The sequence below is a fragment of the Meles meles genome, chromosome 14, assembly GCF_922984935.1.
Source record: "Meles meles chromosome 14, mMelMel3.1 paternal haplotype, whole genome shotgun sequence".
NCBI classification, from domain to species: Eukaryota; Metazoa; Chordata; class Mammalia; order Carnivora; family Mustelidae; genus Meles; species Meles meles.
The window spans coordinates 57,382,763-57,526,941 of NC_060079.1; the positions used below are offsets into that span (position 1 = coordinate 57,382,763).

At 38.0% G+C, this 144,179-nt stretch overlaps 2 protein-coding genes across 2 annotated transcripts; one reads left to right on the forward strand and one right to left on the reverse strand.

Moving 5' to 3' along the window:
• Window positions 1-15,928: 15,928 nt before the first annotated feature.
• Window positions 15,929-16,138, reverse strand: LOC123925193 (small nuclear ribonucleoprotein G-like). Its single transcript, XM_045978406.1, has one exon. It carries the CDS (start codon window positions 16,121-16,123, stop codon window positions 15,929-15,931), a length of 195 nt encoding a protein of 64 aa, XP_045834362.1. The 5' UTR covers window positions 16,124-16,138.
• Window positions 16,139-25,968: 9,830 nt separating this feature from the next.
• On the forward strand, window positions 25,969-89,920 carry NDFIP2 (Nedd4 family interacting protein 2). Its single transcript, XM_046028324.1, is given in 9 exon segments — window positions 25,969-25,996; window positions 26,153-26,547; window positions 58,304-58,469; window positions 63,684-63,817; window positions 68,757-68,850; window positions 78,045-78,169; window positions 82,833-82,899; window positions 85,554-85,659; window positions 88,352-89,920. Coding segments are annotated over 8 exon segments (1,113 nt in total). The 3' UTR covers window positions 85,658-85,659; window positions 88,352-89,920.
• The last annotated feature ends 54,259 nt before the right edge of the window (window positions 89,921-144,179 follow it).

Sequence of the window (144,179 nt, forward strand, 5' to 3'; positions counted from 1 at the left end):
CTTTTTCTAACATTTTGGATATTGGCATGTTCTTTTTCTCTGGCCTTTCTCAATCACCTGGCCTTGACACCTCCCACTGCCATAGCCTTTTCATTGCCTACTTTACTGTGCAGTATTATGTTGTCCTAAATTCCGTTGCAGCCCTGTAGCCAATGTCCCTCTTCTTTTCTCCTCTTCCCCTCCTTGAAGCTCACAAGCGCACTCTTCTATTGCTCGTAATGAACAGTAGGTGTGGAATTTGGAGAGATAAGGTTAGGGTGTATTGATCTTCTCAAGTTAATCCATGCCGGGAACTAGGAGGACATGAAGTATTCCTTAATAGTCCAAATAGAATCCTCCTTGAGATATACCAATTTAGAAATTTGTGGAATGATCTTCTTATCTCTTCTGAATGTTGTATAATCTTCACCTTATTCCTGCTCTGCATCTTTCTTTCATGTGCCCTGTGAGGAGCACTGTTAAGAACAGCATTGTAACATTTCCTCTGTTTCTACTCAATATCTCTTTCCTGACTACTGTAGTTCCTGATGCTTTTCCTCACTTCCTACTTATGATCTGATCTTTGCCTCTTGGTCCTAACGACTGATATTACTCTGCTCTACTTACCAGATCATATCTGCTTATATGTGTCCCCTCTGAGTAAGCCCTATTTCTGGAAACGTAGTGTAGAGTAATATCTTAGCTTTATAGAAATTGGCTTCAAAAAGTAGCAAAAGTAAGCACTCTGACATATATGTATATCTTATACATTTTATTGTGTAACTTACAGTGATACATTTGCAGCAAAGAATAACAGATGCTATGAAGCTAGGGAAGTCTTTCTCAACCAATTCCAAGTGAGAATCAGGCCATATTGCAATAAAGCACCCATTGCATGCCATAGATTAATTTCTGTCCTATGCATCTAGAATGGTACCAGTTTTATAACCAGCTTGGGAGAACTGAGAGGATTGTCACTCAAATCATTTTTCCATGTTCTGTGGCTGAGATGGGTAGAGACTATGACTTGCTGTGTCCTGCAGAGGACATGTGTTTAAGTGTTGCCAATGGTATTGTGATTGCCCAGGGTAAGGTCCTGCTACACTAAAGAAAGTCCCATGGAGCAACGACAGATTTAAGCTTAAGATTGAGGGTCCCTTGCTTGCATAAGCCTATCCCCAGGCTTTGGGAGAAACCATATAAATGTTGAATTTGTCAGCTTTTATTTCATAAGTGGGGCCCTCCTCCCAAACCAAATACATTCTATACCCCAGAAAACCTACATCTGCTGCTTCCCTTCTTAGTCAAACTACATTCACCTGAAGCTCTAGGATAATTACCTTTTATAGTTTCTGTAACTGCCTTAAGCAAAGTACATTACATGCATCTCAGCCAGGGTCTAGGTGCAATTTTTTACTGTCATAGATACCATATTTCTACATGGTACATGGGTTACATAGAAATGACTAGGGCTTATCCATGTATAGTGGTGCTGCAATCATGTTTGCATTCATTGGCACTGTGCAATAATGACCAGTCCGCAAATATGCATGAGGCATGGAAGCCCTGGCTGGGACCCACAACATGTGGGTTTCCTTCCCTCCCTTTCCTTCCTTTTCTCTCTTTTTCTCTCAATTCCTTCCTTCCTTTTTTGTGAAATAATAACAGAGAAGGAAGGAAAAAGGGAAGAGAAGGAAGAGGGAAGGAAGTGAACAGGAAAGAAAGAAACAAGTTGTGATATATGATATTTTAAAAATCTTCTCACTTTATTCTTCAGGCATATGGCTGCACTCTGACATTGCCCATAGTTATATGCTTTTTATTTCCACTACATATACATACATACATATGTGTGTGTGTGTGTGTGTGTGTGTGTGTGTGTGTGAGCACATAGGTAATATCACATTCAGAACTGTAATTCAGGGCACCTGGGTGGCTCAGTTGGTTAAACATCTGCCTTTGGCTCAACATGATCCCGGGGTTCTGGGATCAAGTCCCTTATCACGCTCTCTCCTTGGCGGAAAGCCTGCTGCTCCCCCTGTTTGTGCTCTTTCTCTTTGTCGAATAAAAAAAAAAAATCTTTTTTTAAAACTATAATTTAAATGTGATATTACCAAACAATTTATGGGAATTATATGGGTTTTTTTTGATATCTCCCCATTCACTCACTCACACATAGACTAAACCAATAGCTATATAGTATAGAGCATCTACTCAATATTGATGTGATTACTGATGCCATTTGAATTATATAAAGAGAAACAGATTTCTGGAGTTTTAAACCCTATTGAGCTAAATAGGAGCCTTATAATCTGTTCTTCTGTGTTTTTTTTTTTTTGAAATATAGTCTCTTAAATTTAGGAAAATTGATCTAATTTAGATTTTAGACTTCCTAAAATTAGATTATGCCCAGCCTCCTCTCCAGACCTAGACAAACTCTAAAATTACAAAATTTGAGCTCTTTAACACTGTCTCTCCTACATCATCTCCTGCCATTCCCACCTTCACACCTTATGTTCAAACAAAATTGGGCTGCTTAAAATTCTCTAATCCCTTTGGCTCCAAGCTAGTGATAGGAGTTAAGTACGTACACAGAGACTTATCTTCCACAGCCCCTCAGTGTGGGTGTCTCCACCTTATGGGAGGTTAAGTCACTAATAAGCATGCCAAGATCTCTAATGTAAAACACCAATTCTAAGAGGTGGAGGATATTTAATTATAGCAGTTTTAAAGGATAGTAAAACAAAACAAACAAATACAGCGGAATCACGATTTTTTTTTTAAATCCCTTGACATTGCAGAATAGTGCAAAGATCAGGTGTAGCAACTTCTGGTTGCATTGGCAATCCTTGTGGTTCCAGGAGAAGCATGGTATGTAAAACTATGAATAAACAGATCCTAAATAGAATGCCTCGGATTGCAGTTCTGTACCTTATTTCAGACAATTACTGACAGCATTTAATGGAAAATACAGTAAACTGTACCACAGGAAATAAGATCTTCCTCCTGCATGTTTTTTTCCCCCATGGAAAGAAAACTATCTTAACAGGGAAGCAGGAGAGAAAGCCAATTCTAAATGAACGATCTACAAAACCAAGTTACTGATTTTGGACTTAATTTAGCCTGTGTCCAAATAAATAAGGAGAAGCCTGGAAGAGAAATGACCAACAGTAAATAAATAAGTCAATAAAAATAGGGGTTATTCTTGTCCCTTCAAAATGACACTAAAGAGATAGGAGATTAGTCACAAACCATCTCAGCAGAGCTGAAAATTGGGGCAATTCCCCAGAACTCCCGTGTGGGGAAGTGGGGGCGGAGTGTGTTACCACTGAGCAAACAGGCGGCTGACAACAGCAGGACGGTGACTCAGGGCAGGGAGTCTCTTCTGAGAGAGGAAGTGGCTCAGCCACTGTTGGAGGGCGGCGTCGGCTTGGCTCGGGTGTGTAGAGTCAGTACATGAGGACCTCCACTGTCTTCAAAAAAAAATAATAAATAAATAAAGGGATGGGCTCACCTGGGTGGCTCAGTTGGTTAAGCGGCTGCCTTTGGCTCAGGTCGTGATCCCAAAGTCCTGGGATCAAGCCCCACACAGGCTCAGCCTGGAGCCTGCTTCTCCCTCTGGCCCTCCCCCTTCTCTTGCTTTCTCTCTCCTTCTGACAAATAAATAAATAAACTCTTTAAAAAGATGTACTGCATCTCCCTTATTCTTCCCAAACTGTATACTCCAGTGCCCCTGATTTTCACATGAAATGCGATACCACCCAAATAAAGATGTTGGCTAACCAGGTGGAGGGAAGAGTGAAGCTGTGATGCTTGTCCCTGCCCAAACTTTCTAGGATTCCATAAAGAGAAGTCAATGCTGTTAGATCATTTTGGGGGAGGAAGAAAAAAGAGAAAAAGAACAAATCTGAGGCCAATTCAACAGCTAGATAAGGTTTAAGGATTTTTGGCTACTTGGTCAGCCTTTTAGAAAAGACCCAAGAAACCTGAGAGAACTACAAAGTGTAAGCGTAGCCCAGTTAGGAGGAAGGATCACAGACAAGAATGGAACTGCAGGAATTCATTCTGCCTGATCGAGTTTGTGGACCTCGGTTATTATTGTGCATAATATCAAAACAGGAAACTGAGCAAATACCTATCCTTTCTCTGAAGCAGTCTGAGTTGCTTCTGAACCTAAAGAAGACTGTAGCCAAAAAATTAGAAGACAAAATGAAATCTAAATGGATCATTTGTTTGGTCCTGGTGAGAGCTCAGTCATAAGAAAATAGACTTCTTTTGTTAGAAATCATTCTCCCTCCATTAGATGGTCGAGTGCCTGCTGCAACCTAACCTGCACAGTTTGAGTTGTATCTGAATTCAAAAATTGTTGTTCCATAGAGTGAACCAAGGATAGTCCTGAAGCCACTTTGAGAAGTAAAAAGTCTGATCCTAAGTCATTCCTGGTGATCTTAGAAAATGGGTTAATACATTATTTCCTCATATTTCTGCAAAGGCTTCCAACCATCTTTTCCTGAACGGATCCCCAAATACCAATATTCTGTGCATACCTAACCTCCCTCAAGACACCGCATCCCTAAAAAACAAACAAAAAATAAGATGAAGTGAAAAATGGCAAAGAAGAGCTCTTAGAAACGAACAATACAACAGACAAAAACCTCTGATAAATGACGTGAAAGATAGAGGTAAAAAATCTCTCAGAAAAAAATCTGACAAAAAGACAAAGAAAAAGATCTTAGTAAAGAAAATGTAATGGATCCTAAGGATCAATCTAGGAGAACATCTGAAGAAAGAGAAGTTCCAGGAAAAGAGAACAAGAAAATTTCCTGGAGCTGAGGCCATGAGTCTTCAGACTGAAACGACTCCATTGATTATCAGCAGAATAAAAGGGGAGAGACCCACACCAAGGCATGTAGTCAGGAAATTTCGGAACATCAGGGCTGTTACTGCTCATTGGCAGTAATTCAGGATCCTAAAGGACAGTGAAACTGTTCTTCAAATATTTGTGAGACAGTGACTTTCACCTAGACAAATTAAGGGTCAAGTATGATAGCAAATGTAGACACGTGGGCATTCAAACATAGTTTCTACATTTGTAGAAACTACTAGATAATGTACTCCAGATGAGGGAGTAGACATGACAGTAACAAAGGGATCCAACACAGGTAGGAGGCAAAGCAAACTCCCAGACTATTAATAGCAAAAGGATACCCCAACAACAGCTGGATACTGAACCCAATCATAAGTCAATCAAGATCAGAGCAGGAGGATGGTGGGGAGTCTTCCTCTGGGGACAAACAGAATTCATAGATTATTTGTAATGTTTGAGTACTCAAAAAATAATACTTGATGTATAAAAATTTCTCATGAAAAATTGAGAAATGAAGCAGTTACTAACACTAAGAAATGACCAGATGAGGCAGTGAATGCTAGGAAAAACAACGTCTTATGGGAAAGAATATGAGTCTGAAGTGTCAACGTTTACACAGCCATAAAAATGTAAACACTGGATATTGATTTAACCAAAACTTGTGGTGTAACTATTTTGGGAGAGTATAAGATTTTTTTTTTAAGGTTTTATTTATTTATTTATTTGTTTGAGAGAGAGAGTGTGTGGGAGGAGGAGCAGAGGGAGAGGGACAAGCAGACTCTGCGCTGAGCACAGAGCCTGACTCATGGCTGGATCTCATGACCGTGAGGTCATGACCTGAGCCAAAATCCAGAGTTAGGCACTCAACCCACTGAGTCGCCCAGGCACCTGGGAGAGTGACAGATATAAGGAAAATGGGATCGGTGGTAGAAGAGATGGAAATCCTCGTTTATCATAATAGGATATTCATAAATACACTTGAAATTAACTAAATAAGACATACCAGTATCAGCAGATTGTTTAGAAATATGGAGGTAAATACCAGAAAGAAGTGTTAAGTGTTACCTTTCAAAGAGTTTCACCTGGGGAATGAGATGCAGATGAGCAAGGGATTATAGTAAGAGTACTGTATTTTTTTAGTACTGTATTTTTAAATGCTTATTACTTTACTAAACTTTCCCTTTTCCTTCCCCTACACACACACACGCACTTCTATGAATTAAGACTTTTTAGTGCTCAAGTATGTCTTAAGAAAGAAAACAAGAAAGACTAATTTCCATTTTTATCATAACTTGGTTTATGGACTTCATTACCTTGACCACTGAATGATATCAAGACCTTGAATGGAGATGAGAGGTTTAATTTTAGGACATTGAAATCTGTCTGGGACATAGCCTGTTGGGTTAAGGTTAGGATACGATAGGGCCTAGAGCTGTGGGAGTGCTGTTGGGGTGCTTTGGATGGGAGATCACAAGTTAGGGTGCCCAGAATAGAGGAGCACATAACCACTCTTGACACTAGCCCAAATAGTACCCTTGTGCAAGTTAGGAAAAAACACACTCATGAGACATTTTACTGTCATCTGTCAGAAAATCATGGAAACACATGCACAAATCAGTGACGACTATGGATATGAACAGAGTCCTTTGGAATCCTGCATTTCATCATCAAGCAAAAGCACTGCCTGTAGCTAAAGGTGAGGAGAGGACTGAGAAGCAATGTGAGGATTCTGGTGGAAGACCTTACCTGTTTCATAATTTCCTTTGAATTATTGAGCAGGTTCACAGGAATATTTTGTAGATTCTTTCCCCCAAATCAGAAGCTCTAAAGATAGGACATGTGTCTTATTTCTATGTATCGCTTCTTTTAAAGAGCAAAGTTCATAATAAACGCTCATAATTTCATGAATAAAAGATTGATCTATTAAAATTATAACATTTTCTTTGCTTTCTGTCACTGGAATTGTGTGGGTGTTTGTTTGTTTGTTTGTTTGTTTGTTTTTACCCTTGAGAAGTTTAGAACCAGGGTGTCATGGCAGCCTTTCTGGATTTGAGTTCCAGTATTATCACTTTCCAGTTTGTGACACTGAGCAAGTTCCTTAACATTTCTGAGCTAAGTTTCTTTATATGAGGAATAGAGTATATGCAATACCTGCTTCATAATTCTTTATGAGGATTAAATAAGATTTTTTTAAAGATTTTATTTATTAATTTGACACAGAGAGATCAGAAGTAGGGAGAAAGGCAGGCAGAGAGAGACGGGGAAGCAGGCTCCTTGCTGTGCAGAGAGCCCGATATGGGGCTCGATCCCAGGACCCTGAGATCATGACCTGAGCCGAAGGCAGAGGCTTAACCCACTGAGCCACCCAGGCGCCCCAAAATAAGATAATATTTAGAAAGTATTTCAGAAATTGGCATACAGTAAACAATGTTTTACTATTATGAACTAATTCAAGCACACCTCACCTTTACTTACATTCACAATTAACAGTTGTGTCTGTTGGGATTTACATTAGCAAGTAGCAGCAAACAACAAAATGGGATCTTTAACTGTTTGTCTCTCAGGTAAAAGAAGTTTGGGGATGTGTGGTCTACATTTCAGAGGGTAGTGCCAAAGTCATCAGAGACTCAGCCTGTTCCTATATTCCTATTGTGCCTTTTGTAACCATAGCTTCTATCTGCAAAATTTCCTCATGGTCCAAAATGACTGCTGAAGCTCCAGCCACCATGTTTGAGTTCCAGGCAAGAAGCAAAATAGAAGAAAAAGTAAAAAGGCTTCATGTAAGCTGGTTCTCCTTCTTAAGGGGCCCTTCTGAATCCCATGTCTAGCTGCAGTAGAGGCTGTAAAAAGGAGTCTTGTATCTAATCACATAGCTACCAGGAATAAAATCAAAGTAAGAAGAAGAGAATCAATACTTGTTTGGCAGCTAACCTCTCTCAGAACTGTAAATCAAGACCGGAATGTTGCATCATTATGGAAGTTTTAATTGGTCTAAACACAACTCCCTAATTATGTTGTTTGTCTCTACCCAATGGTAAAGTCATGCTTGAGCCACTAGAATGGGTGTTTTCTTAAAGTTTGTAGGAGGGTAATTCACTGCAAGGTACAAAACTAAGATTTTGTCGCCAGTTGTTTATCTTTTGCTTTCAGGATACAAATATATACAGATATATACATGTATTTTGTCATTCTGTATTGTTCATGGATCTTAGGATATCTCCAAACTGGTATATAAAGGGATAAAGTCAGCTGATACAGAAGGATCAACTCTTTCCTTAACTCAATCATTTAAAAATGGTATCGCTAAAATTAGCCTAGAAAACATATGATCTTATAATTGACAGACTTTTCCAGTGAGAATATTCTAAGAACTGAGATGGGATATGACATAAAATGTTTAAAAAAATCTACTCTTTTTAGGGTATATTCTTACCTTTTATATAAAAGATAATTTAAGTAGTGAAGATGAGGCTGTGGAGGAGGAACAATTTTGAGGAGAGAAATTATAATTATTTTTTGAGAACTAAAGCTTAATAGTCAACATAAAGACATCACTGGTTTTAAGGATCTACCATGGACAAGGCAGATGACCAACGATCCTGGTTTGCCTGGGACGCTCCCAGTGTTAAAACTGAAAATACCAAGTCCTGAGAAACCTTCAGTTTTGGGCAAACTGAGACCGTTGGTTACTTTTAGCTAATGATCAGGTTAGCTGGTTTAGAGTTGTGTGAGAGAAATTATTACATTTTTATCAGATATAGATAACAAAAAACCCAACAGATGGTTCACTGTGAAGAAACACTGATTCTTGAAGTCAGAGGTGAAGGTGGATGTTTCTGAAAATGCCACAGGTAGGAAGGACGCAGCTCAATAGTCACAGCTTATCAGTCTGTGGTTGTTGCCACGTTATGAGCATGTAGTTGTGGATCTATCTGCTATTGATAGTGAGTCATGCTTGCACATAAAATAAATATTAATGAATGAAGAGGATTTTTATAGTAAACTTCAACTCTAAGTATTAGACATTAATGCTCACACCTGATTTTTTTAGTTCTCATACGGGGTTCCCAAATAATATACAGGTTGTCAAGTTAACTTTGTATTTTAAATAACTAATGAAAAAAGTTTCAGTTTAAGTTTGTCCTGAAAATTACATAGACCTACTTGTCCTAAAAAATTATCCATTTTTTATTTGAAAATCAAATTTAGGCAGGGATTTTGTATTTTTATTTGCTCTATGTGGCAACTCTATGGGAAGAAAATCATAGTGTGGGGTGCCTGGGTGGCTCAGTGGGTTAAAGCCTCTGTCTTCGGCTCAGGTCATGGTCCCAGGGTCCTGGAATCGAGCCCCGCATCAGGCTCTCTGCTCAGCGGGGAGCCTGCTTCCCTTCCTCTCTCTCTGCCTGCCTCTCTGCCTACTTGGGATCCCTGTCTGTCAAATAAATAAATAAATAATCTTAAAAGAAAAGAAAATCACAGTGTGCTTGTTGGTACCAGTACAAACACAGTTTCTTGCCTTGGTAGTGCTCTCTGAGAGGCCACAGCACACTTCTGTTTCTCCAATGAGCCCCCTGGCATCCTCTCCATGATTCTTACCATTCTCCTTATTCACCTTAGCCTTTTCAGAAAAGGTCCTGGCTGGGGGCGCCTGGGTGGCTCAGTGGATTAAAGCCTCTGGCTTTGGCTCAGGTCATGATCCCAGGGTCCTGGGATAGAGCCCCACATCGGGTTCTCTGCTCAGCAGGGAGCCTGCTTCCTCCTCTCTCTGCCTGCCTTTCTGCCTACTTGTAATCTCTGCCTGTCAAATAAATAAATAAAATCTTTTAAAAAAAAAAAAGGTCTTGGCTGCTTCACTGAGAAAAAGCACTGGGGAATTAGAGGAGGATATAAAGTAGAATTCCTTCAATCCTTTCCCTATCCTCTCTCCCCAACTATGTGGGTCCATGTTCCTATCCTTTCTTCTTTAGTTCCTAACTCAGAACTGAAATCCTCCTTCTGTTCAAAGTCTTTCCCCTACAAGATGGATTCCAAGATTTTGGAATCCCCCTACAAGAGGGGGGGATGTAGGGGATGCTGCTCCCTCCCTGTGGCTTCTCTTTCCTCATCATGTGAACAGTTGTGGCTCTTTGATCTTTCACCAAAGTCTCTCCAGGGCCTTCTAATTGCCATTTTCTCTCTCTCTCTCTCTTTTTGGACACTCAAACTCTCCGAGAAGCAGTGTGTACCAATATGTCCCACACCTGACTAATCAGAAGCATACCTGGAAAATTTTATTAAATTACTAGCTTCAAGATCTTTCCACAGACCTACTAAATCCTAGGAGAGACCCTCACAATGTCTAGTCAGTTCTGCCTCCTGAATATCTCTGAGGTATTCAGGTTTTGTTCCTGCCTCTGAGAGCCTACTGTCCCGGCATTGGTTCAGGTGACGTGACTTCTTCCAGGATTCCTACAGCTCTCTTTCAGTTTCCTCCATGCCTCTGCTATACACATGCACCTCTGAATCTAAATACACATGCACTTCATCCTCATATTAACTGTAAATTCATATTTTATCTCATCACATTTCTAATTTGAGTCCTTAACTGACTTCCCTTGCCTTCAGGATAAAATCCAAGTTCCTTAGCCTACCAAACAGAGTTCTTAATTATGTGGCCACTGCTAGCCATGCAGCCCAATCACTCACCACCCTACTCTCCAAGATCACTTAACTACTGAAGTTTCTTCAGGCACTGGGCAATCTTGTTTCTCAGGTTTTTCTTGTGCACTTTCAAAGCGCCTCTTACCTGGAACACCTGTATCTACTTTAACCTTATGTCTCCTTATCCTTTAAGAAGAAGGAATTATCTGTTTACCTCTCAATTCTTGCTATATTGATAGTGAGCTCCTTGAGCGCAAACGAGGTATTCATTTTTGTGACCTCATTGTATACGAAACATCAGAAGATACTGTTGTAGGTACTCCATCAAAGAAAGAATGCCTGAATATTGAATTTAAAAATATTAAAAAGCCAACGAGTTATTTCTTGGGGGAAGAAGTGTTAGAGGGGCACCTGGGCAGCTCAGTTGGTTAAGGGCTGCCTTCAGCTCAGGTCGTGATCCCAGAGTCCTGGGATCGAGCCCTGCATCAGGCTCTCTGCTTAGCGGGGAGCTTGCTTCTCCCTCACCCTCTCCTTGCTGCTCTGCCTACTTGTGCTCTCTCTCCATCTCTCTAACAAATTTTTTTTTTAATCTTAAAAAAAAAAAGAAGAGTTAGAATGCAAGTTAAATTTTAAAGGGCAATGAAACTTAGAATATAATCCCTAGAAAGGAGCAGGATCTGGGGTGTCTGGTGGCTCAGGCATTTGAGCGCCCAGCTCTTGATTTTGTCTCAGGTCATGATCTCAGCGTTGTGGGATGTGTTCAGTTTTAGGCTCCACACTCAGCATGGAGTCTGCTTAAAGATTCTCTCTCTCCCCTGCCTCTCCTCCCCCTTACCCTGCTTGTGAACATACATGCCCCCCCCAATAAATAATAAAAACTTTAAAAAGAGAGAGAGAGAAAGGAACAGGATCTCAGAGTTCACACAGTCCAGTTTATAATTACTATAGATTAACAAAATTTTAAAAATTAAATGTAACTCAGATGTACACATATACTTCATCAGAACCAACTGAGTCCATATTCAACTGCGTTTGCTATTTTGTTTTGTTTTGTTTTCCTGTTTCCTTGATTTTTTTTTTCGGTGGTAAAAACTTACGCTTTATTAAACACACACGCAAACTATAAAACTATGTCCTTGATTCTTTGGTCTTTCCTTCGCTTTTCTTTCTGTTTACCGTAAAGCCCCACACTAGCTACCAAGTTTCTTAGTGCATCTGGCAAATCTAACTAGAAACCTCAATTCTAATGACTAGTTTGTTTTGTCTAGTCAGCCCTGTATTTGAGTCTGTGCTAAATAGTTCAAACATTTAAGCCCATCTTTCTTCTGCCTGTGAATAGAATGTGTTAGCTGAGTGAAACTGATTTCCTTTCACCAGTGCAGATATTATCATCAACTTTTTATGTGTTCTTCACATTTTTTTCTAATAATTCCTCCACATTAAATAGAAATTATAAAATCTCCAAGAAACACTGAGTTCCTATAGGAATAATATTTTCCTTCTTCAGGATATACAGGGATCACTCATATACTTGTGTATGCTAGATTTGCAGACACATGTAAAATATTTATTAATTTCTCTTGTTTCACCTTTTATGTACAATTTGTCTTCTGTTGCAAGTAACATAGTGTAGGGTGTTAACTTACTTTTCTCCCAATTTTTTTATTGTGGTAAAACACATAACATAAAATTTATCATCTTACTGTTTTTCAATATACAGCTCAGTAGTATTAAGTCCATTCATATTGCGCAATCGTCACCACTATCCATCTCCAGAAGTCTTTTCATCTTGCAAAACTGAAGCTCTATTACATTAAACAATAACTCCCCGCTATGCCCTTCCCTCAGCCCCTGGCAACCACCATGTTACTTTCTGTCTCTATGATTTTGACTACTTTAAGTACTTTATATAAATGGAATCATATGGTATGTGTCTTTTTGTGACTGGCCTATTTCAATTAGCTCACTGTGTTCAATGTTCATCTGTGTTGTAGCACATGTCAGAATTTCCTTTCTTTTTAAGGCTGAGTAATATGCCATTGTATGTATATACTGCATTTTGCTTATCTATCCATCCATCTGTCTATGGGCATTTGGGTTGCTTCCATATTTTTGCTATTTTGAATAATACTGCTATGAACATAAGCATACAAATATCTCTTTAAGATTCTGCTTTCGGTTCTTTTGCATCAGTATCCAGAAGTGGAATTACTGGATCATATAGTAACTCTATTTGTAAAGAATTGTCACACTGAAGGGTTCTAAGTTGTCTCCCAACACTTATTTCCTGTTTTGTTATTGTTGTTTTGTTTTCGATAATAGCCATCCTAATTGGTGTTGGGCAGTAACTTGTTTTTATTATTGGGATTATTTGGCTGATTTTAAATAATTGGATAGCCTACAGTTTTTTTTTTAGGTATGTTTATAAAGCTTTTTTAGTTGCTGTTAACAGATAACAGATAAAACATGCTGCTCTCATTTCCTGATTATTGATCTCTAATGGTTCTGACACCAAATAATTGGTCACCTTGAATTGGTGATAATATCATGTATGCTTACCAACCTTGAAATTTGGTATTAAAGTCCAAAAAGGCAACTAGCTTTTTTTGGGGGGGGGAGTTGTTTAATGACTATATTTGATAAATAATAAAATTAATAAAAACAAAACGAAACTTTTTTTTCCCCTGAAGAGACAAATCATTGATAGTCCTTAAAACTGAACTCTTTGAAGTGATATTTTAACCTCTCAGAGGTTGGTGAATATATTGTGGGTAGAATAAAAAAAAAATGTTTCACAAATGATTCTTGTTTTCCTTTAGTGACTTGAATATTTTAGAAGCCAAAAATACCTTTTGGATATGCCATACGTATATGACCTAAGATGACTTTTTCATAAAGCAGGGGATGCAGGGGATACATTAAGTACATGGGTCTGGACTTCTGAGATGTATGGAATTGTTTACTATCAGCATGAATCATGTTACTAGCTACCTTTTATTAATACCAATTATATGACAGACACTACACTAGGTATTTTGTTATCTTATCAAATCTTCCCTCCAGTGAAGTGGGTAATTTCATTTCCATTTTATAAGTGGGGAAATTAATATGCAAAGAGAAAATTCAAAATGGGCAGAGTCAGTTGCTAGGTGAGTGACAGTCAATTTTCCAATTCAGGCCTGCCAAGGCTACTAATTGTGAAGATTAAATAAAATAACCCAAGTGGAAACAACCCAAATGTCCACTGATGGGTGAATGGATAAATAATGTATGATACACACATTCAACGAAATATTATTCAGTCTTAAAAAATCAATGAACTTCCGATTCATTCTAAAACATAGATAAACCTGAGGTCATTATGCTAAGTGAAATAAGCCAGATGCAAAAGGATGAATATTATATGATTCTACTTATATGAGGTACTTAACAATAGTCCATTCACAGAGACAGAAAATAGAATAGTGGTTTCAAGGAGCTAGGAGGAGAGAGGAATGGGGAGTTAGAATTTCATGAGCACAGAGTTTCACTTTGGAATGATGGAAAAGTTTTGGAGATGAACAGTAGTGCTGGTTGCACAACAATGCAAAAGTATTAGTGCCACTAAGCTGTACCCTTAAAAATAGTTAAAATGGGGGACCTGGTGGCTCAGTGAGTTAAGCCTCTGCCTTCAGCTCTGGTCATGATCTCAGGGTCCTGGGATCAAGCCCTGCCTTGGGCTCTCTGCTCAGCTGGGAGCCTGCTTCTCCCTCTCTCTGTCTGCCCTTCTGCCTCCTTGTGATCTCTGTCTCTGTCAAACAAACAAATAAAATCTTTTAAAAAATAGTTAAAATAGTAAATTCTATGTTAGGTGTATTTACCATAACAAAAAGTAACTTATGAAAACTCTTTGGTAGACCTATAGGCCTTTATAGGACCGATACAAGGTTGAGAATCATGAGACTCTATTTGTAATAATAAATGAAAGTGGGAAGGAGATCATTAGTGAGATGCCATTTAAGTGATCAGACCTAGCTCTACTTATATTTACAATAAATCAGGGAAATTGTCAGGGAGAAATATTAGAAAGTTCCTAAACTTATTTACGGAGTATGGCATTTTTGGTTATCTCTTGGAATGTTTTTTGTTGATACTAAAAATTCTTAAAAAAACGAGACAACATTCTATGAATGGATACCACTATGCCTCTATTGTGCAACTATCAAGTGGAGGCTTCCGTCAGTTGTAGTCAACAAATCAATAATGAGGGCTTACTGTATGCAGGGTTCCATATTAAGCACTGAAAGCTGACACATACATCTTATCTTTCTCTGCAGCCCATGCCTGATGCCAGGGAAAGTAAGCCTAGAGAAAGAGCTATAAAAAAGAGGTGAGTCAGCCCAGTGGCTAAAGTCTCTTGAAAGGAATGTTACAAAGGGACACAGAGACAGTCTGATACACAGATGAGCCTGCACACTCTCTCTCTCTGAAACTAAAAGTCAGATTTTTAAAAAATTCTAGTAGACCAGATGCTGATAGATAGTTTTTGCATTGATTTTTTCCTCCTGTCCCTATTTTAGGGTATGATGTTTCCACCTTCTACCTTTAGCATTTTAAACACATGCAAAAGAGAAGCATGCAGAAAGTGAAGCAAATCACCTCCATCTGTCCACTTGCCTGAAGCCAAGTTCCTAACTCTGAGTGAAAAGGGATATCTGTATAGGTACAAAGTACCCATTATTTCTGGAAAAACATTGAATTATTGCAAATCCAAGACAAATGCAGTTAATTCAATTGAAAAATAGGCAAATGACCAGATCAGCAAAATGATCTCCAGATGGTCAATAAAGATACCAAAAAGAAGTTTAACTTTATTAATTTTATTAATTTATTACTCATCAGAGAAAGCCAAATTGAAATCACAATGAGATACAACTATATTTTCATCATAATGGTTTACATAAAATGGTTGAAATAAAAAAAAGACTATCAAATGTTTGAACATTTGGAATGTTTGAGTCGTGGAATTCTCATACGCATATGGAATTCTCATATGCTGATGGGAGGATGAGAGGAGGGAAAATTAGCATAACCATTTTGGAAAACTGTTTGGCAGTTTTCTGTTCAAGTTGAATATACATGCATAAATATATATATTCACTCTAAAATCTAGCATATCCACTTGTAAGAATATACTCATCAGAAATAATTACATGTATTCACCCAAACATATATAAGAATATTCTTAGCACCGTTGGTCACAGTAGCCTTTTTATGGGTTAAATTGTGCCTACCCCTCTCCCCAATTTATTTATTTGTTTTTTGACTATTATAAAAGCTTATTTAACAAAAAAGTTCAATATGAAAATGCACACGACCTGATTTTTGTATTGTAGTAAAATAGGTACTATGGAGAGGGGACATGTGGAAGCAGTTGATTCTTCTGATGAACACATCCATTGTTTATACTTGTTCTAAGGCTTCTAACATAATGATACTATTTCCTTGTATTACCACCATTCCAGTATTGTTCTGTTGCCCACTAGTTGCCATCTCCACACATTCATCTATCACAAGATTCATAAACAGAGCGAATCCCCACAATATTCCTTGAACATGTCTGCCACCATTTAAATTCAATAATAATTTCTTGTCCATAAATTTTTTCAACCCAGGAGGGCAAGCTCAAAGATGCCTTCCCCCTCCCCCCAATTTATGTCTTGAAGCCCTAACCCCCAGTATCTCAGACTATGGCCTTATTTGGAAATAGGGTCATTGCAGATGTTATTAAAGTGAGGTCATAGTAGGGTGTAGCCCTAATCTTACCGATGACCTTTAAGAAGGGGAAACTTTGGACACACACACACACACACACACACACACACACACACACACACGCAAGGAGACTGCCATGTAAAGATGAAGGCAGAGGGTGATGCTTTTACAAGGCAAGGAATACCAAAGTCTGCCAGACAACCACCAGTAGCTAGGGGAAAGGCATGGGACAGATTTTCCCTTATATCCCTCCAAAGCAACCAACCCTGCTGACACTTGGTCTCAGACTTCGATCCTCCAGAACATGATATTATAAATTTCTATTGCTCAAGACACTCAATTTGAGATACTTTGTTATGGCAGCTCTAGGAAATTAATACAAGCCCCAAATTAGAAACAAGCCAAATGTCACAGTAAAACAGGTAAATAGAGTATATTCCTGCATTAGAGTACTATACAGCAGCAAAAATGCACTAGTTACAACTACACTCAACTATATGAATAAATCTTAGAAATATAAAGTTAAGTAAAAAAATCAGACCCAAAAGCATATGTATAGTATGACTCCATGTATATAAGTCAAAATGATAAATTAGTCAAAACGAATTTATGGTGTTCCAAGTCAGGATTTTAGTTACTTTTGTATGGGAGAAGAGATAGGAATAGGGCCAAAGCTTCTTCTGAGGTTCTGGAAATACTCTATTTTTTAAAAAAATTTTTTATTTTAAAGGTTTTCATTTATTCATTTGTCAGCAAGAGAGAGGGAGCCCAAACAGAGGGAGAGGCAGGCAGAGGGAGAAGCAAGCTCCCTGCTGAGCAAGGAGCCCAACACTGGACTGGATCCCAGAACCCCGGGATCATGACCTGAGCCAAAGGCAGATACTTAACTGACTGAGCCACTGAGGTGTCCCGGAAATATTCTATTTCTTAATATGGGTCCTGGTTGCATGGGTTTGTTTGGTTTATAAAAAATCATTGAGCTGTATACTTACGAATTGCATACCTACTAAAGTATGTGTATTTCAATAAAAAGTTGTTAAAGTGGAAAAAAAAACAAGAAAATCCCTTTTCCTTCAATTGTTTGTGACCTTCGGTAAATTTCTTAAGACTCTAGGTGTCAATTTCCTGATACATAAAATGGTAGTAACAATAGTATTTATTCCTATTGTTATGAAATGCAGGGAGATAATATATATGATACACTTGTCAAAATGGCTCCCAGCATTTAATAAATGTTAGCTATCATTACCTTAATTATAATGATTGACAAATATACTATGAAGTAGTTTTACTTCCTAGATAAACAACTGGTGTATTTTCTATGGTTACACACATTGGAGTCTTTTATTTTACGATGACTCATGCAGAGCATAAGCAGAGACACTTAGCCTAGAAAAAATATGATGTGGCCTAAGTTAGGAGGCCTAACCAGCTTCTGGTTTCTTTGACATAATCTCCATCATCTCTAAATTGTATTTATTACACATTTTAACTGTAAAAGGTGTTAAACATCACTTTTTTCTTTGCAGTCGCTAGAAAGGAAAAGAACCTCCAGGATTAATATTATTTTATATTTGTTTGGTTGCATTTCATTTGAGCTTCACAACCAGTGAGACAGCTAGGGAAGGAATTTGTATTCTGATATTTAAGATGAGCAAACCAGCTCAGCCGGTTAAATGACTTGCACAGTAGCTGCATTGCTAAGTTGTGCAGAGCTGGGACCAAAGCTATTAGAAAATTATGTAGATAATTCAGGAAGTAAAAGAAGGAGGATAATTTAAGGTGAATAGTAAGAATCTTTGCTTGAGCAATGATGCCCAGTGGAACTTTTGTGATGATGTAAACATTCTTTATTTGCTCTTGCCCCTATGCACTTTTGGCTGATGTTACCCAGGAACCAAGTTTTTAACATTAATTTAAATGTAAATGGTCATGTGTAACTATCGTATGTATATGCAACTATAGCGCTTCCAGGAATCATGGTCAAAGGGTTGGGGATGCATGGAGAGCTGGCATCCTGTTCACTTTACGTGTTTAGGTCATCTTATCTGAGTGGACATGTATGTATGGGGTTGGGATTGTTGGTTTTTAAGCTTGTATGTATACAACTAATGTTAGGTATCTATTGTATGTTTGAAGATTGTCTTTTGGGAGGGCTTATTTACTGCATTTTAAAAAGTAGACATTTATAGGGAACCTGCTGCTACACCAATTTTCAGACAACCTGCTTCTGGGTTGGGATTTCATAGTTAGCAAAGGAGCTCCCTTGCTGTGAGCTATTGAAAGTCAACCCTCAACACTAGGGTTTAAAAAAATAGTAATAAGACAAAAAAAAAAGACAGAGAAAACAATATCTAATATATGTTTATAAAGTAAAAATTAATCAAACAAAAGAAGTGGTTGTTTTACTTTTTCAAAAGCAGCAATCCCTGAGAGAATTAGCAATGATCTTAGAATTTTATCCTGTTAGGCGGCAATACATTTGACTATATTTCTTCCAAAAGAAATGTTGACATATTGAGTTCATGATATGTTTATGTTCTATATTTAGTTTTATTAGTACTGTTTCAGAGGGCTCTTTCTTGTTGGATGTGGTAGGAACATCAATGGAGTATTTTTTATTGTTTTATGAATTACCACATTTGAACCAAGCTGGAAGTGGGGTGGTAGATTCACAGATAATCACTTCAAGGCTGCATTTACCTCTCTGAGCCTCAGTTTCGATATATCCAAAATGAAGTTTTTAGAATAGGTGACTAGGAAGGTCCCCGGAAAAGATAAAGTTTTACGAATCTATGAAAACACACATTTCTCTTTTTCCAGATATTTGGGTTCTAAGGAAATTTCAGTGGCCTGTAAGTAAGCCAGATCATCTGTTCCTTCAAACCAAAAAAAATTAAATTTGATTTTCTACTCTATGTGTTATATTTGCATGTACACATGTGTTTTTGTAATATTTGTTTTTTATTTTTTATTTTTTAATTTATTTATATTTTTAAAAATACTTTATTTATTTATTTGACAGAGAGAGCGAGATCACAAGTAGACAGAGAGGCAGGCAGGAGAGAGAGGGGGAAGCAGGCACCCTGCTGAGCAGAGAGCCCTATGCAGGTCTTGATTCCAGGACCCTGAGATCATGAACTGAGGCCCAACCCATTGAGCCACCCAAGCACCCCTTCTTCCAAGTTTTTACTCTCTCTACCAGGCCTGTTATTTTGCCTGCCTGGCGTCCAACCACCCTTTTTCTAGATCAAATTTAATTTGGGGACAAGGGGCACCTGGGTGGCTCAGTGGGTTAAGCCTCTGCCTTCAGCTCAGGTCATGATCTCAGGGCCCTGGAATCAAGACCTGCATCAGGCTTTCTGCTCAGTGGGGAGCCTGCTTCCCCCCCCACCCCCTGGCCCACCGCCGCCTGTCTTTCTGCCTACTTGTGATCTCTCTCTGTCAAATAAATAAATAAAATATTTTTTTAAAAAAAGTCAATATCTGAATGCTATGATCTGAATGTTTGTGTCCCCTCCCCCCAAATTCAAATATTGAAAATCTAATGCCCAATTCAATGTGTTAGGTGGTGGATCTTTGGGAGGTGATTAGGTCCAGAGGCATGGGATTAACGCCATTATAAAAGAGTCCTTAGAAAGATCCCTCATGGCCCCTTCTGCCATGTGAGGATCCAATGAGAAGCTGGCAGTCTGAAACCTGGAAAGGGGCATTCACTAGAACCCAACCATGCTGGCATCCTGATATTGGCCTTCTGGCCTTGAGAGCTGTGAGAAATAAATTTCTGTTTTTAAGCTATCCGATCTATGGTATTTTGTTATAGCAGTCCAAACAGACTAAATACTATAAGGAAGAAGGTTTGAGCTTGAGGTCTTTACTTTTTTGGGGAAATCATGCCAGATTTCTCAGTAATCATTCTTCATAAGCAGATATAGACATTTCATGGGAACTTTACATATTATTGACAGGTGAAGTGCGATAGTATAAATATTTTATTTTATCATATCTAGCAGATATGAAAGGAACTTCCTTTTTTCATTATCTTGGCTTACTTTGGCTCTGTCAGTCCATTCACTTTACTCTCCCTGTTTGAATCTTTTTTTTTTAAAAGATTTTTATTTATTTATTTGACAGAGAGAGATCACAAGTAGGCAGAGAGAGAGAGGAGGGAAGCAGGCTCTCTGCTGAGGAGAGAGCCCGACATGGGGCTCGATCCCGAGACCCTGGGATCATGACCTGAGTCGAAAGCAGAGGCTTTAACTCACTGAGCCACCCAGGCGCCCCTCCCTATTTGAATCTTAAGACCAGGAAATGGGTACTTAGTTTCTTCTTAGTTTCTTCTTAGTTCCGGAAAGGCAACATCTTGCGAGTCACTCCATCTGAATACTGTCATCATTTTGTCCCTTCAGATATTGAATGCCCTTTATCCTCACCTCTGAAACCAGGCAACTTTATCATACAGAAACCTTATTGTGAATGTCATACTGTGTTGTTAACTATGAAGAGCATTCTGACTTCAGATGATTTAACAAATGAGGCCTGGTTCCTATTACGGAAGAAAGAGTGTTTAACATGTTAAGAATACCTTGATAGGGGCACCTGGGTGGCTCAGTGGGTTAAGCCACTGCCTTCGGCTCAGGTCATGATCTCGGGATCCTAGGATTGAGTCATCGGGCTCTCTGCTCAGCAGGGAGCCTGCTTCTCTCTCTCTCTCTCTGCCTGCCTCTCTGCCTACTTGTGATCTCTCTCTGTCAAATAAATAAATAAAATCTTTTTTTAAAAAGAATACCTTGATATATAGAAGACATTTTTCTCTCCTAGTATTTTATGCACACACCTACACCCACATATACACACAAATAGTATTTGTCTTCTTACACAATGATCTTGCATTAGTTAGTCAAGAGAAACGTGTCATAATAGCAAGATGCTCAGAGCCAGCCCTACTCTTCTGTGATGAAAGTGATTATCAGGCTTGCAGAGAAAACAGGAGACAAAAAAGCACATAAAGTCCTGCTTTAATATGGTCAAAGAACAGCCTTCTGTATGCAAGGTAAAGCAAAGAGCATATTAATAACTTATGATTTAGCCCAATTTAAAATAAGTAATCCCTAAGGCAAAATGGCTGTGGATTTGCTTACATTTGTTGCTCATGACTAAACAAACAATGAAAATGCTAATTAAAAATAGTGTTAGGATAGCTTCTCAGAATTCAGATCTTTTCTAATTGCTGCCTGGTGATGCCCCCATATATAATAGTACATATATAAAATAAGGCTGATCAGAAATACTTAATGTGGGGAGGGTAAGTGCTATCGTGAGTGCTGTGAAGTGTGTAAACCTGGCGATTCACAGACCTGTACCCCTGGGGATAAAAATACATTATATGTTTATAAAAAAAAAAAATTTGGAAGGGGAGGCGAACCATAAGAGACTATGGACTCTGAAAAACAACCTGAGTGTTTTGAAGGGTCAGGGGTGGGAGGTTGGGGGAACAGGTGGTGGGTAATGGGGAGGGCACGTTTTGCATGGAGCACTGGGTGTTGTGCAAAAAGAATGAATACTGTTACGCTGAAAAAATAAATAAAATGGGAAAAAAAAAAAGAAATACTTAATGTGGAAATTTATTTTAATCTCTAAGCTAAGTCTCTGGTGCTTTTCTTTCTCCCTTTGGTTTCTCTCTCTCTCTTTATCCTTTATTGTATAGAGACTATTTCAGCTTGTAGTATTTAAATAAACATGTGATAGTCAGTTTTCTGTGTCACCTTGGTTAGGCTATACTCCAATTACTCACTCAAACACTAATCTAGGTGTTGCTGTGAGGGTAGCTTCCAGATATGATCAAAGTCCAAAATTGTTGACTTTAAGTAAAGGAGATTATCTTGTATAATCTGGGTGGACTTGATTTAATCTGTTGAAAGGTCAAGAGCAGAACTGAAACTTTTCTGAGGAAGAAGAAATTCTGTCTGTAGACTGCAGCTTCTAGAACTCTTCTAGAGTTAGTGGCCTGTACTATGGATTTTGGAGGCTTAGCTAGACCTCACAATAGTGTAAGCCAATTCCTTGCAATAAATCTCTTAATATGTATGTCTACTGGTTCTTTTTCTTAGGTTGAACCCTGATTGATAAAAAACATAAGCTGTATTTTAGGTTCTTCCAACATAGTGTATGAGAATAAATAGAGGAAAAGGAAGTAGATACCTGATTGTCAAATTGCTCACTTAGGTCTTCTCTCTAAAATTACAGAGCTGAACAGATGACAGGAATTTCAGAAACAGTTAAATAAGGAACACTATGTGAAACTAAATTGAGGTCCAAGCCTCCAAACTGCTTAAAAGATCCATATACATGGTAACAGAGATGAAACGTTGGGGTAGTAATTATGCTTATTTTCATTTACCAAAGTGGCAATAATTTCTTGTATTTTCTAAAACCTAGTTTAGAAATTAGTGTACAGAAAATAATGGCTAGTGAATTTTTATTATGTAGAGATAGAAATCTTCACAGAATGCAATTTTATCTCTTTCAACCATTCTCTAGGTAATTATGCAAAATCATTTATATTCCAAATACAATTAACTATTAGGACCTATGGTCACACTTGCCATCAGCAACTACTTGAGGAGTAGTTCTATGTTGCATGTTCTATGCTGTATGTTCTATGTTGTAGGGGAAGTGATAAAACACTAAAAATCACTGAAGAAGTAAGGAAAATTTGGAGCATTTGCCTACCTGTGATTTAGGCCTGTGTGGAAAACCATCTGCAGGCAATAGCATGTCTGTCCACTACTCTATAAATGGTGGGAATATCAACAAACAATCTTGGCACATGTATATGCAGTTTATCATACCCCGTTTGAACCGAGAGGAGACTATGGAGGGTGTAAGAAATCAGTTTACCTCTAGCAGGAATGACTCTGCTTCTGGGAAGATAGGAAGGATTCCAGTGAGAAAGTATCTCCCAAGAAAAGGGGTTCCTGAGACTCGAAAGCGTCACTCTACAGAAAGCATCAAAGTTATTTTTGGGGTGCCCGGGTGGCTCAGTGTGTTAAACTACTGCCTTCGGCTCAGGTCATGATCTCAGGGTCCTGGGATCGAGTCCCGCATTGGGCTCTCTGCTGAGCAGGGAGCCTGCTCCCCCCAATTTCTCTCTGCCTGTCTCTCTGCCTATTGTGATTTCTCTCTGTCAAATAAATAAAATCTTATAGAAAAAAAGTTATTCTTAGTGGGAAGATGTTATGTTCACATGAGAAAATGGTAATGATGGGGGGTACCGGGGATTATTCTGGAGGTGAAACATCAATTATGTGAAAGGACCTTTGTAGTCATTTCATGCAATTTTGATATTGACAATGTTTTATCACTTTACATTTTGCCACTTGTCTAGTTTGGGTTCTCCAGGAAGCAAATGGAGATATGAAGTTATGAGTGCAAGAGATTTATCGGGGAGTTAACATCTGTGAAAGGAAGAAGGACTGAGCAGGGAGACTCATTACAACACACTGCAGAGCTAACAAAGGCTCTGCCAGTTTAGCAGGGCATTCTGAAGCAAAGATTGCCCCTTAAAAGGGCCAGTGCCAGGCAAAAGTGGTTCAACCTGTACCACCACCATTCAATGACCAGATGTCATGCTGAAAATAACAAACATCTCAGGTTGAAAACTGAAGGAAACCCTGACATAGCTAACAGCTGGAGGTTGTTGGTTAATCACACTCCTTGCAACTGGTCAGAGTGTTTTCTGGATGGGGAATCTTGGCAGTTTATCTCCAAGTCTGCCCCAGCACTGCAACGTGGCACTCGTGAAATTGGCTGTGTATTTGGAGATGAAAATTGATTAGGCAAAAAGTGTATTAAAATTCTAACTTTCCACTTCAAGTAGTTTATAAAGAGGCACACTACCACCAATTCCTTAGGTAACTTGAGTTGTCACCATGGAAAGACCAGGGATTGAATATATGGGATTTTGCTTAAATCCTCTAAAATGATAAGAATATTATTACTCCCATTTCATCCCAAATAAGTTGCTGTTAGGGGACTGTGCTGGTCCTCCACTTGCAATGGCCTATTACAGGTCCCACTGGCTTAGTTGTGCAATAGGTAAAAGGAGCTCAGAGTGGCTCTTTTGGGGATGATGAGAAAAAAATCATTTATTTCATATAGATCAAGAAGGTGAATTTAAAGAATCCACTTTTTTTTTTTTTAAAGGGCATATTATAGCATAGTGCTTAATATGGAGGTGACTCTGGCGTCTGTGACCACTTGATAGTGATTTGGCTTTTGACAACTTCCTGAACCTATTGATGTCTTACTTACCTGATTTGTTAAACAGGAATTATAGTCGTGCTTACATCATGGAGATGTTGTGAGGATACATGCAGCCCCTGGCTTGGGAAGGGTTCAGTATCCATTAGTTATTCTACTTCTTTCCCCTCTTTCTCTTCCTCTTCTTCACTGAAAAAGTGCTTTCCCGTTGATTTCTGTCATTTGCTCTCTAGATTAGCAAAATGTTTACAGAACTTGGGAGGGTAAAATTGAAAGAATCTGCTACCCTGACAGGATTCAGGATGTTGACTTTTGTGTCAGGTCTTCAGCCTTCACCGTTATGTTCTCAGTTCTCAGCACTATTCTGGGTGTGTTAGGCATAAAATAAATAGCCCCTGCCCTGAGCAGTAGTGTATTTCAGATACAACAAATAGACATATAAATGATTAATGAAAACACAAGCACATATAAAATTAAGTTCCAAAGGAACAGTATAGGCCATAAGTGATGCAAGAATCTAATTTCATTTTGCTGACACTGTCTGCTGTTTTGACCATGAAAGATGATACCATTTGGGGTGAAATTGTGAGGGTGACCTCTTGTACAATAATACAATAAAATGTCCTATTTCATCGTCTTCAAATATGAAAGATATGAACTTAGATCAAAAGAAAACAAGTTTAAAGACATTTAAGTATGATATTATTGCCTCTTTTTATTGTTAGCCTATTCATGCTCTCTACCACTAATGTGCCAGGATGGTAAAAACAGGAAGAACTGGTCAATGCTTTGAATAAAATTGTCAAGAAGGCTTAAATTTTTGTGGTGATGATCTCTCAATGAGTTTCTGTCTATTGTATTCTTGCTACTTTAACTAGCTGATCAGGCTCATTCAGTGGCCTTCTTCATTCCAGGAAGTAAAAGAAAAAAAAAAGTAAAAGAAAAAAAGTAAAAGTAAAAGAGATAGCTGGGCCAGATTATGTGGGATCATAGTTTTCAGGGCATAGAAAGCTGGTCTTTGGGTTAAAAGATACTCTATCATACTCTTCTACTTCCTAGGGAAATACGCTTTGTGGCCTTTGGGAGATACACATAGTAGGTCATGTATGGTTAACCAGACAATGAGATGGTCTTACAATGTTGCATACAAAGTGATTCCTTACTGTTAAATCCTTCGAAATTATTGGAGTATGATGACAAAACAGCCCTATCTTATTATTTTTTTGTATCCTTCTAGTAACCTACGGCTCTCTAGAGGCTTCCTTCCTACGCGAGATATTAAAGCTATGATTGAAGAGTCCCTGTTCGATTCTTAAAACTCATACTGTAACCAAGAGAGGATTACCCTTAGTGAGGTATCCCTTACCTCCCTAATGATTTTCAATGCGCGTTATAGGAACGCCCTAGAGACGGATCTCCCTGCATTCTCCTATGCTGGGTGGGTAATTAGAGGACGTGTTGGGTAAATGGGTGACCTGTCCTCAGGTGTTCTGGGTATGCGTTCCCTTTCTCCTTAACTCTGGTCTCTGCGTGGTGTGACCGTGCCCGCCGGTGCTTGCGCGAAACCCGTCCAATAGAAAAGACGCATTAAGGCCGGTGATATTTTTTTCCGTTCTCTTTGCCACCGCCCACTCTCGAAAACCTAAACAGTTCCCGGGACTTGTCTTACTTTTCCATCTCCTCCCACCAAACCCAACCCCACCCCCCCCACGCCGCTCGCGACGCGAAAGGGACGCCTGAAGACCCAATGAGCATGCGCAACCATTCTGAGCATGCTCAGTAGCGCGCGCGGCGTTCTGGGGCTTCACCTCGCGGTGGCGGACGCGGAGGTTTCCGCGGCTGCTGCGGGAGCGACAGGAAGTGAAGCGGCCCGGCCGGGCAACCGCGGTGGCAGAAACAGAAGCGGAAGGGGCGCTGCGGCAACGACGTCGCCGACGGGGGTGGACGAGGGGGTCGAGCACCGAGAGGACTCGCCCGCTCGGAAGCCGGATCCCGAGCCGGGCAGGATGGATCATCACCAGGCAGGAACTGGCCGCTACCAGGTGGTGAGTTCCTGCGCCCCCGTCCCGACCTCCTGCCCGGCCCTGGACCCGGGGACTGTTCCCGTGGACGACCAGGGAGTCCCCTTATTCGGGCTGAAAACTAACTTAATTTTATTCTTTTTTTTCTTTACACCTCTCCTTTTGGAGCTTCCCTCCGACTCTTTCGAGACCCCTCGACCCAAGGCTCCTCCTATCTCCCCACTCCTCTCCCGCACCGTATACCTCGCTGTAGGACACCCTCCGTCCCCCGCTTTCTACAACTTATATTTGTTTTACTTCTCACTTTCTCGATCATTTCCTTATTCCCTGGCCCAGTCACATCTGAGACATTTCCAGTGGATTGAGTTCATATATCTGCTGGGAAGATGATCGCCGTCATAAATGGAGCGGGTAGTGGGGAAGGAGGCGTAAGCGCGATGTAGGGTGGGATGTGGATTCGGTGAGAAATGTGGGTTGAAAAAATTGTGTAACTATAGAGGAGAATGGTGCTGATCTCGTGTCTCAGCTCTAGTTAACCTGTCATTTTGTCCTTCTTCATTTTGTTAGTATTAAAAGTGACTGTTTTTTCCTTTTCCGACTTTTGTGGGGGGGGGTAGGAGAGGAAACAGAAGTTTTACTAGAAAAAAATGGAAATCTTGTTTGAAAAATTATTTTTCATTAAATACAGGGTTTTCTATTCAACCACATAAGCCTTTGTATGTTAAAATGAGTGAAAAGTGTCCCTCTCTGTTTTCAGTGTCAATTTTTCAAACGTAGTTTTTTCTTTAGTGCTAATTATGGTCCTGGAATTGGAGGTTTCTATTGTAAACCCTCTTACAAATGGACTCAGCAGTAGTTGACTCTATTGTTAAGTAGGTAGCCTGTTAACAATATAAACTTTCAGATAGTAATTAAGTTAAACCTTTTTACTGAGGAAGAGGAGGAAAACGTTAATATGTAGCATTGATGGTGCAATTAATAGTACTGTTTGTGAAATTTTACAAATATAGAGCAGATTTCAGTCTTAAGTATGAATTTGCACATGTGAGCCTTAGTTATGAACTAAGAATTTCTTTTAATAATTCCATTTTGACAAATATGAAGGCTACTGAAAGATGAAATCCCAACCTGTGATTTTGCGTTTTTCTGAGATAAAAGCTCATGATGCTTTCATTTCATGTGCTTTACATCTTGTAAATCTTTGAATGATCTGTGTTGAATTTTGTGAAAATTTGTATTTTCAGAATGCTTTGGAAAAAATTGCTGCCAGTATGGAAGTCATTTTCCGATTGTCAGTGTATACACTTATGATAGTTTATTTTTTGTTTTTAAAGGTATTCTTATTTTTGCAGATGTTAGCAAAGTAAAATTCAGTAGGTTGATATTGAATACTATTTCCATTGTCTTTTTTCTAATCTCTTTTCTTTCTTGTTCCTATTTTTTCCCTTAAAGGCATTAGCTGATTTGAAGTCTTTCTCTTTGGGGATTTTGCTTATCAGAATCAACCATGTTCTCATACACAAGTCACTACTCAACATTTTTAACTGATATAGTTGTGCCTTAAAATAATTTGTTATATTGTCATATTTGCTTTCAGTAGTTATGACTGGTTGGGACTTGACTTAATTATCACGAAAAAAATTACACTAATGTTTTAGGATATTTTTTTCCTTTTCTCTACAACAGTAAGTGGACAATATCATATTTTATTGCATTTTCCCCCCTCAATTGGAGATGTGTCCTACATAGACTTAGAAATAGACTTTGATTGGGTGGAAGCATTCCTTCAGAGCAGAGGGCAAAAATTTGTTATTTTTAAAGTTACTGTTCACTTTAAGTAGGTATGATATTGATTTGTTTTCTTTGTAAGGCAAAGTGTTTGGGAATCTAAGCATAGTATAAATTTGGATGTTAATTCCTGTTGCTGTGTAATTACATGATTATTTCATTTGTCTCGTGTAACTCTTGGTTTTGTTGAGAATGGCCTGATGAATAATTATATCTAGTTATTCCAAAGAAGCAGCTGAATTGGTGTCTAGTAGACTTTTTGTCTAGGGAAAGATCTGCAGCTCTGGTTTGTTTATGTGATGAACACAACTGCTGTGTGGCTGTCTTTAGCTCAGTTTTTTTGAAAACTCTGGAATGATTAATAGATCATTGAGCAGCAGTAAACAGTTTCAGTTGTGTGTTTAGAGATGACTAAGTAGGAGACAGGCACTTTGGGGTGAGATAGTATGTGATGTTAATTTATCACTGATTGATAGAGTTAAAATTTAGCTTTCTGTATTGGAAAGCTGGTGGTGATGCCCAGGACCATCAGAATGACTCACTATCATTAACCTGCCCAGGTTTTATGTGGAAACTGGTTTTTCTGTGGTCTTTTCTTCCTTTCTCATAAATGTGGATCGAATTTTGTTAAGTAAAGCAGTAGGTAACAATGTAGAGCTGTAAAAACCTTAATTATTACCCTTCTAATTTCAGCCAAAGCTAGGTATGCCCTATAGTTTCCTTGTGTTATGAGGAATTAAGTCTCGTTTGGTAGAAAATGAGCAATGTTGCCAAACTATGTAGTAGTTGCTTTGGCTTGAAGCTGTTAGGCCACATTCTAACTTTGATGTTCTCTCTTTTGAAGGATTATGTACCTGAACCAAGCTGACTACTGAGGTTTCAAAGATAATTCTGTATACAAGTCAGGTTGGCACTGTTGATTGTAGCAGTAGTTTCCCAAACTGTTTTCCAGAATGATGATAATAGATGGTTCTTAGAAGATTTATGACCTATATTAGCGTGTTAAAACATATTTGCATATTAAAATCATGAGAATTCTGCAGTAGAGACAGTCCTTTGGATTTGTTTGACCTAGCTCTTCCTAAATTTTGATCACGGAATTTTGAAGAAAATTTTAAGATTATCATTTCCATAATGTTAATTTTTCTGTGAACATAATGAAGTTTTCATATTGCAGGGGTCTAGGTACTTTGGTCTTGTATCTGGAGAATTAGAGTTGTCCTTGATAAATCAGCTGCGAGAAGATTAAAAAAAAACCACATTTTAAAGGTATCTGGGCTTGTATTTATGTTATGCTCTTTACAGCTTGTGGGTGCTTAGCTTATTTACTTTACTTAACATTTGAAGCCTCAGTTTCATCATATTAGTACCTACCTCATAAGGATTAGTACGAGAAGTATGTGTTGTAATATATGTAAAAGATACAATACAGAGGCCATTACATGATAAATAATAATATGAGCAATGTAAGGTATATAAAGTGTTATATATATTTCAGTTTTTATTTGTGACCACTTTTGTGTCTCTTTTTTTACACGGCAACATGAATATCAACTAGTTTTTTGTTGCTCATTTCAGGTACTGTGCGAAGTCTTAAGATTTGATTTTACCATATTTATAGACTGATAAGTTAGTTTTGTTAATGTTTAATTGTCGCTAGCAGAAAACAGGAGACTTCCAGATCAGAAACACTAGCATTATTACTCATAGCACAGCAAGCTGCATGAACGTCAGCATTTTTATGTAGGTTTTCCTTATACCCAGGTCCCATGAAGGTGATGAGTCTAGATGGATGCACGTAGTGGGTCACAACGGAGTAACTCAGGACCAAGGCTCCAGCACTTTTTTAGCAAGCAGCAAACATTTTAGCCAGCAACAAACATACTCTCCCTTGGTGTATGGTTATGTGCTGTGGTAACCTTGACCTTCTTTGTTGCCTAGGTGACTTATTACAAGAATCCACTCAGTATCAGGAAGTAGATAAGTTTTGCAGACTTTCACACTCAGCAAAAATAGGCAGGGACAGTCAGGCCTATGGCAGACAGCCTTACTCAATAGTACACGTTCTGGATGAGATAGTAGATGGCCAGTTTTAAATGTAGTCGTTACTTTTGTTTTCCATGTTAAAGAAATATTTCAGTCTCTTATATTGCTCTCTAGTTTTTGCTTTCTTGGGTCACCTCTATTTCTTTGATCCTTACTTGTTTGTTTCCTTTGAATTTATCAGTATTCTTTATCTGGTTTATATTATTACCACACCACTTTTACATCATCGGTGTTGCCCGTTGCTTAATCTGCTTAAGAGGTATTTTTCTGTGTTCATCTTGCTTGATTTCTGTTACATTGACACTGGGAACTTCCTTTCTCTTTGAAACTCCTTATTCCTGATGGGAAGAAGCTTTCTACTATTCTGTGACTTCTCTTTGTGAACTCATTTTTTACTTTTTTAATGTTAATACTGTCTATGACATCAACTATTATAAGGGCCTACTTACTACTTTTTTCCTTCATCTGACCATCCTTCCGTGTCTTTTGCACTGTGAGTCATATTTGTAGAGCATAAATTAGTATATCATCCTTTTTATTGCTGAATAGTATTTCATTGTATAAATTGAATGACTACACTACAGTTTATTCATCCATTGCTCTGTTGATGGACATCTGGGTTGTTCCCAGTTTTTGGCTATTATGGATAAAGCTGGTAGAACTATTTTTGTACAAATCTTTTTATCAACATATATTTCTATTTCTCTCGGGTGGAATTACTGGGTAGTAGGATAGGTGTACGTTTACTTTTTTCCAAGACTTTTTTCCAAGTTGTATATTTTACACTTATACCAACAATGTATGAAATTTTGGTTACTTCACCAATTTGCCAAATCTTGGTGTGGTCAGTCTTTTTAATTTTGGCCATTTTGATTGGAATTTTGAAATCTAAATTTCTGGTTTTCAACATACAAGTTCCTTGAATGGACCTTTCCATACCTGTAAGGTGCACTGTCTGAGCAGTTCCTCCTCTTAATTTTTAGGCACTAACTTCTCTTTTCTAGCAGGACCTCCTTATTCTTCAGCCATGATGTATTCTCTTTTACTTCTTTGATTTTACGTATGTTTATTTCTCATCTGCAACTCTGTACCACACCACTCTGGTTTGTTTGCCTGTTCTTAATGTAAAATCCCCTACAGAACTGTAATTGGAAAAGGGAGAGAGGGCGAGTTACTTGTATCTCATCTGCATCAAGACAGAGAAAACTTGAAAATCACAGTATTAGAGAACTTGTTATAATGAAATGGTTTTGTGTGTCTTTCTACCTTCTAGACCTGGTGTATTTCAAAGGTGCTTCAGGGTACAGGGTTCCTGTGAATGTCTGATTTTTATCTCAACTTTAAAATAGGTTTGAAACTTATAAAAACTGTAATTGAGGAAATTCACACTCAAATCTATTTTATACCAAGTTTCCACAGTTTGAAGACCAGTATTATGTTGTGTGTTGCCGGATTAATTTGTTTTTGATCAAATTAAAGTTTCTCTGGCTATTTCTTTGCTTCTAGTGATATTAAATGAAAGTGTGTCACTGATTTGATTGATTGAGGGCAGCTCCTTTTTTTTTTTTTAATTGTACAAATGAACAAGAAAACGTGTTGGTGAGGATGTGGAGAAATAGGAACCCTTGAGCACTTCTGTTGGGAATACAAACTGGTGCAGTCACTGTGGAAGACAGTGTGGAGGTTCCTCAGAAAGTTAAAAATAGAACTCTGCAATTCAGTAATTGTACTACTGGGTATATACCCCCAAAATATAAGAACATTGATTTAAAGAGGTACATGTATCCTGTGCTTATTACAGCATTATTTATAATAGCCAAATTATGGAAGCAGCTCAAATGTCCATCCATAGATAAATAGATACAGCAGATGTGTGTGTGTGTGTATACATATATATATAAAATGGAATATTAGTCATAAAAAGAATGAAATACTACTATTTGTAATATGGATAGAAATAGAGAATATAATGCTAAGCCAAATAAGTCAGAGAAAAAGAAATACTGTGTGATTTCACACTCATATGTAGAATTTAAGAAACAAAACAAACAAAAAAGAGCAAGACAAATCAAAAAGCCCGTTCTTAACTATAGAAAGTAAACTGCTAGTTAACCAGAAGGGAAGTGGGATGGGGGATGGGTGAAATGGGTGAGGGGGATTAAGAGTACACTTACCATAATGAGCACTGAGTAACGTATAGAATTGTCGAATCACTATATTATAGACAACTGAAAGTAATGTTAACACTGTTAACTGTGCAGGAATTAAAATAAAAAGCTTAAACCTTTATTAAAAAAAATAAAATACAGATGAGTATACTACATTAGCACACCTAATTGATGCTGAATCAAATGCTAGCTATTGCTTAGGCATATTTGAGCAGTACATGATCTAGTAATGACCAAAGATTCATGCAGTAACAAGTAAGTGTATTGGAATTATGTCATGAAAAAACCACATTATAGTTTCTATGCTTATTTTATGTTTTGAGTGCCTCTTGTCAGATTTATGCTTAAGTTAAGGTATGGGAACAGTTTTTGGATATCATTATTAACTATGAAACAGAGATCCTGAAACTCATTTCTTCAATGTATAATAATTTATGAAGTATCTCTGTCTGCCAAATTCTGTTTTAGGTGTTGGTGAATAAGACAATAGCCAAATGTTGTATGGCTCATACTTTGGTGGAGGAGGGGGTGCAGATAAATAAGTAAGCATAATTTCAGACAGTACTAGATAGGTTTTTGTTTTTTTTTTCTAAATAAAGCAGTTGTGGAATAAGTAATACATTTTATCAATACTAAAGTAGCAATAATAGAACAGTAATGACTTTGCATTATGTTAGGAATATGCTGAGAACTCTGCTAAGCGCTTTACACATATGAGTACATTTTTATCCTTAGACTACTTCTGTGAAATAGGTGATATCCTTATCCTCCCTTTGCAGATGGGATAAAATGAGACATAAATAAGACATAATAAGACATCAAGGCTTAGCCTTGATGGATCTGGCATTCAGATTTTGTTTAGTTTTATATTGTTTTGTAAAAAACAACTGCATATGCTGGCATTTTATTATGTTTCAAGATTCTCTGGGTTGGCTCTGATCAATAAAGAGGTTCTTCTGCTCCATGTGATGATAGCTGGGGCTGCACCATTTGGGGGCTTGATTGGTTTGGAAGGTTCAAAATAACTCATTCAGTTGGCTAGCAGTTGATGGTGTTAATTGGGAGCTCAGTTGGCACTGTTAACTGGATTATTTCAGTTCTCCCCTGTGTTAAAGTTGAAAGTAGTCATAGGTTCGGCCCTACTCAAAGGGAGAGGAAATAAACTCCATCTCTCAGTGAAGGAGAGGCAAGCATATACATGCAGGTAAAAAATTGGTGGTGACCATCGCTAGAGATGTCACACCAGTTGGTTTGACCCCTCAGTTGATTGGAATCAGGATAATCAGAGAGCTTCATCCATCTGAAGAATATGACAGGCTAAGGCTGATTGAACTGTTCCAGTTGATGAGTATTTCAAGTATGATAGTAGCTTATGGTGAAAATTAGTTTGTTGGCTTAAGAATGTGAAGAAAACTGTGTGGCTAGAGCAAGATGAAGGGGGTTGGCTCAGAGTGAAATGGGACAAACTATAGAAATTTTATGAATTTGACAGAGGAATGGAACTTTCATTACAACTGTGGTTTATAATTTTTCTTTTGTGAAAGCAGTGAATTCTAGCTCCATAATTTGCAGGTCCCAGGGCCAAATGAAAATATGGAATCCTAGCCTGGGGCAGGGAAGCCATTTCCCTTCCCATAAGTCTGCTGTCTGAACTCACAGCAGACGGACAACTCCCAAGGGATTGCATCCTCCATGCCAGGACTTGCTCCACACCTGAATCAGCCAGAGGAGGAGACCTTGCTGGTTTGCCTGTGGATGTGTTATGTTGATGCCAGCCTGGAATGGGAGTGGTCGGTGCCTTGTTATACCAGAACCAGAGGGTTCAGCTGACTGAGGATCTTTCCTGGGGAGGCAGACTTACGGCTTCTTAAGAGCCCTGGCATATGCACTGTTGTCCCAAGTGGGGTTTACTTATAAAACTCAGATTCAGAGATAAAATTATTAAACATTTTAAGATGGTGACCATAGAGCATTAAAGCCCAAGTATGGGGCCTTCCTGAGGCAGGGTTCTTAGTGACTACACTGATCATGTGCTCATGGGGATGGCCCTGAAAGTCGTCTTATTGTGGGGGCGGGGGTTGGTGGTGGTGATGAGACCAACTTCTGTAAAGGGCTGGATAGAAAATATTTTAGGCTTCCCAGGCCATGTGGTCTATGTCATAACTTCTCAAATCTGTTCTTGTAGTGCCAAAGTATCCATACTTAATACATAAACAGATTAATGTGGCTCAAAAACAGTGGGCTAGATTTGGCTTGCTGGCTATAATTGCCCATGTCTGATAGAGATGTTATGGTAATGTACCTTAAACAGTCCTGAAGCTTGGTCCTGTTGCCAGATGCTTCTAACAAACTTTTTATTTCCTCCAGTCTAGAAGCAAACCCTTAGGAATGTGGTAAGGTTGTTTTGCATCACTTACTTCTACCTGGTAATCAGTCAGCCTGTTCAGCAGGCAGCCTGCTGAACCCCTAGAATTGGGGTAGAGATGAATGGGTCGTGGAATAGAGTATAACATTTTTCTGTGAGAATGGCAAAGATGAGCTTCTCATGTCTGGTAGAATCTTCATTCTTTTGGAGTGGGCTCCTCATTGAGGCCATTCTTGGCCATTTTATTTAAAATAACTATACCCTGGGGTGCCTGGGTGGCTCAGTGGGTTGAGCCTCTGCCTTCTGCTCAGGTCATGGTCTCAGAGTCCTGGGATCGAGCCCCACATCGGGCTCTCTGCCCAGTTGGGAGCCTGCTTCCCTCTCTGTCTCTCTGCCTACTTGAGATTTTTCTCTGTCAAATAAATAAATAAAATCTTAAAAAAAATAAAAAAAATAAAATAACTATACCCTTTTCACAGTACTCCCTAACCCCGCTCGCTGTTTCAGTTTTTTCCATAGTACTGATCACTGTCTGATATTCTAAATATTTTGTGTATTTAATTCCTACCTCTTCCCTTCACCCCGGGTGTAAACTTCATGAGGACAGGGATTTTTGTCTCTTTATTTTATTGCTGTATCTTTCAGTACCTGGCGTATGGTAGGCATTTAGGAGTATTTGTTAAAAATGAATGAATGAATGAGTGTTGCTAGCTCAAGACCAATTTTGTACACTCAAAATCTTTCTTATTTTATTCTGTTTTTATACTTGTTTTTCATTGCTACTAAGACTTGGGGTGATGGTGGTGGTGGTAGTAGTTGTGTTTGTATCTGTATTAGTGTAAATTGCGTAGTCTTTCTGTGTGTGTGAATGTGTGTGTATGTGTATGTGATTGGCACTCCCTGGAGTTCAGTATAACCTGTGAAGCCATATGCAGTGGCCCTGCTTAGTCTCTTTTTTTAATTGTGGAGTTGTGGGTACTCCTTTGATTTTCTCATCTGTTTTATATTATAATGATTACTTCATCAACTATTTTCCTTTTATTCTTTATGTCAGACTTACATTCTAAAACATTGTCTCATTGTATATCTATTAATAGTATTTTAGAATTTTATGTTTTTTAATGTATGTAGGCCTGACTTAAATTTAAACAGCTATGAAATACATTCTGCTGACATTTATTAAATGTAAATTTACTGACAAGATCCTTGTAATTAAGACTAGCCTAACTAGCATGTGATTGTAAATCATCCTGCATCTGTGTTTTAACAACCATGTTGTTATGGTTCCTTCCAGAGTTTGATTACTTAGCTGGAATTAAGGTGTGGATAAAATTCTTGTTAAAGACATGCTAAATGCAAGTTGGGAAATGCTGCAATGGTCTAATATTTACTATCAGATTATCTCAACGGTTTGACTTGCTTACTTTAAGATTTGTTTGAACATGAACTGTTTAATATTTTCAAAGTTCAGGAATGTGCTCTGGTTTAGTTTGTCTATGATGTTTCTCTAGAATTACCCATTACATTATGTAAAGAAATTGTGCTGTTTCGTGTAGGCTTTGAGAGTTAGGAAATAAACTGGATGGTTTTACCTCTTTAATTTTGAGGTGCTTACGACTTGTAGGCATTAGATGTTAGATTGAAGAAATCCAACAGTGACAGTTTTTATAGAACATTTGTTCTTACTTAGAGCTTTCATTTATCAACGTGACTTTTTGTGTGATTTCCCTCCAAAAAGGAAGGACTTTGAAATAAATCTTGACCCTTTTTAAGTTTTTGTTTGTAACCTTTAGAGAACAACATGAGCTTCTGCTTAGCTCCTCCCTGCTTGGTTTGTTATTGCCCTGCACATGGGCCATTTTTTTTTTTTTTTTAAGATTTTTATGTATTTGAGAGAGAGATTGCAAGAGAGAGCACTTGCAGAGGGGAGAGGAAGAGGGAGAAGCATACTCCTTGATGAACAGGGAACCCGACACAGGGCTCGATCCCAGACCCTGAGACTATGTCCAGAGCCGAAGGTAGTCGCCTGACCAACTGAGCCACCCAGGTGCCCCCATGAGCCAAAGTTTGAACTATATTACTTTCATTCTCTAGCTCTGCGCCTCTCTAACCACCACTCTAAAACATGCTTTCTGGCCTTTTGGCATTTGAACATATTATTCCCCCTTTTCCTTTTCTCCCACCTTTCTCCAGGATTAATTTCTGTTCTTTGTTCAGATCTGTTTAAATGTTCCTTTTTTCCAGAAAATCTTCCTTCACCCGTTGCTCTCCCTCCCCACGTTGCTCTCCCTCCCCCCTTCATTTCCCACCTTTTACTACCAAGTTCTGTGTGTTCTTTAACACTGTGCATTTATTCCTTTCCTTTCTTTTTTTCTTTTTATTTTTTTTGAGATTTTATTTACTTATTTGAGAGAGAGCATGCACTAGCTGGAGGGGGTTGCGTAGGAGTGTAGAGGGAGAAGGAGACTCCGCTGAGCAAGGATCCTGATGTGGGGCTCGATCCTGGGACTCAGTGGGATCATGACCTGAGCCGAAGGCAGACGCTTAACCAACTGAGCCACCCAAGTACCCTGCACTTACCCCTGTCATAGTTCTTATTCTATGGTATGTATTTTGTAAACTCAATGGGAAATAGAGCTTAGGTTTCTCTTGTTTATTAGCATAGTTCTCAGCCAATTTTAAGTGCATACTACATACTTATTGAAGAAATAAATGAAAGTCTTTCTCAGTGACATCAAGTGTATGCATGAGGTTACTGGTGTATTATCCTTTATTTATGAAGTGAATGGTTTTGTCGAGTTAATGTTAAAGCAACAACAATGTATTGCCTAGCCTATACAATGATATTCTTGGTGTCCATAGTTAGGGTAGATATTTTCTTTTTAGAATAGCGCTGAGGGATTATTTAGATGAATTCTGCTGTTTTTACTGATTCGTCATCTGACTGATGGCTTATGTTTGCAAGATAGTTAACTATGGTTAGGTTATTTGGTCTACCTATGGAAATAAACTGTTTCCAAGTATGTAAGTTAGTGATCATTTTCTTCAGCCTTTTCGTTTTAGAGAAGATTGACTGAAGGAGGGATTAGTCAAAAAGCTCAGAGGACAAATTTTACTTTATTACTGGCAAATATATCAGTTAAGTTAAAATGTTACATATGATGTATACTTTATTAATATTAATATAAAATAATGAGAAATATGAGTCTCCTTTTGTCCTCCAAGCCTTTCTCTTGGGAAGAAAAAGAAACAATCTTTTTAAGCTGCTTTAACTGTGTTTTTAATATATACGTATATTCATTTATTTGTTGATTTATTAACCTTACAGTTGACTGTTGGACAGTGTGAGGGTTCGGGATGCTGCCTGCTTCCCCCACCCCTCGTCAGCCCAGAATGCTTGTATAACTTGACTCCAAGACTTAGCCTACTGTTGACTAGAAGCCTTAATGATTACCAAACATTTAATTATCACTTATCTTATGTATGTATTATATACTGTATTCTTTTTTTTTTTGAAGGTTTTATTTATTTGACATTGAGATAGAGAACACAAATAGGCAGAGCAGCAGGAGAGGAAGAGGGAGGAGCAGGCTCTCTGCTTGGCAGAGAGTGTGGGGCTCGATCCCATGAATCTGGGATCATGACCTGAGCCAAAGGCAGCCGCTCAAGTGACTAAGCCACCCAGGCACCCTATTATATACTGTATTCTTACAACAAAGTAGCTAGAGAAAAGAAAACCTTATTAAGAAAACTGAAAATATAGTTATAGTACTGTACAGTATCAGAAACAAAGCAATGTGTAAGTGGACCCACACAGTTCAAACAAACCCATGTTGTTCAGAGCTCAGTTCCACCTTGTTCCTTGCATGTCCCTTTTCCCCTCCCAGATCGTGATCTTTGTAGTCTCACCTCTGTTCAGATTTTGGCTTCTCACTTAAAGCAGTGTAACGTTGAGCCTATTACTTCACCTCTCTATGCCATTGCTTCCTCATCTATAAAGTAAGGATAGTACAGATACAGGACCTACTTCATAGAATTATTGTGAGGATTCAATGTATGAAAGGCAACTAATTTTTGGCTGAATTGGTAATTAGTATTTGCATTTTATGACATGACAATATTGTTCACTACTCAGTCAGGTGGTGTAGGTGTAATTTCTATAACTTTTAGAATTTTTAATGGAGTTGTCTAATTTTTATTTCTTTATTTTTCTTTGTATCTTTGTTAATTCTTTGCATATCCTGTGGTGATTTTTCAGAATTTGCTTTTCAGCTGTATTCTTTGTATGACCAAAAATTATTCATTCCTCTCTTTTGTTCTTTGAAGATGTTCTTTTATTTTGTTTTTTATCTTTTCAGTGTTCCAAGATTCAATGTTTATGTACCACACCCAGTGCTCCATGCAGTATGTGCCCTCCCTAATATCCACCACCAGGCTCAACCATCCCTCCAACCCCCCAACTCCCCCAAACCCTCAGTTTGTTTCTCAAAGTCCACAGTCTCTCATGGTTCGTCTCCCCCTCTGATTTCCTGCAATTCACTTTTCCTTTCCTTTTCCTAATGTCTTCTATGTTATTCTTTATGTTCCCCAAGTAAGCAAAACTATATGATAATTGACTTTCTGCTTGACTTATTTCACTCAGCATAATCTTCTCCACTTCCATCCATGTTGATATAAAAGTTGGGTATTCATCCTTTCTGATGGCTGAGTAATATTCCATTGTATATGGGGACCATATCTTCTTTACTCATTTGTCTGTTGAAGGGCATTTTGGCTCTTTGAAGATGTTCTTAGAACCCTTCCCGTTTCATCTGTACTGTTTGTTTTCTAGGCCTAGTACAGAGCTATCATACTGAGACTTTTTTCTTCAACACTTTGGGTATGTTGGATACTCTATTTCTTGAATTCTAAGACCTACTCTGATTTTGGTTTACTTTTATTTTAGTGGGTTAGTTAGTTTTCTAGTAGGTTCCTAGGAAGAGATGCCTTGAGGTACAATTCACTCAGAAATTTTGTTGGTTTGTTTTCTGTTTACCTGCTAAGATTCTTTCTTCTCTGTCATTTTCATTGATTTCAAGGTAATTTTGCTTTACTTCCTGAAACATAGTTAGAATAGCTGCTTTAAAATCTCTGCCTGGTAACTATAATCTGAGTCACCTTGGAATTGGCTTCTCTTGATTGCCTTTTCCTCAGGCAAAATATAAAACAATATAAAATTGTTCTATATTTTCTAGTATTTTTTATTTCTAGTAACTTTGGATTTTATCCTGGATCTTCTGAGTTTTGCTGTGCTCCTCTGAGAATATAGATGTTTTTGTTTTGGAGGCAGTCAACTCAGCTTTAGATTTTAAGTATTGTTTCACATTCTGTGTACAGTGCATTTGAATTATATTCAAGTATAATATTAATTTTTTAGGCCTTTACTAATCTTTTTGGGTCAATCTTAACACATGCATCATTCCAGAGTTAGTGATTTCTCTTCACTTTCTGGCTGGTTGGGCTCCATTTCATGCTTCCCTTGCTAGAAATAGCAGGATTTCTATTGGGTTTTTGTAGCTCAAGCTATGGTGCTTTTCCACAGCTGTGGTTCTGCCTTAGCCAAGCTGCAAAAAGAAAGGTGGGGGGTGGGGGGAATTTCTGTAGGTTGTTTCTTCAAGTTTTAACTTCCCTCCACATCCCTGTTTTTTTTAACGATCAGATTGTTCACACAGTTGGGTTGTTTTATGTGTTGTCTCACGTTTATAGTTGTAATCAGTGGGAGGCTTGAACTGTAGGGGGCCTGTACTGCCATGCTGGAACTAGACCCCACTGTAGATTTTTGAGATTTTAATGTTTCTACTTCCTACATTAACTTTATTCCTAATATTTTTGTTTTGTTTTTGTTTCATGTGGGAAGTTTTCTCTAAATTTGGGTCCTCCTTCTCTGCCCATATGTATTTTATAAGCTGTATTTGTGTGTTATTGAGTTATTAATTGGTGGGCTTCGGTGTTATTTCTTGGTGAACCAACTGATTTAGTTAGGAGTGTCTGCAATTTAATTAGGAAGCTATGGCAGTAGTTGAGCTAAGAGAGAGTGGTGGCTTGGATTTGAGTAGTGCCATTGAAGGGCAGTAGATAGGTGGATTCAAAGATATGTGCAGTGTGTGTGTGTGTGTGTGTGTGTGTGTGTACTCGACTCAGCATTAGAAGTATTCATGAAGGTCATTTTGTGGCAGAGTAGACGACTACTTGTGATTTATTTATTTATTTGGAGGCATGTTGAAATAGAAAGAGCCTGAGTTTGGAGACAGTATAACCTGTGTTCGAATCTTGATTTTGCTTCTAACTAGGTGTGTCAGTTCAGTTAGCTCATTTGTTTCACCATACTTCTCATACTCAACCATACTCAGAAGGTTATGGTAGAGACTAAAGTTGATGATATATATAAAGTGCCTTTGTTTTTTAAACCAGCGCTTAAGAGGTTTTTACTGTCAGGCATTATTCTTATATTTACCGAAGTTAATTTTTGTAATCCTTACACAAACCCTATGAGTAAGTATTTCCTGTTTTAGATAAAACTGAAACCCAGACAGGTCACCGAGTTGGTAAGTGCTGAAGCCTAGATTTGAAACTAGAAAAATTGATTCCAACCCTCATTCTTTAAACCTAGTATGCCCTTATTCTCAGCCCAATACAGGTGGTTAGGGATAGGCTCAGAACTATTTGTGCCAGTGTTTTATTTCATTTATCTGTGTATATGCCTACACAGTGCTTTTCACTGACCTAGTTAAAAGCAGAATTACTGTATAATGAAATACTTTCAAGTCTTTATCAGTGTTTAGTTATGCTAACTAAAGATTTCTCTTTAAAGCAAAATGCAGTCTTTTAAGAAGTAAAGCATTTAGATTACCAGGTTTTTCCCCTCCTCCAAAACTATTTGGTAAATTTTTTTTATTATGTGTGCTGAGGTTTGCTGACAGTTGGAATTTGAGTATCATAGAGAACCACCTACTCAGTTTCTTTCTGGAAAGTAATTTTGCTTTGTTTTTTTCTCTTTGGAAAGTACTTTTGCTCAAGTTATAACATTTTTTTGTCTTGTACATCTTTGTTACTAGTGCAAATCAATATAGTAACAATTCATTTGTGTAAATTTTTGTTAGAAAATGCCAGTCATGTCAAGTTCTGTGGAAAAACCTCAGTGTAATTGTGTTTCTGTATTGACCAGTATTTAGAAATGTGACATTATAGTGATCTCTATGAGGATGATATTATATATACAGGAATAAGGAAATACATTGAGTGAATCGGTATAGGAGTACATGATTGCTGACTTTTTTGAAAACAGAGGGAGAACATGTGTATGTTTGGCTTGGAATATTAGGAAGTTACTGAGATTATGTATTTAGATTTATTAGCCAACTTTTGAGGGTTTGCTTTTTCATATAACACTGATGGATGAGTCTTTCAACTTTTGCCTGCAGTGGCATTTTGGCATTTGCTGTGATTCCTGGATGAATCATTAACAACTTCTCTCTGTAATTTATATTATTATACTCAGTTTTGCTTGAGGATTCTGTTTGTAGCTTCTCTGTTTATTGAGGGAAAACTGATGTTTCAGGTGTGGGTCCTTACTGGTCTTGGCTCTCTGGTTTACCTGTGATAGAATATGCAGACTTTTATTTGCCTTCTTTCTCTCTGTTGCAGCCCTAGTCACACTGTATTGTGGCCTTGCCTTAGAGCTCCTACTTGTTAGAAGCTAGAAGTACTGGAGATTGGTGGATTGGGATTTATACCCATTTCTTGCACCCAGTTTATGATCTAGAACATACTAGGCACTTAGTAAATGTTGGTTGAGGAACTGTTGGGTAACTGGCTACTGAATGGAAATGAATGATTCACAGAAAGAAGATGAGGCTCAAAACCCTGTCAGGATTTTGCAGCTAGAAGGTGGTGGAGATCTTGAATTTATATCTTCTGGCATCAGATTATCTTCTTTTCTAGTTTATTCATTTAGCAACCACCCAGTCATCTAAGAGAATGTAAAATCAGAAAGACAGTAGACCACACTAATTTTTTAAATGACAAATAAATGCTTGTAATAGTAACTTTAACATTATTACAGGGGCTAGTTGCATTATGCCCTTGCAAATGAAACAAAATCATACCAATTATACACTCTTCAGCTTCAATCCGGTCTGTGTGTTAGATGCAGTCTCCACAGCTCTTGATTCAGTTTTAGCTAAGTCTCTTTAAAGTTAGCAGAGTAAAATAAGGACCCCTATAAAAGAAACAAAATGAATCGTCAGAGGTAGGAGGAAAGCCAGAAGGAAACGGTTCTCTGGAGGCTAAAGAAAAACCAATTAGAGGTACACTAAATCGTGTTGAATGTATTAAAGATTTTCTTACAAGAAGGACCGAAAAAAAGACTTTTGGATTTAACAGTAAGGAGGTAGGTGTTCTTAGCAAAAGCTCTTTGAGTAAAAGCCAGTTGGTAATAGATTGGGAGAAAATGAGAATTAAAAGTGCACAGAATAAGAATAGTGCTCTTTCTCTCCCTCTGTCTTTTTTAGGATGTTTGTCACTGAAGGAAAGAAAAGAGAGATGGAAATAGTTCAAAAAGCACAAGGGGGAAAAACTCCTTTATTTTTAGCTGATGGCAGTTTTTCTCTTTTTAAAGTATGGCATGAATAGAATATACATGTGGGTAGAGAAAAACTAGTGGAGAAAGGAAGGAGAGACATAATTTAAAGCAAAAATGATCCTTTGGGAGGCAGGATCTTCTCTGTACAGTTGTCTGGCATTTAGGAGCAAAGAGTATACGTTAGGATGGATGCCACAATGCTAAATTTAGAGATGCAGGGGAGAGAAGTTGAAGGAATTTTTGCTGAAAACCTGTTTTCCTCTGTGAAGTAGGAAGCAAAGATTTTGACAGAGAGCTCCAAGGTTGAAAGTGAGGAAGGAATAGGAGATTGGCAGAGCTGAAACACCTGTGTGGTGAGGACTAGTTCTGATGGCCCTGCTGGGATTAGAATCGAAATTTGTAATGGCACAATCGTGTCATTTGTTTTCCTCTCTCTACCAGGAGAGTAGCAGTTAGACTCATTTCAGATTGGATTCAATAGGGTAGATGTAGTTAGGGATACAGGAAGTAGGAAGTTGAGTGTGAGTGTCATGCAGGTTTTTCACTTTATAATCCTGACTACGAATGATAGCAGGTGAAACATGGTAGTGAATGGAGGCCCCGAAGAATTGATTTAGTGGAAGTTAAGGGAGAATGAAAGGTAAAAGCCAGGAGGTTGTGACCAAGTTCTAAAATGTAGAAATCTTTTTTAGTAGAAGAGGAATAAATGAGTATCATCAGATCAGGAAAGTAGTGAACTGAAGTAGTCTCTGGACCACTCAACTCTGAATATTATTACTTCCTGTCTTGTAGCTGAGGTGTTAAGTTGGTTTAGTGATCCTGTAATACAGTGGGATTTATGGCAGGGGGGATGATAATGGGGGCGGTGTTAGAGAGCTGACTTGTAAGTCTTACTGACTGGGGAATGAATTGTGACCCTTGTAAATAGTAGTAACAGGATGCGGGTGGGTCTGACAAACTGTACTGACAGTGTGAATTTTAAGAGAGCCTCTTGATCTAGAATTGGCCATATCTAAGAAAACTTTCCTTGTCTTCTTGTTCCCAAATAAGGGGAGCTGTGGGAGGATTAACACTTTTGAGAGGTCTTTGAGGAATATAATGCCATCCAGGGTAAGTTAGATTTTGATTAAATATGGAGAAATCATTTTGTACAGTGACGGAAGGTGTAGAGGTTTTTCATGATCTACAGGATTTCTAACACTGGATTGAAAATTGTTAGAACTTGGATTGTAGAGTTTAAGTTAATCTGTTGGTTTTTATATAATACATTGTTTTTTTTCTTATTATATAGCATTTTTAAACTTTTATTTTAAAATAATTTTAGACTTACAGAGAAGTGTGGAAGAATATTCTGAAGAATTCCTATATACCATTTATCCAGTTTCTTCAAACGTTGACATTTTATTATATTTGTTCTGTGATAATCTCTTTATATGTATGTACACATACAAACATATAACTATGTTTTTTTCTGAAACATTTGAAAGTAAATAGCGGACATGCTGTCCCTTTACATCTAAATATCTCATCTCAGTGTGTATTTTCTAAAAACAAAGTCATTCTCTTATAAACTATAGTGCAAATTACTGAAATCAGTTACAGTGGTATAATAACATAACCTGTAAACAAAGTTCACCAGTTTCCCAAAGATCTTGTAGAGTGAAAGATGATACATTTTTTACAATATCAGGATTTAGTTCTTGATTAAATGTTGTGCGTATTGTGTCTGTTAGTCTTTTTTTTTTTTTTTTTAAGATTTTATTTATTTATTTGACAGAGATCACAAGTAGGCAGAGGCAGGCAGAGAGAGGAGGGGGAAGCAGGCTCCCTGCTGAGCAGAGAGCCCAATGCATGGCTCGATCCCAGAACCCTAAGACCATAACCAGAGCTGAAGGCAAGGCTTATTTAACCCACTGAGCCACCCAGGCGCCCCTCTGTTAGTCTTTTTTAATCTTCTTTCATGACAGTGTTTTGGAAAGATTTGCATTGGCTGTTTTATGATACACTCTACTGTAATGTCCCATTTTTTTCTAATTTTCACCCATTGGCTTTAGAGTTAATTGGTTATTATTGCCTGAAAAATAGTTGTAATTATGATGGTTGTCAAATGGTGATTTCCTAATTCTGTCATTTCTTCTACCTTTATTTAGAATTCTATAAGGAGATATTTACTTTCGTCCAATTTACTTATTTTTTTATATCAGTATGAATGGGATTCTTATTTTATTCTACTAGTTATAATCTGATACTATTATCATTTATTATGAGGCTCAGCTCATCTCAGGTTTGACCAGAGGATGCCTCTTGCATTGCCCTCTATGTCCTTTGATATGTCCCCATCATGTTTGTACTTTCCTACCATATAGCATCTAGATAACATGGTTTGGGTTGAAGAAGTACTGTTTACACTTACACATAGGGCTGTAGTGGAAGCACACTGACCAACACAACGGTTACTGCCACAGTAGCTTAGTACTGCTGTACTGGGTGCTTAATGAGGGTTTTCTCATGGAGTTGTTTGTGGAAAGTTGGGAGTGCTTTATCAGCTGGTCGTTGAATTAAAACAGTTGAAACATTGGTGGCATGTTGCTGACAGTATTAGTGTGCCATCCTTACAATTGCAGTACTAAGGGCTAGATAGTATTACCGTGAAAAAAGAATGCCTTTGTAGATTATGTAGGTGAATATGTAATGTGTGATTAGCAAAGGCAAAAGGACACCATAAAGAAAAATCTGTTACTAGATGGAGAAGAGACAAAGAAAAAGCCCTTATGAGCCATTTTGACCTTTAAAATGGGTTTCATTAGAAAATCATCACACTCGGGCGCCTGGGTGGCTCAGTGGGTTAAGCCGCTGCCTTCGGCTCAGGTCATGATCTCAGGGTTCTGGGATCGAGTCCCGCATCGGGCTCTCTGCTCAGCAGCGAGCCTGCTTCCCTCTCTCTCTCTGCCTGCCTCTCTGTCTACTTGGGATCTCTCTGTGTCAAATAAATAAATAAAATCTTTAAAAAAAAAATCATCACACTAAAATGGATACATGTTGGTATTTAGTACAGTTAACTGATTGATGGAAAATAGCAATCATGATCATATCAGTGTTTATGTGCCCGACTTTTCTTTTCTTGTGAAGATAATGGTTATAAAAGGTTATTGAATGGATGTAGAGTCTGTGGTAATTTTTTTCTTTCAGTATTATTGAGAAATTTTACAGTGTCAGTTTTCTGACTTAGAGAAACTTACTCCATTAGGCATAGATGGAAATCTTTAATGTATCACACTGTCTTACATTAAGAACAGAAGAGAATGCTTCTTACTTTCATCTCAGTTCTAGAGAACTTAGAAAAAGTAGAAAAGTAAAAAAAACAAAGGAACAAAAAAATACAGTTTGCAAGCATTCATGCTGCCCAATTTTTAAGCTGTCATTTTGTAACTCTTTCTTAATTTAAAAATAGAATAATTTGATTTAGCACACACAATTTTGTTACTTTTTTAATACAATATCATGACTATTTCCTTATGTCATTAAGTATCTTGTTAGAAACACCATCTTAAATGGCCATATAGTGTTCCATTATATTGATATTGTGTGTTTATACTCTTTTGGATGACCAGATTGTTTATAGTTTTCCATTATCATAGAACTGTGGTTGACCAGCTTTATAAAGAATCCTCTTCTAAGTTTCTGATTAGTTAGTGTGTAGTCTCAAAATAATGTGTTTTTGTAAGACCTTTTTAATTTTTATAAAAAAGTGATGTATACTGATTTTTAAAAATACAGGCGGTTTAAGTACAAAGAAAGAAGCAATCTAGGCATCCATACCTTACCAATCAGAAATAACTTAGGTAAGCATTTGTTGAGGATAATTTTATTTGTGGTTATAGAATGTTATAAAAAGAGGATAATGCTATTTATGCTGTTTTAAAAAATGAAAACATGAAATATGATTTTGTTTGAATTTAGTACCAAGGAAAAATATTGTAAATAACTGTTGAATTCTAGATTAAGGTTTCTTTAACACAGAGCCATTAGGTTATGTAAGATTTCACTAAAATTAAGAAAAATACAAAAACCAGTAAGAACTTAGGGTAATTTAAAAAGCAGTATATTTTAATTTTAGATATTAGAGAGTAAATTCCTGCTGTGATAGATGAGGTGATTGATACTAATACTTTCTCTCATCTCTTTTCCCTGTTTCCTGATTTTTATGTTGCATACATTTTTACTTTTTCAGGGTATATGTTTCCTTTCTCTTTGCCAGCAGCGATTTAGTCGTTAGCTCTATATTTAGCATTAGTTCTGTGTTTAAGAGGATTCAGTGCTAGCCACCGTATCTTTTCTTTTTCTTTGATTCATTTTCTGATTGCCTGGTTTTCATTATGAAGTAATTTTTTTTCAAGGAGTCATGGGCGTTTTAAATACTTTATTACATGGAAGACGACTTGGCTAGCTCAACTTTTTTTTTAAAAATGTAAACATTAACATGGAGGACATTGGAAGCTGGAGAGAAGTGAGTTGGGGGAAATCAGAGGGGGAGACCAACCATGAGAGACTGTGGACTCTGAGAAACAAACTGAGGATTTTGGAGGGGAGGGGATTAGGGGGTTGGGTGAGCCTGGTGTTGAGTATTAAGGAGGGCACGTATTGCAGGGAGCAGTGGGTGTGGTGCATAAACAATGAATCTTGGAACACTGAAAAAAAAATTAAAAAAATAAATTGCTTAATGGAAAAAAAATAAAATTATGAAACATTTCAAATATAAAGAAAAGTAAAGAAAGTAATATAAAGTTAGTTTTATTTCCACTGTGGAGATAATGGCAAATGGGGATAATAGGATTTGGGCAAATGTGTTTCAGGTTTTGAACATTTTTGCTTGTTTTTTAAACATTTATTTTTTTTAAAGATTTTATTTATTTATTTGACAGTGCATTTATTCCTTTCCTTTCTTTTTTTCTTTTTTTTTTTTTGAGATTTGTTTGATTGATTGATTGATTTATAGCAGGCTCCCCACTGAGCAGAGAGCCCAGTGCGGGTCTTGATCCTAGGACCCTGAGATCATGACCTGAGCTGAAGGCAGAGGCTTATTAACCCACTGAGCCACCCAGGCACCCCTTGCTTTTTTTTTTTTTTTAAAAGGAAGATAATTCTAAAGCCTTACATTCATGCCTCTCCTTCCTCGAACACTATCTTGAAATTGATCTATATAATTTTTGTGATATTTACTACATAAAATAGACACTTTAGTTTTAGATTATGTGAAAATGTATTTGTTACATTTTGAAAATTGAAATACATATTGAAAATACATTGTGTTTGTATTTGCTGTTTATACTTCCCCAGCTTGCTTTATTCATCCAGCAGATTCATTTAGATCTGATCTACCAATTTGAAAATCGTGGAGTAATGCTCATTTTCTACTGGCAGACAGTTGTTTTCAGTATCTTGCTATTACAAATAGTACTTCTGTGAGCATTCTTGGACATGTATCTTAATGTCCAAGTGTGGGAGTTTTCCAGTGTTGATATCTGGAAGTAGAATCATTGCATCCTACACTCCTTCAGCCTTACTAGGAATTGCCACATTGCTCTTCAGGACAGTTGAGTGAATTCATACTCTTATTAGTTTGAGTCCCAAATCCATCCTTTTTAACAGACAGTTTCTCTTCTTTTCATTATTAGGAATATTTTCTTTTATAATTTAATAATTTATATTCCTTATGGTAATACTGTTTAATTTTTTCTCTCCAGTAACATTTGTTTTCCTAGAATATTCATTTCTACTAGCCTTTATCAAAACATCACCCCCTTTATGACCTATTTTTGGTTCTCTACCTGTATTCTTTTGTAGTAAATCATTTTTTGATGAATAAAAATCCTGTGTATGACTGTTTGTTACTGTTCTGTGCTCTAAGTCACTGATGCTTTTCCTGTCAACGTGTGCAGAGTCTCAGGCAGTTTATCTCTAATTCAGTGACCTCAGTGATCCTAGCTTTGCTAACTCATTGATTTTTGTTGTGGGAGAGGATAGCTGCTTGTGATTTTTTGAATTTCTTTGTTGTTGACTATCTTGTCTAGCTGTGGTAAGAAGGGCTGTCTCTAGTGTAGTTGTTCTAAAGACTTGAATGATGTGGGATTGAAATTTATTTTCTTGTTTAGGATGTACAATTCAGGGTTTTTGTTTTGTTTTAAATATGGTTTGAGGGGCGCCTTGGTGGCTCAGCGGGTTAAACCTCTGCCTTAGGCTCAGGTGGTGATCTCATGGGATCAAGCCCCTCATCTGGCTCTCTGCTCAGCAGGGAGCCTGCTTCCCCTCCCCCTCTCTCTGCCTGCCTCTCTGCCTACTTGTGATCTCTCTCTGTCAAATAAATAAAATCTTAAAAAAAAATAAACATGGTTTGATATGGTAAGCTTTTAGGCCCAACATTTGCTTATTAAGTTACGGTGAGTGCCCATAAAGTTGAATGATTAAATAAATATTTCGGGTTTCTGATATGTGTAAAACACTGAGGAAATTATAATAATAAATGAGGATGATTCTTGATCTTGAGTTGTTCCGTGCATCCATTACTTGACTAGGCTCCTTTCCCCATTTTGGTAAAAGAAAAACTGGGAGGCTTAGAAAACTCTGTTTACTGGAAGCTCTAAACTCAGCTACCTGTTTTAGGAGATACCAGGATGAATAAAGCATACTTCCTAAATTTCAGACGGTTATGATCTGATTGGAAAGGTAGAAACATCCCCAAATCTAATTAGAGGTTGCCAAGGGTCCCGGAGTCCCCAGGGCATCATGAAGCACATACAAACTTGCAAGAGATAGTTTCCTGGAAGGAGATGGTTGCAATTAGAATTTACTAGCTCGGGGCCCCTGGGTGGCTCAGTGGGTTAAAGCCTCTGCCTTCAGCTCAGGTCATGATCTCAGGGTCCTGGGATCGAGTCCCGCATCGGGCTCTCTGCTTGGCAGCGAGCCTGCTTCCCTCTCTCTCTCTCTGCCTGCCTCTCTGTCTGCTTGTGATCTCTCTGTCAAATAAATAAATAAAATCTTAAAAAAAAAAAAAAAAGAATTTACTAGCTCTTGTTTTTCATTTTTGTGCCTAAATAGTTTTGCTTTTAAAAGCTCTTGATGTTCAGACTCTGATTGCTGAAAGGGTCTTATTTCATGTCTAATGATGTGTATCTTGATGTTTTTACTCTCTTTTAATGTCTGAGATCTCAGTTTGTTATTATGAAGCATACTCTTTAGCTAGTTTTGCTTTTTAAACTTTATCAAATACCACATTTGCTGACTTATTTTGGTGCATGCAAATAGAAAATCTATCGGTGCCTTCTTATTTAATTTGATTAAGGAAACAAAACATTTCATTACAAGTTAACATTATATTATCAATGGCAATTATTGTCATTATATTATTAATGCCTATGTTAGAATACTAGTATGTTAGCTTGTAAAAATCAGGCCACTGGAATATTTTGAAAACTGAGGATTTGAATCGTTTTATCAGTTCAAACATTAAAATTTTTTTCTGCTTTTAAAAAAATGCAAAGGAGGGGCGCCTGGGTGGCTCAGTGGTTTAAAGCCTCTGCCTTCGGCTCAGGGTCCTGGGATCAAGCCCTGCATTGGGCTCTCTGCTCGGCAGGGAGCCTGCTTCCTCCTCTCTCTCTCTGCCTGCCTCTCTGCCTGCTTGTGATCTCTCTCTTTGTCAAATAAATAAAATCTTAAAAAAAAATGCATAGGAACACCTTTTTCATTGGGGTTTCTAAATTATGAGCCCTAAGACACTTAAGGAAATCTTAAACACTGGAATTGCTCTGCATCTTTGTTTCTAAGAAAGAATAATTTAATGGAAGTTGGGTTTGTCTTAGAAATTACTATCTGTGTTATTCTAGACAAGTAATAAAAAGCGCGATGGTGTTTCCTCAACCGCATTAAGGAAGATGAGGGTGTCATCTCTCTCCCAGCTGCATCTGTATTTTTTCTGGTCATCAGTCCTCCCCTCCCACCCCCCATTTATAACACCTTGGGTATCCTTTAAGTGAATCATCTTGGGTTATCTTATTGCCCACCCTTGACCTAGGCACCCTGCCCAGAAGGAACTCCATGCTGGTTGGGAACCGGTTGCTGTGCCAAAGGAGATAATCGTCCTGATTGATGTAGTCAGTCAGGGCCTGGTCCTTGAGTGGGATGGGCTCAGTCTTAACCTAAATTACTGTGAATCTGTAATGAAAGAAGGATGGAAGGGATTTTAGAAAGACCATCACATGTCTACCACAGATACCCTAGATGCTTAAGACCACAGTGTAATCACTAACAGATCTCAAAAAGTTACTTGCATTGATCAAGTCAAGATAGAATAGAGACAGAAATCCAAGTTAGTGGCCAGACAAAAACAACCTTTATAAAGCAAACCTAGAATATTGTTACATGTAACATATTTTGGTATAAAACTGCAAATATGAGGCTGAACATCTTCCTCTGATGAACAGTATAGACATTTATGGCATATATTATGGTCTTTTCATACTAAATTGATGTGAGCTAGATTGTTAGACTTTGAGAAGGTCTGTGAAGGCTGACAAGCAGTAAACTGAAGACAGACATCTTTAGATTAAAGAAAGTAATGAGAAGGCATCAATCCAGCATGCTTAAATATTTTTCTCTTCTTCTTTCCCCCACCCCCTCCTTTTTTTGAGGACTGTGAGGTCAGGCAAGTTGTTAACAGTCTGACTTAAGATCATAATGACCTTTTGGTAAGGAGATAGCCTTGTAGGACACATTTGTAATAAATCGCTATTAGGTAAAAATCCGTGTAAGCTTAATAGACTTTGAAAGAAAAAATCTTACTATTTATAACAATTTAAGAATTAGGTCACACATTTGTTGTTAATTAAAGAGCTATGAGTGCAATTAATGAGGGTGCCCTATAGAACCCTTCAAACTGGGGTGCCTGGGTGGCTCAGTCGTTAAGTGTCCACCTTGCTCAGGTGAGTCCTGCGTTAGGCTCTCTGCTCAGCTAGGGAGCCTGCTTCTCCCTCACCTTCTGCCTACCACTCTTGCCTGCCTGTGCTCTCTGTGTCAAATAAATAAGTAAAATCTTAAAAACAAAACAAAACCAAAACAAACACTTCATATTTAAAGAGGGAATCTTAGGGTCTAGTGTATTTACATGGCAACTTTAGCTTATGAAAAGAAATTTAACCAGAGGGTGGCTGCTTTTGAAAATAGAACTTTATAAAATCTTTAACCCATCTGTTTAGCTTCTTTGTTCTTTGCTGGTCTTAGGGATATAAATATGCTCCAACTTTTTGTCCTTTAGTGTACTTAGTAACTAGCTCTTAAAAACTTCAAAGTACATAGGTTAGCAAGGTTATTTTCTTTCAGGGCTTCCAATTTTACACTGTTTGACTGGTGACCTATCTTTAAAAGAATTAAAATTCTTTTTAATTTTAACCAAGGCTGACTTCAGATATGTTGGAGCTTTTATTTTGATAATTCTCTGCAAGGCAGATATAACCTTCATTGTGTAAAACTCTTATTGCAGCTGAGAAAACAGTTTGTAAATGAATGATTACATAAATAGTTTTTGTGATAGGTACTCTGAAGAATAGGGTGCTTTAAGATTACATCAGAGCCCTATTCTACTTTCGGGAGATGGGAAAGGCTTTTGTGAGAACTTGATTTTAATCTGAGATCTGAATGATAATGTACCAGTTAGCTAGGCATATAATGTGTGGTATGGAAGGGAAAGAATTGAACATATATAGCCCAGAGGTTTTTTTTTTTTTTTTTTTGTATGTGATTATGTTTAATGTTTCAAGAAATGAATTAATACTAATAAGTGGATGTATAGGTCTGAACTCAGAGAAACAGTCTAGTCTGGCAGTATACATTTTGCCTTCTATTCTTTAATCATTCTGTTGTCCCATTAATTATCCCTCTCCTGATTTTTCCTTAAAAACAGATAAAGATTCTTTATTACATTTTTCAAGTGTCTGGTTTTTTTGCTACAATTCCAGATTGTTATTTTTAATAGAAAATTGCATATACATAAACTCTATTATAATGATATTATATAATATTTTATGTTGGAGAAAGCTTATTATCATAGAATACAGTGCTTACCTTTATTACCTCATTGCTTCTGAGATATACCAAGGCAAAAACTAGAGGTTTCATTTTTTTTTTTCTTGCCTTTTGGGTTTATTAAACGTTAAAAATTTCAAATTAACTTATGCCAGTGTAAAAAATTCAAATAGTGGAGAACGATGAAGTCACTTTCCTCACCTGGAGCTCTTTGCTGTTTCTTGCTTATCTTTCCAGAAATTTGATTGCATATATGTGTATTACACAAATAACCTCTCTCTCATTATTTTAAACATTCAGCTACACTGCATGTACTCTTTGCATGGTATTTTTTTTTTTTTAGTTGACACATTGTGAGCAGACGATAGCAGTTTTAAAATGAACCCCCCCCCCCAAAATGAAACAGCCCTTACTTACTTAAAAACTTAGTTGTGCCTTGATAAAATATCTGATGAGGCTTGGTTTTAAACAGGTTTTTTTTTGCAGACTTGTTCAGGTGGTGGAGCATCTGGAGCTCCTGGTACTTTTTGTGGAACACCATGAATTAATGATAGTCTTTCATACTAGAAAGGTTTTACTTGCAGAAGTATGTTTGTAATATGAAATATAAAGCCAAACCAGAATTCTGTACTTTCAAGAGAAGAAACTGAAAACTGGGCATTATTGCCAACTCACAGTTTTTTGTTTTTTGTTTTTTTAAGTTAATACTCATTTGTTGCTTATACATTCTTCCCTAATTGTTTATATTTTTGCTCTATCATAAGCTAGCTCTTGTTAGTGGGAAAATGTCCAGAGACAGCAAAGTTTTAGTGTAAAAATCCCTAAAATTAAGACAGTTCTGTTAATGTGTTTATGTACATTAGGAAGACTACTGTAATTTAGTTTTATTGGTAGACAGTCTAGCTTCATTTGCCAAACAGCAGCCCTTTGTGGGAACCTGTCTTCTGAGCATATTGGTTTCGATCACTCGGCGCTCTGCAGGGATTTCTTACCTCCTGCTATTACCTTATCCCTAGCAGCACAGTTAAGATAGCTCACTTCATTCTTGGGTCATTAAAATAGGTAGCTTGACTCTACCAGTTGATTTTATTGCAACTCTAATCTGTGTTTTTCCTCTAATTTAGGTGTTAAATAAGACAACATGGAATGATAGAGACTACCATAGGTTTTTGCTAGAGCCTTATCATCTTAGAGTTCAAAGGAGCCTTTGTGATCTATTAATATCATACAAAGGCCAAAAACCCCATTATATGTAGGTTGGCCATTCAATTTTCTTGAGAATGGAAGGGGTGGAGAAAATGCTAAATTGAATGGCGCCCTGAAGTAATAGGTGTCAAGTAGGACTGTCCTGGGCAAAACAGCTCTGTGGTCATCCTAGGTATACAGCAGCCTTGAAGGAGTCATCCAAAATCTGCCTGAAGGTAATTGTTGCCCTACAGAAGAGCTAGTGTTCTAATAATTTAAAAGATCTAATGGGGAAAAAAAAGATCTAATTAAAATTTTAAAGATCTTTTATTGAGTTAACGTTTAACTTCTTGTAACTACGAACTTTTCTTCCCAGTTTTTGTCTTTTGGTACTAAATGTAGTCAGAATATGGCAGTATACCAGATAACCTCTTCACATACTTTTTTTTTTTTTTTAAACAACCTACAGTTTTTTTTTCCAAACACTGCTTGCTGAACAACACTTTATAGTACCTCCATACATTGATTGTCATTTTGATATATTTAGAAAACATTTAGTGAGGTCTCTAGCTTCTTAAAAGCAAAGGTTACAGTTATTAATCTTTTATCATCTTAAGATAGACTGAAGTACTACAGTAAAGGAGAACTGCCAATTAAAGGAAACCAAACTGTAGTTTACACGTGGGAAGGCTGGATTCCAATGGTGCGGGGGGGGGGCTTCATTTCGGGACCCTGAGATCATGACTTGAGCTGAAATCAGGAGTCAGCCACTTAACCAACTGAACCAGGCACCCCTGAAAACATTTTGAAAGGTTTTAAAAATGAGTTGGTCATTCTGGGGAGCACATTTATGTATTTGTTACAGTAGGGAGTATTTCCTATGAGGAACCAGAGAAGAGCAATTTTGTCATACAGGATCTTTTTCCTTAGTACATTTCATCCACATTTGCAGCATTAAGGGTAGAGATGGAACAGTGGTTTCCTTTTTTTTTTTTTTTTTTTTTAAAGATTTTATTTATTTGACAGAGAGCATAAGTAGGCAGAGAGGCAGGCAGAGAGAGAGAGGGGGAAGCAGGCTCCATGCTGAGCAGAGAGCCTGATGCGGGACTCGATCCCAGGACCCTGAGATCATGACCTGAACTGAAGGCAGAGGCTTTAACCCACTGAGCCACCCAGGCACCGGTTTCCTTTTTTTGACACCATCACTGTTAATTGTTTAGTTGATAATGCTAAGTATATATCTATACTTCACTTTTATTTGCCTTAACTTGCTCATCTAACATTTTTGCTCTTTCAAGTATGATCAGAGATGACTAAGTTAGGAATTCTCCTGGGTACTTTGTTACAGGAAACATGGAAGATGCTTGGTGACACTGAGACAGCATAGAGTTAGTCAGGAGAATGCTCATGTAGTGCCAACTTAGAAAATTGTGGCAAGTAAACACAAACCTTCTAGAAAATTCACTTTATGATTGTTTGACCTTACAACTCAGTTTCTGTGATGGAATTTTATTACCTAAACCTTGGTGTTATGGAAAAAAAACCTGTCTTATTAACTTGAGAAATGATTTTAGATATGTTTATGGCAGTTCTGGTAAAATAAAATTTACGAACTCACAGAAGTATTGTGCTAGTGTGATCACTCACTAAGACATGCAAACAGCAGTGAAGTAAATTTTACTTTGTATGTATTTAGAGGCAAATGAATGACTATTTATTGGACTGATAGCACCAAATTACTTCAGGCCATGAAATAAAGCATATGAAATTAAAGGGGAAAAAGGAGGAAACTAGTATTTCCTGTGTGCTAGGTGTTAGTGCTAGATGCTTTTCAAATATTATTTTATAATTCTGTGAAGATTTTGGCTGTATTTAGAACTTAGACTTGAAGACACTGAGGCACAGAGAAGAGGTTTATCAAAGCTCCTAAAAGGCAGAGCAAGAATTTGCATGCTCTTTTTTTTTTCCCCACCACATCACAAAACTCAGATTTGTGTGTGTGCAGATTTGGTCTGTGACAAAATTTATTTGGGGGATTATTTTTAATTTGGAATTTCTTAAAGGACAAGAATAAATTAAAATATGAAAATCGAGGGGCGTCTGGGTGGCTCAGTGGGTTAAGCCTCTGCCTTCGGCTCAGGTCGTGGTCTCAGGGTCCTGGGATCGAGCCCCGCATCGGGCTCTCTGCTCAGCAGGAAGCCTCCTTCCTCCCTCTCTCTCTGCCTACCTCTCTGCCTACTTGTGATCTCTCTCTCTGTCAAATAAATAAATAAAATTTAAAAAAAATATGAAAATCGAATAATGTTGAAGGCCTGTAGTATTTCTCCAAACCAAGATTCTGGTGGATTTATACAAATATTTTTAAAAATTTAATAATAACTCTTTTCCAAGTATATCTAAGGATCAATTATAGTACCTTTTTGATGAGCCACTTTTTAAAGTATTGATGCTTTTGGTTGACCTACAGTTAGGTTGCCTACATGTAGTTCCTATTACCGCCTAACAAACAAGCATTTAAAAGAATACTTATAAATAAAATAAGAAGTCTGTAGCCCTACCGCTTAGGTTTGATTCTTGGCCTTACCCTTCCTAGCTGTTTTGATGTCTGGCAAGTTACTGTAGGGGTCTATACTTCCATAGGTTGTTTCCACTCCCACCCCCATTTTAATCTGTCAAATGGGGATGACATTCTCTATTTCATAGATTTGCTGTGAGGATTGAATGAGTTAAATGATTGCAGATTCAGCATATTATCGTGCACTTCCTGAGCTTTCAGATAAATTTGTTGTGTTGAAGGACATCTTCCAGGATTTTGTATACACACTGATTCATCTTTCTTTATAAGTAACTCTTTTGGTACTTGAGAAGACCTCCTTTAGAGTATTTTACATTTTTGGAATGTTTATTATTATTTCATTTTATTAATTCAGATTACGTTTTCAATTATTCTAGATACTAGTGTAATAGAAATGGTATGGCGGTTTAATTAGATGCTTTTCTTTTTTTTCCAAGATTTTATTATTTTATTTGACAGATCACAAGTAGGCAGAGAGGCAGGTGGAGGGGGTGGGGGAAGCAGGCTCCCTGTTGAGCAGGGAAATGGAAGTGGGGCTCGATCCCAGATCCCTGGGATCATGACCTGATGATGACCTGAGCCAAAGGCAGAGGCTTTAACCCACTGAGCCACCCAGGCACCCCGATGCTTTACTTTTCTTTGCAGTACATAGTGATTAATATATTGTTGTCAGTATTTACTGTAAGATTGAATGAATTTGAATCTGTTTGTAGTCATGATTTTTTTCTTTATAAATTCTTAATTTGAACTTCCTTTTTATTGTAAAGAAACTACCAAAATCTAAATTTCTTAATGACTGCTTTAGTCTCTTAAAAATTTTGTTCTTTTAAAATGTTATTTCACTTTGTTTTTAGCTAAAAGGTGATCCTTTGCCTGAAATAATCTTTAAAAATTTCCTTAAAATTTTTAAAAATAATAATCCAGATGACATTAATGTTTCTTTTCCTTTGTTCTCTTAGCTTCACAATGAAGAGGATAATTCAGAGTCATCAGCTGTAGAGCAACCATCGACTTCAAACGCAACGCCGCAGAGCGTTCAGACTGCTCCTTCAGCATCAGTACTTGAAACGGACTCTTCTCCTCCGCCTTACAGTAGTATTACTGTGGAGGTACCTACAACTTCAGGTATTATTTTTAGTATGAGACAGCTAGTAATATTTTTAGTAACTCAGTTTTGTTTTTTTTTAAACCAGTACAGTTTTATTTAATTATAGAGTCTCTTAACATCTTCCAGGTTTAATGATTTTTTTTTTTTTTTACAAAAAACGTTTTCCAAAGGATAGTTTGTAAAATATTAACTCAGATATTACTTGTCTCATATTGTTGTTTTCAAAAAAAATTAGAAGTGTAAACTTCCTTATGCTTACTAGAATCTGTTTCCAATGGAGTGGCATATTCCTTTTGGAAGAAATAAATGTGTGTATATATATAAATTTATGTGTATAGATGCACATTTATCTATAGATATATAGATATATGCATATGTGTGTGTGTGTGTGTGTGTATACATATGTATTTGTGTTTGTGTATACCTACCTACATAGTTACAAAATAAGGAAGGTGTGAGCGGACATGTGGTATGTGTGAACAGTGGTGAAGGGTGTACATAAGATGACCATACACACATGGTAATAATTCCTGGACACAAGGCAGTGTTTCCTGCTTACTACTATTCATTTTATCCTTTCTGGTCATTCTAAAGAACTATCCTTATTTATTTCTCTGGCCACAATTTATATTTTCCCAGTAATACTAAGTTAATCATCATACAATTTATTTTTTATTTTTTACTTATTTTCCTGTTATATTAGTTTCAGGCATATAATATAGTGATTTAAAAGTTCTATATTTTACTTAGTGCTCATCATAATAAATGTACTCTCTATCTCCTTCCTGTTTCACTCATCTCTCTACTCATATCCCCTCTGCTAACCATTTTATTTATTCTCTGTGGTTAATAGTCTGTTTTTTGATTTGTCTCTGTTTTGTTTCTTAAATTCCACATCTGAGTGAAATTCTCTGGTATCTTGTCTTTAACTTATTTAGGTTAGCATTGTACAGTCTACCTCCATCCATGTTGTTGTAGATGGCAAGATTTCATTCTTTTTTAAAACACTGAGTAATAATACCATTGTGTGTGTGTGTGTATCTGTCTGTCTTCTTTATCCACTCATCTAAGGCTGGCTCCATAATTTGGACTCCATAATTTGACTATTGTAAATAATGTTACAGTCAATACAGGGGTGGATATATCCTTTTGAATTGATGTTTTCCTATTCTTTGGGTAAATACCCAGTCATGTGATTACTGGATTGGGTAGTCTCTCTCTCTCTCTCTTTTTTTTTTTAAAGATTTTATTTATTTATTTGAAAGAGAAAGAGATCATAAGCACAGGGGAAGCAGCAGAGGGAGAGGAGGAAGCCAGGGAGCCCAGTGTGGTACTCAGTCCCAGGAACCTGAGATCATGACCTGAGCCCAAGGCAGATGCTTAACTGACTGAGCCACCCAGGTGGCCCAGGGTAGTTCTATTTTTAATTTTTTTAATCTTCATATTGCACTAGTTTTCATTCCCACCAGCAGTGCATGATGTTACTTTTTCTCCACATCCTCACCAACACTCGTTTCTTAAAGTTAATCATTATGTAATTAAAAAATATTTAAAATATGTTTTTGTATAATAATCTCTAAATATTTTATATGTTCATTATGAAACATTTTTTAAACCTGTTATAAAAAAATGCTTTAGTGTTAAAAAACCCTTCACTAGAGTATTTCATCTTTCTTATTTCTTTCTTTGTAATTAGTATCATTATTTCTTTTAAAATCATCCCAGCTTTCTCTGGTTACTGTGGTTTTATCTAGATCATAGAGGTTGCGTAAAAAGACCAAACCGTTTACTTTTTTCATTTACAATATTATGCAGTTACTGAAAATCATCTTCTGTATGAAGGTATTCTCACTAATAAATTAGCAGATGCTTACTCCTTTTATTTGTATTTAATATTTATTTGATCACTATGCTTGTTTAGTGTCCGGTTTGACAGTTTTTATATTGATTTATAGCGGTTTTATTTGTCTTAGAATTTAATAACTGTATTGGTGCTTGCTAAAATTTATTATGGGCTACATTTTCTTCATTATTCTTCAAGTTTCCAGAATACAGTGAATTTTCTACCCTTAAACGAACAAACAAACAAACAAACAACTAACTATTGGTAGTCTTGAAGAAAGAAAATAGAAAATTAGTTGTTTTGCCGATGCCTATCTGTGTTTAAATGATGGAAGATTCTAAGATTGAAATTTTAATTTTTTTTGTTGTGGCCACCATTGCCACTGCTGTGTAACGAGCCAAATGAAGTACTATCAACCATGTTGTTAGTCCTTACGGTTTTTGTGATGGGCTAGGCTCAGTTATGCAATTTTCTCCCAGGATCTCATGTGATTATTGTCTTTCGGTGACCTGAAGCTCGAGTCACCTTGATAGCTTCCTTATTAACATATTTGGCAGCTGATGCAGGCTTTAGCTAGGGCATCAGATGCAGCTTTTGGCTAGAACACCTCTATGTGGCCTCTTATTGTGGCCTGCGCTTCCTCACTGAATGAAGGCTGGGTTCCAAGAACAAGCATTTTGAAAGTCAGATAGAAGCTGTATCACCTGTTATGGCATTGCTTCAAAAGTCACATAGTATCACATCTGCCAGGTTTGGTTTGTTAGAAGTGAGTCACTGAGTTTTATCTTTATTCAAGACAGTTGAGGAATTAGTCTCGACCTCTTGGTGGGAAGAGTTTCAAGGAATAGAGTAAGTTTCAGCACCGTCACAGCTGCCTACTGCCTTTCCCCCCATCACCAGACCTTTCCCTTTGTCATTCTTCTTCATTTCTGTAAATGGCTCCAGGAGGCCAGAAACTGTGGAGTCATCTTTTTGGGACCGTATCCAAAATTATATGTTTTTTTCCTCCTGTAATTTTTTATGTAATTAAATATGTTATTAAAAGATTTCCATACTCCAGTCAACTTCTATATTCCTAGAATAAATTGTCACTGTGTTCTAATGTCTTCTGTATTTAGATTTGTTAATATTTTTTAGAAGTTTTGCAGTTTTATTATGGGATCTTTATGTACTGTCCTTATCATTTTAGTATTAATATTGTGGAAGCAACATAGCATGAATTGAGAAGCTTCTCATTTTTCTTTGCTCTAGAATAGTTTTGAAAATGAAGCATGCCATTTTTAAAGGTTAGATAATTTTCAGTTGTAAGACAAGTGGAGGCTGCTACTTACCTGGGTTTCAGTTATTCTTATAATCTGTGTTATTCCTGGTCCCAAAATTTTATTTTTATATCGGTACTAAAATGACTGTAATTGAGCACAAGAAAGTCATTCTAGAAGTTTGCATCTCTTTAATGAAAACCATTGATACTATTTTTCAGCTTCTCTTAATGTTGTATTTGATGCATCGGCAGGACCAATTTTCAGTGATTATTTATGTTTTTCAGTAGGTCACTTTCTGACTGGTTTTATAGATCTGAGCAGCATCCATAATAATCGTTGACATTTGTATAATACCTTACAGTTTACAGAGTCCTCTTGAATACTCTTAAATTCTGTCATACAATAGCAAGCAATAGCCTTGCTGGCTCAGTTTTATGGATGAGAAAGTAGAGCTTCATAAAGTGCTTAAGTGATTTGCTTGGGGTCATACAACTTAAGGAGCTGGGACTAGAGCTCCCCAGAAGTTAAGTTTTGTGCTTGAGAACCGCTGCCTTAAAGGGTAGACAGAAAGTAAGTAGAATTAAGCAGTGAAAACTAAAGCAGTAACAGAACAGTGCTCCTTCCCCAGTTTCCTCTCTTACTGGATAGGATATTTTTGTCTGTTGTGGGAGTTAAAACTTTTTGAAAACTCACATATATTTTGTTAATGTAAAAGATCTCTCTCTTCTTGGATAATGTATGTCGTTGTTCCAGTTTTTAAATTTCTAATTTTAATGTTAGTGCCTTAAAATTCATAACCATTGCTTTCACTTAAATTTTTCTTCTATTTTCGTCTTAAGACCTAAAGAAATCTGTTTACTTGACTGTGTCTCATGTTTTTACATCTGAATAACGAGTCATTTCTAAGAATTTATGATTCTTAGGCCTTTTTGGTGGATAACGTTCAGTATTACACTGCTACTAGCATTGGAATAAAAGTTGCCCAGCTTCAGATCCTTCGCTCTTATTGATAGCATTTAAAAAATTTTATTTTAAAGTCAATATCCATTACAATATAATAGGAAAAGTATTGCTAGAATGAAGTGTGTTTTTGTGTTGGAAATGCAAGAAATTCTGATGGAGAAAATGTACAAATACTGCAGTTACAATAAGGAAATCACAGAAGTGATGCCAGGCATTATAGTATGGACTACTGTGAGAACCTACCTGTTTTTCATAACGATGATTCTAGCATAAGTCTAATCAGTTTATTGACCTGTATGTATAATTTTACTTGTACTGCTCAAGTTGGTGATAAGTGATGCAAGTTTTTTTTCTTTTTTAATTAGCATTCTACACTTACTCTACTGTGTTATATTTCTGGAGATCATATTTCAAAAATAGTTTAAAGTTGGGGAGGGGGAGAAATTCTTCTAAAAAACTAGATAGATATAGGGAAGAATGAGAAGGGAGGACAAGAGTAAAAAAGAGCTAAAAATACTCAGTGTTTGTTTTGTTTTGTTTTTAGCAAAGAGAAATACTGAATTTGCTGAAGAGATTCAGGCAGTTTCTAAAACTGACATGGAGAAAAATGAACCTCACGTGTTATCAGAACAGAGACTGGGATTCAGGAAATCCCTGGGTTCTGCTGCTTAATGGTTGTGCAATACTGGGCAAATTACTTCTCTGGACCTCAGAGTTGCTAAGATTAATGTATATAGAAGTACTATATTAAATGGTTAGTAGTATGTAAATGTTATTCCTGATATTTTTGCTTTTTGGGCTATGAGATTATGAGCAAGTAAATTAAATTCTTTGAGCATAGCAGTGGGTACAGAGGATGCCCATATGTGGTGAGTTTCTCATTTCCCTTGTACGCAGATTTTTAGAATTTCATTCTTGATATTTTTGTTTTGTATATCAGCCTGTAGGTGATAGTTATCAGTCTTTTCCCTTTATAGTAAATATGGGGCTAAACTACCGTATACAGTTGTAGTAGTAATTTATGTTACATAGCTTATGAAATAGGACTACAAAAAGCAGTAATAGTCTTTAGTGGCCTGTTGCAAGTTATTAAATTATGTTTTTGGCTGTAAAAATTTTATGAAATAGTTTAATGGTTGTCCTTTTTTAATCCCTTTCTTCAGATACAGAAGTTTACAGTGAGTTTTATCCCGTGCCACCTCCTTACAGTGTTGCTACCTCCCTTCCTACGTACGATGAAGCTGAGAAGGCCAAAGCTGCTGCCATGGCAGCCGCAGCAGCAGAGACAGCCCAGAGAGTAAGGCAACTGATTGCTTCCTTTTGAGAATATCGTTTTTAGTGATTCTCAGTACCTTTACTAATGTTAAAAATAGTTCTCTGAGTTTGAGAGTGTGCACGTAGATTGTTTTTTAGTATCTTCTCTATTCCTATTTATGTGTGTCGTCATTTTTTGGTGAAATTGGCCCTGTCCTATCCATTCCTTTACCTCATTTCTGTTTCTGTTTCTATTTATTTCTGTTTCTACCGATCTTTCTTTGTAGCCCATCTTAATTTGTGGGATTCCTCATCCTTATCTTTACCAGGACATTTCCCAAGTCTTGATTTCTCTCTTCCATGTGCTTTCACCCCCTCCCCCATCCTCTGACTTCCTCACTCTAGATGCTCCACCCTATTGACCTCTTCTTTGTTGAAGTCCTTATCTCCCTCCTCATATAGTTTAGATTCTGTGATCCCTAATTAAAATCATAAATTATCTTTTTTCCCTACTCATTTGTATGTATAGAGCAGTCTGGTGTAACTCCATGAATGAACTCAGTGTAGGTTAAAAAGCACAGAGAAGTAAGTTACAAGTTTTCAAATTATGTTTGTCAGCTCACTGTGTGTGTGTGTGTGTGTGTGTGTGTGTGTGTGTGTGTGTCTTTCTTTTTATACATCCCACCCTGGAATTTTAGAAAGATGGTCAAGGATTCCACCTGTCCTATCTTCTCTTACTGTCTTGGTAGTAGAGTCAGTGATAATACATGTATGTTCTTGTTCTGGTAAAAGGAGTGACTGTCTTAGGAGTGGAGAATCAATGAGATGCATCCATGCTATTCTGTGGTCAGAGAAAAGGTAGAAGTTATTTACATTTTATTTATTTATTTTAAATGATTTTATTTATTTACTTGAGAGGGAATGAGGACAAGAGACCACAGAGGAAGAGAGGGAGAAGCAGACTCCCTGCTGAGCAGAGAGCTCAAGGAGGGGCTCCATCCCAGGACCCTGAGATTATGACCTGAGCTGAAGGCAGATGCTTAACCGACTGAGCTACCCAGGCACCCGTTATTTACATTTTAGTGTGGCTGCAAGCAGGGCTAGAGTTTGTTGCCTTTTTTTCTTGCTTCAGACTTTAGAGATATCATTTCAGATTCCTAGGTTCATCCCATGTTGTTTAAGAAAAGACACCAAAAAAATCACTTTACACAAAAAGCTAGAATCAGGTGAGGGACAAAAAGAGAGAAAGATGATTCTATGTAAAGCATTCTTCTTCTGCCATTAGGCCAGAGCCCAGAGAGTAGATTATCTGATAGGTGAGCATTTTTTCCTGGATGGGTTTTTTTCATCAGTACCTCCCTTTCCGCCTGTTCCCACTCCCATATTCCAACACGCGGTTAAATGGAAACATAAATAGCTTTGGGCACGTAAGTAAGGACAGTAAGCCTCAAATTTATTATTTATGCCATTTCCCTTGGAGGGTGAAAGTAAGTCTTTGTTAAGAGAGTGGCATAAAATATAGCTCAGTCAATAAAGATTTTTGATACTTAGAGGAGAGAATCATGGAGAAGGAGAATAGATCCATAGTGTGGAGTTTCTGTCAAAATCAGTTTTAGGTCGCTTCGCGCATACATGGTTGTACATGCATTATTTGCATGCATGCACTCTCCATGAACGAGAAGAGCATAACTCCTTTTCTCAGGGAGTGTCTCCCTAGAAACCTTGGAAATGGCAAATGTCCTTAAAAGGATGCTACTTGACCTTGGGACCTCTGTTGTCCTAACTTCCACACTATAGAGCTCTGAAGAGAAAGAAGCAAGCATTGTCTTGCTTTCTGCTTTGGGAAAAGCACAAGGGTGATTTTACCTTTTGGAGAGAAAACTCTGAAATATTTCTCCTCCAACCTTTCATTGTCATCATTTCCAGTGTCTTGTTTTTAGAAAGTAATATGATCCCAGTCTGAACTGGAACATGTCCAGAAGAAAAATTTTCTGTTTTTCAACTGCTCCTGGTATCACCGTAATGCCAGCTTGTGAAGACTGTGGAAAATTTCATGGAAAGCAAAATATAATTGAACAGAAGACACTTATTTATAAAGACTTCTAAATTCATCAGTTTCTAATGCAGTGCTCCAGCACCCTCTTTTTGGCAAAAGATGATTGAGTATGGGTTTCTATACCTGATTCAGATAGAAAAATGGTCCAATTAGCATTTGAGTATGCATTCAGTTGTAAATGAATCTCACCTGGGTGAGGTGACATTTATTTCTTAAATCCACGCTCATTGGGAGAATACAGGTAGTAGCCAGGAGACTTGGGAACAATACTGTTTTCTACTATTTCCTGTTTCTGGTGTGCAGGATTGCATGCAAATTATGGGATGATTAAATAGATTTATAGATATGAGCTCTTTTTTTAGAAGATTTATTTATTAGAGCGTGTGCACTAGTGCAAGAGGAGGGGCAGAGGGAGAGACTCTTTAAGCAGACTCCTCCCTGAGAGCAGGATCCTGAGATCGTGACTTGAGCAAAAGGCAGATCTTAACCAACTGAGCCACCCAGGCGCCCCAAACCCAGTATTTTCTAATGGGTCACTAAACATGCCCACATCTCTCTTCTGGGGAGAGACACTCTCTTCCAAAGCTGTCTGCAATATAAGCAGCCTTGAAAAGATAGTACGAAAGATGTATGGAAATATTAAGGACTCATGGAGAACTATCTCCTGACTAGAGCCCACTATTGATGGGCATTTGGATTGTGTCTAATCTTTGCTCTTAATATTATTGCTGCAGGGCACCTGGGTGGCTTACTCCGTTAAGAAAGAGTCTTACTCTTTTTTTTTTTTTTTTAAAGATGTTATTTATTTGATATATATGGAGAGATCACAAGTAGATAGAGAAACAAGCAGAGAGAGAGGGGGAAGCAGGTCCCTGCTGAGCAGAGAGCCCGATGTGGGGCTCGATCCCAGGACCCCTGAGATCACGACCCAAGCCGAAGGCAGAGGCTTAACCCACTGAGCCACCCAGGCGCCCCAAGAAAGAGTCTTACTCTTGATTCTGGCTTAGGTCATGATCTCAGGGATGTGATATCAAGCTTTGTGTCGGGCTCTGTGCTAGGCATGGAGCCTGCTTACAATTCTCTCCCTCTCTCTAAAAAAAAGCGAGCAAATCCAAAAAACATTGCTACAGTGAATTATCTTTAATACATCATTTCTTGTAAGTGGGAATATATTGTATATTTGTACAATATATTTCAAGAGCTGGAATTGTTGGGTAGGTACATTTTTCTCTTTTTTTGGGGGGGTTTTTATTTAAATTCTAGTTAACATATACTGCAATATTAGTTTCAGGTATACTTCTTCGTAATTCAACATTTATATACAAAACCTGGTGCTCTTCACAAGTGCACTCCTTAATCCCCATCACTTTTTTAACCCCCTTCCCCTCTGGTAACCATCAGTTTGTGCTCTGTAGTTAAGAGTCTGTTTCTTAGTTTTGCCCCCCCCATTGATCATTTGTTTCTTAAATTCCGCATATGAGTGAAATCATGTGGTATTTGTCTTTCTTTGACTTATTTTGTTTAGCATAATACTCTCTAGTTCCATCCATGTCATTGCAAATAGCAAGATTTCATTTTTTTTTTTAATGGTTAAGTAATATTTTACCATATATATACACCACATCTTTATCCATTCATCAGTTGATGAACACCCAGGCTGTTTCCATAATTTGGGTATTGTAGATAATGCTGGTGTAAACATTGAGGTGCATGTATCTCTTTTGAATTAGTATTGTTGTATTTTTTGGGTAAATACCTAGTAGTGCAGTTGCTGGGTTGTAGGGTAGGTTTATTTTTAACTTTCTGAGGAACCTTCCTCCATACTGTTTTCCGGAGTGGCTGCAGTAGTTCCCACGAACATTGCAGGAGGGTTCCTTGCCAGTACCCATTGCATCTTGTATTGTTGATTTTAGCCATTCTGACAGGTGTGAGGTGATATTTAATGTAGTTTTGGGGAATCTCGATGATGAGTGATGTTAGGCATCTTTTCATTTGTCTGTTGGCCATCAGATATCCTCTTTGAAAAATGTCTGTTCATGTCCTCTGTCCATTTTTTAATTGCATTATTCATTCTTGGGGTGTTGAGTTTTTAAGTTCTTTGTATGTTTCGGATACTAACCCTTTATCAGATATATCATTTGCAAATATCTTTTACCATTCCATAGGTTGCCTTTTAGTTTTTTTGATTGTTTGCTTCACTGTACAGAAGCTTTTTATTTTGATGAAATCCCAGTAACTTATTTTTGCTTTTGTTTCTCTTGCCTCAGGAGACACATGTAGTAAGAAGTTGCTACAGTTGATGTTAAGGAGGTTATTTCCAGTGTTCTCCTCTAGGATTTTAATGGTTTCCTATCTCATATTTAGGTCTTTAATCTGTTTTGAATTTTATTTTGTGATTGCTGTAAGAAGGTGATCCAGTTTCATTCTTTTGCATGTTGCTGTCCCGTTTTCCCAACACCATTTGTTAAAAGAGACTATCTTTTTCCCACTGGATATTCTTTCTTACGTTGTTGAAGATTAATTGGTCATATAGTTGTGGGTTGTACATTTTTATTTTTGATAAATATTGCCAAATTGCCAGCCATAGAGATCATACCAGTTTAGATTTCTGATTATGAAAATTCCTCTTTCCCGTTCAATGCAAATGTGTCAGTCACATCTTTCTTGATAAAATTTTCATTAATCTAATGTTCAGTTTTTATCTTTTTTGGTTTTCTTTTAAAGTTATCCTTTTCAAGTGAGCTCATGAAAAATTAATATTTGCTAATGTTTTTGAATACATGCTTTATGCCAGACATTGTACTAATTGTATCATTTTGTTTGTACAAGTTGAGAATATCTGATTTTATTTCATTTCTAATCTTTATTCTTGATAAAGGTATAATTAGTTTTTTAGTGAGCTGTTCTAATGTTATGTGTTTTACAGATTCAGGAGGAAGAGTGTCAACCAAGAGATGACTTTAGTGATGCAGACCAGCTCAGAGTGGGTAATGATGGGATTTTCATGCTGGCATTTTTCAGTAAGTGATTTTTCATTTCCAAATTGTTTTTTTGCATATACTAGCTGTGTGTGTATTTAAAGTAACCTAGTGAAGAAAGGCAAATACTGTTATTTAAAATATAAATTGTTCCTGAGATTGAACTATATGATCATATGATACAATAAAAATCCTAGTATTTACTGTACTTACAGCTGTGTATTGTCAATGCTAGATGCTGACTCTGTGGAATTATATAAGTATGTTTTAGCTAAATATGTTTTTGCATGACAAATATTTCATGTCCATGCAGTGATGTAGGAGCATGCAGAATGAAACTATAAATTTTGCTTTTGGAACAAAGGACTTCCATTTAAGCAGGAAGGAGGGTTGGAAAAGGAAATATTCTGGACAACTGGAACAGTGTGATTTGAGACACAAAAGAATGCAAACATATCTTGTCGAGGGGGAGTGGTAAGGAATTAGAAGATCAGAAACCTAAGTATGATTTTTTTAACATGTTGCAGAATTCTTAAATCCCTGAATTTGTAAAATGGACTTTATACTTTGAGGGAAGACTGTGTTACAGTCTTTTATTTCAATTCCTAACACGGGGATTGGCAGATAGTATACTTAGTATATAATATTATGACACTTGAATTGTTTAATTGCTAAAATTAAGTTTTTGAAATCCAATATTTATAGAAGTAAATTTATTACACTAGATACGATAAATTTCTGTCCTCAATCTGGTTAAGTGATCAAGCAGTCATAGAATGCTGATTTAACTCATTTTAGTATAAAATTTATTTTGATAATAAAAGTGAGAAATTACTTATTTAAAGTACTTTAAAAATAGAAAATAAGGAAAATACGTATCTTGAGTTGAGTTACTTTTACATCTGGGAAATCATTAACTCTCCATTTTGAAATGTTTTCTTGCTTCTTTTCCTTCTTCATCTGCTGAAGTATAGAAGTAGATAACCACTCAGAAGTGGGTCAGTGAGTGGGAAAGCAGTTACATTTTTCTCTTCAAATTTAATGTTATGCGTGGCCACCAGCTAATGTGTGTACAATATTTAAATCTTGTGTCTTTAGTTAAAATTTGTAGTTAGATATGATGTACCCGTAGGTACCATGGAAGGGAAATTAATATTTTGACTACAAATAACTATTGTTTTGTACTATTAGTCTAGTAAATGTTAATTTTGTTCTTAGTTTTAGTTGAACAGGTAACCCTTTATTATTAATAACAGTCTTCCCACATATTTTGTTTATAAAAAGATTAGCATAAATACTAATTCTTTCAATGTTTATGTCTTTTAAAAATCTTAATTGGAAAAGGAAATTTAAGTTTATTGTACTATATGTAGCCTTAATACCTGTTTCTTAGGTATAAAAATGTGATTTGATATCATCTATATGACTCAGAGCTTAGTGATTATTTCTCTATTTCTATATTTCACTTCTACTATCTTCTTTTTAATCTTTTTTTTTTTTTTCTGTAGATTTGAAAACATTTTGATGATAAAAACAGTGTTGCAAATGTTTGGTACCTGCACACTAAGTTGCCTTTAGGTTTGACCTCTGGTGGTATATTAATGTAAATACATATTTATATTTCATATATTTAATGTAAATTACCTGCTTTTCTATGTTTTTATTAAGTGATGTCTTTATAAGTTTTTTTATGCTCCATATTCTACAAATACTGCACCAGTATTATAAGAGTAAAATTTTAAATTATTTTCAGGCTTCATTTATTCATATATTTTTTTCTGGTAGGTTGTAGCCCAGTGTTTAAGCTTATTTGCTTTGATAAGCATAGATTTATTTGTAATCACTACCATCTAGTGGCTATTCTTCAAATTGCAGCTTGCTATGATTTTCATGCTGCTTCAGCTATCTAATAGCTATTACTTAGATTCTGTTTTCTATTTCTGTGGTTCAGAAATATATTTTATTTTTAAAATTTTATATAGTTTTAAAATTTAATTTCAGTACAGTTAATATATGGTGCTGTATTTCAGGTGTACAATGTAGTGTAGTGACTCAGTAGTTTTGTATATTGCTCAGTGCTCATCATGAGAGGTGTACTCTTAATCCCCTTCACCTATTTCACCCATCCCCCCACCCAACTCCCCTCTGGTAACCATCGGTTTGTTCTCTTATGGTCTGTTTCTTGGTTTATCCCCTCCCCCCTCTTTTTTTTTTTTGACTTTGCTTATTTGTTTTGTTTCTTAAATTCCACATACAGGTGAAATTGTATGGTATATTTGTCTTTCTCTGACTTATTTCACCTAGCTCCATCCATGTTGTTGCAGATGGCAAGATTTCATTCTTTTTTATGGCTGAATAATATCACTGTGTGGTGTGTGTGTGTGTGTGTATGGGTGTTTACACACTTCTTCATCCATTCATCTATGAATGAACACTAGGGGCTGTTTCCATAATTAGGCTGTTGTAAATAAGGAGTAAACATAGGGATGCATATATTCTTTTGAACTAGTATTTTCTTATTCTTGGGGTAAATACCCAGTAGTGTGATTATTGCATCATAGGGTACTTCTATTTTTCACTTTTTGAGGAACCTCCATACTGTTTTCCACAGTGACTGTACCAGTTTGCATTCCCATTGACACCGCGTGAGGGTTCCTTTTTCTCCACATCCTCACCAGCACTTCTTATCAGAAACATTTTCTTTAACATGGTTTATAACTTAAACAGTTCAAGTGATATAAGTTGTGTGAATAAAACTACAGTGAATATCAATAAAAATCTTTCAGATCAGAACTTTTTGATGATTTAATTCTTCCCTTCTCTCTTACAGCATCCACATTTCAGTCTCTTACCACATGTAATCCTAAAAAGTTTACACATAAATTTGGTAAAATAATAGCATGTTGATGTTCAGAAAATGTAAAGAAAGAAATATATTGTTTCTCTTGATAATTTTTGCTTCTCATAATTCCTTGAAGTGTCACAGCAGAATGCCTTATATATGCGTAATCTGCTTGTGTCGGATCTTGTTTTTAAAAGTTATTAAGACAATGGAATGGGAGTCAATTATTTGTTAGTTAAAAGCTAGAAATTAAGATTTAATCCTTTGGATACTTGATAGTCTGTGAAAATGACCTTGAACTATAATGCTTAAAAATGTAATGGACTCTGTTTAGAAAACTTTTCTTCGAAGGTTTAGCTTTTTGTACCATGTGTGAATCTTCATATATGTGTGTTATGGTAAAAATTAGTTAGCTATTATTTATATTATTTATATAATACATATAGTAAAAATTAATTGGCATTATTCTCTTTTTAATTTTTTAAAGATGTGTCGATTTATTTGAGAGAGAGCATAAGTGGGGAAGGGGCTAGAGGGAGAGGGACAGAGAGAATCTTAAGCAGACTCCCTGCTGAGCACGGAGCTCCACATGGGGCTAGATCCCTCAACCCCTAAGATCAGAACCTGAGCCAAAATCACAAGACAAGACATCTAACTGACTGAGCATCCCAGGCACCCCCATTATCTCCTTTTTAGACTCGAGGGAAATACAGTTAAAGACATATTAAATTGTTGTAATTTTAAAAAGGAATTAGACTATTGTTTTGAAATGTGAATTCTGAATCATAAGAACTTGCCAAACTGTCTTACCAAAGTGATTGTACCACTCTGCATTCCCACCAGCGGTGAGTGAGTTTCTGTTGCTCTGATCCTCATTAGCGTGAGGTATTGACAGTTTTTAAAATTTTAGCTGTTATAATGTGTGGTAATATCTCATTGTGGTTCAATTTGCATTTCCCCAAGGATTGATGATATTGAGCATCTGTATTCACTAATAAGCAGTTTTGAGCACCTACTATGGACAAGTCATAAAAGGTTACAATTCTTAAAGAGGTTGGGCATTGCACATACTGAAAAACAATATATTGATTACTTGTTCTGTAAAGCTATGTTTAGGTGATGTTGTATATGGTAAGTGAATCCAGAAAGGGAAAACTATAGGGCACCTGGGTGGCTCAGTCAGTTAAGCCTCAGCTTTTGGGTCAGCTCATGATCCCAAGGTCCTGGGATCGAGCCCACATCAGGTTTCCCTTCTCAGTTGGGAGTCTGCTTCTTCTCTCCCTCTGTCCTTCCCCCGGCTTGTGCACACACACACATTCTCTCTTTCTTTCAAATAAATAAATAAAAATCTTTAAAAAATTGTAATTATACCTTAAGAAAGTCATATAATATTTTTAAGGTATTATAGTTATTTTGTTTATAAGAAAAAATTTGTTTTGGTCATCTCATTGCTTTTAATTTAGCTGAAATGTCTTAAAACTAAAAAATGTTAGCTTGTCTTTCTTAATGACTAATTGTTTAAATGAGGAGAATTGCTTGAGGTTAAGAGAGAAATTTACCGGTATGCAGTTCGGAATTAAGTTTAGTGAAATTGATTCCTTGCCAGGAACTTACTCTCTTTGAAACTTGGTGTATTTGTATGTATTGAGAATTTTTCTGTGATTGAAGAAATCAGTGCTCGTTGTTAGTATTATATGTATATCATTTATGATTTTCATTTGTGTATTTTCAAAACAAATATCAGACTTTTTAAAATGTAAAACTTTTTAAACTTTTCATCTTTAAATTAAAATAGGAAAAATTTGCAAAAATAATAGTTGCCATGTAAGTTTCATGTAGATTTCTCAAGTGTTAACATTTTATGTAATGTCAGTGCAATGATCAACATTAGGAAATTAACATTATGAAATAGTACTAACTAGTTTACAGACCTTATTTGGTTTTTACCAGTTGTTCCATTGTTGTCCTTTTTATAGTCCAGGATTATATATTGTATTTCATTGCAATTTTGCTCTAGTCTGGCCTTAGTCTGCTCTTAGTTGAAAACAGTCTTACTTTGTTTCTTATGACTTTGATTCTTTTGGAGAATATGGGCCAGTTGTTTTGTTCAGTGTCTCTCAATTTGGATTTACCTCATATTTCCTCGTGATTAGATTGAGGTTATGCATTTCTTCTTTCCTCCTCGCCCCCGCCTTCTTTTTCTTCCTCCCCCCTCCCTCCTCCTCCCTCCTCCTCCTTCCACCCTTCTTCTCTCTCTCTCCCTCTTTTTTTTTTTTTTTTTAAAAGAATACCATAGAAATGATGTACCCTTCTCACCGCATCATATCAGGAGGCCGTGATCTGGTTATGTCTTGTTGACGGTGATGTCAGCTCTCATCAGGTTAAGGTGGTGTCTGCCAGCTTTCTTCATTATAAAGTTTTCCCCTTTGTAATTAATAAGTATCTTGTGACTTTGGAAATTTAAAAGTGAAGTCTTATTAAAGAATAAACTGTGGTATTTAATACTGCCTTCTAGGTTATCCTGCTGCACTCTTTATGTAAATGGGTGGTATAATAAAAAGATCACTGGCTATGAGAGGTGAAAGACTTGGATGCTTCTGTCATACCTCTAGCTCTTGCTAGAGTTATGTGGCACTTTACTGTTCTAAGTCTCCTGATAGTGGAATTAATTTTGACCTTGCTCTTTTTAAAAGACTAATGTGAGGATCAGTTAAGTTAAAATATGTGGAATGTCATAAATTACAGATTGCTGTTAGGTTAAGGTAGTAGTAATGTTCCCCTTCCCTGTCCTTACTTGAGCATTCACCTTTTAGAAAGAAGGTAAGCCTTCCTTCAAATCTCATTAACCTGTCTCCCTTTCTTATAAAGAAGTGCACTGGGAAGGTGAATGTGGAAAGTGTAATTGGAGCAACACTAAGCATTCTTTTCACCAACTTTTCTGAGTTAATTGCCCTGCTTCCTGCTACTTGCTACCCCAACTCTTTTTTTTTTCTAAGGAATATAGGCTATATAAGCCTATATAAGCCTTTTGCTTCTTTGGATTCCATGTTGGGCCTTGCTGTGTGGGGAATAGATGTCTTACACCTTTTAAGCTTCCTAATTTGTCTTGGGTTTCCAGGGAAACATGGCATGAATGGGGAAAAGTGTTCCTGTCTTTTTTTCTAGGCATGTATATGTTTGCCTGCCTCTACTATATGTTGTTCCTAATTTTATGGATTTTACACACTTAAAGTTTAGCATACATTTATTAAATTCTTTTTGCCAACTCTAGCATGTCACAATTCAATTTAGAATTGAATGTTTCTGCCCTTTGTATTTTAAAGACCTGTGCAGTTCTACTTGCTATCTTACAGGCCAAGGGGCAGAAAAAGTGAAGCTATCTGTGCTTCAGTAGTTACCAACTTCACTGTTTTCCCGGTGTTTAAGCCAGGTACAGAGTACCTAATGTTATGTATTAGTCTCTTAGAGCTGTCATGACAGATACCACCAACTGGATGGTTTAAACAGTGGAAATTTATTTTCTCACAGTTCTGGAGACTAGAAGTCCAAGATCAAAGTTCTGGAAAATTCGATTTCTGGTGAGGGCTTTCTTCCTGGCTTGTGGACAGCTGTCTTACTGCCATGTCCTCACATGGTCTCTTTTCTACATATGGGTGGAGAGAGTGCTTTCTGGTGTCTCTTCTCTTCCTATGAGGACACCAGTCCTAGTGGATTAGGGCTCTACCTTTACAACCTTAATTATCTTCCTGAAGGCCCTGTTTCTACATACAGTCACACTAGAGGTTAGGGCTTCAGTCTCTGAATTTTGAGGAGATAAAGTTCAGTCCATAACACATTGTATCGCATGAGCACAGCTTCTAGGAATCCATTTTCCTGACAGAGAGCAAAAAGAAACAATGACTCGGTAGGTACTTTTTTGTTCTTTTGTATCTTATTTCTGATGTGAGTACAATTATATGTATAGTAGATATTGGTAAATCTGCTTTGAGGAAAACAGTGTTTGAATTAATTTTCCCCAAAACGAAACATACACATACTCAGAGGTAAAAATGCACTTCTGGGATATTTTTCTGTTTTGTATTTTCTCCATCAGTGCTTCCTATGTTTTAACAACGTGACATATTTACAAAATGATAGAATATTTATAGCATACTGGGATACAGGAATAAGGTGCTCAGGGCTGGTGGCTGTCAGTGCTCTGCCCCAGATCTCACCTGCTTGCTGAGGAGGAAGAGAGGAGCTCTCTCAGCCTGTCACTAAGCACATATATGGCACACTGGTTTGGGAATCTCTACTGCTGTTCATTAATGTACATTATTTTAAATATCAAATTATTTTTTGATCAGTTGCATGTTTTTCTCCACAGATAATACAAATATTAACCAAATAGATGTTGAGCAGCTGTATCTAATAGTGTATTCTATGACCATGGAAATAGGCGCTATCTCTGGTGTCCAGTATGATAGTTACAAGCTCAGTGTGGCTGTTGAGTGCTTCAAAAGTGGCTAGTGTGACTGATGGACTAAATTTTAAATTTAAATTTAGTTTTTAATTAATTGAAATTTGGACAGCCCCCTTTGTACGGTAGGGTGGGTTCCTGGAACAAGTGGAAAAAGCAGTGTGGCTGGTGGCATGAGATAGCACAGATGTAGAGGATAGCCAGATGCTGATCAGTATCTAGGTTTAGAAAAAAGAAAATGTAGAATGTAAGTGAGTTTTATCTCCAGTAGTGTCCTGAATTTTTTTTTTTTTTTTTTTTTTTTTTTTGTGGAAAAGATATAACCTACTCTAAAAGTATCATTTTGTATGGGTAGTAATAATGGTTAACATTTCTTAGCAGTCACCAAGTGCCAGGTTCATTATCTCACTTAATCCCCTTACCAGACTTCTGAAGCAGGTCCTGCAGATTGGAGAACTGTAGCTCACAGAAGGCAGCAGCGAGTCTCATGAGTGATACATGTCACACTGTGACTCAAACACAAGTCTCTTATTTCAAAATTTATTCTCCTGACTGTTGTACTGTATAACATAGCTTACCATAAATGATCAAGAAAGCTGTGCCTAGGAGGCATTAGGAAGGAAGAAATTATCTGAGTAGGGGAATTGCTTTGAAGAAATAGCTTTTTCATTTAAACTTATCCTAAAATGTTTCCTCTTTGTCTTCATAATTCTGAAAAATCAGCATTTCTTTAGGTAATTTTAATTTACTTTGTTTTCCCAATATTTGGTTAGAAATATTGAGAGTAAAAGGATGGGCACTGAACAGGACCAAAGTTCTGCTCAAATTGATCATCAGTTTTATTATTGTTACTATTATTATTTTGATAATATTAATATCTTGGAAGATAAGGCACTCTGAATATAGCTCAGGGACCTGTGTCAGAATGGTTCTGCTACAAGTAATAGAAAACCCTTGGCTGTTTTAAATAGTTAGGAGGTTATCTCACAAAACAGAAAATCCATATACAAGCAGACCTCAGCCACAGTAAGTATCACTTCTGGGGCTCTGCTTTTCTTTGATTTTCTTCACTCCCTAACCCATGTGGGGTTACACTTTTAATCCTCATCCTGATAGCACAATCCCTGTAGCAGTTCCAGATGTTATATCCAAACTGACATCCAGTGGATAAGGAGTTTAAAATAAAAAAAATCTATTGTAGAAATTCTCAAACTAGGCAAGACTATAATAACCTCTGTGTATGTATCACTCAGTTTCAACAATGATCAATTTAGAGCCACTGTTATTTAACCTATATTCCATCCTCTGTCTCCTTGATGTATTTTTAAGAACCAAAAAATGCTGTTCAGAAGTCCTATTAAAAAAAAAAAATGGCAGGGAGTTTTGGCCTCCTGTGATTTTCCCAGACTACTCAGGACCCACCTTTTGGGGTTAAATATGGGGTCCAGCCTTCCTTAAAATACTCTGTAGGTAGGCAGGATCCTGAAAAGGGGGAAAGGCAGATAGGAGGAAGAGGCAATGAACAATACCTTCTCTGGAAATACTTTATAATTTATTTGGCTCATCTTTAATACTGCTTTTAAAAAAACCCAGTTTGGTTGGTTGATTGGTTAGGTTGGAATTCTTGGGTGGGGTCACATGGGAGCTACCTTGTGACTTGGTTTTTTTAGGTGGTTTAAAAATGCAGCTTTACCTATTGGCAATAAATTTTAAGGAATTGATTCCTGTTGATCAAACTGACAAGAAACCAAGCTTATCTGTTTGTTAATGTATAGTTAATAATATATTTGCAAGAGGTAAACTATAGTCTATAAAGAAGACATAATTGGTACAGAGTCAAAAGAGAGGGAATTGCTATTTCCATTGTACAATGAAGTACTGTTAATATTATGTCCAAAATGTGGTCTTTAAAAGAACTATTTCTCTTGCTTTTAGTGGCATTTATTTTCAACTGGCTTGGATTTTGTTTATCCTTCTGTATCACCAATACCATAGCTGGAAGGTATGGTGCCATCTGTGGATTTGGACTTTCACTGATCAAATGGATTCTTATTGTTAGGGTGAGTGTTTTAATAGCCTCTATCACTTCTATCTCTAAAATTAAAATTTATAAATTTATAAATTTCTTGTGTAGTTCATAAATGTTTGTTTCACATATATGAATCAATTATTTTGACACTTATTCTTAACTTTTATACTTATTATTGTAGTGATCTCTGTGGTGTGAACGTTCTGTAACTTTATTACATGAGAGCTTGTTACTAGGTGGAAAAAGCTTTGAAGTCAAAAATTTGAGTGTGACTCTTATTTATATCAGTGTTTTAACTTTATGTGTTTAAGTTGTTGTGAGCATTTCTTCATAATAAGCTGGTAATGCTGCCTGTTAGGATTTCTGTGTGGTCTAGAGGTAATACTGTTGAAGCACGTGTCCAGTTGCTGCACAAATGCAGGTGCTTGGTAAACCAGGGCTGTGACTTGTGTGATAGAGCACACGCATGCCTACTATCTGTTAAAACAGAACATTTTCTTTTGGTTAGTGAAATTCTCAAGGATTTAATTTATCTTTTTCCTTTTCATAACATTAAGAGCTCAAAAGTTAACTAAGACCTCCTAGGTAGCTCTCAGAAGTTTTTTTCCCTTCTGATCCTTCTCCACCTTTCTTATTTTCCTGTTGTTTTGGAATTTACCCTCTGTCTGTTTCTTATCACTTACAAGATGGTCTGTAGGGAGATAATGCTAAGTCCTTTTCTTTTTCTCTTCTCAGCAGCTTGTCCCAAAATAATTTTCCATAACCATTCCATGATAGTATTGTTAGCATAGTCTTCCCCCAGCTCTTTCCCTTTGTCTCTCAAAGGCCCTTTTGGGCTTTTTATAAAGCCTTATCCCTAGTTTCTTTGGGATAAGGCCTAGGAGAATGATCAAGAGTGGTTTTGGGGCACCTAGGTGGCTCAGTAGGTTAAGCATCCAGTTCTTCATCTCAGTTTAGGTCTTGATCTCAGGGTCATGAGTTCAAGCCCCATTTTGGGCTCCATGCCCCACGTTGGACCCCACACCACAGAGATCACTACACTATACTACACGACACTGTCACTTAAAAAGAAAAAGTGGTTTTGTTTATTGTTTTAATAAGTTTTCTTAAATGTAACCCACATATCTCAGTACTTTTGTACAATCGATAAAATGCTTAATTTCTACAAATCGTATTTATTTAAACATTGACTTGTAACTGAATGAGTCACATCCTCCTAAAATTTTCGATAGAATCACATACCAAAATGTCAGCTTTACTTACGTGCTGCAGGCACGTCAGTTATGCACCTAGATCATCACATTGATTTAAAAAAACTGTAGACTTCATGTGTTTCTTTCATTGTTTTGAAGCCTACCACTTCCCAGAGTGTTAGTAATCTTACCAGACCTTGGCTCGGTTCAGACCAGATTATAGGTTTTGGTTATTAATCCAGTGATTCTTGGGTAGTACCTGTGACTTGCCTTCTCAGATGATCAGAACCTGAGCCAGTGTAAGAACAGCCCCCTGACAGATTCTTTTTCTAATTTCATTTTTAATAAAAATATGAGGTGGATTCTCACCATGAGCATAAATCTGTTAAGGTGTTAGGGAGCACACAAAGATAAAGCACAATCCCTGCCCTTGCAGAAGTGATTACTAGAAAAACCTCAAAAGAGTTAAAACTAGATGTGTCCAGTGGTTATTATTATGTTAGTAATAATATTATTACTAACTATAATTACATTATGTTAATAATAATTATTATTCAAATGGATCTCTCTTCGTAGTCACAGAACACAAAAATGATTTGAGGACTGCTTTCTCAACTCTCCTAAACTTAATAAGTTTGTGTATTCTGGAGTCATTAAAAAAAAGTCCAGTCCATAATATGCAACCTATGCTTTCAGGGTATTAGGGCCTCATTCTCTATAGTACCCCTAGTTGAGAGGCGGTTGTTTATCTGGTAAGTAATGTGATGTGATAAGATGGTTGTTTATCTGATAAGTAATGTGATAAGATAAATTCAAAGACTGGGGATTCTCAAAGTTTTTTGAGGTATGTATTAGCATCTGGTGACCAAACGGAACTGTTTCATTTCCCTTTAAAATACCACTACTGAAGGGCACATGGCCAGCTCAGTCTGAAGAGCGTGTGACTATCTTGGGATTGTGAGTTTGAGCTTCACGTTGTGTGTAGAGATTATTAGTAAATAAATAAATAAGCTTAAAAAACACACACAAAATGTGCTTTAAAAAAAATACTGCTATTGGATTAAGGTTAATATGCCTTTGGTGTATATTGAGAACTGATACAAGAAAAAGATTTTTAAGAATCTTTTTTATTAAAAAAAAAAAATAAAGTCGATAAATTTATTGTACAAAGCAATCAGGAATGGGGTATTTAAAAAAAATTGCATAAAAAAAAAAAGAAGAATCTTTTTTATTAAATAATAATAGCTGCCTTTCATTGAATACATGCGATGTTTCAAGCGTAATTCGTTACAAACACCAAATTCTTGACTCCTATTTGTATCAGTGATGCTCATGATAATCCAGCCACTTTCTTGATGATAAAGCTGAGACTAAAAAAAGTTGAATAACTTGCTTGATATCCCAGAGTTTGATGGATTAGAATCTAGCATGGTCTCATTTCAGTGCCTGTTCTCCTAATTCTGTCCTGCCTCTGTGACACTGTACTTTGACTTCTTTACAATGCTGTAAGTGGTAAATGCCCTGTGGAGTGCTGAAAGAAAGCTTTTCTTCTCAAATCCTGGTGTTTTGTTTTATTAGGCAATAAGTAATTTATAAATTTGTAATTTATAAATCATAGCTTTTCTTTTTGTTATTGAGTTCCCATGACAGTCAGATTTAATGTAAATATCTCTCACTGATTCTGGTATTATTTCTAAGACTTTTGGTGTTTTTATTGTTTATTTAAAAATGAATATGTGTTTTGTTAAAAACTAACAACTCTTTTTGAAAGTAGAATGTAAATAAAAAAAACTACTGGTGTTATATTAATAAAATAAAATTAGATAAATTCTTAGTGTCAGTTCATTTATTTTCCAAAGTTTGATTTTTGCATCCTGTGATTGGCCAGTCGACATGTTTTTTACTCATTAAAAAACCCCAACTTGGCTCAGCCCTCTGACTATAGGTATTTTAAAACATTTTTGCTCACTCAGTAATGAGCCCAAAAGTATTTTCTACAATATATTTAAACATTAGAAAGTTAAAAATGTATTGCCTTGGTTCTTTATTTCTTTTCGTTCTTATAGACTCTAAAGCCTATATGAAAATCTTTTATTTCTAATTATTAGTCACTTGATTAAAATGTGTAGTGCAGTCCTACTTTACCAGCAATATTTCCGCAATTGTTTAGTTCTCCCTTGTACATATTTTAAAGATGTAGAAGTGTGTGGGATCTGCATCTATAATAGTACTTAAAAAATTTTAATTTTTGAAATTTCTAAAACCCTAAGCCGATAATTTAGATTATGGTTCATTTATTAATTGTAAATACTTCATGTAGAAATACTTAAAAGGTTTTAAAAAACAAACTTAGATAATCATTAGTACATACACTTCCTAAATAGTGATGTTATTTACAATTTATAAGTACTTTGGTTGTTACAAACCTATCGGATTTTTAAACTTTGGTGGAAATTACCAATGAATAGTTGGAAATAGTTACCAAAATAAAATTCGAGGTACTTTTAATTTCAGATTTGAGGGCAAATCTCCATTTGACAAAGTTATTTTTAGTTAAACCAGATTCAGTTTGGAGGCCAATGAATGGAAACAGAGTAAATAAAACAAAGTAATTTATAGTAGTTTTAGACTAGGTTATATAAAACACTTTAAAAGAATAACTATATGGAACATTGTTTAGTGCTAAAGGGTAATAGGGAAGAATTATCTGAAGTAACTGAAGAAAATTAGATTGGCTTAAAAAAATTTTTTTTAAATAATCATGACATCCAGAGGCTAATCAAGGAAAAGATACCTATGTTCAGTGTCATCAAACTCTGCCTTCCAGCTGCCTGTTTATATTCTCATTTCACAGAGAGTATAAAACTGTCTACTATGGTCACTAATAAGAACTGTTGAAATGCTACTTCAAGGTTCATTTAGCTGTTCTCAGCTCACTGTTGGGAACTGAATACTGGAACATCTAGTCTGAAAATAAAAAGACTCTAATGAGTTGGGGGTCTTTATGTGCCTAGTATTCTTGGCAGTGATTAACAGTAGGGGGTGTACAGAAGGTCAAAAGCTCTTCTTTTTAGAGGTCAGGCGAACATCCCCATCTGATAAGATTAAACTAATGTGGCTTTTGGTGTTAATATCTAAAGCAGCGGGTTGCTGTAGTGTGTTTGGGATGGTAGTTGTGGCTTTGAGAGATTATGAAAAAAGAACTGACATGTGAACTCTTTAATGAGCAAGTTGGATTCAGATATATAGATTTTACCTTTCTTACAATTTTGAAACTGGCTTTTGTTTCTAAAATATTTTGTATAAGTTTGTTATCATATATAAGATTTTAAAGTTTGTTTCCTCAGATAATTATGTATGTCATTAAGCATCTTTTTCCTCTTTGTGTTGTTTTAAGTGCAAGAGATGATTTGAAGTAAATTGTTCTGAAACTGAGGTTGATTTATGATTTTCAAATTTAGGTATATAAATATGGTTAATATATTTATGTTCACTCCATAGTTTTCTGATTATTTTACTGGATATTTCAATGGACAGTATTGGCTTTGGTGGATATTTCTTGTACTTGGTAAGTTTATTTCTAATGCATTTCAACTTTGAATTTGCATTCAGTTTAACTTTGATATTTCCCCAGATTGTAAGATATAAATACATTGTGTTGAAACTTAATGTGGAAATAATTTTTTTACTGTAAAATTCTCATATCCAAATACTTAATATCATTTCAGCTATTGGGATAATTAATTATACATTGCACTCTAGATTTCTGATTGAAAATCCAGAGTCTGTCAATTTAAAAAATCAGTAGTTGGAAGATAATTGAATGTCGCAAAACTTGAAATCCTGAAATGATTTAAAAAATTGTCTTCAGCATTTCTTTTGGAAAATATACATGCATAATTTCTTTGAATGGTCCTAGGATATGTTGAGAGTAGGATGGTTGGATGTCCTATGCATTTTCTTACTTTTGGAGTATTGACACATTCTTTATACTTTTGAAATGTATCCTGCATTATCCATTAATCAGCCAGGCATAAGGAAGAGCTTCATGCCCAATGATCACAGTACTTCTATTGAGTTTTCTTTTTATAAGGCATGTCTTTTTATTAATATTGATGAATTTTATGAATTTCCAATTTTTGTTCTAGTGATTTTCACTTTAGATCTATGATAAGTTAGTCTCAAAATCATGTAATGCCTTTAATCTACATTTTAGATTTATTTACTGACATGAAGAATATTCTCTCTACTGAGGTTTAAAACCCCACATTTCTTTAGTAACATAATTGTACCAGAAAATATTGGCATTTCAGTAGGTGGCAGTGTTCTCATTGAGTTTTTGTTCATTCCTGGTGTTGGATCTTTAGGATCTTTAGGAAAACAAATTCTTAGTGGTCAGTTAAGGTCAGTACAGATCCTATATTCTTTCTCTTAACAATTAATATTGAAATTATTCTATGATTTTGTTAGGAAGCCAGACTCTTAAAAGGGTTTAGACAGTTTTTTGTGTTGTTAGTTGTGTTCTGACTCCTGAATTTTGTGCTTGTTACTGAGTTTTTTACTTAAAAGTGAAAAAATACAAAAAGTCTTTTAGGTATTTAAGCATATTAAATAAGTACATTTGCGTCTAAATATTTTAAGGATTGAATGTTAGGAGGATAGGGCCCAATGAAATGCAAAGGACCACCCCATTTCCACATCAGTACCACAGTCTAGCATTTAGGGAATTGTGAAAATTTAATCCATGGTAAAAATGTTCCTCTCACAAATACCCAGAAGAATGTTGAGTACATTACAGAACACTGAGAAACAATAGCTGTTGAATGATTGGTTTCTAGATAGGAACTGGCTTATTTTAGAAAATGCCTGAGCAGGACAAAATAGTCTTAGAAACAGCAATTTTCATAGACAAAAGTAGGGATTTCACAAATAATTTTGGTTTATATTTTTCAATAATACTTTTACATTTGGATCACAATACCATTATCTTTGAACAGCATCTGGAAGAACATGAGGGTGGAATTCAGAGTGGGAGTCACAAATGGAAGGAGTTAGGATATGGGAAGCAGATGGGCTCACATTTAGCTGAAATTTATACCACTTGCTTAAGTCATTATTTGTGTTATCTTCTATCATTTCTCTTTATTATAACCATGCTTCTTTTTTTAGTGCTTTGGTTACTGTCTTGGAGTTGGGATACAAATTTAGTTTGGGAGTTTGCATTTTAAATCGACAGACTCTTGATGAGGAAAGTTGCATGCATGTATATCTTATGTTTTTCTATTTTTGTTTTGCCCCCACCCATTATCTAGTTAAAAATTTACTGAAGTTGTTAAATGTTTCCCTTAGAATTCTGTGTTTAATAAGTATATCAAAGAATTTACTAATAATGCTAATGCTTTTTATACTTTGCTAATATTTTCCATCTGAAACTTTGAAGAATTTCACTGGCATTTTTATTGATTACTAAGGATACCTGTTATATAAACAGTTGTTATTTAAAAATCCTGTTATAGAGAATACTAAGATAGATAGAAGATCTGTCCCACATCATTTAAGAAATCACTAGAGTAGTTGCTTCCCAATTCTTTCCTGATTCTTCTTATCTAAATTTGTATTACAAATTAGTCTTTTATTATTACTTGAAAATAACAATTAATTAAATTTTTATTTAAATAACACATATCTTCAAATACAGATTTCACGGATGACAGGCACTTGATATTGGTAGACAGGCTTATTGGTTTTATCCCACAATTGTTAGCAAATTACTTGCATATATTCTTTCTTGAATAACTTATATAAGTAAATATGTGTTAGTTTCCTTAGTCGTTATATTAATTGAAAAGTTTCATATAAAAATGGATTTCCCTGAGTTAAATCAGCTTAAATGCATTAGGTATCTTTGCTTTTTTAAGAAATCATGGAATAAATGTTTATTTTTTTGTAATTCTGGATTTTCATGGCTGAATTTGCTTTACTTTAATTTTTAATTAAATTTAGATACATCTGGACTTAAATTGAAAGAATTTGGGAAGGCAGTAAACTTTTATTATATTTTTTCATGATTTTATCATTATAGTGTAAAATATCATGGAATGAATAGAATCTTACAGATTAAATTCCTTAAGCCAAGAGGATCTTGTTTATAATTATCTATTTTAAATTGATGCCCTCTCTGAATAAGAACATAATGCAACTGTATTATTTTAACTGCTTCAGGCCTGCTGCTTTTCTTCAGAGGATTTGTTAATTATCTAAAAGTCAGAAACATGTCTGAAAGTATGGCAGCTGCTCATAGAACAAGATATTTCTTCTTATTATAGAGGTAAGAAATATATATTAAATCTATTCCCTTCAGATATTCATATTCACCAGATGAATATTATGTGTACTCTTGTTGTTTACTTAAGCTTAGCATATTTAATATGTCGTATTGTTAACAATCAACTAATTAAGATTTAGTAAGTTGTGAACTTTTTAAGATTTTTAAAAATTGAATTTCATAAATTTTAATTTTTAAAATATATAATGAATAAAAAACTTTAGGTAAGACTTTCTAAACTTATTTTTTAAGGATTAACCGCAGGATATAAGTAACCATTAGCACACAATATAAAGGATTAAAAAACAAAATACAACAAAGCACTTACACAGAAGGGATGGGGATTTTGTATAAAACAATGAGAAATCCAGACATGTGGTTTAAAAAAAAATTTGTGGTTGAAAAGAAATTTTCCATGCACTGATCTTTAAAAAAACTGGATCAAAGAATAAAAATTGTGTGAAGAAAGTAGGAGCTCTGATAGTTTCCTTAATGTCTGTCAGTTTGTATCAACAATGAAGACTTCCAACTTGAATAAATGGGAATAAAGAAATGAGCAGAGGTTGTCTTACTAGTTATCCAGTGAGTTTCTGGAGGCTGCATGCAGCTCGCTAGTATTTTCTGCACAGGAAGAGACCTCATATCTATTTTCTATAATAGACTTTTTGTTATTGAAATACACTTAACATACAACATATTAGCTTCATGTGTACAACATAGTGATTTGACATTTGGGTTTTGTGAACTACTCACCACAATAAGCCTAGTTACCATTTGTCACCATACAAAGTTAATACAAATACAGTATTACTGACTGTATTCCCCATGCTGTAATTTATGTCCCCATTCATTTGGACATAAATTGTATTGTAGCTAGAAATTTGTAGCTCTTGATCCCCTTCACTCATTTTGCCTCCCATCCCCAAACTCCTTCCCCTTTGATAGCTACCACTCTGTTCTTAATGTCTGTGAGTATAGGTGTGTTTTATGTTACTGTTGTTTTGTTGTTGTTTTTAATTGAACTTGTAAGTGAAATCATGCAATATTTGTCTTTCTCTGACTTATTTCACTTAGCATAATATCCTCAAGGTCCATCCATATTGTCACAAATGGCAAGATCTTTTTTATGGCTGGGTAGTATTCCATCCTGTATATTTAGTCCATATATATATGAGTAGTATTACATCATACATAGATTATATATATATTTATATATAAATACATATATATATGTATGGAACGTACACATACCCTATATCTTTATCCATTCATCTATTGATGGGCACTTAGGTTGTTTTCCATATGTTGACTTTTGTAAATAATGTTGCAGTTAAAAGGAGTGCATCTATCTTTTTGAATTAGTATTTTCATTTTCTTCAGATAGATAGCTAGTAGAATTGTTGGATCATAGGATAGTTCTATTTTTAATATTTTGAGGAACCCCCATACTGTTTCCAGAGTGGTTGCCTCAATTTACTTTCCCAGCAACACTTTACAAGGTTTCCCATTTTTTCATGTCCTCACCAACATTTGTTTCTTACCTCTTTACTTATAGCTGAATATTCTGACGGGAGTGGTATGATAATCTCATTGTTTTTCACGTGCATTTCCCTCATGTTTAGAGATGTTGAACTTCTTTTCATATGCTTAATGGCCATCTGTATGACTTTGGAATACGGTCTATTCAGATCCTCTGTTCATTTTTTTTTTTTTTTAAGATTTTATTTATTTGACAGAGATCACAAGCAGGCAGAGAGGCAGGCAGAGAGAGAGAGAGAGAGAGGGGCAGGCCCCCCCACCCACTGCAAGCAGAGAGCCTGATGCGGGGCTCAGTCCCAGGACCTGGGATCATGACCTGACCCCAAGGCAGAGGCTTTAACTCACTGAGCTATCCAGGCGCCCCCTCTGTTCATTTTTTATTTGGATTGTTTGGCTTTTCAGTTATTGAGTTGTATGGTTTCTTTAACTATTTTGGATATTAACTCCTTCCTGGATATATGACTTAGAAATATCTCCTCGGCCTCTAAACTATTTTTAAAGCAAGTACCATATACTTCCTGTCTATAAATGACTTGAACTTTTTAAAGTATTTGAAATGCATAAGCAAAGTGTCTGCTAAAACACTTAACTTCTAGATGTATCTACAAGTACAAAATGTTTCAAACTTACTATAACTATTCTTTTGGTAAATTGTATGGTTTGGGATTTGATTGCTTAAACTTTATAACATAGGAGTTTTACATAATCTAATATAATTTAGTTATTTCTGCTGAAGAGTACAGAGAATACAGTTGTATTTCTGGAAAATATTAAAGTATGCTTTTAAATGTTCTTTTACCTCTACGTAGAAGGTGTCACATTTTCTTTTTAACTATTAAAATGTCTTTGCAAACAGTAACAGTAAGAGTGTATCAGTATGTAAGATAAAAGGCAAAGTAATTTTCTCTGAGTATTTGGTGTAATTATCTTACTTGCATTTTCAGGAGCCTAAAATTTAATGTAAATATTTCCTAGATGTTTTCCTTTAGAAGCTTAAACTTTGGAATGTGTTCTGATATATGCTGTTTTATATTATCTTTACCAAAAGAACATTATATACTTGATGTAATACTGCTATAAAATGTTTTTTATTGTATTATCATGTAGACAATTGCAACTTAATATATTATAAGATTAATTCTTTCTTTGTCCCTAGACTGCATCGACCAGACATTCTTTTCTTAAACCAATGTGAAATTTCCAGATCATCTGTAAACCTACAACTTTAATAGGATAGAAGACTACTAAAAGCAGAAGACAAATTAGTGAAGAAAAGATGGATCTTCAAAATTGAATGGCAGGATGGTTTATGCTTAAAAGCTATTTCTGTTCATTCTCTTAAATATTTAAATTTCATTTGTTTTGCACATTTGCATATGTGCCCATGTAAAAGATTTGCATATACTTGAAAGAAACTATAAAGTTGTAGCAGTAAAGTCCAGTCATATTTGGTTAATCAGTGTTTGATATAATTGAAAGGGGTGAATGAGAAACAGTCTTCCAGCATGTAAATGCCATTGACTTCTGACCTGACATTTAGTAAAATAAAAATGAAATTATTAACCATGTCAAGTGCTTTAGTTTCTGGCTCCTAGATTCATCTAGTAACTCTACACATGAAATGCCCTTTGTTATATGTAGTTTTTTGAAAACTGCAGTGCTGATTATAGAAAAGCTTTGTCAGATTTTTGAACATGATATTTACATTATTATTTAGCAAACTCTTTCTGTAAATAACCATGCATAAATTACTTTCTGCATTGTTTTCTTAGAAACTGTGTCTGGATATCTTTTCAATTAATTTAAAATTAAGTGAACTTAATATATAGAGAAAATTTGGGTGTTAAAGATAGTTTGTTTTAGGACAGATTTTAAGAAGATATGGGTATTCCACATGTCCTTTAGAAGAACATCTTTTTGTTTTCTTTTTAAGGGACATGCCAAGTTTAGGGATTCTCAGTCGAGAAGCTTGGTTTTTAAGATTGCCATCTTAGAGAGTCTTGCAGGAAGAGATTGTATTAGATATTATATTTATTTCATTTAAGACACTTTTGAAAATTAATTTTTTGAATAAGATATTCTCATTTGCATTTGTCTTTTAAAAAGCCAATAAAAGTATCTTTCAATTTTCATTGTAATAATTTTTTCTTTAGATGTTTAGTTTGTTAAATGAAACAGATCAGAACTTGTACTAATAGCTTCTTGCTTTATGATTGTAGAATTAACATATAAAATCATATCTTGAATTAAGATATGCAGAATAATCTGTTTTCAAGTTACAGAAATGTGTCTGTGGAATATGGGAGTATGGGGTGTGTGTGTGTGTGTGTGTGTGTGTGTGTGTTTCAAGAGTATGTGTGTATGTGACCATTACTACAACTGGAATCTACATTCACAAGCTACTACATTTTGCAAATCATTCTATGTCTCATCTGTTTTCTTTTCAGTTCTATTTTTGTTTTTGAATGCCAACGTTAAAAATGATGGGAATTATATCATCTTTTAAACTTAAAAATCATTTGATACAGCTATAGAGAACATATAAAATTGGTTGTTTATAATTAGACACTGACTACTACTAAAAGATACATCTAAAACTATTCAGGGACATTTTTCCATTTCTGAAAAAATAAATTATGCTTTATAACTTCTTTTGTATTTCTCTGTATTTTCTGATTTATTTCATTGTCTTTGATAAATAAAACATGCAGTTTTGTTTTGCTAATTGAGCCTCCTATTTTTGTTTTCTCTCACTCATTCTCCTTCCTTACATAGAATTTTTGTTGTTTATTGAAGTACCTCTGTACCCCTTGAAGTCAAACTAGCATGGGGGTAAAGAAAAAATATTTAGTTGTCTGATTTGGAAGTTAAAATTAGAATGTACTTATAAGAAATGGAATCTCATGCTAGATTTCTTCTCTATCTCATATTAAGTTTCTGTCGACCTGTACTTCATTTTTGTGATAACTTTTAAGTGAAATTAAGCTATCATATATGGTAATTGTAGATTACTAGATGAGCTATCACATCATTTTACTAAAATGTATTATTTTAGTTTTTGTGGTGTTTATCCTTGGTTTCTGAATATGGATGTATCACTTTTGATCCAATATCAAAAACTTCACTTTTTGTTTTGATTTCTCTCCCACTTAAGTGTGCATGTTACCTGATCCCCTATAATTGGTACAGTTCAGTGGTAGCCTTATATCTCATCATCCAGTTAGGGGCATAGAATATTATTTTTAAAACTTTAACATTCTCTTCCAGATCTATCAAATTCTACATACTTCCTTCATTTCCTGTGAGCTTGGATAAAAGAGCTGCTATTGTGTTTTGGGGGTGCTTAACCGTCTTTGCACTCTGTCTTAAAGTTTGCAAATCAGAATCTTTGTTAGGGTGTCTAAATAATTTTTGAAAGAATATGACCTGGGGCTTGGAAGTTAATGCAGATTTTTGTTTTAAAGATTTTATTTATTTATTTGACAGAGATCACAAGTAGGCAGAGAGGCAGGCAGAGAGAGAGGGGGAAGCAAGCTCCCCACTGAGCAGAGAGCCGGAGGTGGGGCTCGATCCCAGGACCCTGGGATCATGACCCGAGCCGAAGGCAGAGGCTTTAACCCACTGAGCCACCCAGACACCCCAATGCAGATATTTATTAAATTATTTTTATTACATTTGAATAAGCTAGTTAGGGATAGGAGAATCCATTTTTATGTATTTACATGAAATCAACTGAATTTAAGGTAAAAACACATTTTTCTGTATAGTGTGTTTAGGCTTGAAATTAGAAATTTAAAATTAAAAGGCAAATCTTAATTATACTTGGTTAAAATAAAAATTTCTCTTTAATAGAAAAAAATACTAATCTCTAGCCTTTTGAGTCTGTGAGAATATCTCCCATGCCTTTGAGGTGGTTCAGAAATTTTAACCTGTTAAGACAATAATCACTAATACTTCTAGCAGAACCACCCATAACAGGAAAAAATGAAATCCAAAAAGCCCCGCTGGAGAAAAAAATTAGGGTTTTTTAATTTAACATTTTTCTTTTCAACTGGTCTGTAGTCCCCCAAAGCACAAAAGTAATGAGAGTGCATCTGATCCTGTATTTAACTGGAATGATGTATGTCCTCAGTTTGTCCTCAGCCCTGATTATTTCTGTTTTCTCAGCTTAAATAGTGCCTCCTCTTTCGAAAGTGTCCTAACTTGGAGAATAAATTACATGATCACCCTATGTATAACTCTGTTACTGAGAAGTGACTGCCTAAACCCACTGCCCTTTGAGAAAAGGAACTGGAGTATTAGGTCAGAAACTAATTACTGTCACAGCCTTTCCTAGCCAACCCATTTGTCTGGCCTGTAGAATATGCATAGTTTTTTGTTTGTTTGTTTGTTTTAAATAGAAGTTGTATTGGAATGATTTCCAGTTTATGGTAAATAGTAAACGAGCTTTTATATTTTAAAACTGCTGTTAAATGTTATTTTAATTGTTTCCTCTTCAAATAGTCATATGAAATGTTAGTGTATTATTTTTAAAATCTCCTTCTTGATAAAGTTCAACTGTTAGATGATAATGTGCCAATTACTATTATAGGAATGTCCTTGCCCGTATATAAAACGTGCTGACGTGTTTTGCTTATTAATAAAGTTCTATAGATGTGGAAATGTGAAACTGTGCATCCTTTTGAACATCAGTGTTAGATTCACAACATTCCGCTGTCCGAGCCTCACAGAATGTTTATATGGTAGACCTCATTTGAGAGAAAAACAACTGGCATGGAATTAGGTTAGAGTGTGGAACAATATTAAACTGGCCACAGTAATTTGAACGTTAGGAGATGGTTGGAGTTTAATACATGCCAAAAAATAAGCCTTGTGGAAATTTATGTTCATTGCTACTTTGCAGAATATCCGTGGTAATACAGGCTTGTATTTTCATTTGGGACATAACACCTACAATGCAAAAACTTCAGATTATTTAGAAGACAATCAAAAAGCTCATTCCATACTTGATAAGTTTTTAAAAAATGTTTATTTTGAACTCAACATGCTTGGTTGTTTTAACCTTTCTTTGTTTTTTTCCAAAAATTTTATTTATTTGTCAGAGAGAGCAGCAGGCAGAGGGAGAAGCCGGCTCCTGAAGCCCGATGCAGGACTCATCCCAGGACCCTGGGATCATGACCTGAGCCGAAGGCAGAGGCTTAACTGACGGAGCCACCCACGGCGCCCTTAACTTTTCTTTCTTGATATTTTCAGCTTAGCTTTCATTCTTCTATTTTTGTTTTGAGAGATTGAGCTTTTAAAACGCACTTGATTTTCATGAAAACCATAAAAAAAATCCAGTAGCTAAATAGAGTATTACTTTTTTTAAAAAGATTCTTTGAGAGAGTGGGGGAGGGGCCTAGGAGGGGGGAGAGAATGTCAAGCAGACTCCTCACTGAACGCAGAGCCCAGTGCCGGGTTCGATCTCACCACCCTGAGATCATGACTTGAGCTGAAACTAAGAGTCAGACGCTCAATGGACTGAGTCACCCAGGCTCCCCTAGAGTGTTCCTTTTGTGGCAGTTGAGGTTATGGAAGGCCAAAATCATACACTTCTGGTTCTCAGAAACTTAGAGGTGGCTTCTCTCTCTCACACTTGCAAGAAGAGTCACCATATTACTTTCCCACTCCCATTTGTGTTTGTTTTACTTAGGTCAACATTTTATCTTCAGTGACACAAGAAGGGATATAGGTTATCCTCACAGCATAATAACTTCTTTTAGTTTTACCAGAAACATAGCAAAATCAGCAAGTAAAACAACAGTTTAACCAAAGCTCAGATGAAATCTGGAGGAACCTCTGCACACAGATTATGAAAAGTAGCAGATAACCTTGTTGGAAAGTATGAGCTCTTCAGAGATTCAAGAACAATACTTGTACGTAAATCCCTAGTGTGGAAATAAATTTATCATTCCTTTCCCATCAAACTTAGTTTCTCAGCCATCTGAATTCCTGCATGGTGGTGATTTGGTTTGCCTAGGCAACTGATGGGATTTGGGCTCTCAAATTTTTAATTTTCATCTTACTCAGAGATAAGACCTCAAGACTTTTTTTTTTTAATTAAGTAGACTCCACGCCCAACTTGAGGTTTGAACTCCTGACCCTGAGATTGAGTCGCGTGCTCTACCAAATGAACCAGCCAGACACCCTAAGACCCAAAAACCCTTAATTGCCAGTAAGCATTGGTGATGGAGTAAGTGTGAAGTATCCCTTCCTAAATCCAGCTTTTAAGATGACCAGCAGACTATGGAAAACAGGATCAGTTCATTGAGAGACTTAAAAGATAAGGAGTCTTAACATTTCCTTAATCCAGTGGGATCTCCAGGGATGAATTTTTTTTTTTTTACTTATTTTTATTATTTTTATTTGTTTTAGGGAGGGAGGGGAGAGGTGGAGGGGGAGAGAGAATCCCAAGCAGGCTCTATCTGTGCCTAGCATGGAGCCCTTAGGGCTCAGTCCCACAATCCTGAGATCATGACCCCAGCCAAAATCAAGAGTTGGACGCCATAACTGAGCCACCCAGGGGCCCCTCCAGGGATGAACTCTTGATTGAAGGATTCTTAGGACCTCTCCTTAGAGCTGGGATTGTTATTCAAAATGGTGCATTATAATCAACTGGAAGTTTGAGGGAAATTATCATTCTAGCCTCATTACCAGAGGATCCAGTGCAATACACCTGCCCTGTGACGGCACAGTTCCTGCCCAAGTTCGAAGTTCTGGAAGTTTGGTTTGGTAGGAGTCCATGCCTTTTCTTTTTCATCATCATGTGTTTTCTATAGCTAGCTCCTTGTACATAGCTGGTGGAGAGGTACGATGTTAGGCTCAATGTATCAGACTTCTTTCAGGGAAAGGGAAAGGCACATAAAACAGATCTTAAAGAGTTAATGAGCATTTCTTGAGTTCTTTATGACCTCTCTGAATATAGCGTTTCTGGCTTTCAGGCCTTTACCCACACAAGCTGGCTTCGCAGGGCAGTGTGGGAGTGTTGGAACAGAATAGAAGTGTTGGTTGTTTTCTCTGTAATCCTGTAAAGTGAGCAGAATTGGATTACTATTCACATAGTTGATTTTTCCTGCCTCAAGAAATGTAACTTCATTCTACTAGCACCCCCCCTCCTCTATCGTTGAGGAACCTCTGGATTATTAAGAGAAGCAGTTTTACGCAGCACTGCGTTTGGAGCCAGGCTAACTAACCCTGAACTCCAGTGTTAACATCCATGCGAGCACAGACAACTTCCTTCACCAAAGCCTCAGTTTCCTCGCCCGTTTGTTGGGAAGCGCGGGATGTTGGGAAGGTTAGGTGAGAATTATGCAGAAGAAAGAGGCATTCTGACCTCTTTGCTCAGTGTGTTCCCTGGCCAGACCGCCTATGTCAGAAGATGCCTCAAGGATTTGAAATATAGCCCTTGCCTGATGTGGGCCTTGCACTGGCTGAGAAGGGTGGTTAGAATAGTATCGTGCTGACCTGGGGTTGGTTCCTCATATCTTCTCGGCAGCAAGTGGAATCAAAGCAAAAGTATCTTAGGTGACAACTGATTTTGAGGGACACAATCATGCAAAGGGGAAGGGAGTTGCCTGTTTGACAAGCAGTAAAACACTCCAGCTGGTGGGGTGGTAGCTCACACAGATCTTTCCAGGCCAAAGTGTGGAGGCCCCAAAGCCAGTCCCTCAGAGCCTCACTGAACTGGGATGATGTTACTTCTTACAGGTATCCCCCACTTTTTGAAAGTTCATGGTATGCCACTTCACTTTCATGAGAAACCTATATTGGTTCTTGTTTCCGCTAACCGGAAGAAATCCAAAGAAGATTTTTGCTTTAATGAAAAAAGGTGAAAAGCAAAAATAGCATTCAGTGTTTGTTTTGCTGTGAGCTTTACAGGGGCAGTGGGTACCCCAAGCTTCTTCCCCTGACCTGCCCTTAAGCATCGAGCCCCGGAGCTCTGAGCTACATCTGTGAGCATCTGTGTCTTAACCTGATTTGTGCATTTGTTAGAAGATGTGTCCTCAGGTGTCAGAAAAGCCTGAGAGAGATGATTTTGGGGATCTAGGAATGCTCAGAAATAAATGGTAATAAGTTTAATGATAATTGCTTTCATATAGATCAGTGGTAACCGCTTCTTCACTTTGTACGCTTCAGCTGGCAAAGGTTTCATAGCAATGCCCTGCTTCCGGAGAGCGGGAGAAACCTGTAACTGGTGCTGCACCGCTGTTGCTCAGGGAGCCAGTGCTCTGAAATCCTGGTTGAGAAGTGATCAGAAAACAGTTTGTAGACAGGTTGTTTCTGATTCTAGGAATTTGAGGACTCACCGGCTTTCTCATCATTGTGGGTTCTTAATCTTGAATTTATTTTCAAAAATGTCTTTTACCTTGGAAGGGAAATACTTAGAAGGGAATTAGGTCTCCTAGACTCTACCCTGATAATTGGGGTCAATTAAAATTTTTGAGTACCTGGGACGCCTGGGAGGCTCAGTTGTTAAGTGTCTGCCTTTGGCTCAGATCATGATACCGGGGTCCTGGGATCAAGCCCCACATTGGGCTCTCTGCTCAGCAGGAAGCCTGCTTCTCCCTCTCCCACTCCCCCTGCTTGTGTTCCCTCTCTCTCTGTCTCTCTCTCTCTCTTTCAAATAAATAAATAAAATAAATAAATAAAATCTTAAAAAAAATTCTTTTTTGAGTGCCAAAGGGATGGTGCTGTTGCCTTCACAGGCAGCCACCAACTCTATTCATTTTTCCACCTTCTTCAAAAAGAGCTTAAATACCATCTCTTTTGGGAAGGTCCATTCTCTCATCCTCTCAGTCTGACCCAGTCCTCTTGGTTTTCGTAGCCCCGTGTATTGTTTCTGTTGAGGCACACATGACTCTGCATTATCATTACTGACTTTGGTGCTAACTGCAGATATTAAATCGTACTCAACTTCGTACGCCCCGCCCCCCCAACACTCAGTACAGCTCAGTACATTGGAGGGATGGACGGGATGGCTGCTACCACCAGGCTGTGGATGCACCACGAGACCTAAAATGCCTTCTGCCCTTTAACTCAGAGTCAAATGGAGGGAGATTTATATTCAGAAAAATGTGCTAATGTGAGGTAGGGACAGAAATCCCCAGTCCAAACCCTTGATCTCAGGGAGAACCTGAACACCCTTCACTGCAGAGGTGACGCCAGAACTAGAGCTTGTAGAGAACAGAGAAGTGGGCAGGTATGTTTCAATGTATTGCCAACATTTCGTATTTGGCCATCTCTTGCACGAGGCTCTGCCTTTCTCGATCCCCCTTGGAAGGAAGGAACCATCCTTCCAGTTCTCATGGGACTTCATCTGAGCCTCTCTATTCGCCAACCGTGTTCTGCTGTGTGGCACAGTCATTAGCATTCATGCCTCGTCACTTCTGCTCGAGGCCAGGATCCATGCCTGGCATGACTACACAGCTTTCAGTGTGCGTGGCGCTTGAAAACTCAAGCCTGAGGTTTTCCGCATGTCTCTGTGAACCATCCCTTAGCCACTGCAGATACTACGGACCTCAGAAGTTAACAAGGTGCAGGCACCCTCTCCTCCAAACACATGGTATAAGAAGTATATAGAAGAAATCGTGCGCTCTCTCTGTCTCTCTCACGTATCTTCCAATCTTTTTCTCCCTCTCGGGAAGTAACCACTGTTAACTATTTATGATACACTCTTACAGACTTTTTCCACATAGATTTTTTACTAGGATGGCCCTATCCTCTGTGATGTCAGCAGAACTTCTGGTTTCATCTAAAGGTGAGCCGATCCCAGGTTCATCGTATCTCAGGTACAACGTTTGAGACAATGTGCCTTTTTCGCTGTATTCCAGGAGGCAGCTCTCAGAAATGACTGCTTCTTCTTGAAATGCACTTTGTTTTATTTAATAAACCAAGGCTTTTTTTCTTGATTCTTTAGTCTCTACGTGAGGGATGGCTTGTGGCTTCTGGGCCTCTGAGAACTGGGCTAGTCCTGGATCTGATATTTGTGGCATTTAGATGCCCGGCTTTCTGATCTTCTGATAGGTCTGTTTCTAGCAAGAATTTCTCTGGTACCGGGTTATTCAGAGGAAAGGGGTCGGGGTTGACAAGGCTATCCAGGCTGGGTAGGTTTAGGGAAGACCAAAATGATTCTAGGTTTAAAATTAATTTCCCTTGTTTCAGGACCAAAATTGTGTTCCAGGATGTGGCAGTCACCGTTCTCTGGCTAAACCAACAGACATTTATAACCCCTCATTCTCTCTGCCCCAATTCTTCCTTACTTGAACTCAAGGATGACATCTGGAGCTGAAGCAACTATCTTGTGCCACTGAGGCAACAGTTCGCAGACTAACTACAAGAGCAGGAAGGAAGGAGAAGCCTTGATTTTGCTGACATCATGGAGAACTGCATAAGCCTTGGACCTGCCTACCTTTGAACTTTCTGCTCACTGAGAAAAATAATTGCTTAGTTATTGTCAGTCAGGTTTCTGTTACTGATATTTAAGAACAATTCAAACTGATACACAGCTATAATCATCCATTTCCCCAGAAGAGCTGCTCAGGTCATCAGAAGCCACCAACATGAAAAAGGAGTCATAAGACTTACCTGCCCATAGGGGTCACTGACCATCCAGGCTCCTTGTACTTGGTTTGCGGATTGTCCGTCAACTCAGTGGCTTTACTGGGTGTACATCTACTTTACTCATGCCTTCATTCTCTTTTTTCCCCCTGTTGGGAGTCCCATGGAGTGACTAACTTCCCAACAACTGCTTCCAGAAATGGCCTGAGTGAAAAGGTCAGCAGCCACAATTCAACCACTAACCCCAAGATCATTCGATGCCACCCACCCTGCCCATCAACAAAACTTTGCCAGGGGAAGCGGGTGCCATATTCCAATTACTGCTTGGTAAAACAGCAAATGGGAATGGCCCAGGTGCAAAAGGACACTCCCTTTTGGAATGATCCAGCTCCCAAATGTATGATATTGGTTTGTATTTTCAGAAATGAAACTAAGTCTGATTCTTCAAAGCCAAGGAGGTTTCTAGGTACAGACCCTAATGCTTAATGGGCCCCCAAACACTCTCTGTCTCTCACCTGCCCTGAGTTCTGCCCTGGTGTAGTACAGGACAAATGACTCAGAGGTTCATTGGCGCCCATACCAGCAAAGTTTGCACAGACACTTCCCTAAAAATATGTTTGCAGTGATTACAGCTTTGAGCATTGCTTTGCCCTTCTCCTTAATGTTAGTCGGAAATACATATCTTCTCACTCCAAACTACTCCCCAGAAAAAAATTATTTTCTCAGAGACGAGTTAAAAGATATATAATAATTCCTATAGAAACAAGACTTCAGTTTCCAGATTCTGAAATTGATTGCTCGGCTCTGTGTAGCAGAACACAGAAGAAATGTAGGAAAAAAAATCTGGGACTCTGTACACCTACTTGTTAATAGTGATTATCTCTCCCCCTCTCTCCTCTTTCTTTCTACCTCCCTTACCTCCTACCCTTTCTCCCTTTTCCTCTCCTCCCCCTTTAACATTTCTTTGCTGACACAAACCTAGTTTATCATTGTCTGAAGTCAAGAGTAAAGGCCAAATACAAAAAATTCTGAAAGAGAAATTACTTGTAATGTGAGCTCCATTCTGTGTATTAACTTCAGTCATTTGTTTACATCTGGCAAACTTCTGGGTCTTCAGATTCTAGGAAAAATGTTTCTAGGAATGCTAATATTTTACAATTTGTGAACTAGAGGTGTTTTAATTTTTTTTAAAGATGTAATGTTGGAAGATGGGGGGACATTCCTCCAACACTTTTGATGTTTCTTCCATGTGGATGAAATGTAATTAGTGTAACTCCTGACCTCCCTCTTTATTAGCTCCTCCTCTGGGGAGTAATTTATTTGATGGGTAAATTTGAAATGTATATACTGAGGTATGTTCTGCTCAGCCTCTCTTCTTCCTCAGGGAGCTAGCAGCTCACAGGAGTTCCAGTTGTGCTCTGCTGTTCAGGGCAAGGTCTGCTCTGCTCCTGCCTGAGGGAGGAAGTCTAACACGAGCTGGGTAGGGTGTATCTGCCTAATTCTTGCGTTCATTTAACTAAACTATGCCCTCCACTCTCGTTTTTTCAGGATAGATATTCCACATAGATTTTTTACTAACATGGCCTGTCTTCTGTGATGTCAGGAGAACTTCTGGTTTCATCTAAAGGTGAGCTGATCCCAGGTACATCGCATCTCAGGTACAATGTCTGAGACAATGTACCTTTTTCTCTATATTCCAGGAGGCAGCTCTCAGAGGAGAGGACTTTTATCAGCATAGATATAAATCTATGTGGAATAAAATAAAATGAATACTTTATTTTATTTTTTAAAATTTTATTTATTTATTTATTTATTTGCCAGAGACAGGCAGAGCGGCAGGCAGAGGAAAAAGCAGGCTCCCCACTGAGCAAGGAGCTCAATGCAGAACTCGATCCCAGGACCCTGGGATCATGACCTAAGCCGAAGGCAGATGATTAACCAACTGAGCTACCCAGGTATCCCTAAAGTTAATATTTTGATTTCTCCACGTGCCACTCTTGTGTTTTATAGCTTATATATTTAAGGTGGGAAAGAGAAGTGCTTTACTGCGATCATCAGAAACAACATGCGTCCCATTGGACTAGCTGTTGACTAGATGGCTCATAACCATCTTCAATATGTAAGACTTAAGTGCCAGACTATCGGAATTCTTATATTTGAAGTCATTTATTCACTTGCTGCCTTTTTTATTTGCTGCCTCTTTTATTTTATTCTCAAAATTTCACTTAAATTCTAGGTAGTTAACATATGGTATAGTATTGGTTTCTGGAGTAGAATTTAGTGATTCATCACTTATATAACACCCAGTGCACATCATAACAAGTGGCCTTCTTAAGAAGTCTTTTAGAGGAGGGTTTTTGGACAGATCCAGCAGACAAAATCAGTAAGGACATACTGAACTCAACACCATTGATCAACAGCATATAATTGGCATCTACAGGACTACTTCATCCAACAACAGAACACACATTATTCTCAAGCTCACGTGGACCATTCACCAAGACAGACCACTTTCTGGACCACAGGATACACCATAACAATTTAAAAGAATAGAAATCACACTATGTCTGCTCTCAGATCACAATGGAACTAAATAGATATGAGTAACAGAAAGATAACTGGAAAGTCCCCAAATGAGAAGATTTAAATAACATACTTCTAAACACATAGGTCAAATAAGAAATCTCAAGAGAGGGGTGCCTGGGTGGCTCAGTGGGTTAAGCCTCTGCCTTCGGCTCAGGTCATGATTTCGGGGTCCTGGGATCGAGCCCCACGTGGGGCTCTCTGCTCAGCAGGGAGCCTGCTTCTCCCTCTCTCTTTGCCTGCTGCTCTGCCTACTTGTGATCTCTCTCTCTGTGTCAAATAAATAAATAAAATCTTAAAAAAAATCTCAAGAGAAAATTTTAAATATTTAGAACTAAATGAAAATGACAGCACAACTTACCAAATTTGTAGTGAAAGCAGTGCTTAGAGGGAAATTTATGACAATACACATATTAGAAAAGAAGAAAGAGCTAAAATCAATAATTTTAAGTTCCCACCTTATGAAACTGAAAAAGAAGAATGAATTAAACCCAAAGTACATGGAAGAAATAATAAGAATTAGAGTAAAAATCAATGATACTGGAAAAAGGATATCAGTTGAAAGAATCAATGAAACAAAAAGTTCTTTGAAAAGATTAACAAAATTGATAAGCCTATAGCCAGGCTAAGAAAAAAAGAGAGAGGACACAAATTACTAATATCAGAAAAGAAATAGAGGCATTATTAAAAATCCCAAGGACATTAGAAAGGAAATAAAGTAATACAACGAATAGCCCTGTATCCTCAAATTTGATGACCTACATAAAATAGACCAATTCCTTGAAAAACACAACTCACCAAAACTCACACAAGAAGAAATAGATGATATGACTAGGCCTATATCTATTAAATAAATCCATAATTAATAATTTCCCAAGACAGAAAGCACCAAGCCAGGTGAGTTCACCGGAGAATTCTACCAAACATTTAAAGAAGAAGTTGTACCAATTCTCTATAATTTCTTTCAGAAGATAGAAACCAAAGGAATACCTCCCAACTCATTTTATGAGGCCAGCATTGCCCTAATATCAAAGACATTATAAAAAAAGAAAACCACAGACCAGTATCTTCTGTGACCATAGACACAAAAATCCTCAACAAAATATTAGCAAATCAAATCCAACAGTGCATAAAATTCAAAAATCACTTAATGTAATCCATTACATCAACAAATTAAAAATGAAGAGTCACATAAATATATCAATAGATGAAGAAAAAATATTTGACAAAATTCATCATCCATTCATGATAACACTCAGTAGATTAGGAATAGAGGGGGAATTCCTCAACTTGATAAAAGGCTGTTTCCAAAAACCTAGAACTAACATCATCGTTAATGGTGAAAACTCCAAATTTTCCCACAAAGACCAGGTACAAAGCAAGGATTTCCCCTTTCTCCACCTCTTTTCAACAAAGTCCATGCTAATGTAGTCATGCAAGAAAAGGAAATAAAAGGAATAAATAAGGAAATAAAAGGAAATAAATAAGGAAATAAAAAGGAAATAAATAAAAGAAAAGGAAATAAAAACAGATAGGGAAGGAAGAAATAAAACTGCCTTTTTTTCACAGTGGAGATGAATGAACAAAGAAATTCCTGGAACTAATAAGGAATTATAGCAAGGTTAAAGGATACAAGGTTACTAAAAGGATACAAGGTTAATAAAAGGATAAAGGTTAATAAAAAAAAATCAATCACTTTTCCTTATATCAGCATTGAACAAGTGGAATTTGAAATTAAAAACACAATACTATTTACATTAACACCTCTCCAAAATGAAATAGGTATAAATTGAACAAAATACAAACAATCTATGAAGAAAATTATAAAATGGTGAATAAAATTCAAGAACTAAACAAATGAAGAGACAGGCTATTTTCATAGACAGGAAGACTCAATATTGTTAAGATGTCAGTTCTTTCCAATTTGATGCAATCCCAATCAAAATCCCAGCAAGTTATTTTGTGGATGTCAACAGTCTGATTCTAAAGTTTATAAGGAGAGGCAAAAGAGCCAGAATAGCCAACACGGTATTGAAGGAGAGGAACAAAGTTGGAGAACTGACATGACCTGACTTCATGACTTACTACAAAGCTACAGAAATCCAATCAAAATCAGTGTGATCTTGGTGAAAGAAGAGACCAATAGATCAATGGAACAGAATCAAGAGCCCAGAAATAGACCTAAATAAATACTGTCAACTGATCTCTGCACAGAGGAGCAGAGGTAGTCTTTTCAACAAGTGGTGTTGGAACAACCAGCCATCCACATGCAAAAAAAAAAAAAAAAAAAAAAGAAAGAAAGAAAAAAAAAGAATCTAGACGAAGACCTTACACCCTTCACAAAAAGTAACTCAAAATGGGTGATAGACCTAAATGTAAAATGCAAAACTATAAAAATCTTAGAAGGTAACGCAGGAGAAAACTTGGATGACCTCGGGTATCATAATGACTCTTTGAAGATACAACACCAAATCCATGAAAGGAATAATTGATGAGCTGAACTTCATGAAAACTAAAAACTTCTTCTCTGTGAAAGACCAGAGAATGAGAAGACAAGTCACGGAATGGGATAACATATTTGCAAGAGACATATCTGATAAAGGACTACAATCCAAAAAATATAAGGAACTCTTAAAATTCAACAATAAGAAAGAAAACAACCTGAATTTTTATTTTTTTATTTTTATTTTTTCATATTTTATTTATTTATTTGACAGAGAGAGGTCACAAGTAGGCAGAGAGGCAGGCAGAGAGAGAGGGAGAAACAGGCTCCCCACTGAGCAGAGAGCCCAATGCGGGGCTCGATCCCAGGACCCTGAGATCATGACCTGAGCCAAAGACAGAGGCTTAAACCACTGAGCCATCCAGGCGCCCCAACAACCTGAATTTTTTAAAAAAGGCTAAATAAATAAACAAAAGGCCAAAGAGAGATTGATATCTCATCAAAGAAGATAATACAGATGGCAAATAAGCATATGGAAAAGAATTCCACATCCTGTGTCATTCAGGGACATTCAAATTAAAACAACAATGAAATACCACTACAGACCTATTAGCGTGGTCAAAATCTGGAACACTGACACCACCAAATTCTGAGAGGGCTGTGGAACACCAGAAATTCTCATTCATTGCTGGTTAGAAAGCAAAAATGGTACAGTCACCTTGGAAGACAGTTTGGCAGTTTCTTACAAAGCTAATCCTCTTACTCCAGAATCCAGCAATGGCACTCCTTGGTATTTATCTAAAGGAGCTGGAAACTCATGTCCACACCAAAACCTGCACACAGATGTTTATAGCAGCTTATTCATAATTACTAAAACTTGAAAGTAACCAAGATGTACTTCAGTAGGTGAATGAATAAATCAACTGTGGAATATTCAGTGTAAAAAAAAAAAGGATTTTGCTTTTTGCAAGATTGGACAGACATCATTGGGATTGTACCGAGAAGGCTCAGAAAATATTAGATTTATCCTCTTAAAAATAAGCTATTGTCCCCTCCAATAAGTTAACTATTTTCTTGGTTGTATGATTTTTGCACCGTCATTTGGATTGAGGACTCCCAATACGGTTATTGATGCCAGACATGTTCTATCATGTCCTTCTTGTGGGCAGTCGCATGGTGTAGCAAAAAGAAATCTGAGCTGGTATCTAACTCGTTTGAACTTCCATAGCTATTGGACCTTCTTTTAGAAAATGCTTACCCCCAGGCCCCCCTCCCCGCCGCCAATGTGCTTTGGTTATTTCTGGCTTTAACTTGTCTCCTTTGATGACCTGTTGGCAACACTTGGCCCGTTGCAGCTCCTTTTGTTTTTTGTATTCCCACCAGCTGTGTTCTTCTTCTGAATTTCAGCACTTATGTTGAAGAACAGAGAGGGAAGTGAGCAAAGGAACATGGCAGGAAGTTAGGAGGGAGAGAGTTAAGGAGAGAAGGCAGACCTGTAGATGAGATCTGGGGCCTTCAGGGTTGCATGACCCTAGACAAGAAGGCACATGCAACACAGGAGGGGAACCTGTGTTGTGCGGGTAATTAGGCTGCAGCGTGTCTCTCTGGAGCTCTGGTAGGAAACAGGCTCCATGTGGAGAGTTACAGCAGTGGGACCGAAGGCCCAAACTCACCCAAACTCCACACACAGACCCTCGAGTTGCAAAGCTCAGGAAAGCTATTAGAATAGAGGGATATGGGGACTCAGGAAACCTAAGGGTGGGAAATGCAGCTTAGAGGCAAAAGACCCTGGAACAAGGCACTGAATAGCGAGTAGGACTCAAGTCAGAATCACGTTCACACAAGTCTTCTCTGGGACCCACGCCACGGCTTTCTTGTCTCCTTCTCCCTGTGTGTCTGCTTAATTATTATTTTTCTTTCTACAGATTGATTTCTTCAGTTAATCCTTCTTGTGCCTAGCTCATAATAGTCATCTCCAAATGCCTGCCTCAGCCCTTGACCTGACCTTGAACTTCACAGAAGCTAGCTTATGAAGTCTCGCTGTGTCTCAACCTCAAACTCTTAGGAGATAGAACTTTGTGTGCCTCACTTCTAGGCACCCTGGACTTTGTCCTTCCATGGCTCTCACCCACGGTGTCATCGGTGTCACCAGACTCTCGGGAAGGGCGGGGTCAGACCTGCTTTCATCTGAAGCAGCTTCTTGCTCAGACATGGAGAAATGGGAAGACAATTATTGACATCTTTAGTACAGTGCACGTCCCTAGGAATACGCAGATATCCCTCAACCTAGGATGAACTTTTACATATTTGGTAAAAAATGATTTGAAAGCTATATTTTCAGCCTTAAGCATAAATGGAGTTTGAGGGAAAATTGTGGTCCTGTCATAATGGTATAGCTTTTCCAGATTTTGTTCTAGGTAAAGTAAGACTGAGGACCTGTGCTACTAGGAAGATGGAGTAGACATACTTTGTCTGTTCCTCCCACTGAGTACAACTAACAACCCTAAATGTTATATAAAACAGACCTAAGAAAAAAGGTGGAGAGACCTTTCTTCTAGGGACCTCAGGACCTGGGAAACAATACCAGAGTGAGTTCCCTGAGTTTTCTTTTGCCTCGTATATCCCAGACATGGAGCCGAAGATGCCAGCAACCTGGAATTTTCCAAAGGGTGCAGACACAGAAAGACCCTAGCAAAACTCTGATCTTTCTACCCACGGGACCAGGAAAGGGGCAACCTAACAAGACAGAAAACTTTTGGACAACAGTTGCTGTGCTGTAGCCAACACCACAGGAAAGAAACCGTGTTCTCATCCAACCTCAACCAACGAAGTGCAGAGTCTAGACTTCAACACTGGGCAGGCAGAAACAAGGCACCCCACCCTCCACTGGGCTAAAGCCAAGGAAGGAGCTTGCACTTGGGGGTCAGAGGAAGCCTAGTGGGAGGCAGGACTTTTGTCATCCAGTGCTAACAAGGCCACCTCCGTATTACCATGTGTGGAGCTGGAACACCCTTCCTTCCTCAGCTGTTATGGGGAGGAGGCTGCTCCTTGGGTGTCAGTGTGGGCTGAGCAGGGACCTGGACATTTTTCTGCGTGGAAGTAACGAAGCAGCAACTCTCTTCCCCTGCCAGAGAAAGCCAGCTACAACAGAGGCTCCAATAACGTCCAGACTGTCATAACTGAACACAAAATATCCAGGTTTCCTTCGAAAATCATTCATCATAACAAGGATTTCAATTGTACACTTACTAAAATCTAAACCAGGAAAAAAAAAAGTCAAGAAATGCTCACGTGACTGTTAAAATAAATATTTAATCCTATGAGTAACTTAGATTGGAGAGAAATCCAAGTGACTGGACAGAAGCAGGTGAAACCTTGGAGCCCTTGTGCCCTGAGCTTGATACTGGCTTCACACGTGGAAGATAGAGCCCCGGCAATGAGAGCTAGAAAGGAGAACGGGAGGAAAGGAACAAGATTATCTAGAGAACCATGAAGCAGTGGTCTTGAATTATAAGACTAAAGCACCAAGATATACAATGGGATCTATAAACTGGGGACTTTTTCTGGAAGTATCTGGAAAATAAAGCCAGGAAGATTCTTGGAAGTAGGCGTATGGTTTTGCTTTTACTGAAGAGGTATTTTATGTTTTCCTAAGTAAGTAGATCATCTATTTCGTTGCCCAGGTCAGTAAAAATTAAAAATGCTTTTAAAAATCTTAAAAATTTCCATCTCTCGTCGTGTATATTGATATTGATTATTCCCCAGATTTCTGGGTGAATTTGGAACAGTTTTCAAAAAATGGAAAGGGTTGACATTCTTCAGTGAAGAAAAAACTACTGCTAAATCTTTAAATAATTTATTTTGCACCACTCCCAACCCCTACGTCTGGCAATCTTTAGCATTCACATATCTGTGAAAAGGGTATAGGAATGAATGACCTGTTGAATTGTATAAGCAAGTTTGTCTTCTTTTAATGCCTGAGAAGAAGGGAGAGAAAGATCAGATGTGTTGACTTAAGGGTAAATAAGAACTGAATACTTATTGAGTGGCTAGATGAGTATCAGAGAAATTGTTTATGTGAACTTTGGGTTCTGCCCAATGCTTATGCCCACCCAGAATGCTCTCTCTATAAAACCTTCAGTCTTGCTCTCCTCAGGTTCAGCCTTCCTGAATTTACCATATAAACTTTTAATGAGTGCCCTATTTGCAAAACTCCCTTCCGGATTGGCAAATGCAACTTGATAGGGGGCTCTGTTGCTTTTTTTCTTGTAACTTCCCTTTCCTTGTATTTCCCCTGCTGAGCCTTACCAAGGCAGGAATCACACATGTCACGCTGAATGCACTTACCAGCCAAAGCGGGGGGGAAAACAACCACCAATACTTAACAATAGTAGTCTACGGCATTTTTGTACTGTGATTTCAGAGTGAAATGATGTACACCTACCGCTAATACAGTGTTGTCAATGACATCTCACTAAAGCTGGAAAAGAAAAAAAAAAAGGATTTTAAAAAGGTGTGATGTGTTAGGCACTTTGATTAAAAAAAAATTATCTGTTTTAGCCTATGTGCAAATTTTTAGCCATAAAGAGCTTTTTATTAAATGCTAGAACACATTTTTTTATTGAAGGATATATTGTTGAAGGATAAAGTGACATATGGTGATATCAGGGAACAAAAATAAGAAAGGATCGGTATCTTTTATATTTCGACTTAAATTTTTTATTCGATTATGTTTAATTAGTAGATCAGCCATTATTGCAAGCTCTCAAATGTGCATGTTTGTATGAACAGGACAATACAAACAGAGTACTTTGAGACTGTTTTTGTTATTGTTATTGTTCATTGGATACTTTTAAAACACTGAAACCCTACTAGAGTAGCACCTGGGTGGCTCAGTTGATTAAACGTCTGCCTTTGGCTCAGGTCATGATCCAGGATCCTGGGATCAAGCCCCATGTCTGGCTCCCTGCTCCGCTTCTTTCCCTCCTCCCCCAACTTGTGTTCTCTCCTCTGTCTCTCTCTCTCAAATAAATAAATGAAGTCTTAAAATAAGCAACTAGAATGCATTAATGTTCTTAGCCATCTTTTAAGACAATTTTACAAATAGAGAGTATATTTTACTTACCTGTCCAAACGAAGCTTACCCCTCAGTATTATTTCCTTCTTACTGTTTATTCCGTCCTTCCTCTGGAATGTACATACAAAATGTGAATTAAATATAAATCTGAATGAACGAAGACTAAGATATGAAAAATTTTTTATTTTTTATTCGGTTATGTTTAATTAGTAGATCAGCCATTATTGCAAGCTCTCAAATGCGCATGTTTGTATGAACAGGACAATACAAACAGAGCACTTTGAGACTGTTTTTGTTATTGTTATTGTTCATTGGATACTTTTAAAACACCGAAACCCTAGTAAATAACACAAACAATCCAAGTCTGATCATGTCCTTGAAAAACTATAATGCTCTGAAGAAACGACAGTCTTTTTCCATGTACTCTCTAACCAATAAGGATAAATACTTTTTCAATGAAAAACTCATGTGTCCCTAAAATCAGAAGACTTCAGTGGTCTTTCTAAAAAAATTCCAGCAAAAGTTAACATTGTAAGTTTTAGGGGAAAAAACAATCACGTCTAATCTCTATTATCTTGATACAATTTCGTTTTGGCTCATTTTTTTCCAGGTCTTGATCCCATACAGTCATTACTATTTTTCAGGCAAACTGTGTCCTCTTTTGTCTTCACAGTGTTTTACCCTAATGACTGTTTTTCTACAGTTGTCATAAGGTCTGTCATAGTTTTAATAATCTCATTTATGGGAATTTCTCACACAGAAAGACTGCAGCAAACAAATAATCCTTTATAAAGATGTTCATGACACTCGTAGATATAATAAACTGATACATAAAATAAAGATCCTCTAATAGTATTATATTAGTGAATAATATAATAGTTAAATAACAAATACAATCATTGTCCAGCAATGGTAAATCATGGCCTATAAACTGTATGGAGTATGACATCAGGCTTGGTCAGCTCCGGCGACTCTCATGGTCAAGCTACTGTCAAGTAGGCTGAGTCATATTTCTGTGCTGCTGCCTGTGTTCTGTTTCCAGCAAAAAGTCTTACCTGACAGACAGAATGTGAGGAGAAGACTAACGAGTGAGGGAGGCCCGAGGATGGCTCAACCATTAGTTGGCATTTAGCCCAACAGCGAAATACATCCCCAAATTTGGCAGGGCCACAAGCAGAGATGAGTTGACAAGTCCTAGATGCTATTCTTTCTCCTCAGGTTTTTACAGAAGGACGGACTAATGTGCTGAGCTGACTTAGGTCACCTGGCTCAGGAAACCAGAATAAAGGAAGAGAAGCTGGGAGGCCAAGGAATGGCATGGAGGGAGGAAGCAGACGTCAGCGAAGCGCTGGAGGCAGGCAGCCTGCGTGGGGCTGGTCCCACACAAGTCAGAATGTTCAGCTCCCAGAGCAAACTGAACTGCTCCTTCAGTGGAAAGAGCCCAGGTCCTGATGGATGCCCATGGCATCCTTGCCACGCTGACCTGTATCCGTACAGGGAGAGTAAATTGGACGGGTCAAATGGGGACTTTGGCTCTTCCTTAGGCACATTTGTCCCACGGGAAATCTATTTAAGAAATATTTTCATTCAACAAAGGGCCCTCCATACCTGTAAAAATTAAACGAAAAATAAAATCGATCAGGGTTTTCATGAATAGGTTTGCTGTTTGTTGATAATCATTCATAAATGTTCTATTTCACATATTCATGGCAAGTTAGAGGAAAATGTCTTATTTTATTCTTAGAGGTGGGCAGGGCAGAGGAAGAGAAGCGAGAGAGAATCCCAAGCAGGCTCTACATCCAGCGTGGGGCCCATTCTCACAACCCTGAGATCACTGTCTGAGCAAAAACCAAGAGCCAGAGGCTTAACCAACTGAGCCACCCATGAGCCCCAAATGTCTTACATTTTTAATATCATACTTATTTTTGAAATGAAACATTAAAAATAATTGTAAAATGTTTTCACCCAAGGAGCTAATAGCCTAAAATATTAATCCATGCTTCTTTTTTGGGGTCTCTCCTGTGACCCCTGCCATTTGCTCCTCAGTCAGGCAGCAGGGGAGGTTAATACTAACACTTCGCAGTGTGTGGTTCATAGCACAGCAATGGAAGGACCAACACATAAGAGGCTTGGCTTGAAAAAAAGTCTACGTTCAGTTGCACATTCCCAAATACACATTTAACATTCGTGGTAAGAATAGCCGTTGGGGGAAAAAAAAAGTTTTTTGAGTTGTAAGAAAATTAGTGTCAAAAATCAGAACTCTGAAGAACAGAAGTGTGATACCATGTCACAAACTGGAGGCATAGCAAGCTCTTCCATAGACCCAGGAAACCCACCTACCAAGACCAGACAAGATTCTCGCCATCTGGGGGAAGAGGAGAGAAGATAAGCAGAGCCATGATTAGGGGATGGTATGAGAGAATGGAGGACTCCATGTACACACTCAAGGCTCCAGGAGGGCATTGGAACTCTGCTTTGTTTCCTTGGTGGGAGCTTGGAAAGGGACGAGGTTCCAGATTTCTCCTACGTGGTGGTACAGGTCATGAAGTCAAGGCAAGGTGGTAAGGAGAACATCTACAACATTACCCCGTCTCTAGGATGGGCACAGAAACAGGCAGAGTGGGCTACCGTACCTATGCCTCTCCACAGTTAAGACAAGAGTGATGGGACTATGGCCATGGGGTGTGGACTACAGATGCCCCACACTAGAGACCAGTGAGCCCGAGGACCCGCAGGAAATGCCAGCCAGCTTGGGCCTCTTGTTGCCTATTCCTGGACGTCAAAGATCTTTCTGTGCCTTTGATGCAATCTTAGAGAAATAGAAGGGGATGGGAAAAAGCATTCTGAATTGGCCAAGGAAATCCTGCTTGACTAGCGTTCGTTTTATGTTCTCTATGAAATGAGAACCCAAAGAAGAAAGTAAGTTGAGCAATAGAAAAATCAATATTTTTGGCCAACCTGAACTTGCAGGCTATGATATTTGATGCACAGTCCTTAGTATAAAGGCCTAGTCAAAAATTTATATCAGAACCTTACACATCCAAATAAACTGAAGTATCTTAAAATACTCACATATAAAAGGTGAAGTATCAACCCTTGGAGGGAAATTTTCATTTTATAAATTCATTCCGTCAAGATTTAATGCCTTTGGAAGGGGATCCCGCTCAGTTTCCACAGCGTTCTTATGACATCAATGTCAGTGCTGCCACAGTAGTTTCCTTTGTGGAGAAAAAAAATATGGTAACATAAAACTAAGTTTAAATGAGGACTTTGGTTCAGAGGAGCCAATAGGTTAGAACTGTGTTTTTTTTTTTCTCCCTTTGAGGAAAAATGTGTATCCCAAATACTGGGTCCTTATTCAGCTGATTCTGTATCTATTCTTTGAGAAGAGCTTTCCACTTCGATCGCGGAGGTGCCATTCCGACCATTGGGTTTCTACAGTCCCATGGATGTAGCTAATTTGTCCAAAGGTGCACAACTGACCGGGCTGGGTCAGATTTTCTGTTCCAGAAAATTCAGAACTTAAAAACAGGGGCGAGGAGATTTTGGTAACCGAGAGCCTGTAAACTCATTTGGTGGGTTTCTAGAACAGACCTGAGTGGATCCTGAAAGCTTGGTTTTCAGCAAATCTTGGATCTCATCAGCTTTTCTAAAATCCATCATTTTGGCCTAAGTTAACTAGATCAGTTTCTGGTCTATAAAACCAAAAGTGTCTTAATGCCTACTTACTTATATATTTACTAGAAACTGTATAGGCAACAAGGCCCTCCTATAGTGTCCTGGGTGAAATCAGAAGGTGTTACCTCGGACGCTGGCCCTTTTTTCCCCGACCGAATACACATCTTCCGTTAAACATGTAAAAACACACATACACACTATACAAAGGTTCTTTCTGAAATCAGTCTCCAAAGGTGGTTGAGCCACCCTGGCAGAACTTAGCCCCAGTCCCTGGATGTTTTTTCTTTAAAGAGAAAAAAAATAATTCCGTGCTTTTATCTGAGTTGTTCTTAGATAACCACAATTACTTACCAACAGCATGTGTGCACCTGTTGGGTATACGGAACTTCTCGAACCTTGAAATCAGATTAGACACCGCCATCCCTGTTTCCTGTTCCAAATTGATGTTTCCAGGTCATGCTTGCTTATTATTATTATTTTTTTAATCACAGCAATCACTGACAACTCAGCTTCAGAAAAATATGGTGTTACGGAAACAAATAGAGTGTGACCTCGTGTTGAAGTTGTGAAACTAATCTGAATGAGTCATTTGTGCATTGTCTGATACATGGGGCTGTGTTTCTCTCAAAAATTTAAACCAGCCTGTGGCCCCACAGTGGCTGGGCTGCAGTAATTCTGCCAGTTTTTTGTTTGTGTCCATTTTGAAGCTACGTCACTGGACATACAGTATTATAATTGTTATGGTGCTCGTAGTGGATGGGACACTTTACCATTATGAAAAATCTGTCTCTAAAAATATTTCTTGTTGGGGCGCCTGGGTGGCTCAGTGGTTTAAGCCGCTGCCTTCGGCTCAGGTCATGATCTCGGGGTCCTGGGATCGAGTCCCGCATCGGGCTCTCTGCTCGGCAGGGAGCCTGCTTCTCTCTCACTCTCTCTGCCTGCCTCTCTGCCTGCTTGTGATCTCTGTCTGTCAAATAAATAAATAAAATCTTAAAAAAAAAATATATTTCTTGTTGGATAAGAGGATTTCCCAAACCTGTCTTTGTGTTTTAGAGAAACTGTTCCTGACAGCATTTTAAACCTGTTCTTTTTTTTAAATATTTTATTTTATTTTTTAAAAAGATTTTATTTACTTATTTGACAGAGATCACAGATCACAAGTAGGCAGAGAGACAGGCAGAGAGAGAGGGGGAAGCAGGTTCCCTGCTGAGCAGAGAGCCCAATGCGGGGCTCGATCCCAGGACCCTGGGATCATGACCTGAGCCGAAGACAGAGGCTTTAACCCACTGAGCCACCCAGGCGCCCCTTTAAACCTGTTCTTGAGGATATTTGTACCTGCCAATGTGCTTCCTTACAAGAAAACATTAGAGCTGCTGCTTGAGAGTGAAATGAGGTACTCTTATAGGGCTTATTTCTGTCAATTCTGTAAAATGGTATTTAAGAAATTAATACCAAGTATTGAAGAGCACTTACTGCCCAGCATATCCTTTTGCACAGGTGTGCTCTTTGGGTCCCTGCTCTGTCCCACGGAGTGACCCATCGGGGGCCAGTGGCCCAATGCCTTGGCCATTGGAGGAAGCCTCTCATCCCAGCCCATCCCAGTACTTTGGATGTTGCCTCCTTCCCTCTTCCCTTGGAGACTGTAAGTGTATATTTAGGTAGAAGGGGAGAAACTGTAAATGTCTTACTTATAAAGTTTTATTTCTAAAATTCAGAAGTCTACAGAGTATATTGTGAGCTACCCATTTCCTGTCAGACATGGAAAGAGCTTGCATGTCCCTCCTGTCCTCACAACAAGAAAAAGCTGAAGAAACAGAAAATCAAGAACAGCGCTTGGATCTCTCAGGTGATGGAGTTCACCAAGTAAGATGTTGCCTCAAGTACTGGAGAGACAGGTGAATACAGAAAATCATAGTTTAAATGGTGCAGGAGGCAGGCCAGGGTAGAAAAGCTTCAACTAATTGAGGAGTTGCTGGAGGGTCAGCATAGACGAGCTGGAGAGTTGAAATCTCCAGGGGGCTCTGTCTTAGGGGGTCTGCTCTGCTTTTGTTAGTTTTATCTCCCAGTGCCCCTGCCAAGTTCTTTGGGTGAAGATCAGAGAAAAATCCTGTGTTTCTGGTGGCAGGACATGGTGGGTCATTCTGAAATCTGCCCAGAGAATTATAGGGAAATTGTTGACCAGAGCCCACCTGACTTAGGGGCAAGGAAACACCCAACTGTACTTTCCCCAGCTTTCCTGCTTTTTTCTTTTTCTTCTTTCCTTCCTTCCAAGAAAGAGAGAAAGGGAGAGAGCACACAAGCAGGGGGAACAGGACAGACAGAAGCTGGCTCCCCACTGAGCAGGGATCCTGACACAGGACTTGATCCCAGGACCCTGGGATCATGACCCAAGCCAAAGACAGACGCCCAACCAACTGAGCCACACAGGTGTCCCCAGTCTTCCCGTTTCACTAGGCAGGAAGGAAGTTGAGAAGCTCTTGTGAAGATGACCTCCCGTGGCACAGGTTCACTCACAGACTGAGACCTAATCACAAGACTAATGGAACCCTTCCCCTCTCCCCACACATTACCACCACATAAACTGCACTCCTGATATAATCCAGGGATTATAACAGAAAGGACAGTAAACCTCAGAACTGATGTAAGAAGGAGTGTCTAAGGAAACCCAAAGACAACGGGAGAAAAAATAATGATGGTAGAAGGAATTTTAGCCTCTGACAACTGGCAGCTACAGTAGTAAACACAGCCTGACTTCTAAGCAAACACGAAACCTCACACTAGAAGACTGTTCACCTCACATGTCCAGATATGAGCAAAAAACTCTGAGTTGCTTTGACCCGGGATCTGATCCCACCACCTCAGATTAGTGTAGGAGGCCTTACACTTCTCAAAGAGTCATAGTAACTCTGTTCTCCAAATAAAAATATTCCAGTATTTGCAAGTGTCCTAACTGGTTACCTGAAATAGTTTTTTTTAAATTACATACTGAATACTGTACAGGAATACCTATAAGCTGTAATGCATAAAGAACAACAGTAACATGAACACATGAACACCCAGCTCCCAGCTCCCATCTTGAAAACAGAATAATCCCAATGCCCTTGAAGGCCTTGTGGACACTCCTTGATCCTGTCCTTCTACATGAACCACAAGGAAACTTCTGAACTTGTATTTATCATTTTCTTGCTTTTTGTTTGTTTGTTTAAGATTTTATTTATTCACTTGACAGAGAGAGATCACAAGTAGGCAGAGAGGCAGGCAGAGAGAGAGGGGGAAGCAGGCTCCCTGCTGAGCAGAGAGCTTGACTTGGGGCTCGATCCCAGGACTCTGAGACCATGACCTGAGCAGAAGGCAGAGGCTTTAACCCACTGAGCCACCCAGGCGCCCTTGATATTCTTGCATTTCTTTATAGTTATCTTCGTCTTTATAACAAAGAGATTTTTTTTAGTTTTGGCTGGTTTTGAATATTATGTAAATGCAGCCATCCTACGTGGATTCCTCTGCAGATGGCTGTTATCCATGCTGAGTCATTCACAGTCATGTATGCGGTTATAGTTCATCTCCTGATAATTTTATGTTTTTGGCATTAGACCCTCTTTTGTTAAGGTGTGTTATTGCTTTGTAGTTTTGGTTGAGTCTTTAAGGATCTATGACAGCCCGTTATTATTGTACACACTCATATATGTTTTATATATGTTTATCTTAATATATTGTCCACTGGTCGTAAGTATTTTTCCCTTCTGTTTACTCCCTCCCATTCACTTACCTTAACATTTGGGTCTTGGGCCCAACAACCTTTCATGGGTTCACTTTCTTCCTCTGTGACTATAACAGAAGGCAGGAAAAGAGAGAGGTTCCCTCCAGGTGTGTTTTAAAACCTCTCCAGAGGCCCCTCAGAAAGTTCCTTTGCATCTCTTTGCCATTCTTAAACCAATCCCTGGCGAGAGCAATATAATTATAGGCACCTATAATAGGCACGAGACTGACAAGATGGGGGGACTCTCCAGCTTCCCCTGAAGCATAAGTCCTCCCAAAATGCAGGCTAAGGCAACACTGTCTTGGAAAGAAGTAGAACAAAAAGAAGGGGACACCTGCCGCACAACCCTGCTTACCTCATAGGATTATGGTGCAAATGAAATGATGTAAGATAAGCCAAAGAGAAACAAATGATGTTAGAAAAAAACAAAAAATATAAGGCATTATTAGATTCTGAATCTTAAAACATAAAATATCATTTCCTAACTACCAGCTTAGCAGTTTTCAAGAATAACTGTGAGCAACATTAAAATTAATATTTGTACAGGCAGGTTCTGAAAGAGCAGTGTTTGAAATGTGCCTGATTTCAACAACCACCATCTAGGATACAGTGGAAACTAGAGTCTATGAGAGGAAAGAAAGACCCTATAATTTCTGGGGCTTTAATGTTGTCATAGAAAGTTGCTGGCATTTGCTGAGGTGGTAAACTAAATTTCCTGTTCTTTGTGACTTAGGAAAAAGAAAACTTAGGAAAGGATTTCATAAGGTATTTAAGATGCTTAGGTTTTTATAAAGGAGTATCTTTCCTTACAGATTGTCAAATTATTTTAAAAATCAGCTTTGAGTTTAGATTTTAGCTTTTTTTTTGGCAAATATTGTCTTGAACAAGAACTTTTATGACAGGATTCATCCATTTGAAGTCTTCTAGGACAGATGACACTGGCCAAATAATTTGAGCAAATTAAAATCATTATATTAGATACAGTAATTCTATAATTATTAATTGATAGTCCAAAGATCATTATAGGGGCGCCTGGGTGGCTCAGTGGGTTAAGCCGCTGCCTTCGGCTCAGGTCATGATCTCAGGGTCCTGGGATCGAGTCCCGCATCGGGCTCTCTGCTCGGCAGGGAGCCTGCTTCCCTCTCACTCTCTCTGCCTGCCTCTCTGCCTACTTGTGATCTCTGTCTGTCAAATAAAAAAAAAAAATCTTAAAAAAAAAGATCATTATATTAAGTATAACATACTTTCTAAATATTTTTATTGTTTTCCATCTCTTGAAGAAGTTAGCACTTTATTTACCTGTAAGACAGGATTTAAATATTTAATTTGTGTGACCTGTAAATATATAAGTCACATCTGCTGAGAGTGACTTTATATTGTGGCAAAAGACATTTTTATACATTTCTTTTACCTGTTGCTCCGAACTGAACTTTCGGATTTAATGGTGTTATTGCCAATTTTATAAATCCACAAGGCATTTTGATGCAAGAATGGAAATAATATAAACAAATTGAGAATAGAGACTTACAAAAGAGCAGTAGCTGGGAATGAGGGATTGTGGTAAAACAGATAAAAATTACATATGCTGTGTCCATTTAAAATCGGAGATCATAAAGAGAAATAAAATCTCTTCTCTAAGGCCCATAAGGTCTTTCTTCTTCTCCTTCTCCTTCTCCTTCTCCTTCTAATGAAGAAGGGAGGCAGAGAGAGAGAACTCTAGACAGAGAAAAGACAATGAGCAACGGGAAGAAGGTGATAGAAGACAACAGACATCAAATCGCAAGCAGGTGAGTGTTGCTGGTACAAAGTCTGAGGAGGTGGGTAAGGGAAGAAGAGCCCAGGGACTCCAGCAGAGGCCGGTGAGGAAGTGCTGGTAAGAGCCAGGGGAGCCAGAAGAGCTGGAAGAGGTCGGGAGAGGGGAGAGAGGAGATTCCTGCTGGATCGTGTTTCCTCGTAGGACAATGGGTGACAGAGTGAAGATTCCAGGTGGCGGCATCTCAGGGGTACAGTCGCAAGAGGGCTTGGCTAGACTGAGCAGGTGCCTTTAATCTTCTCATTGACAGAGCACCGTTTTCCCAATTACAGTATGTTTCCATATGGTAATCACCTTAAGTGGTATGTGGATGAACATTTTTAATAGTTGTATTATAGAAAAAATAGCTCATACAGCACAGCTGAGACCGTCTGGATGTTATTGCTCATACATAAATTAAACATTCTAATGACTTAAAGGAAAACATTCAGTGATAGTCCCAGAGTCAACGATGAGGGCACATGAAGGTGCCATGTGAATGATGGAGGTTGGGGAGCCTGGATGGAAGAGGTGGAGGGAGAGGAGAGAGCTCAGGAAGGTCTGGGGGCCTGCGGGTGTGGAGAGGGTTTTAAAGTAGCCACTGCAAAGGTGGGCCATGGCGTTTAGGACAATGAAGTGTTATGGGCCCAGCTGAGGCTGGAGATGTATGACATGGGTACTCCAGCCAGTCTTTGTGGTTGTGAAATCTGACCCAAAAGCCCAGCCAGCTGTAGCAAGGACTGACCCTGAAGCGTTTTGCTGGGAGGTTTTGCTGGGAGACCTTGAACAGAGGTTGGAGATGCAGGGGAATTGAGGAACCTCTGAAAATGCATCCAAGTCATCCAACATCTAGCGCAATCCCACTGCTGGATATATTTGCGATACTGATCCAGGAATCAGTGTCCTGGCCTGTGGCACCCACTATCCATAACCCTGGGCCTGGGTAGCCTTTTTTTTTTTTTTTTTAAATATTTTTATTTATTTGACAGACAGAGGTTACAAGTAGGCAGGCAGAGAGAGAAGGAAGGGAAGCAGGCTCCCCACTGAGCAGAGAGCCCGATGCGGGGCTTGATCCCAGGACCCTGGGATCATGACCTGAGCTGAAGGCAGAGGCTTTAACCCACTGAGCCACCCAGGTGCCCCCTGGGTAGCCTTTTTCTGTCAATCGAACTATACAGGCAGCCCTAGTGCATGGCTGATCAGAAGGGTCTGAAAAATACCACCATGACAGCCATGGGTGGCTATGCTCAGATCTGGGTGTTGGGTGCTCACCCCAGACATTTGAGTACCCAGGCATCCTGATGTTGGGAACAGAAAAAAATCACTCAAAACAGAACCAACCCAATTATACCAGAAATTTGGGATGAACGCTGCTAGAACTGTGTAATCATTCTGTCATGTTGAAGGATAGCGACTGGGTCAGCGCGAAGGCTTGTGCCGTCCAGGTGTTTATTGGGTGGCCCCAGAGGGGACCCAGTGATTGTAGTGCACAAATGTTTGGCCGTGCTTCCACCTGCCTGATTGAGCCACTGCACCCTGGGTTGTCCCTGGAGACAGGAGAGAATCCACCCCATGGTGACAAAAATCGCCGACCTCCCTCTTCTCAAGGCCAGATGGGCACGTTCGGTTTGTTACTGGTATGATCATTTGCCCACTGTCTTTGTCCCCTCCGTAGAGGACATTATACCACACCTAGGAGCCATTATTAATTCACCCGATAAGCCCTCAATGATTGTCGGCAAAGCCAGTCTTTACTGACTTTCCTATGAGGAAACACTGAAATGTCTCTAATGAGAAAAACGGTCCTCCACAATGTCAGGCCTTATTATCTGCCTCGCAAGGATGAACCTATGCTGTTACCCAAACAGAATATCGTTATGTTCACACATACTAATGTATGATCATAAATAAATAGATGATTAATAAGTCATCTTTATTGAATTGCATGAGGACACAAGTAAATGCCCTGAGGGATCCAATCCCCACCCTAGGGGACTTAATAACTCAAAGTTCAGATCCTGGGGCTCTTCATGGCGAAAATTCTTACTTACTTTGGGAATCCTGATCATAGTCTGTATTTCCTCTTGCTTGTTCTAAATTGTTACTGGGGTATCTGCCTCCCATGCAGCCAGACAGCTACCAAAGGAGCCACCCCCAGGCAAAGAAAACCCCTTGCTGAGGGCTCGGGGCACACTTCCTGGCTGGGAGGGGCGTGTAAGATTGGAAGAGTTGGTGGGGAGGGCTGCAGGTAGGAGGACGTGGAGGTCATGGAGGGGACATGACCTCTGGTTGCCTCCAGTCTGGATTGGGCAATCAGAGGTTGCCCACCCCTCCCCTGTCCTTGGAATGTGTAACTGTGTAATGGGTCCCCAGTTTCCACTCTGGAGATGGATGGTGGTGATCATTGCCCATTATTGTGAATATACTCAATGCCATTGAGCTCTACACTTAAAAATGGCTAAAATGGTAAAAAAAAAAAAAATTAAGGTAAGCTTCACACCCAGCATGAAGCCCAACGTGGGGCTGAACTCCGGACCCTGACATCAAGACCTGAGCTGAGATCAAGAGTTAGATGCTTAACCAGCAGAGCCATCCAGGCACCCCTAAAATGGTAAATTTTATGTTATGTCTTACCACAGTAAAAACAAACCAACCAACTCACCTAGACTTTGTATTAATTCAGTGACAAATCACCAGCACCATAACATGATACCTGAAGTCCTGTAGACCGTGGCTTTACTGCTGCGCCTTTGATACAGCCCTTCCGTTGCTGAGGGTCTTGAAAGATCTTTCAGTTACTTAGCTCTGTCCACTTCTCAATTTACTCCTCCCTCAGACTCAGAATGGGGCCTGGTCTGTGTATCAGATACCAGCCTCCCTTCTCTATCCCTCCCTTTCTCCTCAGGACCCTCAGGGCACTGAAAATGTAACCTTTGCCTTCTTCTTTGCCTACATGTCCCTCCCCACACCTCACTAGAAAAGCCTGGAGACCACATGCCATTCAGGTCAAGTAAATAGGTGCCCATGGGCACAGGGCACAGGGGAATTGCTTCCTGATTTAGGATACCAGTTTCAGCCAGGAAGGACCTACTAGTATAATAAATAAGACAGATCATATCATTCTGAAATGAATATTTTGCTTTGTGTTTAACCCCCTTAGAGGAAGCTAGTGTGTGTGTGTGGGGGGGGCATTAACTGTGTATGTTCCTAGGTTCTAACACTGTGCCAGGCATTTAGGAGAAGGTATTCAGGAAATTTGTGCAGCTGAACTGGGAATATTTTATCAATTAAACCAATTAAGCTAACATTTAGTAAGTGAGTACTTGTATCAATTATCTATTACTGTGTAGTAAATTACCTCAAACTTAGTGTTTTGAATCAATACTAATCATATATTACCATTTACAATTTTGTGGGATCAGAAATTCAGGCATAGCACAAGAAAGAGGGCTTCATGCTGACTGGGACCACAGGCAGATGACTCGAAGGCTGGGGACTGGAATCATCTGAAGGCTCATTCACTCACATGTTTAGTGCTTGGTGCTGGTGTCACCACGTCTGGTTTCTCCATGTGGCCTGGACTTCTTCCCAATATGGTGGCTGGGCTTCAAGGGTAGGCATCCTATGAGACAGAGAGAGAGAGAGAGAGAGAGAGGCAGAAGCCATATATTTCCTTGTATGACAGCCTCAGAAATTACATAGCATCATTTTTGCAACTTCTGGGACTGTCATAAGGTATTTCTGCCTAGATTCAAGAAAAGGAAACAGACCCCAGTGGAGGCATGTCAGTCTTACTTGGTAAGAAGAATCTGTAGGATGGATCATGTCAAATGTGGCCATCTTTGGAGAATCCATCTGCTACCAAGTCTATAATGTGTCAGGCACTGTGTTGATGCCTTTCTCTAGGCTTTTCTTTAGAGTATCTGAGTTCTTTCAGATGCTTGAGTAGAGGTCAATGATGGCGGCATTCTTTTGTTCTTGTTCTTTTACTTCATACTCTCTTAAGCATAAAAATGCAGAATATAACTGGTCATCTTTTTTGTGGTTCAATATTGATTTACTTATTACCTTTTTGCTTGGCAAGTATTTATGGAGCACTCGCTGCCAGGCACTAAAGTTAGGTGCTTTAGGAGAGACATGAACAAAACAGATGCCGTTTTTGCCCACACAAATGTTGTGGTCTGGATGGTGATGGAAGGAAGCATTGTAGCCATCATTTCATTCATGTGCAGAATGAAGACCGAGTCAGATAACATCATCCTAGATTGACAAGGATATAAAAGATGTTCCTGAGGGCCATCCTTCTTTCTTGTAGGCTGTGTCGACCAGATGGTTGACCATTCTAGTTTTAAATCTATCCGGGTTGTAAGAGGACATTTCTGAAGATAAAGGCTCACGGCAATTTAAGCTCGTTTTTCTCTTGTCTAGTTTTCTGTCAAGCCACGTAAGTGCTTGGTTCTCTCCTTACAAAAACTTGTTATATATTAAGTGATTAATATCAAGTCACTTATTAGCTCTTCCCTTTTCTGGCTAAACTTCCTCAACCTTTAAACTTTTCCTCATAGGACTGTGTTCTAGTCTGTAATCATTTTATTATTTTGTCTCGTATCTGTAGGGAATCTCAACTTGTGCACAATATTTTGAATAAAGCTGAGAAGCCACAGGAGTGAAGAGATAATGTGTGAGCTCCAAATGTGCTTCTGTGAGTACACACTGATAAGCCTGACCTCACATTGTTTGCGTCGTAGGATTCATTGACTCTTCTATTCCCCTCCTTTGTGATGTGAGTTCCAGGTCATAATTGTTAACTTTGCTCTTGTCTGCACATTGTTCTTAAATGACCATGTTTAACACCACCATCGGAATTAACACTTTCCCAATGAACATGGGCTCTGGGATCTTGCATTCTTATTTTGATAACTTAAATATTTTTACCATCCTTTCTGACCTAGGATTGAATGCTTGAATCTGTATGTTTAGACAAACCAGTTCTAAACACCCTTGAACCTAGTTGCATTCATTCCACAAATATTTACAGAGTACCTACAATATATCAGGCAGTATGTGAGGTGTTTGGGGGTCTAATGCCCAGCAAAAGCAAGCAGGGTGCCTGTTATTACCGTCTTACATTACTATGGTACATTTGTTACCATTGTTGTACCAATATTCGTATATTTTCATTGAAATCCATGATTTATTCAGATTTCCTGAGTTTTTTTTTTTTTTTTTATTTATTTACTTGACAGAGAGAGAGCACAAGCAGACAGAGAGGCAGGCAGAGAGAGAGAGAGGGAAGCAGGCTTGCCGCTGAGCAGTGAGCCCGATGTGGGACTCGATCCCAGGACCCCGAGATCATGACCCGAGCCGAAGGCAGCGGCTTAACCCACTGAGCCACCCAGGCGCCCCAGATTTCCTGAGTTTTTACTGAATGTCCTCTCTCTGTCCCATCATCCCACCTAGAATGTCATATTACATTTAGTCATCATGTCTCCTTAGGCTTCTTTAGGCAGTGACGATTTCTCAGATCTTCCTTGTATTTGATGATCTGGAAAATGTTGAGGAGTACCGTTCCGATGTTTGTAGAGGGTCCCTCAACTGGAATGTGTTTAGTGTTTTTCTCATGATTAGACTGGGGTTGTGGGTTTGGGGGAGGAAGACGGTGGCAGTCAAGTGCCATTCTCATCACATCACTTCTAGGGTCTGTGCTATCAACATGACTTAATTGCTGTTGGTACGACCTTGATCATTTGCCTGACCTTGTGTTTGCTAGGTTCTTCATTGTGAAGAACACCATTCCACACCTTACTCTTCGGGAAGAAGTTACTATGCACACCCCAGACTCAAAGAGCCAGGAGGGAGGTCCCACCTCCTTGAAGGCAGAGCATTTCAGTAAATTATTTGGAATTTTTCTGCATGATAGGTTTGTCTTCTCTCCCCTAGAAAGTTTATTTTAATAGCTAGCTTTGTTGTTAGTTAGCCTTGTGACCTCTGGCAAGTCACTTTATCTTGATGAGTTTGCTTCCTTATCTTTAAAATCTGTCTTCTTCACATACATTTTTGAGAAGGGTAGACCAAAATGCTTTGTACTTTATGAACTGTGACTGTATGAAGGTCTTGGTAATTGTTTTTCTAAGTTCAGGTTTCTTGTTCCCCAGGACAGCCTTTCCTGAAGATGATCTGTGTGGTGCTTTCCCTCCCGCTCTCAGTAGAATGGCCACTGGCCAGGGGTGGGTGGTGAGGTGGGGGGTTACTTGAGGCCTCAGGGGGCAGTTGCTGGTTGGGACACACCCACAGGCCCGAGCAGGGAGCTCTGCTTTGCTTTACTTACATTCTTTCCCTTCCTGCCAAGAAAGCTCCTCATCTGGGGTGATGGCTGTGGTTAAGATTACCCAATCTAGCTGTTTGAAGGCTGTTCACCAGGTCAGAGGTATGAGGAAGGGAAGGGCTTTTTCTAATCAGGTAACTCGAAGAGAGTCTGGATTTCAGTAGCCTACTTGGTACTCCTGGCCTACTCTTTGGGACTTCCTCTCTTCCTTTGCTTCTCCCTCACACTGTCTTAGGAGTATTTTTGGTTTCAGTTTTGTGCAAGTTCCAAACACAGTTGCAGGTTGTGATTAGGATGATTGTCTTTAGAAAAGACACTTGAAAGTCAGGTTCAAACACGGCACTTGCACGTTCTTCGCGGAGGCTGTCAAGCTTGTTGACTGGAAGCTGGCCTGCCAGAACAGGATCCTTCTGCGAACCCCAGGAACAATCTGCTATTGTCTCCTGGGATAACACGGTGCCAAGAAAGAATGAAAACTCTGAGCCAAGAGCAGGAATACCGCATTAACTGCTTCACCACTAAAAGTAATTATGGGAAGGGAGAGAGAGGGGGTAATACCCTCTCCTTCGCATTTAGCTTGCCAGGACACACAGAGCCCAGATGTGACCAGAGCAAAGCCTGTCGTGGGTCCTGGTACAGGGGAGAGAATGGTTTGCTCCTGTGTGTGCCCATGTCAGGCCCGAGCCCTACCTTCCCCCTGAGCGTGCTTGATGCGGTCGGTGGAGCGAGCCGGGCGCCCCCTCAGTTTCCTTTCCACTTGAAGGTCTCGGTTCCAGAAGCTGTTACCTCAGGTACAGGTCTGTGCCAGCGCTTAGGGGAATGGTGGGGGGGAGCGTGCCTAGCTTTAAGGTACCTTAAGGGAAGGGAATAAAATGCAGTGTCCATGGAGGGAACTCAGGAAGGAGAAAGGAGAGAAAAAAAAAAACCCAAAGAAAATACACTGAATTAAGTAATGTCGAGGCTTGTCTCAGTTTTATTCATTCTTCAGTTTGTGACTTACTGAGGGTTAGGGGCAGGAAAAGTTAGGGACGGGGGCCTAAAATTCTCCAAGCCCCCTCTTCCATGTCCTCCCCTAGACTCTGATGAATAAAAGTAAAGGGATCTTAATTAAATCTATGCAGAACTCCATTTTCTCCCTTCCTATAGTCTGTGTCAGGGTCTGACCCCATGACAATGGATAGGAAACTCTCTGGTAACATTCAGAGCCCCTCGTCTTCAGCTGAGCACTATGCCGGGCCATCCTAACGCCTGTCCTCACACAGAATACAGCTTTACTTGAAAAATTCAAAGACTGTGCAATAATTCAAGCCTGCAGGAGTTTTGGGGAGGTATTGACCTCACGTGAGTCCTCACTAAGGGCTAATGGTTGAGCCTCTGGGACAGCAGTCAGACTTCCCTCCTATGACTCAAGGTCTCTCCACACTGACAACGTCTTCAGAGAAGCCCTTTGCTGAGTTACCAGGATTCCCAGCCAGGTCCCATTCTAGTTTCATGCATGACAAGTTTGTCTGTGGTACTGGATGAACTCTCTGTGGCAGAGGGGGGAGGGCAGGGAAAGTCTGCTTTTGCCTGAAAATGTGGATCTGATCATTTCCATACCCGAATCACAACTGTGTCTGATTGTACTAGTATTTTTAAATTGTAGTTCTCTCTGTGGGTGTGTGTGATCATCGTCCAAGGAAGGTTTGAGCAAAATTATGGAGGGCCTAGGTGATACTCTCTTTCTTTAGGGAGGATGATGTTTCGTTTCCGGAAGGCAGCTAGTGGAGGAGCAGATCACCTTCGTCCCACTGGAGAACACTCATCTGAGCCTGAGAGTCTGTCTGTAAGGCTCTGACTCTTTAGGGTTTGCCCTTACTTCTCAGGTGTAGTAAGTTTCAAGTGAAACCCTGGAGTGTTTGCCAGGGGACGTCCACCGTGGCGACCCTGAACTCCATTTTTTATCCTTAGCGTAGTGAGGTTATCAATAGCTCTTCTCAGTGTTTCAGCCTCTTAGAAAGCACTTTCTGGATCGGCATCACTCTCCCGTGGCCTGCACCACAGACAAATGGAGAACTGTCCAAGAGGAAACGTGGCTCAGACCATCGGAATGTTTCCCTGTGGATCCCTTTCTCTAGGATCCTGGCTTCTTGTGTCTTGGGTTTCTCGATCCTCCTGAACTCCCAGTTTTGACTCTCTGGTTCCATGAGACGCTGAAGGTTTTGCTCTGCCTCTCTCAGCAGTCACTTTCTGCCTACCCTCTTCATTAACTTTTCTCCTTTCAAGGATCTTGACTCCTCAAGTAGCTACTTCAATAGTTTTTCAGCACCATTAAATAGGGGTGTGTGTGTGAGTGTGTGTGTGAGTGTGTTTTCCTGCTTGTCTGGCTTTTCTAAGTAGAGTTAGTCCGCTGTAAGCCAGAGAGCAAAGTCCTGCCCTTATTTTAAATGTCACTGATGGGAATTGTTCTAAAGTTTATTTTTCTTCTTCCTTGTTTTGAGTCTTTAGTTTTAATGCCGGGAGCCAAAAAGGTACTTGTTTGACTTGACTTAGAGTTTAAATGTGTTGTCTCATATTTGGGATTGTGTATGTGTTTCTCAAGTACAGGAGCTCATATTTCTGACTTCTCCCACTGTGACTTACAGAGTAGGTACTCTAGAATAACTGGCCAGCAAATGGTTTTTATAGTGACCATCTTACTGGCAAGAAATTCCCTCTCCATCCCTCCAGGAATCCAGCTGAATCACTCAGGGTGTCAGCCAGACAGATTTCCTGCTTGAGATAGGACCATCTGCCTCCCACGTGAGGCAAAGGAGAAAGGAAGCCAGAAGACAGAGCACATCAATTTCTTCAGCTGTAAAATGAAGAGGATGATTCTAGACAGTATCAAAGTTTCTTCAGACTCTAATTGTGAACCTGTTAGAGAACCCACCCTCATTCTTTGGTCCCTTTATTGAGGAGTTTGCTAGAGACATCCACACCTGTGTTTCCCCAGGCTGCTGCCATGCTCAGTGATGCTGTGGTAAAAGAGACTAGTCTGTGAGCTGATTTTTCCAGTAACTCGGTCTTCCGCTGTATTGGTTTCCCAGGTTTGCCATAACAAATGGCGATAGACTTGATGGTTTAAAACAAATAAATTTATTCTGTCATAATTTTGGAGGCCAGAAAGTCTGAAATCAAGGTTTCAGCAAGGTTGGTTCCTTCTGGAGGCTCCGAAGAAAAACCATCCTACGCCCCTCTCTTGGTTTCTGGTGGCTGCTGGCAATTCTAGGCATTCCCTCGCTTGTCCCTACACTGCTTCAGTCTCTGCCTCCATCTTCCCATCACTGCCTTTCTGTGTCTCCCTGTGTCTGCTCCTCTTATGAGGACACCAAACATTGGATTTAGGGCCCATCCTAAATCCAGGTTGACTTCATCTCAAATCCTTGGTTACAACTACCAAGACCCTATTTCTACATTCTGAGGTTCTGGATAGGCTTGAATTTTTGGAAAACACTCGTTAACCCACTGTAACCACCAAAATCAACCAAACAAGAAATTTGATGAGGACAATAATTACGTATGTCTTGGTCACTGTAGTATCCTCAATGCCTAATTCAAGGCATTTAATATTTGTTGAATGAATGAATGAATAAGGTTGAAATAGGGTCTAAATGGTAGGAACTCAGTACGTATGTCAGCTACATTCAAAATAAGATGTTATTCATGGGCTAATCTTTTAGCGTGCTTGTTTTTTATGAGTTTCCAATGTATTTATATAGTTCTATGCCTCGGTGGGTAGGTGGAAATGCAATCCATTAGTGAAAATTGTATAACTTTGTAGTCTACTTAAAAAAAATTAATCTTTATATTAATTCTTTACTTTCATTTCGTCCTGTCTCCTTTTTCTTTTGTTTTCTTCCTATCTTTTCTAAGAATTCTTCATTATTCCGGGTTACAAGTCCTCTGTTCTGTTCTTGAATCTCTTCCCTTGTCATGTCTTTTCTTTTTTTCAAATCCTCATATTTTGCTTTCAAAGGGCATGGGTCTGGAATGTAAAAAACGTCTATTTTTAATGTAAATATATATTTCAATATATTCATCAAATGTGTATTTCAGTATAACTTAGATGAAAGGGATCCCGAGGGTTCAGGTAGCTTAATCTGGAAGAAGAGAATGATACTTATTTAGTGATTTTTTTTTTTTTTTACTGTTTCCCTGAAGAAAGGAGACACAGCTTATTGGGTGTTTTAAATTAGCCGTAAGAGGAAAAGAATTCCATGTTTTCCAGCATATAGTCTTTTAAGGTATTACCGTCTGCATCTCTTCTAACTAATAAACGAGGACATAATGAGGGAGGCGACCTCATAAATAACGAGCGGCTAGCCATCCAACTAAGAAATCCTTTCTCACGCTGTTTCCTGCAGAGTAAGATTGTACAGATGCCTGCGAATATCCAAACTTGTTGCCCTGTTTGAACATCCCTATTACCTTGCTAAGCCTCAGATCGAAGTTCTTTGATTTGTTCTCTCAAGCTCCTTAAAGCTTCTTCTGTGCCAGTTTGGATAGTATTTAGGAATCTTGATGAATATGCTCATTATCTAATACAAAGTGACATAAAACACTCCTGCCACGAACTCTGCCACATAACCATACCCTGCTGAACTCCCTCGATTCATTCGGTACTAGATTAATAGCATTTATGTTATTCATAGATCTGGGTTGACCTTGATCTGCTAGAAACTCCCTCCTTTTTATCTCTGTTCCATACTGGGAAGGTTTTGTCCCACACGAACAATGGTTCTTTTGTACATCAAAGCACACGCCTCCCTTCCCCAACATCCAAGTTTTAATTTTCCTTGCATGCATAATATGTATCTCTCTTCTGTTCAATGTCTGTTACTTCTTACCTATGTTTAATTGATGGATAATAGAATTTTCTATTTATTTTGCAAAAGAAAAGTACTTAAAATTAACCTTTTAGTATCTGAACAACAACAAAAAGACTGCAGCTCTGTGAATGAAAAAGTTCACAAAAATGGCATTTCTTCTGTTTTTCAAATTGGTGACATACAGATTAGGCAAAGATCTCGTCTCTTACCTCCCTCTATTCATCATCTTCCAAATAACAGGACTTATCTGCCTTGGAAAGTAAAAGAGTCTCAACCACCCTGAAATATCCCTATTTGGGTTGAGTATCATATAACCCATCTCTATGTATGTTGTATATATGTGTATACATTAAATATCTGTGTATATATGTAAACACACACGCGATCTTTCAGTGAGTAATGATACAGACATTGGATTAAAGCTTGTCAGCAATAATTGAGAGTTTAATTCACTGAGTCAATCCTGCCATTCCTTTTAGGAAACTTCTTTGAAAGCGCTGATCAAAAGCAAACACACACGAACAAAACAGAAAACAATCTAATAACAAAAACCTTATAACTTAGAAATTACTCTGTATCATAAATCTTTCCTCCTCTCAATAACAACTTAATCATAAAGTACCTTCTTCAATTGGCTTATTTTTTGTAATTAGTGAATGCTTACCTATAGTTAGTCATCCTGTGTAAAATGTTTGCAACTCTGTTCCCCACCAGTTACTCTAGTAGTTGGGTGAAATCTTTTAAAGCCTTCTTTCAGGGGGTCTAATTCAGAGTGTTCAAACAGTCTCATGTTTTTACTTCAGGATTCAAATTTTAATTTATTTATTTAATGTATTTATTGTTCTGGTATATTGCTTCTCTGGGAAGAGATATTCCTTAACTATTTGTGGTAGCAAAACGTGTAATGAAAATTACCTACCATCCTTCAAATGTTTTTCCACATTCTCAAACTTTAGTCTGAAAAAATAACACCTGGACAGCTTTTATTAAAAAAAAAAAAAATGCAGACTCCTGGGCCCCATTTTGAGAAATGCTGACTTAGTAAATGGGGCGGGGGAGGGGTGGTCAGGGGCCAAGTCTACATTTTAAGAAAACAGCGCTCTTGATTCCAGTGTGCTTGGCTGCAGATTGCACTTTGAGAAGCATTTTTCTAAACTATTAGGGAGCAAAGAGCTTAGTCCCTTTGCTGGGGAACTAGAGTCTGAAGGCTCGAAGGGTGCAGTGGAAATGTATTCTGGAATGCTAATGGCGCACCTGACCTGAAACACAGAGACACAAAATATATAAATTCTGGTGGAAGAAATACTTGATAGGCCTCTTAATACCTTGTCAAAAGTAAGATGGGGAAGCCCTCACAGAAATTGGTGCAGCAGGTAATGTGGAATGAGGAGTGTTGTTGGAGGGGGAAGTGGTAGGACATTATCTTCTTTACCGCTGTTGGGCTTATTTACAATAAACTCCCCCGCCCCATTACTCATGCAAAGACCAGGACAGGCTAAAACTGCTCCATGGGGATAAAATTCCTCACCAGCTCATCTCTGCTTGTTTTTGTTTTTGTTTCTGTTTTTTTTTTAAAAGTCTTCCCATAATCATACCATTGGGATACTTTGGAAATGAAGTGATTCCATCATTAGTTTTTAACTCCTTCAGGATAAAATGCTCATTTCCTCAGACGAATGGGTGTAGGCTATTCATTCCAGATCAACATAATTAGTGTAGAGCCTACTTTAAAATTAGGTCATATAGTTAATTGTTTTTATCTACATTTGTCTTTGGTTAATTACACAAGCTAATACACGTGAAAGTGCCTGGCGCGGAATCTGGCATGTGCTAAGTACTTGGATCCGAATGCTTTTTAGCGCCCCCTCCTGGATACCTTGCAGCCACCTCAAACTCCGCATAAGCCAGATGGAACCATCTAGTGTGTCTCCTTTCCATAAGTTCCCTACACCAACCAGTCACTCAAGCCAGAAAACTTTGCTTTATCCTTGATGTCCTTCCCCCTCCAAGTCCTGTTGATTTGACTTCCTACATATTCCCTAAACCATCCACTCATTCATTGCTCAGTGAACCAATCATGGTCTGTAAGAAGTTTCTGGGCATGTTGTATAGGATGGTCCTCAGGTCCAAAGAACTTAATACATACAAGAAACACAGAGGTTCAGCGTGTAAGGGGAAGGAAGCCAGAACACAAAGCGCCCTTTAAGCCATGTTAGAAGTTCTTGAAATTTTATTCTAAGAACAATGGGTAAAGTTTCAAGGGTTTCAAGCATGGGGGTAACAGGATCAGATTTGAGATTTTTAAAAAAATTTTTTAAAGATTTTATTTATTTAAGAGAGAGGGAAGGGGGCGCCTGGGTGGCTCAGTGGGTTAAACCTCTGCCTTCGGCTCAGGTCATGATCTCAGGGTCCTGGGATTGAGCCCTGCATCAGACTCTCTGCTCGGCAGGGAGCCTGCTTCCTCCTCTCTCTCTCTGCCTGCCTCTCTGCCTACTTGTGATCTCTCTCTGTCAAATAAATAAATAAAATCTTTAAAAAAAAAAAGAGAGAGAGAGGGAGGGAGAGAGAGCATGAGCACGGGGGAGGGACAGAAGCTCCCTGCTCAGCGGGGTGCCCAATGCAGGGCTGGATCCCAGGACCCTGGGATCATGACCTGAGTGAGCTAAAGGCAGATGCTTAACAGTCTGAGTTACCCAGGTGACTCCAGATTTAAGTTTTACAAAGACTGCTCCCTTCCATCTCTCAGACTCTGTCACCATGTAAGACAAACATGGGTCACAAACCCTCTCTTCTGCTCCCTCTGACCCCTTCTTTCTCCTCTCGAATGTGTGCTCTGCATTGCAACCAAGCGAAACCCACAAACGAAACCCCTAGGGATCTGATTATATCATTTTCCTGTTTCAAGTCTTTTAATGGTTTCCCAGTGCTCTTAGGATAAAATCCAAATTCCTTGACAGGGCTTCCATGGCTTATGAGTAATATTTACCTTCCCAGACTCTTCTCTCAACCACTTTCCCTCGTACATTCCAGCCACACTGAACATCTTTCAGTTATTCTAACGAACCATGCTCGCTCTCGCCCAGACCTTCCTGTTCTCCATGCCTGGGCACCAGTCCTGCCCAGCTCTGTTTGGACTGGTGAATTCTTTAAGCTTTATTCTTACAGCCTTTGGCTCTGTGGAATACACCACTAATGATCGCCATCTTTCCCAGTTGTATCATTTATCACATGTGTCCCTACCAGACTGGGGCTCTACCGGTGTCTGTCCTGGTCATTATTTTGACCACAAATCCTCCCACAGCCCCTGCCGGCTCTCAGTAACACGGTCCTGCAGAATGAATGAAGGAGCAGTACCTATCAGCTTCCTTAACTTTGCCTTTTATATCGTGTCCTCCTTCTGAAGAGTTCATTGAAAGAAGGATTATCTCGATAGTAACATACCTGTCTGGAGTTTAGATGACACATTTTAGTCCTATTTCAGTGTTGGGAATAAAAATAACCAAGTTAAATTTTAGACAAGGATGTGAAATCTGATGTTAGGCAAACAAGGAAAGATCTAAGAGGAATTTTTTTCAGTTCTAAATGGGGGATGCTTAATAATTGTTAACTACAATCAATATATTCAGTTGCTTAGGGTTTTCACTTATTCCTTCACAATCATAATTAACATTTGAAAAAGGCTTTATATTTTATGAAGTGCTTTTCACCCAAGTGATCTCATTATCCTAAAAATGCTCTATTATCATCATTTGCCTTATAAAGTAGAAAATCAAGGTCTGCCTATGGTGCAAAGGAACTCCCCAGCGGTAAGTGGTAGGGCAGGACTTGAACCCATGTCCTGACCTCAATCCAATGTTCTTCTGCTATATCACATTCCTTTCCTAAAAACCTAAAAGCAAAACCAAAGTAGTTGGCTACTTCTGGGCATGGTATTGTGTGTATGGTAATTTAATCCAGTAAAAGTTGAAAATAATTGGGAGGAAGAGAAAAGCAACTGGGAACACGACTGTTCTGATTGGGAATGGAACCCGCTTCTCAACTATTGCTTGTAGAAGGAGGAATGGCAGTGGGCCGATGTGCCACACCTGACTGCCATTCTCTTTAAGCAAGTTTCCACCTGAGGAGGAAGACCCTGATGGAGGGAGGCCTCTAGTTGCTGTCAGACTTTTCAATTTTTTTTATTAACATATAATGTATTATTTGCTTCAGGGGCACAGGGCTGTGAATCATCAGTCTTACACAATTCACAGCACTCACCATAGCACATACCGTCCCCAATGTCCAATACTCAGCCAATGTATCCCTCCCCACCCCACCCTCCAGCAACCCTCATTTTGTTTCCTGAGATAAAGAGTCTTTTATGGTTTCTCCCTCTCCCGATCCCATCCTGTTTCATTTTTTGCCTCCCTACCCCGCCTTTCAAATTCTTCATATCAGAGAGATCATATGATAATTGTCTTTCTCTGATGGACTTATTTCGCTTATCATAATACCCTCTAGTTCCATCCACAATGTTGCAAACAGCAAGATTTTGTGTTTTTTGGCTGGCTGCATAGTGTTCCGTTAAGAGCAGATCAATCACCAGAGAAGACTGAGAGTCAGCTAGGTTTCTAGTGAGTCTAAAGGGAAGATAGAAGACAGAGGTAAAATAGAAAAGAAAAGACGAGAAAAGAAAAAAAAAAAAGAGGAGAGAAGTAAAGAAAAGAGAATAGAATAGTAGAGAAGAGAAGAGAAAAGAAAAGATAAGAGAACATTCTTGTCCTGATGAAACTTCTCATCTGTTGGGGGGAAATGCATAAACCTTCAAAACCTCTACCAACATGATGAGAATATCAACGACTGAATTAATAGCAGATGAGTCAATGAAGAGCCTAGGTCAGTGGTTCTTAGGCTGGAGCTCCTCAAAAGTCCCTCTCGAGTTCGGCTTCTCAGATGGTAGCCCAGACCAATGAAGCCAGAATCTCCGAAGATGGAACCCAGGCAACGGAACCTTCCCAAACCTGCCTGGTGATTCTAACGTTCTCGTTAAGTTGGAAGCATGAGGAGCATGGCCCAGAATTCTCTTTGTTTGCTAATTTAATAGAAGTTAACCCGATCTTAGTTTTATGACCACCGATGTGGTGTTTTTGATTATTTTGAGAAATGCTGAAAAATTCCTGAAATATTGAACTCAAAGTTCACTTAAATCTCCTTTAATTCAGTAAGCACATTACAAACAGCCGCTAGAGCAGCCGTGAAAGCTCAGCACAGGGCTTGGGGGCTTTATCTAATTTAACTAATTGAATTCTCACAGTCTTGAGGTTTCATTATTAGTCTGTTTGAAGATGATCGACTGAGGTTCAGTTATTATCCGACTAAAGTCACAGAGCTGGTAAGGAGTCGTAGAGACAGAATTTTGAACTTGCTTGCCTAATTTTGTAGTCATCAGCCTCTAAAACCACTGTGTATATTCACTGAGGTGGGAAGAGATACTGTTAAAACAAATGACAGCAAACTTCGCTTCCAGAAAGGCTGGGCCTTGCTGTGGGTTACGACTAGAGGACAGTAGGTTCAGGTTGGATTTCTACTACAGTTTTCAAAGTCTGTGAAAATTTAATTTTTAGGCCTCAGGTTTTAAAATTAAAAAATGGAGGAGAATGCTATTTACAAAGTTTATGGTAGTTTTTTTTTTTTTTTTTTTTTCATACGTACATGTCCTTGTTGCAAATCCAAGGAGTTCAAAGGGGTATTTTTTTAATAAAGATTTTATTTATTTATTTGACAGACAGAGATCACAAGTAGGCAGAGAGGCAGGCAGAGAGAGGAGGAAGCAGGCTCCCTGCTGAGCAGAGAACCCGATGTGGGGCTCAATCCCAGACCCCTGGGATCATGACCTGAGCCGAAGGCAGAGGCTTTAACCCACTGAGCCACCCAGGCACCCCCAAAGGGGTATTTTGAGAAAAGTAAATCTCTCCTTTTGGCCCCATGCCTCAGCCACTGGATTCCTTCAGAGACAGTGGTCTGGAGATTTTATTGTATTCTAAGGAGAATGAAATGACCACGATTGATTTAGGCTCTTCAAGATTAATTTCCTGGGGTTGGTGACAGGATTAGAACACTATGGCCTGGGGTGCCTGGGTGGCTCAGTTGGTTGAGCAACTGCCTAGTTGGGAAACTGGAGTCCCAGGATTGAGCCCCGCTTCAGGCTCCCCGCTCAGCGGGGAGTCTGCTTCTCCCTCTGACCCTCCCCTCTCTCATGCTGTCTCTCTCAGATAAATAAATAAAATCTTAAAAAAAAAAAAAAAAAGAACTTCCAAATAGAAGTTGGAGAACGATCAGTGGATAGTAAGTAAGAGTTTCTGCCGTGGTTTAGATGACCAGCCACTTACTTAAGCAATGCCAGTTGATGTCAATTTCCAAACTTCTGCTGATATAAGCAATGTTCCAGGGAAGAGCTTAAAGAAACGTCATTTCGCACAAGCCCAAGTATTTACATTGGGTAAATTCTTAGAGGTAGAATTTCTGGGTCATAAATATGTGCGTTTAAATTTTGGTAGACACTGCCAATTGCTTTCCATGAAGGTTGGATTCATTTAAACACCCACGGGCAGCAAAAGAATTTGCCATCATTGTACTTCGCCAGACTTTTTGAACTTTGCCAATCTGATGGGTGAAAAATGGAATTTCCATATAGTTTTAATTAGTGTTTTAAAAATCATTCTTCAGGGGTGCCTGGGTGGCTCAGTGGGTTAAAGCCTCTGCCTTCGGCTCAGGTCATGGTCCCAGAGTCCTGGGATCAAGCCCCGCATCAGGCTGTCTGCTCAGCGGGGATCCTGCTTCTCTCTCTGCCTGCCTGTCTGCCTACTTGTGAGCTCTGGTTGTCAAATAAATAAATAAAATCTTTAAAAAAAATCATTCTTCATTTGAAGATCTTTTCATATTTTTAAGAGACATTTGTATTTACTCTTGACTTATCCTTTTCTAAATTTTGCTTACTTTTTATTGGACTTTTCTTATTGATATCTGGAAGTTCCTGGTGTTAGATAATTACACATTTTTAAAATATAAATTGCACGTATTATTCCCAGTTTGTTTTTGGCTCTATGTGTGTGTGTGTGTGTGTAAATATTACCTCTCTGATTATTAACTAGACAGACTACAGATTAAGATCTTTACCCTACTCTTTACAAATATATATAGGGCAATATTTTCAGAATAGCTGTAAATTTTCAGTGAGCCACATATATGTTTAACCATCTATATCCATAAGGTCTCTAATTGTGTTTCTATAAGGTAAAGGTTAATAGCGTTTTAAAAATTTTTGTTTTTACTAATTTTTATTTATTTATTTTTATGTAACTTTGACTATAATTCTTTTTTCTTTATTATATTTAAATGATTAGATCCAAAATGAGTTCCTTACCACCGTAGATATGGTGTATCAAAAGCATTTTCCACAAACTATTTTATATCACATCACATAATAAATATGTACATCTAGTGTTTCTATCTCCCTTCTTGTTACAAGTTTGCAGTCTATCCCAAGAATGCTATTTTTCTTTCTTTTTTAATACTTAATATCCTACTTACCTATTTCTCACAACCACCCCCCTCCCTGAGCAACCACCAATTTGTTCTCTGTATCTATGAGCTCGTTTTATTTTGTTTTGTTTGACTTTTTGTTTTAGATTCCACTTATAAGTGAGATCACATTTGTTTTTCTCTGACATATTTCACTTAGTGTCATAATCTCAAGGTCCATCTGTGTTGTTCCAAATGGCAAGATTTCATTCTCTTTTTTGGCTGAGTAATATTTATTTCATTGTATATATTATATACAGGCCATGATTTCTTTATCCATTCATCCATTGATGGACCCTTAGGTTGCTTCCATATCTTGGCTGTTATAAATAATGCTGCAATAAATGTGGATGTATATATCTTTTGAATTACTGTTTTTGGTTAATTGGTATAAATACCCAGAAGCAGAATTGCTGGATCCTATGGTAGATCTATTTTTAGTTTTTTTAAGGAGACTTTATAAAGTTTTCCAGAGTGGCTTCTCCAATTTACAATCTCACTGAAAGTGCACAAGGGTTCTCTTTTCTTCACATCCTTGCCAACACTTGTTACTTCTTATCTTCTCAATGATAGTCATTCTGACAGGTGTGAGGTGATATCTCATTGTGGTTTTGATTTGCATTTCCTAGTTGATGAGTCAGGTTGAGCATCTTTTCATTTACCCATTGGCCATCTGTATTCTTTTTGGAAAAATGCCTATTCAGATCTTCCGCCCATTTTTTTTTCTTTTTCTTTTGCCCATTTTAAAATCAGGTTGTTTTTCCTATTGAGTTATATCAATTCTTTATAAATTTTGGATATTTACCTCTTATTTGATATATGATTTGCAAATATCTTCTCCCATTTCCTGCCTTTTCGTTTTGTTGATGCTTTCCTTTGCTGTGCAGAAGCTCTTTAGTTTGATGGGCCCCACTTATTTAGTTTTGCTTTCATTGTTTTGCTTTTGGTGCCAGAGTTAGAAAATCATCACCAAAACCTGTGTGGAGGAGCTTATTGCCTATGTTTTCTCCTGAGAATTTGGTTTCAGTTCTTAGGTTCAGGTCTTTAAATCACTTTGAGTTAATTTTTGTCTATGGTATAACGCAGTGGTCCAGTTTCATTCTTTTGTACGTGGCTGTTCAGTTTTCCCAACATCTTGTATTAAAGAGACTATTCCCTATTGTAAGCATGTACCGCAAACATTATTCCCAATTTGTGTTTGGCACCGTGACTTGATTTATATTACACAAACACATACACACACACATTTATAATATTGTTATATCATCAAATTTAATTCTCAACTTTTATCAGTATTAGAAAGATTTGCCTGCTCAAAGATTACTTAAAAATTTCAATACTTCTTTCTTAATGTTCTTAATAATTCCATGTTTAAATCTGAATTCGGATTTCTTTTTTTTAATTTAATTTTTAAATTTTTTAATTAACATATAATGTATTATTAGCTCCAGGTTTACAGGTCTGTGAATCGCCAGGTTTACACACTTCACAGCACTCACCATAGCACATACCCTCCCTAATTTCTATAACCCTACCACCCTCTCCCTAACCCCCTCCCCCCGGCAACCCTCAGTTTGTTTTGTGGGATTAAGAGTCTCTTCTGGTTTGTCTCCCTCCCAATCCCATCTTGTTTCATTTATTCTTCTCCTACCCCCCGAACCCCCCATGTTGCATCTCTACTTCCTCATATCAGGGAGATCATATGATAGTTGTCTTTCTCCAACTGACTTATTTCACTAAGCATAATACCCTCTAGTTCCATCCACGTCATCGCAAATGGCAAGATTTCATTTCTTTTCATGGCTGCATAGTATTCCATTGTGTATATATACCACATCTTCTTTATCCATTCATCTGTTGATGGACATCTAGGTTCTTTCCATAGTTTGGCTATTGTGGACATTGCTGCTATAAACATTCAGGTACACATGCCCCTTAGGATCCCTACATTTGTATCTTTAGGTAAATACTGAACTGGGATTTCTTTTAATGGAAGTTATGAAGTAAGGAATCCAAAATTTTGTCCCCTGATTGCTACCTGGTGATATCCAATAGTTTTATCAAACACTATTTCTCCATTGATTTGAAGTATTACTTATCAAATATTAAGCGCTTTTACATTTATTTCTGCAATTTCGATTCCATTCTGTTGATCTGTTTGTATGTTCATATGACAGAACCGTATTGTTTAGAATAACTGGAACTTTATATTTGACTTGATATCAAGGAGAGCTAGTCTTCATTGACTATTGTTGTTTCAGAAATTTTGTAGTTGTTTTTGCTGTCTTAGCTTTAAATTTTTATTTAAATTAACCAGAAAACCGTTCAGTTTATCTAGTTAAAATATTCCATATGTATGATTATTACAATTTAGCTACATTTGTAAACTAACTTAGAAAAATCCCAATTGATATTTTGCCTTTCTACCAACGGGCATGGCATATTCTTCTGCTCAGGTATAAATTTGAATTTTTTCTTTTTTTGGTTTTTGGTCTTTAGAGTTGGTCAAAATGTTCCCTGAAGGCACTCATCAGTTTTGGGACTGCCAATATTTAGGGGGAAAAAAGCAGAGCAGGTAAATGAATCCTAGCAATGCCAAGTCTGTTTTTTGTCCCAAGAGATTGGGCTGAGAAATATAACTGAAGTCGTCCTTGCTGTTTCCCAGCACTGTTTGGAAAGCCCTGCTAACGAATCCTGGGGCTGTATTTCCAAGGATGAGTCTGCCGAGCTGTGGCCTTGGGACTCCAGTAGCAAAGCCAAGCCACCCAGTTCAGGTAATGCCATGGCAATCAGCAAATTAAAAGTTCCTAACGAGTCTCACTCTCATGCCAATTGTCAAAAAGGGCAACCTAAACAAATATTTATTTACTCTTTTGGATCTTGTCTTCACTTCTGCAGATGAAACCTGAAGCTTTTTGAAGTCAACTCCCTGAGTAATGAAAACATCTTCATGCATGTTGGGCATGTGCCCTTCTCACTTGCGTCATGGTTTTGGGAAGTGCAAAGATTCTGGCCGAATAGGCCTTTCAGTTTGTGAGGGGCCACTGGGCAAATCTTACGAAAGTGTTTTCCCTTTTCTGCGTGCTCGGACTTGCCATGAAGTGAAGGACTTCTTCTCACAGTTAACCAAACTTTCTGGATTCCACACTGCTTTAAGTTTTAAAAGGGCCTGTTTCTCCGAGGTGTACACCCCTCACTTGCAGCTGTTCCCGTGGGCAACACGTAGGCCAACACCTGTGTTCCAGGGATTGAGCGGGTTTTTTTCTTTCTTCTCTTAAGTATATGTTTAAGTGATTGTACATTGGGGATGAACGGAAAATTTGAGTTTAGTGCTCCATTAACTTTATTAATTTGTGCAGATATTTAATTTTGGGAAAACATCCTGAAATGTATTTGCTACACTCATTTCTTGCTGTATGTCTGCACGGAGTCCTGTCAGTTCCCGTGGGAGCGGTAGAAGTCGACATGATTCCAAGAGCAGATAAAAGCTGGGCTTTGGCTGCTTTTGATTTATTTGATGCCTCATAATTATGGGGACTCAGTCCACTATCTGCCATTAATTTGGCCAGCTCTATGTGTTTTTCTTGTTGTTTGTTTTGATTTGATTGGTTTTGTTTCTAGTGCTCTAGAAGGAATCAGAAAGAAGGACTGACTGGTGACTTGGTCCCAAGCCCAAAATCAAACAGGGTGATGGGACAGAGAGGGACCAGAGGTGGGTGATACGTTTAGCTGGTGTGTTCCAGGAAAGGCAGAGTGACTGAGCAGGGACATGGACTGTTGAGGGAGCTGGTCACAGGTAGGTGTAGGACAAAGGTTCCCAGGTAGAGGAACAGCTAGGGCAAGGTGGTAAGGTAAAGCGGAGCTTAGTATATTCAAAGGAAAGGACGAAGGCCAGTGTATCGGGAGCCGGAGGAACAAAGGTGAGAGGCCTGGGAGATGAGGTCAGAGCAGGTACGGTGTGCAGCATCTGACATGCTCCCAAGGACAGCAAAAGTGATGGAATACCACTTCTGAGACCAGGTTGGAAAACTGGTGACTTCTTCTTGCACTTTCTCTCTCCCCTTTTCTCTGCCTGTTTTTCTGACTCACTCCTCTGGTGAAACAAATCACAAAGTTTTGTGCTGCCCTAGAGAGAGAACCCATGTGGTAAGGAACTGGGGGGATGTTTGGCCTATAGTCAGTAAAGAACGGAGGTCTTCAGACAACAGGCCACAATGCACTGAATCTTGCCAACAGGCATGTGGATGAGCTTGGAAGAGGATCCCTCCCACTGAGCCCTGAGATGACCTGCACCCCTTTCTGTCACCTGGAACGCAGCTTGGAAGGCCCTGAAACAGAGGACCCAGCTGAGCTACTCTTGGATTCTTTACCTACAGAAACTGTCAGGTAGTAAATATTGTTTCAGGCCTCTGAGTTTTTGGATAATGTGTTACTCAGCAATAGAAAAATAATGCAGGTGGGTAGGGCCAGATCACATAGCGATTTGAAAGCCATGGTAAGGAGTTTGGATTCTCTTTCATTGCAGTGCAGGGAAGGCTGTGATCACTTTTAAAAAGATTACTCTGGGGGCGCCTGGGTGTCTCAGTGTGTTAAAGCCTCTGTCTTCGGCTCAGGTCACGATCCCAGGGTCCTGGGATTGAGCCCCTGCATCAGGCTCTCTGCTCAGCGGGGAGCCTGCTTCCACCCCTCCCCCTCTGCTTACCTTTCTGCCTACTTGTGATCTGTCAAATAAATAAATAAATAAAATCTTTAAAACAAATAAAAATAAAATAAAAAGATTACTCTGACTGATGCATGGTGAATGGAAAGCACAGGGACAAGAGCAGGAGCAGGAAAATGAACTAGGAAGCTCTCAGGGAAATATAAACGGCAAAGGGTCAGAGTTAAGTATTTGTGCGTGATGCTGTTATGTCTTGCTAGGGAGCGCATATAGGAGATAAGGGAAGCAGAAATTACAGATGACTGGTACATCTTTGGCTTGATCAGTATTTATGTTGATGATAGTAAGTCTATGTAGAAATACAAATGGGGAAATGTCAGGGGTTCAGATGAGTCCATGTATGTCTGGAGGATAGGTGGGGAAGGTCTTTGGGGGAATCAATTTACATGAGGGCTCTGAATCCTCTTGAGAAAGAAATATCCTAAGAGAGGTCAAAATGCTCTCATTTGGTTGACAGAAAACAGGCCAGAGTTAGAGAAGGCTGGTGATCTTGAATAGAGCATCTTCTCTTCTGACTTGGTCCATGTTTTCTAGGGTAAAGGGAATACAATAACAGCTTCCATAAACATGAAAATAAACACTTTCCAGAAATATCCATTGATTCATTCATCAAGCCTGGTGCCAACAGTTCTGGAGAATGTGAGATGGTAGACTCAGCACAGAGATCAAACTGATAATATGAGGAAGACTTGACTTGGATGTTGATGAGTCTTAGCAATATATCTCTCCTTGTCAACCATTGGTGATGGCCACTTCTGTGAATGATAGTGAGGTAGCTGCCATTTTTGGCTTCAGCAATGATAGGAGCTATCACTACAGAATAGAAGAGAAAGAAAATGGTAAATATGAAACTGTAGCCAAGAAGACCCATATTGGGGACTTTTTCCTTGTTGAAAGATTTGGAATGGGTTGCATTCTCTCAACTGGGATGGATTTGGAAAATACTGTTATCATGACCATATTTTTATCTCCAGGGTATGTTCTCTAGAAAACAGGAGTTGCAAGAGTGACTTAAAAGGACTTCTGTATCAGTTGGGAAACTGTTGCCAAGAACATTAGCTCGTGAGCCATGCAATGCACATATATTAATAATATTTACTATTTTAGTCAAGAAATTCATGTGCTTCCATTTTGTGTTCAAAGGACTGACATAGTTGATTGTGTTTCCTACATTAGCCCAGTTTCTTAGGAAGATCTCAGATAAATTTTACTCTCAAATATATGTTTGGAATATTTGATTTCTTCTCAGGTATAGTTTGTATTTTAAAAAAATCATTTCTTAATCTTATTATGATGAGGTCTTTTTCTGTGAGGTCTTTTTCTGTGAGTTCTTTCAACTTCTTTTTTCTTTTGAGAAAAGCAGCATTTTAAGGTAACACAAGGTTGTATTATAAATGTCCTAAGTGTTTTCTATACTGTGAAATATGGCTCAAGGATTTTTCCATACGGCACCAACTCTTTCATTTCAAATAGTTCTCATTTCTAAATAGGAAAAATAAATTAAACTGGTTTTATTGAGCTCTTCTCTCTTTTGCCATTTTTTTCAAACATGAATGTTTGGGATACCGGGATTTTGAGAGCTGAACGTTCTTAGACAAATCATACAGCCTAAGCAAGGTTAGAGACTTTTTTGGAATGAGAAAGTTGTTGACTGAGTAGAAGGAGTTGAAAGGAAGTTCTGAATTGGAAATATTTTCACATAAATTCCAAATACTGCTTTAATATAGCCAGATTAAAAAACTTAATGTGATACTGAGATCTTTTTTCCTCCAAACCACTCTTTTCTTTGAAAAGAAAAGTATATGGCATAGTACATGGCATTGTTTTCCCCAATACAGTATTTTTACTTCTGGTATGATTCAGGCAGTCAGCAAACTTGACGACATAGAAAAAAATTACGATTTCTTGAAATTTCAGATATGATAGGGTAAAATTACTAAATATGTAATACTTAGTAGGGATACAAGAGGGATATAAGGATAGGAGGGATATAGAGTATTTTATATCACTATTTAAAAAAATTTCTACACTCTTATCTACTACTCTTGTGTTGAAAATTAATATTATATATAATTCATTTAGGACAACTGATGGGAATAAAAGAACCTGGAAAGAGCTACTCAGGGATCTCTTCCTGTTTGGTACCCCAGACCTGACCCTATGCTTAACCAGGATGAGTTATTTACTCCCCCAAAATGTTCCAATGGGCTTAGGTACTGCCTGAAAAATCAAGAGTTGGTGATATATTCAATGGCCTCTGGAATCATGCCAACCTAAAAGATTTTTTTTTAATCTCTTTCACACATGGGTAATCTATTCCTTGTTGATTTTGTACTTGTTGCATTTGTTGCTTCTGACTTTAGACTCAAAAGGCAATTTATTTTCCTTATTTAGAAAATCTCAGAGGACAATCTCACTACAGTTCCTAAATAATTGTTTCAATAATTTCTACAGGATGAACAATTAGTGAGAATATCTTTTTTCTTTCTCTAACTTAATTTTCAGACTGAACTATTAACTCTTCTTTTTCCATATTAGTGAATGTCAGACAGACAAGACTACGTTATATTAACCTGTTAACTTCTTACCAGAAAGTTCCTGATCTAAGTTTCTAGTTTGCTTAATATAAGATTATTGGATAAATGAATTAATGAGTAAGAGAAACAATCTCCCTTCAAATTGAACCTTTCAGATCTGGTTCGTCTTCTCCATCCATTACAAATTAGAAGTTCACTGACTTATTCAGGAATATTTCTCCCACAGTCTGAAGCATAGTTGACCAATGATATATGCTACCTAAATGTCACTTTCAGGTTTTATAACCAAACCACGACCCTACAGACTTAAAGTCGGTCTGTTGTGAACATTCTGTCTCTGGCCAGCTACCTATGTATGCTAAAAATGTCCAGAGTGTTCTGGGATATGTTTCATACTGAATCTTGCCTTGTAGAAATTTAGTCTAAACTTGACAGTTTTCTTTGGAGTGTTGCTATATAAAATAGTGGCATACTATAAGCCACATAAGGTTACAAATATTCTCAATTAGATAGGCATTAAACATTTTTTTCTCCTATGGGACTTAACTCATGACCCTGAGAGCAAGACTTGAGCCAGACCAAGAGTTGGATACTTAACCAACTGAGCCACTCGGGCGCCCCAAAAGACAGACATTAAATATTTAGAGATAAATTTTAAGGACTAGTACCATTTTGTGGCGTCTTTAATATTAATGTTATAAAAACTGGCACTGTATACAAATGAACCAATATTTGCATATCTACAAAAAATATTATATCAGTTTCACTTGAGATAGAATTCTCTTGAAAACCAATCACGAGTATTCTTTTTGAACACATTTTGTTATGATTAGAAATTTACATGTTCTGCTCAGATTCATAACCAAATTTAAGAAGGCTTGAATGTTTCCTGAAAGTAAACCTGAGCTGCAAACCCATGTCATGATCTACTCTGTTTTAGAATATGCTCCATCTTAGAGCAAAACACAATAATCTATCAAGAGTTTTCAACTTGAATGAGAGGTTTTATAAACTGACCATTTCAACAGATGGAGAGAAGTCATGGTTGCCAACTGAGAGGGTTTTT

Coding starts and splice junctions, on each gene's coding strand:
- LOC123925193 (XM_045978406.1), bottom strand. CDS start 16,123: ATGGACAAGAAATTATTATTGAATTTAAATGGTGGCAGACATGTTCAA.